The sequence below is a fragment of the Bubalus bubalis genome, chromosome X (assembly GCF_019923935.1).
Source record: "Bubalus bubalis isolate 160015118507 breed Murrah chromosome X, NDDB_SH_1, whole genome shotgun sequence".
NCBI lineage: Eukaryota > Metazoa > Chordata > Mammalia > Artiodactyla > Bovidae > Bubalus > Bubalus bubalis.
Genome location: NC_059181.1, coordinates 84878763 through 85022941, shown reverse-complemented (window position 1 = coordinate 85022941; position 144179 = coordinate 84878763). Strand labels below are relative to the sequence as shown.

The 144179-nt window shown below is 40.3% G+C and overlaps 2 protein-coding genes and 1 long non-coding RNA gene across 11 annotated transcripts; 1 reads left to right on the top strand and 2 right to left on the bottom strand.

Moving 5' to 3' along the window:
* Nucleotides 1-17757: 17757 nt before the first annotated feature.
* KCNE5 (potassium voltage-gated channel subfamily E regulatory subunit 5) lies at nucleotides 17758-19219 on the bottom strand. The gene has a single exon (XM_006071582.3). It carries the CDS (start codon nucleotides 19054-19056, stop codon nucleotides 18619-18621), a length of 438 nt encoding a protein of 145 aa, XP_006071644.1. The 5' UTR covers nucleotides 19057-19219; the 3' UTR covers nucleotides 17758-18618.
* Nucleotides 19220-36498: 17279 nt separating this feature from the next.
* ACSL4 (acyl-CoA synthetase long chain family member 4) lies at nucleotides 36499-115308 on the bottom strand. Of its 9 annotated transcripts, XM_025276473.3 has the most exons (17): nucleotides 115177-115308; nucleotides 85894-85946; nucleotides 84487-84668; nucleotides 71623-71862; nucleotides 71136-71313; nucleotides 70656-70765; nucleotides 70400-70538; nucleotides 67539-67689; nucleotides 67275-67398; nucleotides 66454-66525; nucleotides 57187-57326; nucleotides 56017-56189; nucleotides 54097-54171; nucleotides 51460-51651; nucleotides 49752-49866; nucleotides 47281-47438; nucleotides 36499-39496 (listed from the first exon to the last, which is right to left on the bottom strand). In XM_025276473.3, the coding sequence occupies exons 3-17, from the start codon at nucleotides 84505-84507 to the stop codon at nucleotides 39339-39341; spliced, it is 2046 nt and encodes a 681-aa protein (XP_025132258.1). In that variant the 5' UTR covers nucleotides 84508-84668; nucleotides 85894-85946; nucleotides 115177-115308; the 3' UTR covers nucleotides 36499-39338. The 9 variants fall into 9 exon arrangements, with proteins under 9 accessions (XP_025132258.1, XP_025132256.1, XP_044793124.1 ...); XM_025276471.3 differs by lacking the exon at nucleotides 84487-84668 and having other exon boundaries at nucleotides 71623-72152; XM_044937189.2 differs by lacking the exon at nucleotides 84487-84668 and having other exon boundaries at nucleotides 71623-72039.
* Nucleotides 114500-117420, top strand: LOC123331944. Its single transcript, XR_006548756.1, has 2 exons — nucleotides 114500-114884; nucleotides 117297-117420. It is a non-coding gene; the product is annotated as an uncharacterized LOC123331944 (long non-coding RNA).
* The last annotated feature ends 26759 nt before the right edge of the window (nucleotides 117421-144179 follow it).

Sequence of the window (144179 nt, the reverse complement as noted above, 5' to 3'; positions counted from 1 at the left end):
AGAACAAAAGGCTTTATTCTTCTACATAATTATGCCATCTTGTATACCTGAGACTTCCACATTTGCCTGAGCCTATACTTGAATGAAGTCCATTTAACATTATACATCACTATACATCTGTGGGTTGTCTTTTCGTTTTGTTTATGATTTCCTTTGCTGTGCAAAAACTTTTGAGTATAATTAGGTCCCATTTGTTTATTTTGTTTTTCTTTTTGTTAGACTCAATGACAGATTGAAAAAGATATTGCTGCAATTTAGAAAAAAGAAAGAGTGTGCGGCCTACGTTTTCCTTTAAGAGATTCTCACTTTTAGGTCTTTAATCCATTTTGAGCTTATTTTGTGTATGGTATTAAAGAATATTTTAGTTTAATTTTTACATATAGCTGTCCAGTGTTCCCAGCACCATCTATTGAAGAGACTGTCTTTCCACCATTGTATAGTCTTGATCCCTTTGTCGTAGATTAACTGACCATGGGAGCATGGGTTTATTTCTGGGCCTTCTATCCTGTTCCATTGGTCTATGTTTCTATTTTTATGAAGACATCCTTTCTTCTTTTTCAAAAGTTGACCAGCACACACTGAGGAGAAGGCCCAACGGACAGACTCTGCATATTGTATTTGCACTGGGCCTGGTCTTAAAGGAGAAATGCCACTTTTCTCTAGCTAAATGAGAGCAGGTTTGTTTCACCAAAGCCGGGGACTCCCTTTGGATCAGCTGACAGTGCTCAGTGGCACATGTCCCTGAATCTGCTATAGGAAACCCTTGCCCCTACATCTCCCCTTCCAGGCATGTTGCTTGAATTCCAGTTCTCTGTTCTCCCACTTTTAGGAAAGCTCAAGTCAGTGTCACCAGATATGCATAGGTAGCAACATCAGCCTTGAGAAAGAGTTCCTTCCAACTAGAAACATCTCTGAGACTGACCTAGATGAGAGGGCAGGAAGGGTTGTAATTGTGGGTGGTCCCTCCAAAGACTCAATGGAAAGGAGCAGAAGACCAGTGGCAAAGGGAGCTAAAGAAATGGGTGGGATAGAGGGAAAATGCAGAGAAGAAGCCTAACATCCCTTCCCATGTTAGTTGCTTTCAGATGGAAGCTTCTAGAAGCCAGAGTCAACATATTGCTCAGAGAGCATTGGGTCAGCATTTGCTCTCTGTATCACTGTGAGGTGGGCACTGATGCTAGTTGCCAGTCCCAAGAGATGAACTTCACAAGTGCCACTGTATGTCTTGAGCACTGGCAGATTTTTCCCCTAGGGAAAGCATATTTGATCCCTGGGTCAGGAAGATCCCCTGGAGGAGGGCATGGCAGCCCATTGCAGTAATCCTGCCTGGAGAATCCCATGGACAGACGAGACTGCTGGGCTACATTCCATAGGGTCGCACAGAGTTGGACATGACTGAAGTGACTTAGCATGCATGTACACATATATAATTATTATTGCTGTTATTATTATGAAGAAACTGAGGCTCCAAGAAGTTAACTCACTTACCCAAGGCCACCCAGCAAGTAAGTGGCAGAACAGGAAGTCTGATCTGTCTGCATGATCCAAGAGGCTATGCTGACTCCTTCCAAAACTTTATCAATCAATTATCATTCCCTTTCACTTCATTTCCAACATTCCCCAAAGAATAGTCCATACAACTGTTTTCTGTTCCTACCACCATCTCACTCCTTACCTCTTTCCCTCAGGCTTTCCCTGTCCCCCACTAAATAGTCATCTGGAAGGTTACTAGTGACAATCACAAGCAGGATCAGACATGCCCTCCTTCCTGAAACTCTGTCTCCTTTGGCCTCTATGATTTCTCCATTTCCCTGTTACCTTCCTATCTCTTCTTCTCTGTTTTCTTCAGTAGATTCCTCTTATATTACTCTCCTTATAGATGTAGATTTTCCTTAAAGGCTCTGCCTTCAGCCTTGCCTCTATTGTCCTAGATTCAAGTGTTCTCTCTCTGCAGATGAAATGGTCCCTGAGAGAGGCAGCACAGTATAGGGCTGGGAGCAGTGACCCTAAAATCAGTCTGCTTGAGTTCCGATCCCCCCAGACCCCATCACATGCTAGTAACTTTGGCAAGTTACTCTGTACCTTTGTTTGCACATCTGTAACATGAGGATCTATTGAGATCATGTATATAAGAGGACTTGGACCAGTCTCTAACCAGTAGTGAGCCTCAGGTGTTTGCTGTTGTATAGTCTGAACCCCCAGGCCTGAACTTTCACTGTGTACTCCAGATCCATTCCAACTAGTTGCTTCATATCTGCCCCGAAGGTCTCTAAGAAATTCAACATGTCCATAATTGCCTTCATATTTTCTTCATTTCTACTTGTGCAAAGTCTCACTTTCTATTCACTCACCTCTGTTACAGATCACCATTATGCTGATCAGCATGCCAACCAAGCCTAACGAACCTGACCCATCCATTTCACTCACCATCTATATTCCATCCATTACACAGCCCTGCCAGTTGGGCCTTTTCAAATTCTCCAATCTAGGTGATGAAAATGTTTTGAAAGTGATAGTGCTGGTCATTGCACACCATGTGAATATACTGAACATCACTGAATTGTACATTTTAAAATGATTCAAAGGGTGAATTTATGTTAAGTGTATTTTACCACACACACAAAAATCTGTTTACATCTCTCCACCTCCATAGCCACCACCATAGTCCAGGCCACTGTCATTTCCTCTGGAATACTCTCATAGCCTCCTCACTGGTCTTTTATGCTCTCACCTTCAGAGGTACTGATCTAGTAGGTCTGAGGGTAGAGCCTGGAATTCTGTGCTATTAACAAGCACCCCACAGAGGGCTGCCTGAAGTTGGGGAATCACTGCCTACGGGAAGAAGTTCAAACTCCTTAGTCTGGCAAGATCCTTCATGTCTTCCTTTAGTGTTTCTCTTTTCCCCTATATTTTACTTTTCCTATAGTTACTTTATATTTTGACCAAGGTTGATAATTGGCCATGAACTGAGGAGTAGGATGAGAACTCTCTGAACTTGAAGGAAAGAGAGGGAGAGCAAGAGGGAAAGTGACAGGGAGAGGAAAAAAGAACAGGATTTAGATCTTAGCTTAAATCTTAGCTTCACCACTTACTAGCTCTAAGAGCCAAAGTAAGTCACGTAACCTTTCTGATCCCCAGTCTTATTAATTTTTTAAAAATGGTACTATGCTACAAGCTGTCTATGAAGATTAAGTTAGATAACACACCAAGTACAATGCTTTTGTTTTCAAAAATGCTCTTTTAAGCTTAGAGAGGAAAAGGAAAGGATACATGTTAAAAACACAGTTTTTCAGTGAACATCAGTCGTTTTATCAGTACTTATCCAAGTGCATGGTCCATATCCAGAGCTAAATACTTTTGTTTTGCTGCTGTTATTATTAATATCATTAAAGCTGGAACTCAGATCAAGCACACTGGCAGAGAGCTTAACCTTGGCAAGGTGAAGGGACACATCTTCCTGAGAGCCGGAAGCGTTTGAGATGGCGATGTAGAGATGGCTCTGATGGAAGCCGAAGAAGCTCCTGTCAGTTGGCCTCAATCTTCTCACTAATGAAGGAGGTGAAGTCATCTCCTGAGAATGAGGGGGAGGGCTAGGGCTGGGGGCTTGAGGAAAGCACAGGAAGTTTGGAGCAGCTGCTGTAGGGAATGTGATAGGGAGTCAGCAAGCGAGGAATGAATGGATTGTTGAACAGCCAGAGGGGCCAGCTTAGGGTAGAGAGCATGCATTGGCAGCAAACACGATGAGCAGGGTTTCTCCCACAGGCCAAGAGTGGAAACACTCACCTTCCACTCAAGGGGTCACCCAGGGCTGCAGATTGGAAAGGCAAGAGGAGAACAAAAGTTATAGTGGTAAAGGACTCTAGGGTAGGCACAGGAACAGTGGAAACATCCGCAAACCTGGGCTAAAAAGGAGGGTTCACTTATTCATTGAACAGGCATTTAACCAACACATGCTATATAAATAATATACAGGTGCCTGGGCATGGGAGATTTGCAAAGAACCAGATGCACAAAATCCCTGCCTTCAACATAGATCCACATAAAGACTTGCACACCCATGTTAATAGAAGTTTTTGTTCATCATTGTGAAAAACTGGAAACAACCCAGATGTCCTTCAACAGGTGAATGGATAAGCCAACTGTGGTACATTTCTATAATTACTCAGTAATAAGGAGAAACAAACTCTTGAAATATGCAACAACATGGGTGAATCTCAAAATCAGTTTGCTGAGGAAAAAAAGTGCATCCTGTAGGACTGCATGTATATAGAATTCTAGAAAATGCAAATTGATCAATAGCAATGAAAAGCAGATCGTTGACTGATTATCTGGACCAGAAGGAAGAGGACACAAAGGATCACAAGGAAACTTTTGGTGGTGAAGGGTATGTTCATTAATATGACTCTGATGATGATTTCATAGATGTATACATATGTCAAAATCAACCATGTTATGTATTTTAAATTTGTGCACTTTTTCATGTTAATTATCCCTCAACGACATAACAAAAATAAATTTAAGGAATTTTAATTGACCTAAAATATCCCTGCTTTCATGGGACTTGCGGTCTACATGGGAGAGATTGACAGTAAACTATAGTATTTTTAGACAGTGCTTTGTGGTGTGAATTTAAAATAAATAGGGTAATGGAATAGAGAATAGAGTGGAGCAGATAAAAAGGAGCAACTACAGACAGGATGATCAAGGCCTCTGGGGAAGTGAGGTTTGAGCTGAGACTGAATGATAAGAAGGAAACAGCCTTGAGAAGATGTCAGTCAGTCAGTCAGTTCAGTCACTCAGTCGTGTCCAACTCTTTGTGACCCCATGAACTGCAGCACACCAGGCCTCCCTGTCCATCACCAACTCCAGGAGTTTACTCAAACTCATGGTCATTGAGTCTGTGATGCCATCCAACCATCTCACCCTCTGTCGTCCCCTTCTCCTCCTGCCTCAGTCTTTCCCAGCATCAAGATCTTTTCAAATGAGTCAGTTCTTCGCATCAGGTGGCCAAAGTATTAAGAATTTCAGCTTCAGCATCAGTCTTTCCAATGAATATTCAGGACTGATTTCCTTTAGGATGGACTGGTTTGATCTCCTCACAGTCCAAGGGACTCTCAAGAGTCTTCTCCAACACCACAGTTCAAAAGCATCAATTCTTTGGCACTCAGCTTTCCTTATAGTCCACCCCTCAATCCATACATGATTGCTGGAAAAACCATAGCTTTGACTATGTGGACCTTTGTTGGCAAAATAATGTCTCTGCTTTTTAATATGCTGACTAGGTTGGTCCTAACTTTTCTTTCTAGGAGCAAGCATCTTTTAATTTCATGGCTGCAGTCACCATCTGCTGTGATTTTGGAGACCCCCAAAATAAAGTCTCTCACTGTTTCCATTGTTTCCCCATCTATTTGACATGAAGTGATGGGACCGGATGCCATGATCTTAGCTTTCTGAATGTTGAGGTTTAAGCCAACTTTTTCACTCTCCTTTTTCACTTTCATCAAGAGGCTCTTTCATTCTTATTCTCTTTCTGCCATAAGGGTGGTGTCATCTGCATATGTGAGGTTACTGATTATTTCCCCCAGCAATCTTGATTCCAGCTTGTGCTTCTTCCAGCCCAGCGTTTCTCATGATGTACTCTGCATATAAGCTAAATAAGCAGAGTGACAATATACAGCCTTGACGTACTCCTTTCCCGATTTGAAACCAGTCTGTTGTTCCATGTCCGGTTCTAACTGTTACTTCCTGACTTGCATACAGATTTCTCAGGAGTCAAGTCAGATGGTCTGGTATTCCCATGTCTTGAAGAATTTTCCAGAGTTTGTTGTGATCCACAGAGTCAAAGGCTTTGGCATAGTCAATAAAGCAAAAGTAGATGTTTTTCTGGAACTCTCTTGATTTTTTGAGAAGACGTGAAGGAAGAATATTCCAGGCAGAGGAAACAGCATGCAAAAGCTCTGAAGCAGGAATGAGCTTGAGGTATTTAAAAAACAAGAAGAAGACTAGTATAACCTGAGTTTAATGAGGAAGTCAAAAGAGTATCAGAAGATGAGGTTGGCAAGGATTGGTTTGCATGTGGTCTTATAGACCGTGGTAAGGCATTAACATTATATTCTAATTGGATGGGTCAACCAATGGAGGGCCTTAAGTAGAGACAGAACATACTCTTCTCTATGCTTTAATATTGTTCTGGCTGTTGTGTAGAGAACTAAGGGTAAAAACAAGAGGACCAGTTAGAAAATGTAATATTAGTTCAGGGAAGAAATGATGGGGGTGTAGACTAGGGTAGTAGAAGAACAGATCTTGAGAAGAGGTCCTATGTAAAATCCCTTTTGGAAGTAGAGTTCAAAGGACTTGGCTTCTAAATTGACTGTGGAAGGGTGAGGGAAAGAGTAGAATCAATATGACTCTTGTTTTTGCTTAACCATTTACAAAAAATAAGGGCAGAGATTAATGTAGTAATGCCCTCCAACTGACAATCACCAGGAACAAACCTTCATTTGAACAGGCTGACTTTATTGCTCATGGCAGAAATGAAGAATTCATAGCATGGCAAACCATGAGTATCTAAGTAAGAAGTGTTAGAAAGGACTTATTATTGGGCTGGAGCTTATGTCAGGTTTTTTTAGGGAAGGTCCAAGGAAGCAAGTGTTCACTCTGAGTTGGATGCTATTAGGCAGTGAGGGTAAGTCTATAATTGAGTAAATCTTATCCAAAAATAATGAAAGCTAGAGCAAGACTAAAGAAGTGATGGATAGAGAAGTAGCAATCACTCAGATTGGCTGGGAAAGGATGCTGTTTGGTGCTTTGTGAGTTTCCCAGTAACCTTATTTTTGTCAGTACTTAAATAACATTATTAAACATTCTTATTTTGTCTCATTCAATCATGGTCACAGAAACATGTCCTATCTAGTGTGGTGTTCTGTGAGATTATATCTGTCTGACAGGAGAATAACATGGACTATCTGTGAACAGCTTCTAACCAACAGTGACACCTAGACGGAAATGTCAGACCCATTCCCAAATGGCAAGAAACTTTCATTCTCAAGTGGAGGAGTAAATTTTAGGGGAAGGGATTCAAAACCTCTGATTTTGGCATGTAAACTTTGAGACAGGTATAGATATCTAGATAGAGCTGTTAAGTAGGCAGTCAGATATTAAACCCTGGAGTTCAAAGTAGGGGATTTCAGGGATAAATATGTATATATATTGGAATCATCATTATAAAGGTGGTATTCATATATGAAGATGATATTTTGAATGTTGGGACTAGTAGACATCACCAAGGGAGACAGAATAGATGAAAAAGAAAAGAAGTCCCAGAATGGAGCCCTGGGCAACTCAATGTTGAGAGGTTGAGGAGAGGATGAGAAACCAGGAAAAGAAAGACTAAGAAGGAAAAGAGCTGGTGAAGAAGGAGGCAAAGCAGGAGACTAAGGTGTTTTGGAAGTCAAGGAAAAAAATTTCAAGGAAGGAGTGATCGATTGGATTAAATGCTGCCTAGTATCATAGAAAATGAGGACTGAGTATTGAGTACTTGATTCAGCAACATGCAGGTCATTAGTGACCAATGACAAAGTCGTTTCATTGGTGTGGTGTAGGTGACAACCCTGCATGTAATCTGGGCAAGATTGGAAGCTACAATTACTGAATCTTTACCCAGAACCAGGTACTATGTTAAGCATTCAATCTTCACAGCAACTCAGGAAGGTGGGCATTATTCTTCCATCCATTTTACGGATGGAGAAACAAAGCTTAGAGAGAGTGAAGTCCTGTTCCTGACATTACCTAGCTGATGAAAGGCAGACCATCGATGTGGCCCTAGGCAGCCTGGCTCTAGAGCCCATGCCCTATGCACTACACCATCCTACTTTCCTGGATGACAGAGAAAGTCAAAAGGTGGGGGCTTTTGAACTGACCAGCACCCTGGACTTGCTGGAGGGAAATCCTAGTCTCTGAGAGATGGTACCAGTTACTTCGAGCTGGGATGGAGACTAACCCAGCTGATTGCAGAGCAGCCTCCTCTTAGCAGGGCTTGTTAGTTGGTCACAGCCTTGGTTTGGCACAGATGTATAGGGCAGTGGCAGAAAAACAATAGGAATTCCATCCTGACAGTTCTGAAGGTATCTACCCTAATATTTCTTTTCTCACTCACCTTAGCCATCCCTCTCTGGTGTCCTGTTTGCTAAATTAGCCTCCCAATGTACAGAGACCTAACTGAAGATTAGGCAAAGGGTTTCTCATCTTTCTGCTTGTTCCAGTTACTCCTATCCCCACACCCATCCCACCCTTACCCCCAACCCCAAGAGACTCACCTGGAAATGCAGGTGCCCTCCTACATGGCTAAAGTTAAGTCTTCTGAACACCCCCTAGAAGGAATGAGGATAAAGAAAGAGCCAAACTTCTGTTCTCGAGCTTACCAAAACGATGTGACTGTCGGAGAGGTCTTACTCAAATCAGATTTGGGTGTCCTAGGACAAGTCCCTCTTGACACCTTTCTCCTTGATCCAGTGTCTAAAAGCCACCATTAAAGATACACTCCTTGACCTATGAGCAATTCATGTTGATGTATGGCTGAAATCAACACAATATTGTAAAGCAATTATCCTCCAATTAAAAATAAATTTTTTGAAAAAAGATACACTCCTTGGATCATCACTGGGATGAGTAGCAGATTAGATGTAAATGAATAAGATCATTCAGTTCAGTTCAGCTCAGCTGCTCAGTCATGTCTGACTCTTTGCGACCCCATGAATCGCAGCACGCCAGGCCTCCCTGTCCATAACCATCCCCCGGAGTTCACTCAAACTCACGTCCATCGAGTCAGTGATGCCATCCAGCGATCTTGTCCTCTGTCGTCCCCTTTTCCTCCTGCCCCCAATCCCTCCCAGCATCAGAGTCTCTTTCAATGAGTCAACTCTTCGCATGAGGTGGCCAAAGTACTGGAGTTTCAGCTTTAGCAGACCCTGGCAATAGGGAAGAAACAGTTTTGGAGGACTGGGAATGGCCAAGGGAAGGTTGGAGTAGGACAAGGGGAAATGACATAAATATCAATCCCATAGTTTTACTAAGAACTGGTCCTGACCACAGGTATCCCCAGAGGAGTGGCCCCACAAGAAGAGGAGCAAAATTAATGTGCCCTCTTCTCTCCATTCATTCTCTTCCAGGCCCACTCAAGCTGTTTCCCCATCTATTTCCCATGAAGTGATGGGACCAGATGTCATGATCTTAGCTTTCTGAATGTTGAGTTTTAAGCCAACTTTTTCACTCTCCTCTTTCACTTTCATCAAGAGGCTCTTTCGTTCTTCCTCACTTTCTGCCATAAGGGTGGTGTCATCTGCATATGTGAGGTTACTGATTATTACCCCCAGCAATCTTGATTCCAGCTTGTGCTTCTTCCAGCCCAGCGTTTCTCATGTTGTACTCTGCATAGAAGTTAAATAAGCAGGGTGACAATATACAGCCTTGACGTACTCCTTTCCCTATTTGGAACCAGTCTGTTGTTCCATGTCCAGTTCTAACTGTTGTTTCCTGACCTGCATACAGATTTCTTAAGAGGCAGGTCAGGTGGTTTGGTATTCCCATGCCTTGAAGAATTTTCCAGAGTTTGTTGTGATCCACACAGTCAAAGGCTTTGGCATAGTCAATAAAGCAGAAGTAGATATTTTTCTGGAACTCTCTTGCTTTTTTGATGATCCAATGGATGTTGGCAATTTGATCTCCCATTCCTCTCTACCTTTTCTGAATCCAGCTTGAACATCTGGAAGTTCACAGTTTACATATTGCTGAAGCCTGGCTTGGAGAATTTTGAGCATTACTTTACTAGCATGTGAGATGAGTGCAATTGTGCGGTAGTTTGAGCATTCTTTGGCATTGCCTTTCTTTGGGATTGGAATGAAAACTGACCTTTTCCAGTCCTGTGGCCACTGCTGACTTTTCCAAATTTGCTGGCATATTGAGTGCAGCACTTTCACAGCATCATCTTTCAGGATTTGAAATAGCTCAACTGGAATTCCATCACCTCCACTAGCTTTGTTCATAGCCATGCTTCCTAAGGCCCTCTTGACTTCACATTCTAGGATGTCTGGCTCTAGGTTGGTGATCACACCATTGTGATTATCTGGGTTGTGAAGATCTTTTTTGCATAGTTCTTCTGTGTATTCTTGCCACCTCTTCTTAATATCTTCTGCTTCTGTTAGGTCCATACCATTTCTGTCCTTTATTGTGCCAATCTTTGCATGAAATATTCCCTTGGTATCTTTAATTTTCTTGAAGAGGTCTCTAGTCTTTTCCATTCTATTGTTTTCCTCTATTTCTTTGCATTGATCATTGAGAAAGGCTTTCTTATCTTTCCTTGCTATTCTTTGGAACTCTGCATTCAAATGGGTATATCTTTCCTTTTCTCCTTTGCCTTTCACTTCCATTCTATTCACAGCTATTTGTAAGGCCTCCTCAGACAACCATTTTGCCTTTTTGCATTTCTTTCTCTTGGGATGGTCTTGATCCCTGCCTCTGTATAATGTCCTGAACCTCCGTCCATAGTTCTTCAGGCACTCTGTCTGTCAGATATAATCCCTTGAATCTATTTGTCATTTCCACTTTATAATTGTAAGGATTTAATTTAGGTCATACCTGAATCAGATCAGATCAGTCGCTCAGTCGTATCCGACTCTTTGCGACCCCATGAATTGCAGCACGCCAGGCCTCCCTGTCCATCACCAACTCCCGGAGTTCACTGAGACTCACGTCAATCGAGTCAGTGATGCCATCCAGCCATCTCATCCTCTGTCGTCCCCTTCTCCTCCTGCCCCCAATCCCTCCCAGCATCAGAGTCTTTTCCAATGAGTCAACTCTTCGCATGAGGTGGCCAAAGTACTGGAGTTTCAGCTTTAGCATCATTCCTTCCAAAGAAATCCCAGGGCTGATCTCCTTCAGAATGGACTGGTTGCATCTCCTTGCAGTCCAAGGGACTCTCAAGAGTCTTCTCCAACACCACAGTTCAAAGGCATCAATTCTTCGGCGCTCAGCCTTCTTCACAGTCCAACTCTCACATCCATACATGACCACAGGAAAAACCATAGCCTTGACTAGATGGACCTTTGTTGGCAACATAATGTCTCTGCTTTTGAATATGCTATCTAGGTTGGTCATAACTTTCCTTCCAAGGAGTAAGCGTCTTTTAATTTCATGGCTGCAGTCACCATCTATAGTGATTTTGGAGCCCAGAAAAATAAAGTCTGACACTGTTTCCACTGTTTCCCCATCTATTTCCCATGAAGTGATGGGACTGGATGCCATGATCTTCATTTTCTGAATGTTGAGCTTTAAGCCAACTTTTTCACTCTCCACTTTCACTTTCATCAAGAGGCTTTTGTGTTCCTCTTCACTTTCTGCCATAAGGGTGGTGTCATCTGCATATCTGAGGTTATTGATATTTCTCCTGGCAATCTTGATTCCAGCTTGTGCTTCTTCCAGCCCAACGTTTCTCATGATGTACTCTGCATATAAGTTAAATAAGCAGGGTGACAATATACAGCCTTGATGTACTCCTTTTCCTATTTGGAACCAGTCTGTTGTTCCATGTCCAGTTCTAACTGTTGCTGCCTGACCTGCATACAAATTTCTCAAGAGGCAGTGGTTTTCACTACTTTCTTCCATTTAAGTCTGAATTTGGCAATAAGGAGTTCATGATCTGAGCCACAGTCAGCTCCCAGTCTTGTTTTTGCTGACTGTATAGAGCTTCTCCATCTTCGGCTGCAAATATAATCAATCTGATTTCTGTGTTGACCATCTGGTGATGTCCATGTGTAGAGTCTTCTCTTGTGTTGTTGGAAGAGGTTGTTTGCTATGACTAGTGCATTCTCTTGGCAAAACTCTATTAACCTTTGCCCTGCTTCATTCTGTACTCCAAGTCCAAATTTGCCTGTTACTGCAGGTATTTCTTGACCCCCTACTTTTGCATTCCAGTCCCCTATAATGAAAAGGACATCTTTTTGGGGTGTTAGTGCTAGAAGGTCTCGTAGGTCTTCATGGAACCATTCAACTTCAGTTTCTTTGGCATTACTGGTCAGGGCATAGACTTGGATTACTGTGATATTGAATGATTTGCCTTGGAAACAAACAGAGATCATTCTGTCATTTTTGCAATTGCATCCAAGTACTGCATATTGGACTTTTTTGTTGACTATGATGGCTACTCCATTTCTCCTAAGGGATTCTTGCCCACAGTAGTAGATATAGTGGTCATCTGAGTTAAATTCACCTATTCCAGTCCATTTTAGTTCACTGATTCCTAAAATGTCTATGTTCACTCTTGCCATCTCTTGTTTGACCACTTCCAATTTGCCTTGATTCATGGACCTAACATTCCAGCTTCCTATGCAATATTGCTCTTTACTTTACTTTACCTCAGACTTGACTTCCATCACCAGTCTCATCCATAACTGGGTGTTGCTTTTGCTTTGGCTCCGTCTCTTCATTCTTTCTGGAGTTTTTTTCTCCACTGATCTCCAGTAGCATATTGGGCACCTACTGACCTGGGGAGTTCATCTTTCAGTTTCCTATCTTTTTGCTTTTTCATGCTGTTCATGGGGTTCTCAAGGCAGAAATACTGAAGTGGTTTGCCATTCCCTTCTCCAGTGGACCACATTTTGTCAGAACTCTCCACCATGACCCATCTGTCTTGGGTGGCCCTACATGGCATGGTTCATAGTTTTATTGAGTTAGACAAGGTCCATGTAATCAGATTGGTTAGTTTTCTGTGATTGTGGTTTTCAGTCTGTGTGACCTCTGATGGAAAAGGATAGGAGACTTATGGAAGCTTCCTGATGGGAGAGACTGACTGAGGGGGAAACTGGGTCTTGTTCAGATGGGCGGGGCCATGTTCAGTAAATCTTTAATCCAGTTTTCTGTTGATGGGTGGGGCTGTGTTCCTTCCCTCTTATTTGCCTGGGGCCAAACTGTGATGGAGGTTATGAAGATAATGGCGACCTCCTTCAAAAGGTCCCATGCATGCACTGCTACACTCGGTGCCCCCAGCCCTGCAGCAGGCCACCACCGACCCGTGCCTCTGCCAGAGACTCCTGGACACTTATGGGCAAGTCTGGGTGACCTCCTCCAAGGGGCCTTATGCCATACCCAGGTCTGCTGCACCCAGGTCCCCTGCCCCTGTGGCAGTCCACTGCTGACCTGTACCTCCACAGCAGACACTCAAACAGAGTTCTGTCTCAGTCTGTGTGAGGTCTCTGGGTCCTGGTGCGCACAAAGTTTGTTTGAGCCCTCTGAGCATTTCTGGCAGATATGGGGTTTGATTCTAAATGTGATTTCTCCCCTCCTACCGTCTTACTGGGGCTTCTCCTTTGTTCACCTCTCCCCCAAACACCTTCCCCATCCTGCGTAGACATTTCTGGATAGCTCTCCTTTCAGAGTCCACTGAAATTCACAACTCAAGATTCTCTCCTCAGGTTTCACCTGTACATCGCCCTGAACAGTCTACTATAAAGTGTGAATACCCAAAAGGGTGAGTCATATGAAGCAATGACTAAGCCCTGCTTCTTCTATATAATTTAGCTGCTTGCCTTTTTCTCTGACTTCAAGGGCACTGTGATGGAAACAATATGAATGTACTTAACACTACAGAACTATATACTTTTGAAAGTGGCCAAGATGTTGAATTTTATGCTATAGGTAACTTATCACAATTAAAAAAAAAATGTATCTGAACTATTCCCCCATTGCTCTGACTACACTCTCTTCAGAGGAAGAGGCCCAGGCCACAGCTGTACCAAGACCCTGCCTGCCTCAAAACACAGCTGATGAGACTCACAGATATACAGAAAAAACTAGTGGTTATCAGTGGGGAGAAGGAAGGGGGAGGGGGCAAGATAGGGGGAAATGAGGGTATTTGTGGGATTATATGAAATTACGTTTGCAACTTTTGAAAACTGTGAAGCACTATAGAATATAAAGAATCTTTAATAAAAAAAAATCAGTTGATGAGGGACTGGTCACCTGGTCCCATGCTGAGATCTAGCAAAGAAGACTTCCTAGATAGGCTGCAGGGTAGGTTAAGTGACAAAAAGGGCTAAAAAGTGACTTTCCATCCAACTTCTTCTCCCAAAGCCATTCTGATGGTTCTTCAACAAGGCTTGGCTATTAACCAGTCTAATCTATGCACCCTTGGTGGTCTTCGTTCATGCTCCCTTGCCTTCACAGAACATTCTATATTGCTCTTCCTCCTAAGTCCCTCATGAAGCCCACAGCCTGTGATTATGTCCCTTCATTCTCTTCTCTTATCTCCTCTCTTAATCCCTGACCTGTGTCTTCAAAGTCTAGACATCAGTCCTGGTGAATCCTTGAAAATACAGTATTTATTATTTTTTTAAGGGCACTTGTAGGCCTACTGATAAATGGGAGTAGAATAGGAATGTGAGACCATTTTGCACAGATTCCTAGTTATCCAAGATTTCAAGATGGGGGGAAAAGGCTGACAAATCTGGGAGCTAGTGGCCAAGCAACTGCAATTCTCTTCTTTGAACAATAAAAGTGAACCACACAGTAGAGAGAGCTTCCCTGGTAAAGAATCCACCTGCCAAATCAGGAGACACAGGTTCAGTCTCTGGGTCAGGAAGATCCCTGGAGAAGGAAATGGCAATCCACTCCAGTGTTCTTTCCTGGGAAATCCCATGGACAGAGGAGCCTGGCAGGCTACAGTCCATGGGGTCACAAAAGAGTCGGACACGACTGAGTGACTAAACAGCAACAACGCAGCAGAGAATTTTCTCTTCCTCACTTTTCCCACACACCCTCCCAAGAGCACTCCCCTCAAGAAGGAAAAGAAAGTGAAAGTGAAGTCGCTCAGTCGTCTCCGACTCTTAGCGACCCCATGGACTACAGCCCACCAGGCCCTCTGTCCATGGGATTTTCCAGGCAAGAGTACTGGAGTGGGGTGCCATTGCCTTCTCCATTAACAGCGGCTAGGCATATTATATTTACAAAGGAAGATATAAATGTAACACCTTATTCTCTAGTTGCTGTATTTCTTTCCCATATGGTATTTCACTCGATCCTCAGTTCCCCGCAGCTGCGGAGACGGGCCCAGAGAGGTTAAGTAGCTCACCCTGAGAAACAAAGCCTGTTAAGTGGCAAATCTGGGGCTGGACCCCAGTTCTCCCAGATTCTTGTCCTTGCTTTAGCTGTCAGGCAAGATTGTTTGGAAAGCAGCCCAGTCCCTTTCCTCTCATTGATACAAATTGTGTGCAGATCTTTGGTTTCTAAAGGAGATGGCAAATTGTAAAGAAGATGGTGACTACAGACAAATGAAAGACCCCGTTTATATCCCTCTAGAAAAGTGAACTGACAACATAGAATTATGTCTGTAACGGGAGGAAAGCTTCTGTTTATTTTTGCACTGTCAATGAGCACTTCCAGACACTGGAACTCAAAACATCTCCTAGCCCCACTTGGTTGAAAGCCTCAAGTTACAAGTAAGGAAGCATTCTTTGTTATTATTATAGAGCAAAGATCTGAACCTGAACTGAAATGGGACCTACTCACACAGAAGAAATAGCCTGCTGTTGGGGGGTAGATTGGAAAAAAAATCACTCTAATTGATTAGAATCACATTAAGGAGAAGGTGAAAAAATTTCCCAGTTTGTACAGTCAGCTAGTGCTATTCAGGAATACATTATTAAAACTACAGGCTGGCCAGGTCCCTTAAGGTCTTCTTTCTTCTAGCTCTTGTTGACCACAGTGTGAGCACTTCTATGCTGTTGACACCCCCACAAGTGGTAGAGAGTCGAGTGTCCAGACATCTGGGACACAGTTACACTCCTGAAAGTGCTTGGGAAAAGTGGCTGGCCAGTCAAGCAAATCACTCTCCCCCATCCAGCTCATTTTTCTCACTGGGAAAGCTCTTTGGCTAATCTCACATGAACTTAATGAGGACCCTCATCATCCTAAAAAGGTTAAAATGTTAATTGCAGGGCATCAATGGAGACACAGACATAGAGAACAGAAGACTTATGGACACGGTGGGGGTGGTGAGGAGAGGGTAGAAGGTATGGAGAGAGTAACATGGAAACATATATTACCATATGTAAAACAGATAGCTAATGGGAATTTGCTGTATGACTCAGGGAGCTCAAACAGGGGCTCTGTAACAATCTAGGAGGGTGGGATGGGGAGGGAGATGGGAGGGAGGTTCAAGAGGGAGGGAACATAGGTATACCTAAGGCTGATTCATGTTGCTATTTGACAGAAACCAACACAATACTGTAAAGCAATTATCCTTCAATTAAAAATAAATAAATTAATTTTAAAAAAATTTAAAAGAAAATGAAATTGAAAAACAAAAGGTTAAAGTGTGCTTAAAAGCAGGAATAGTTTGGCAACGGGATTTGTTTCCCACAGCTGGCACATTCATGCTTTTTATGGACATTATCCCAACTGCTCCCAGCTGCCCTTTTGGGGGCAATATATATTTTTAATGTCTTTGAAAAAATAGTACAGATGTTTACAGAATTTCAACACTTAGAGCAGTGATGATGCTTCATTATCAAACAACCTCGTGCCCCCAGTTATGCCAGAGCAGTGAGGGACATTTTTGTACCCAAAATACTGGGTTGGCCAAAAAGTTCGTTCTGATTTTTCCATAAGATGTTACAGAAAACTCTGAAGGAATTTTCTGGCCAACTAATACAAGGTTAAGGGCTGCCACTGCTCCCCGTCCCCTGCCATGCCCCTGGCATGGATGGATATCTGTGCCCTCCTTCCATATCCCATTCAGGCCCCCTTGCCTGGCCCTGAGATGACTCTCACAGCATCATCTCTTCTCTTCTCATTGTCTTGGACCACTGCCCAATCCCTGGCCCCCCCACCTGCAAGTTCCTAGGGCTGGAACTAAGACTGGAGAGGAGCCAGTGGGGCAAGGCCAGTATATCTTCAAGGAGTGTATCCTGGGAATAAAAGTAAGTTCATCTAACTTATTAATAGCTCCAGTAAAATACCATATGGGCTACAAGGTCAAAACCAATGCCTTGAATGAGGCTTGTGTATTTTCAGTGCATTTAAGTAACCCATAATATCATTGTCCTGCTACTACTGAGAAACCAGCTGTCTTGAAGCAAGTTGACTTAATGCTCAGGTGACTTCATGTGTGTTTGATGAGGCTCAAACAGTCATCATCAGGTATAAGCATTTAAGCCCTAAGCAAGCAAGTTTCTGATGACCTTCAGAGGAGAATAAATCAATAAACATATACCTCTAACTTTACCCATCATTGGTTAAGACAGTGTAAGCATGTCCTCTCTGACTTAAGATTTACACTCTTTGGTGGCTTTTTCTTTTTTAAATAAGTCACTTCTTTGAGAGAGTTACAAATGTGGCTTCTAAAAATTAACTTTGATAATAGCTAATAGAGATGGGTATGAGATGTTGCTTTCATTTAAAGTCTATGCCAAAAAACTGCAAAAGGCAAGTGAAAAATCCTTATTCAGCACTGTGATATTTGAAAGTGTTTCAGAATTAAGGGAAAAGGAGAATAAAGCCATTATAACTTGGAAACATTTGAAAAAAAACACCCCATTTAGCCATATATAAGCCTTTTCTTCACCCACAGTGACATCTATGGCATTGGAACTGGATATCACAACAACCCAACACCCAAATCTAAACATTATTTCCAAAAAGCAAAACGAATTCATTCTGTATATAGTGCTGGGTCTCAATGCTGGGATCTTTGAGAAAAGAGTCTTAAGCCATTTTTAAACGACCTTTATTACCTGCCTCTGACATTCTCCAGGTTACAGAGCAGGAGACAACTGAGCCTCATGTTCCATGGAGGAAGCAGATAGCTCCCCTAATAACTGAATCAAGATAAGAAAGGCACAGGGAAGTACTGGGGTAATACACCCAGCAATGTTTATCCAGGGCAGAAGATGGCAAAGCTGCTCAAAAGTGGGCAAGTTACCTTTGGGATGACAACTGGAAGCAAGAAAACCATACAGTTGGGACTCAGACGTCTTCCCCACACCTAAGCCCCCTCCCCCACCAGTCCCCATCAAGTCCGTTCTACACCACAGACTGGTCCTAGTGTCTTGCTTAGCTCCCTGCTGAAGGAGGAGGGAGGGAAAAAACGTCTGAGGTCTCTTCATTTTCTTTGTCTCTGTCCCTAAGGCAACAGGAAGCTGGAGCCGCTGCGGCCGGCCTGGCAGTGGTGGCAAGCGCGTTGGCTCTGCAGAGTCTGAGCCCCCTGGAGCAGCTGCCAATTAGACGGCCCAGAGTTCAGGTAGATTTCACTGCTTCAGTTCAATGCCAAGTGTTGGACGTGTTGGATTCAGTTCCCAGGGGGCTGGAGCTTGGTGTCGGGGCTGTCTGAAGACACGGCGCGCAGAGGCAGTTTAGGGTGGTGGGATGTCCGGGGTGGGGGTGGGGGTCTGGGGTGGTGGGAGAGGAGTGAGAGGCCGGCCCGGAGGGTAATGCTTCTTTCACGGCCTTCCAGGCGAGGTCTCCTGGCCTCTCAACGTCTTCTGAGCCTCAGGTGGGCAAGCCCTGGAAGGGGAGGAGAGGACACGGCGAGCTGAGGAGGGAGCGGGTGAGCCAGCTAGCTGGGTGGCGGCTCTAGACCCCCTCAGTGCCCCGGGCCAGGGCCGGAGCGGGCAGCCCGCAGGGGGCGAGCTGGCGGCGGCCCTCGGCGGGCGAGCCGGCCACTGTCTCAGCGTCGGCGGTGGCCGGGACCCCTCCCGGGAGCCACTCGTGCTGAGCGCAGGCCTGGGACGGCTCGTCCTTGGCCTCGACGAGCTTGCGGGAGCGGGTGTAGGCCAAGATGAGGCAGCCGGCCAGGCAGGCGTAGAAGACCATGATGAGCAGGATGTAGAGATAGGCGTCGTTGCCCTTGGCGCTGGTCACCTCGCGGCCCACGAGGGGGTCTGGCACGACCCCCATGCCCATGCTCGGGCCGGGGCCGGCGCCCAAGCCACTGGCGTTGCCCCGGTGATGCAGCTCCAGCAGCAGGCGGCTCAGCAGGGTCCGCAGCCGCTGACTCTCGCTGCAGTTCATGGCTGTCGGGGAGTGACACGGCGGCTCCAGATCGCTGCTGACCTTGCCCCCGGGCCAGGCCGAGGGGATGCGGGCGGGCAAGCGGCGGCGGTACCCGGCTCCTCCGGGCGGGCGGCGGAGTGGCTGGGGGGCCCCGCCGCCCGGGCCTCCTTATTCCCTCACCCCCGCACCTCCTCCCCTTCCCCACCACGCCCCCTCGGCCCGAGGCCGCCTCTTCCCAGGCTGTCTTGCCGCCCGGGGGACAGGGGACAGCTGGTGGGGGGAGGAGAAGGGGACGAGGGAGGGGGCGAGGCCAAGATCGGGGCGGAGGGGGCGGGGGCGCGGAATGCGCGGGGCCCCCGGGTGGCCAAGCCTGGCCCGGCGGCTCACTGGGGCCAAGCCTGGACCCCAGGCTGCAGCGGAAGAGAATTCCTTCTAAGTTCTGGCCACCTGCCCTGAAGGCCCAGTTTTGGCCCAGTTACAGCATCTGCCCACCTCCCGCAAGGATGGCCCTGTACGGGGGTTCCATCAGCTCTCACAGAACGTAGCAGCAGAGACCACTGGTCCACCTCTCAGAGCTGGTGATTACTGATGTAGACAAGGACCCTGGCCTAGCTTCCCAGCCATCATTGCTTCCCCTGGACAGGGGAGGTGAGCATCTTATTCAGAAGATGCTCAGGACAAATTTGGCGACTGCAGTGGAGTAGGATGTCCCAGGCTTCCAAAAAGGCTTCTGATAATATACTAGCCTCCTGGGAAGTACCTCTGCTCTGATCTCCTATCACATTTTTAGAGGGGCCTCCACATCTTAGCATGTGAGTGTAACATCTATTATGTGAAACTGTTTTCCCTTGGGTGGCAAGTCATCCTCCCAGAAATGCAACCAAGTTCTTCCATTAAAAGGAGAAGGGACATTTAAAAGGCCATTTGACACTCTAGACATCTCAGGATCTGAAAAGTGCCAATTCTAGAGAATATGCTGACCTCCACACCCAATTAGCCTGATATCCAGCTCTGTGCCTCTGTGGGGCTTGGTAACAGGTCTTGGTAACAGGTCTTGGCCCTGCTGGGTCATGCAGCAGTCTTTTTTTTTTTCCTCATAGGGTATTCCCTGGTGGCTCAGTGGTAAAGAATCTGCCTGCTGATGTGGGTTCAATCCCTGAGTCTGGAAGTTCCCCTAGAGAAGGAAATGGCAACTCACTCCAGTATTCTTGCCTGGGAAATCCCATGGACAGAGGAGCCTGGCAGGCTACAGTCTATGGGGTCACAAAGAGTTGGACGTGACTTAGCAACTAAACAACAACAACATTCTTCTTTTAGGGGGAATCAAGGTTCTAAGACAGAGATAAGTTCATAGTATGTCCAACTGGAAACAGACTGGGATTCACAAAGAGAACTGCTCAAAGGATTGATTTCTAAACAGCGAGTAGGAAAAAAAATGAAGTATCGTTGGCCAGGTCTTCTTGTATATGATTGCCAAGTAAGAATAAAAGGAATTTTTTAAAAAGCTATATGCCTATATGCACCCCATGCAAATCAAGCTGCCTGTTTAAGACCATTCAGTCCAGGGGCCATTTGATCTTCAAGGACCATGGGTTTAAAAAGAGATGTTTTTCTGATGTCTCTGCTTCAGCCACCCTTCAACTAGCGGGCCAGCCACTGCGGGGCTGTCGCCTTCTGTATGTTGGAGTCAAGGTGGTACCAAACCATATCCAGGGTCTCAAACAGAACCTTGCTTGGCAGCCTCTACATACCTTTTAGAGGCATTCCACATGACCCTGACCACTGCTTCCCTCCTAATCACCTTGCCTCAATGTCCTCACTTCAGAGGGACTCAGGGAAGAACTGTTCAAGTGAATTGGTATGACTAATGCTAGAGGACCAAGCTAGGAAATTCTCAAGCACTGCCAACCTAACGACAGAACTGTTAAGCTAAAAAACCTCTCTGATCTGTTAAAACATGACCATAATATCTAGGGGTTTTTGTTCAGGGGAGTGGGAGGAAGAAGCCTCTTCACTGTAGCACAAATACAATCATTGAAACTTTTACTTTCAACAGCCTTATAAGCCAGTAGATTCAAATGGTTAAGCAGCAGGACTAGAATAATAAAGTTTGACCTTGTTCTATGTCATAACACATGACTCTTGTTACATGGGTGGTATCCATGAGCTGCCTCCATTTTCTCACCCCTCTCTTTCCTTTCCATTCCTGGAAACTTCTAGAGTCCAGCACTCTTGGCCAAAACTACTCTCTGTAAGTAAGTTCACCAACACCCTCAGGGCCAAATTTAAGGGTCTCTGCTCAGTTTGCATCTTTGACCTCAAGGGTGAATTTGATACCATCAACAGCCCACTTCTTCCTGTCCTATCCTTGGCTCTGGTGGTATTGCATTCTCAAGTTTCTCTTCTTATCTCTCTGATGCATCATTCTCTGTCTCCTTTGCTGGCTCCTGTTCTTTCCTCCTCCCATTAGCTGTTGGAATTCCCAAAGACTCAGTCCTCAGCTATTCTCTTAACATCCATTTCCTTGGAAAGTGTCTCCTTACATGGTCTCCCCGACCACATGGTATTTATTTAGCCAAATCTGAATCTCTAGCTCTGATTCTTTCTTGGTAACATCTTTTAGATCCATCTGCTCCTTCCTTTCTGGTTTTATCGCCAGAAGCTTAATCCAAGCTCTCATTACCTCAGGTCAAATATGCAAATTGAGAGTCTCATGTCAGATCGCCCTGCCTACAACCCAGTTCACCTTGCTATGACTGAAATAATTCTCCACCAACACCACTTCCATCCATTCACCCCTGCGTTCAGAAAGCCAAAATTGTTCCCCACTGCTTCTTTATTTTTTTTTAAACTTTACATAATTGTATTAGTTTTGCCAAATATCAAAATGAATCCGCCACAGGTATACATGTGTTCCCCATCCTGAACCCTCTTCCCTCCTCCCTCCCCATACCATCCCTCTGGGTCGTCCCAGTGCACTAGCCCCAAGCATCCAGTATCATGCATCGAACCTGGACTGGCAACTCGTTTCATACATGATATATTACATGTTTCAATGCCATTCTCCCAAATCTTCCCACCCTCTCCCTCTTGCACTGCTTCTTTAATGGAGTCCAATCTTCTTTGATGGGTCTGAAGTCCTCATCACCAATAGACACCACCTTCTTCCTTTGTACTTGCAAAATAGCATATTCCTGGAGTTCCTCTCCAATACTCTGGGTCTTTCATCTTCCTCAAAATACATTGACAAAAGGAAGTCTTGCTTGATACCCTTATTTGTGCTCTCAGAGTCCTTACAACACACCCCGCCTGAAAGTGCCCCAACTCAGACTGCAGTATTCAATGCATAAAATTTGGAAAACACAGAAAAACACCAAGAAAAAGAATCCCCAAGAGCGCACAAATGTTGCACATGAACATACACACATACAGGCACACACCATACATACATCATTATTTTGTAGCCTTTTTCACTTAACAAGATACTGGGAATTTTTCCTCATGTCAATAACTATTTTTTATAACATTTTATTATCTACACAGTATTCTGGACTATGGACCTTCTGTGATGAATTTAAATGAGCTCTTATTGTAAGATTTCTGGTTAATTTCCAGGTTCTTGCTATTAAAGATAATGTTTTCATGAACACATACAAGGCTAATTCTAATTCCTTTAAAGGAAATAATTACCAGAGAGAAAGCAAGTTACACATTTACAGAAGACTGGCATAGGGAGAGAGAGATATATAGAAGGGGGTGGAAACAGGAATGGAGACTAGTCATAAAATTTAAAAAGGCCCAACCCTCCGAAAAAAAACAACAGGTGTGTGTGGGGGAGACTCTGGCTTTCTTTTCACTCAAGGGGCTGGCTGCTGGACAACCCTACAACCCCAGCCCTGAATGGCTGAGATGCCAACCCCCTCCAACCCCCTACATTTAATGAAATTGTGAATCCATCAGACAAGGATTGAATCTCATTCCTCCCCAGCTTTCCATCCCCTCTACACCTGTCCCATACCTGTCAGATAATCATCTGTTTATCCATTGTCCAGAACTCACTTATTTCCTGACTGGTAATCAAGTGTGTTGACAAAGGGAAGGAATTTATAATCATGTGTTTAGACTTTCAAAAAAGTCTTGGAAAAGGTTCTGTTCCATGCCAGGGTTGTTTTAAAAATACAATTGAGGCGCCATGGGCTAGGAAATGCTTTCACCATTCCTTCAAACTGTGAATGTTTCCTGCCAATAGCGCAGCTCCATGGAAGTTGGTTGAATTGAACTGAGTTGAGTTTGGCAAGTTGCCAAAGGACGGGCACAGATGGTAAGCACTGTTGGAGTCCAGGAGGCTGGCAAAGCTACAATGGGCTCCAAGGGAGGGGAGGAAAGAAGGCTTCATGAGCACCAACTACAGACCGAGAAAGAATCATTCATTCATTCATTTCTTCAATGAGTACTTGTTGCATGTTACACTGTGCTGGATCCTAGAGACACCTCAGCAAACAAGTCACACCCGTGAGCTGGCTGTGGCTTTGATGGTTCACAGACACTTCTTTGTGAACTGGGCCAGTGGTCATGAAGGATAGCCAAAATTCTGATTGGGAGAGAATTTTGAGTCTGGACCTAAGCATTAGAGTCCAAAGACTTGTTTAAAAAAGGAAGATTCCCCTTAATTCAAAAGAGGGAGGAGAATAAATGGGACAGTTCCTGGATCCCACTGGGATTTCTCAGTTGCTTCATGGGATTGTGTGCAGTATTGGGGGTAGAGGGACTGTGGTTTGATAAAATCAATATTTATGGGTTCAAATGAACCCCAGGGGCTTCATGTGCCTACTTTGGAGATTTCTTGGAGATGGGTTTGTGCTGAGGTCACCCTATATCCAGGCCACATACGGGAGCATGAAATATGGCCCCTGATCTCATTTATCAAATGCCGGTTGATGTTGTTCAGTCACTCAGTTGTGTTTGACTCTTTGCGACCCCATGGACTACAGCACGCCATGCTTCCCTGTCCTTCACCATCTCCCAGAGTTTGCTCAAATTCATGTCCATTGAGTCAGTGATGCCATCCAACCATCTCATCCTCTGTCACCCCCTTCTCCTGCCCTCAATCTTTCCCAGCATCAGGGTCTTTTCCAATGAGTCGGCTCTTTGCATCAGGAGGCCAAAGTATTGGAGCTTCAACTTCAGCGTCAATCCTGCCGATGAATATTCAGGGTTGACTTATTTTAGGATTGACTCTCCTTGCAGTCCAAGGGACTCTCAAGTCTCAAATGCCTAGCATGTGCTATTAATTAACCTCACAACAACCCTTTGAGGAGGGTAGGGTTGTTATTAAAAATATTTAACAGCACTATGTCTTGGGCACGGATGGATAAGCAAATAATCAGAATGGTTTCGTCGCTAAGTCGTGTCTGACTCTTGTGACCCCATGGACTATAGCCTGCCAGGCTCCTCTGTCCTTGGGATTCTCCAGGCAAGAATACTGGAGTAGGTTTTAGATGCTGACTATAAACAACCAATATAGCCTCACAGAGCCACATCATGGGGCAAAGAAGTAGAAGAAAGGCACAGACTAAAGAGCTTCCTAGTTCCCAGAAGACGAAACCAAGATCTCATCTCCTTGGGGTTCAAAGCTGTCCTGAGTCATTTTTGAATCTCTTTCCTTCCTGCCAGTGCCTCCACTGCTCCCTGTGTTCACAGCAAGTACGTGAAATACCCCTTGCCTACTGACTCCTGTAAAGCAATGATATCTACTGCAGCTGCCCCTCTCTCCCAGCAGTTTTCTAAGGATGCCACTTGTTGGCTCAAAATTCTTGAATGGGCCTCATTGGCTTGACAAATTATCACCTTAGTGTGGCCATCAAAACTCTCTGTGCTCTGGCTTGAAGATGCCTTCCAGTCATATTTGTAGCAATAACTACCCAACATGTCTCCAATACCAGAAATCTTTTCTTTTTTTATAACTTATTTTTATTGAGATGTAATTAGTATATAACACTGTGTAAGTCTGAGGTGTTAAATATGTTTATCTGGTACATTTGTATTGCAAAATGATTACTGCTGTAACATGAGCTAAATCTTCTTTTATCACCTGATATAATGATCATTTCTTTTTGGTGTGGAGAGCTTTTAAGACACGTTTTCAACTAGATAACATCTCTCCGTCCTTAGCAACTCCACAGCATAGGATACCAGTAATATGTGTGCTTGTCAGATGGTCCCAACAATCCTTTTGAGGGCAAGGGCTGTGTTCTTTCTCTTCATATTCCTTGTCTAGCCTGGAACAGTGCCTGGCATACAGTAGGTGATCAGGAAATATTTACCTGGGTCTGAGGTCTGCCTTCTTCCAATGAAGCCTTATAAGTTTGAAAGAAATTGGCTCCATTCAGGATATGGAACTTTGTGGATACATTTTTTTTCCAAAAAAAGAGAATATTATGTAATTTCAAACATACAGCAAAGTTGAAAGAATTTGCCAGCAGCACCTTGTAACTTATTAGCCAGATCCTACCATAAAGTTTTCTGATACTGGCTTTATCCATCCCTCACCTATCCATCTGTCTGTCTATCCAGTGTCCTTTCTTTCTTAAGTTTCAAGTATCAGTACATTTTACTCCTAAACACTTTCCACATGTGTGTGTGTATGTATGTGTGCATGTGCTCAGTCATGTCTGACTCTTCAAGACACCCTGCCAGGAGTCAGGCTGCCAGGCTCCTTTGTCCATCAGATTTCCCATGCAATGGAGTGGGTAACCATTTCCTACTCCAGGGGGTAGGGTTCAATATTTGCTTGTTATTCTTTTGTTTTACTTTTGAGGTAAAATATATCTATGATGAAATACACAAACATTAATTGTACATTTGCTGAGTTTTGACAAATGTAACTGTGTAACTTAGCTCCCTACTAAGATGTAGAAGATTATTTCCACTCAAGATTAAGCTTCCTCTTGCTCCTTCCCTGGCAGTCCTCTCCCTTCACTCTGCTTTGATTTTTTTTCCATCATTGATTAGTTTTACCTATTACAGAACTTTATATGAATGGAATCATATAGCATGAACTCTTTTGTATAAGACTTCTTTGAAAAGATACATGCTAAGAAAAGACTTCTTTGACTCAGCTTGAGGTTTCTGAGAATCATCCAATCATGTACCTGTCATTTGTTCCTTTTTATTGCTGAATAGCACTCCATGGTGTGACAATACCACAGTTTGTGTATCAGTTATCCATTTATCCTTTCTCCTACTGATGGACACTTGTGTTGTTTTCAGTTTCTGTCTATTAAGAGTAAGGTGGCTATGAATATTCTCATACAAGTCTTTTTGTAAACATATATTTTCCTTTTTCTTGGGTAAGTACAGAGGGGGAAAAATTCTGGGTCACAGGGAAGATGTGATTTAGTTTTATAAGAAATAGCCAGACCTTTTCCCAAGGTGGTTGTATTTTTTTACACTCCCACCGATAATGTATGAGGATTCCAATTGTTTTTGGTTACTTTTCCATCTCTTTGCTTCAGTCCCATACTTAGCTTTGTCTTGTACCCATGACATGCATTTACTCTTAGAATAGGGCCAGGCCTGTTTGTGGTTTATTACTTAAAGTCTCCCCCCATCACCCATTTTGCTGACTACTAAATGTATATCCGGAGAAGGCAACCCCACTCCAGTACTCTTGCCTGGAAAATCCCATGGACGGAGGAACCTGGTAGGCTGCAGTCCATGGGGTCACTAAGAGTCAGACACGACCGAGCGACTTCACTTTGACTTTTCACTTTCATGCATTGGAGAAGAAAATGGCAACCCACTCCAGTGTTCTTGCCTGGAGAATCCCAGGGACGGAGGAGCCTGATGGGCTGCTGTCTATGGGGTCGCACAGAGTTGGACACGACTGAAGCGACTTAGCAGCAGCAGCAGCAAATGTATATCCAATCTCTAGATGGAGTTGCTAAAATGTGAGTCAACTCTGTGCAATAATAGCTTTTACTGAAAGTTTACATGTGCCCAGCACTGTGTTAAACACTTTATATGCATTATCTGACTTAATCCTTACAGGAACCCTGTGAGGTAGGTACAATATCATTCCCATTATACAGTTGAGGAAACTGAGGCCCAGAGAGGTTAACTTGCTCAAAGTCACAAGCTTGTAGGTGGCCACAACTTGAACCTGAGTCTGTAATGCACTGCATGCATGCCATGTCACTTCAGTTGTGTCCAACTCTTTTCCACCTCATGGACTGTAGCCTGTCAGACTCCTCTGCCCATAGGATTCTCCAGACAAGAATACTGGAGTGGGTTGCAATTTCCTCCTCCAGGGGATCTTCCCAACCCAAGGATTGAAACTACATCTCCTGAGGCTCCTGTATTGCAGGCAAACTCTTTACCACTGAGCCACAGGGGAAGGCACCCGTTAATGTACTCCCACTGTGCTACAATGCTGCTGTCTAATGTCCTTTGTCCAGAGGCTAAAATAAAAAAAAAGAACTTCACTGTTCACTCCTAACCCCTTTATTTTTCAGCTGAGAATATGGAAGTCCAGAGAGGAGAAAGACTTGACTGAAGTCCCCAGGTGCCTCAGTGGTTAAGAATCCACCTGCTAGTGCAGGAGACACAAGAGACCAGGGTTGGATCCCTGGGTTGGGAAAATCCTCTGGAGAAGGAAATGGCAACCTGCTCCAGTATTCTTGCCTGGAGAATTCCATGGACAGAGGAGCCTAGTGGGCTACAGTCTGTGGGGTCACGAAGAATCAGACATGATGGAGCACACACACACACACAGCCATCAGAATCCTACCTTCTAGTCAGGAAACCTTTCCACTCCAGTACACAGCCTCCTTCAATGTTTTGGGTAATTTGGATTTTATTTCTGCCTTTTTAATGATGACAAGAGTCTGAAAACCATTTTGAGATCTCTGAAAGAAGTGTGTGAATCTAAGAAAATGGAGTAGGGTCAACCTTCCCTTTAAGGCCAAAACATAAGGTCACAAATTAAATTGTCAAATTTGTGTCAATTCATGCCTAAACATTATCTTGAAAAATGTTTCTCCCGCCCACTCAGTCTTCTCTGGAAAAGGAAAGAAAACAAATGTGAAGACTTGAGGTATTCTGTGGGAAAGGAGTTGGAAAGGAAGAAGCGGGGGGCACTTTTCTCTTTGACTGCCACAGCGCCATCTGGTGGAAGGCTTGAGTTTTTGTTTTTCTTCGTTTTTCTGTTCACAGGTTTATTGCCGGTTTCTGTGCCAGGCCCTGGGTTAGGACTGGAGAATTCAGATGAGACTCGCTTCCTCCCGTAATGAAGCTAACGTTCTAGGGTGTGGGGGTTACCCAAATCCTTATAACACTGTGTGGTAAAAGTCCTATTAGAGACAAATAAGGCAAACTTGCATTTTCGTTCTGGGTTGGCCACCTACCAGCTCTGTTACCTTGAGCAAAGTCACTTAACTTCTCTGTGTCCCAGTTTCGTCTTTTGTAAAATGGAGATAATAATAAAAGTGCTCACTGTAGGGTTTTGTGGCAGGATTGAATAAGATGATGCTGAGAAAGCACTGAGAATAGTGCTTTGAGCATATTAAATGTTTAAAAATGTCAGCCTTGGTTAGAGGCGTGCTCAGTTGTGTCCGACTCTTTGCAACCCCATGGACTGTAGACTGCCAGGCTCCTCTGTCCATGGGATTCTCCAGGCAAGAATACTGGAGTTGGTTGCCATGTCCTCCTCCAGGGGGGATCTTCCAGGATCAGGGATCAAACCCATGTCTCCTGCACTGGCAGTCAGATTCTTTACCACTGATCCACCTGGGAAGCCCTCAGACATGGTTACTTCATCATTAATGATAAGCATATGGTGCTGTGGGGCCCAGAAGAGGGGCATTTAGCTCATCCTCAGAGAGCTCATAGCAGCAGTCCCTGCGGATGTCACATTTGGGATGTCTTGAATAGGAAGTAGTCAGTCGGACCCTTCCTCCATGTAGAAAGCAATGTCCGCAACATGTGGGTAAGGAAAACAACAGTGTTCACCTCCCCTTACCCCTGCATCATGAAGGGCTGGCACAGCATTCTTGCTTCAGGAGTGCCAGGGGCTTTGGTGAGGGCCTCTGAGCTGAAAGATAGTGTGGGAACATTTAAGAATTATTGGGTTTGGGACCCAGACCAAGTAAGAAATCAGTTCCCACAATGGATAAGCAAAGCTTGACTTGAAATTAGATGCTAAAAGAAAAATCAAGACCAGTTGTGTCAACTACCACGTGTTTGTTTTAATTCTGACTTTGGGGGAAATAGTGCTTCACTGGTTCTTTATTCACCCAACATAGGCATGCTGGAGCCTGGTAATTTCCCACTGCCTCAAAATATGAACATTTCTGGGTCCCTCTGTTGCTCTCCAAATTGTGCCTGGCCCACATCATGACCACATCTGATTCTATTCATATTGTTTTTCCCTGCAAACTCTTAAGCCTTCTATGTTGTCCCAATTTTACTCATCCTTCATGGTCTAGACTTTCTCATTTGTTCATGAAATATTTTCTTTTTTATATTGAGGTATAATTGACATATAACATTAATTAGTTATAAGTGTACAACATAATGGTTTGATATTTGAATATACTGTGACATGATCACCACAATAAGGTGAGTGAACATCCATCACCACACACAGTTACAAAATCTTTTCTTGTGATGAGAACTTTTAATATCTACTTCCTTAGCAACTTATGAATATGCAGTATGGTATTATTAACTATAGTCACCAGGCTGTACATTACATCCTAGTACATATTTATTTTATACCTGGAAATTTGTAACTTTGACCCTCTTCACCCCTTTCTCCCACATACCTCCCAACAACCACCAATGTTTTTTGTGTCTATGAGCTTGTTTTTTTTTTTTTAGATTCCACACATAAATGAGATCGTGCAGTATTTTTTTTCTCTGACTTATTTCATTTATTCCATTGTACATACACACCACATTTTCTTTTTTCATTCATCCATCAATGGACACTTAGGTTGTTTCCATATCTTGGTTGTAAATAATAAATATTACATTGAACATGGGGATGCATATATCTTTTCAAGTTAGTATTTTCATTTTCTCCAGATAAACACCCAGAAGTGGAATTGCTCAATCATATGATAGGAACCTCGATACCATTTTTAATTGTTTGAGGAACCTCCATACTATTTTCCATAGTGGCTGCACCAATTTACATTCCTACCAACAGTGCACGAGGGTTCTCTTTTCTCCACATCCTCACCAACACTTGTTATTTCTTGTCTTCCTGGTAATAGCCATCCTAACAGGTGTGAGGTTGTAGCTCACTGTGATTTTGACTTGCCTGAAATATTTTCTGAGAACGTACTATGTGCCAGGCACAGTGGCAGACACTAGAGATAAAGCAGTGAACAAGACAGACACAGTCTGTCTACCTTCCCAGAGCCGACAGTCTGCCTGGAACTATGACATGAAAACAAAGCGTTGTGACCATGAATCACCAGAGTTTTCTCAGAGGAGGGATCTATCTAAAATAGTGCTTTCCAATTGTTTTCTTCACATAGCACACATAGATAACATATATGACCCCTAGGATAAATGGGTAAGAAAGTAGCCTGCCAGGGAGCTCTGGCCACTCCAAGGGCAGAGGGCATCAATATCTCGGGAATACCTAGCATCTCTGGTTGAGAATCTCAAGTTATAACCCATGGCATTGTTGTTGCTCTCATCTCACTTCGTCCTTGTAGGCTGATGGGCACAGAAGGGATGCTGCTGCAGATGAATACGCAGTCTTTGTTATTAACTAGAAGTTGGTAAGAGTCACTTTTGCCTCTTCAGCATTAGGCTTAGACTGGAGGCCCCAAGGAAGGCTTCCTGGACAACTGAAGCCTAAAAGGATCTCTTGTCTCTTCCAAATTCCTACCTACAGTCTTCAGTTCACAGTTCAACTTCTAATTCACCCCCATAGTCTGATATTGCATGCTGACAGCACAAGAACATCGTCTCCCCTATAGCATCAAGCGGTACTATACAAGCGAGGGCTCCGAAGTACTTCTTCAGTGTCATGTTTCAAGACCAAAGAAATCTTATTGGAACTTAAGAGGGTCTTAAAATAGAAATAGCTTTGTTATCTAAGAAACATTCAGTGCTGAAGCCATCTTTTAAAACTTCAGAGAGAGAGTCCCAAAGCTGTAAGAGAATGAAGTAATTGGCCTTCCTGGAAACAGGATGCTGAAGCCCCACAGCTCCAGGCCAGTTTGGAGTTTTTCTTCTCAGAACACAACCAAAGATCAACCAAGATATCCCACAACCCCAGGAGATAGGGTCGAGGGAGCTATTGTTTATATCATAAGCAAAAGGGAAGAATTCACAAGCAAAGAGAGCCCAAGGGGTGTCTTGCAGAGAAAACAGACTCCTGCTGAAATGAAACAGAAGAGTCCACATCCTTTCCTTCCCTTGGACTCCCTGAGAAAAGTTAATTCTCTCACCATCATGAATCCTAATGGCCAATGAAATGAAGATTTGGGTGAGAAATGATGTGATCTTGAGGAAGGCTGGGGTTCAAATGTGACAAATTTTAACTCCTCTCTTTGCATTGCCTGCTCAAATAGTTCATGATTCAGTCACTAGACAAGGAGGCTTCCTGATTCCCTTTCTGGCCCCGTCTCTCCCCCATTCTTTTAAACAAATTTTTTTAGAATATTTATTTTATTTATTTGACTGTGCCAGGTCTTAGTTGCCACACACGGGATCTTTAGTTGCAGCCCAGGAACTGTTAGTTGTGGTATGTGGGATCTAGTTCTCTGACCTGGGATCAAACCTGGGCCCCCACACTGGTAGCACAGAGACTTAGCCACTAGAGCACTAGGGAAGTTCCTCCCCCCATTCTTGGGGAGCTACATTGCTACTTTCCTATGTTGATGAGCACAATTCACCATCCCAAGTTGAAATTGGGCATTGGAGTGCCCCATCCTAAGGAATGTCAAAGATACAGCTAAGGTAGAGCTGTTGGCCATAAAGAAAATATGTGTGGACATGTCTGTAATACATATGTATGTATACGTATACATATATCTGATTCTAAGCTTCTTATAATTCCATGAGCTAGCAAAAAGCTGGCCACAAGAAGAAATACCTGACTTCAAAAGAATCATTTTCATAATTCTGCTTCAAAAAGTCTCTCTGGAGAGACACATGGATAGGTCAACATATTCTCTCTTCTTGTCTCTTTTTCCCTGTCCCTAGGAGTCTCTTGGCTCTTATTATTATTGTTGTTGTTGTTGATTTCTCACAGCCCCAAGGCAAAAATATGAATTAGATAAAGTTGAAGTGGTCCCACCACTAAAGCCCTTTTCTGATTCTTGTTACCCTTAGAGTGTCTTCCAAGAAACTGATTCAAGATTTCATTCTCTCAGAATCTTCATGTTTTCAGGTGTCAAAGGAAATAGATAATCTGTCCTACAAAAGAAAAATCAATCCCATATCAACAGTAGAGGGTTAGGGGAGCCAACAGTTAACCGGGAGCCTCCTATCTTGGTAAGCTGTGAAGACTGCCCTCTCTTCTGTGAATTATTTTGTATAATAGTTTAATCTAAGGACAGGTGTTAAAGGAATTTACAGATCTAGGGAAAAGGTCACTGTTGACCAATGAGAGAGGATGAGGCATGGATACTGTTTTTTGTTTGTTTAGGCTTTGGTTGTTGTTATTGCTGTTAAACTTCCCATGTGATTCCTAAGTGAAGGCAGGATGAAGAACAACTTGGAGGGATGAGCTTGGCAGACTGGAAAACACAGACATGAAAGAGAATGGAAGGTTTCTGTTGTGGAGATATGGTAAGACAAGTAAAGAGAGAGCTTCTGATTCAGGGACTTGAATACCAAGACATTGTGATTTGAATAAAAACAGCATCAACAAGGTGGTATTTTAAGAAGGTTAGTCTGGCAGAGCTCTGTACAAGATGGAGTATACTGAGTATACTGGCTGTGATGGAAAGAAAAGACTTGCCAAGAAACTAGTTGGGAGGTTAGTATAGCTGTTTTGGTGACTCAGACGGTAAAGAATCTGCCTGCAATGTAGAATACTCAGGCTCAATCCCTGGGTTAGGAAGATCCCCTAGAGAAGGGAATGGTTACCCACTCTGGTATTCTTGCTCGGAGAATCCCATGGACAGAGGAGCCTGGCAGGCTACAGTCCATAGGGTAGCAAACAGTCAGAGAAGACTGAGTGACTAAGCACTCAGGCATGCATAGCTGATTTAGGTGAAAAGTAGTGAAGGTCTGATCTACGGTAGTAATTGCGGGAAGAGTAGGAAATGAACTTCAGGTACATGAGGTCAAGTCTCCCCAAAACTAAGCCCAACTGAGACCGAAAGCAGATGTAAACAGTGAAATAAACTGACATACTCCAGGTATTTTAAGTTCACCCAAGTTGTCTGTGCCCCTTATTTCACAGCTGCCTAGGTCTGCTTCCTCCTATTCAAGCTCACAAAGATGTTACTCATCAGATGAGCCTTTCAGGTTCTCCCACACCCTTAATTAAACACATTTGTTCCCAAAATTGATCAGTTTGAGATCAATCTGATATTCTGTCCAGTATATGCTGGACAGAATATGAGCCTAATTGGTTCATCCTCTTCTTCAACACACCCAAATACACCCAACCTTCAACTTCTCCTATCAATCTTGCCTCCTCAGGCCGGACATCTCTGATCCTACTTAGGATGCTCGTGTAAACAAGATATAGGGCATTTTCAAGATGCCAGAAGATTCCCTCATGCCCCTTTCTAGGCAACACCACCACTTTCTTCAGGGAAAACCATTATTCTGGGTTCTATCACTGTTGTGGCCATTCTTCATATAAACTTCATGTAAATAGAATCATAATGTACTGTGAATAGCTTCTTTCGTACAGCATAATTATCTGTGAATATAATTTATCCATATCTTTGCATGTAGCAGTTTATTCTTTTTACTTGCTATGTAGCATTTCCTTGTATGAATATACCACAATTTATCTATTCTCCTGTTGATAGCCATTATAGTTGTTTCCAATTTGTGGGTCATTATGAATAGTGCTAACATGGGGTTTCCCAAATGGTCCAGCCAAATCACATTACAGCAAAGCTTTTTTAACAAACTCCACCCACGTTGTTCTGGGTAATTTTCTTGAATACTTGAGATCCCCCCCACTTTTTTTGGTTCTCTCTCTCTTGAAGTTCTGTTGTTCAAATGATGAATCACCTGGACTGACTCTTTAATACCCTTACCTTTTTGCTCCTATTTTTCATCTTTAAAAAATACTTTGTTTGGAATTAGGTAGTAGTGATAGTGGCCCAACATTGCTGTGAATATAATACCACCTAATTGCACACTCAAAAATGGTTAAAGCAACATTTCATTATATATATTTTATCACAATATTTTGGCCCCTCCAAAAATTCTACTTTCTGAGAAATTTCCTCTACCAGTTCTTTCAATTTTTCATTTTAGCCATCATATTTATAATAAGAGCTGGGCTTTGTTTTCTATACATTACTTTTTCTGCAGCTCTCTGCTCTTATTTAATGGGAGTTTTCAAGTTTTTGGTGACAATTTTTTTATCTTACAGAACCAATTTACTCCAATTTGCTCTTTTCTCTAGTCTTCAAAGGTAATCCTTGCTTTCTCATCTAAGAAAATACTAGCACTGACTGGGAGGTCTAAGAGTGCGCTTGTCTCTGAGGTAGAGGAGGTGGGAGGATGAGGGCAAGGGATAGCTTTCTTTCATGGACTTCATATGATAGCTGACTTTCAACCTGTGCTTTCCAAAGAGTGGCTTGCAGACTCTCTAGAGCTGTGCTATCCAATATGGAAATGAAAAACTCAGTTCCTCAGTCACACTAACCACATCTCCAATGCTTGATGGCCACACGTGACTAGTGGTACTATAATGGATAGCACAGATACAAAACATTTCCAAACTCACAGAGTCCCATCGGACAGCACTATCTTGTGGGGTCATGAAATCAGTGTAGAGGGTCACAACCAGCATTTAAATAAACGAAATAGAGTCACTGGTCATCTCATTATTATGGTTTTTTCCACATAAACATTGTCATAAAATAGTTTCATATACACAGAAGCAGGGGCTTCCCAGGTGGCTCAGTATAAAGAAACGGTCTGCCAAGGCAGGAGATGCAAGTTTGATCGCTGGGTCGGGAAGATCCCCTGGAGAAGGAAATGGCGACCCAGTCCATATTCTTGCCTGAAAAGTCCTATGGATAGAGAAGCCTGGTGGGCTACAGTCCATGGGATCACAGAGTCAGACACAACCGAGGGACTGAGCATGAGCAGGATACACAGAAGTGTATGGTCACAGCATTGTGGATCATGTTTAAAAAAAATTGAAACCACTGTTGAATTGTGTGTGCACAGCCCTGCTTTTTAAAGAGAGAACATGGGAGTGACAGAAACTCTTGGAACCTAGTAGCATGGCATCATCTACAGCCTCATATCCCTATAGGAAACTTGGGACCGAGGGCATCTTAAAAAAACAAAAAGTCACCTTGGGATAGCAAAACCACAATAAGAAAGCTAGATGTGATGGGACTTAGGGTCAGTTACACTCCTTATTTCTTCTGTCATTCATTTTTCTCTATTTACAAAGGGCTTTTTTTTTTTAAGTCCAGTCTTCCCCCCTTCTTTCTTTGATATAGGAAAAAGAAACTAAAGCTAAGGGGAGTGTTATGAGATTTGTCCATGGCTACAAAACTAGTGACAGAGTGAGCCCAGGTCTCCTCACCTCTAAATCCAGAACTCTTTCTACCAAGCCTTCAGGGGCTAGCAGTCCTTTGAGTCCCTGAGTGTGCCAGCCAATATGTTAAATAACTTGACTGATGAATGTTACCTGGATACAATAATGATGATGATAACAGCTAACATATGTTTTTGTTGGTGCTGGTAACATATGCTTACTATGTTTTAAACAGTTTAACTCATTTTACCCTCACAACCATCCTATTATCAATCAACCTCATTCCTCAGGAAAGAGAAATGCAGTGGAGAGATGTTAACGAACTTGCCCAGTCACACACCTAGTGAGTGACAAAGCCAGGAAATAGACTCAGGCAATGGTTCCCGGTCTCTAATACCATTTTATATACACCCTCGTATAACTCAGGTAACTTAATTTCTCCCTAAATTTTAATTAGCCTGAAGGTAACAATTATTTATTAGCACATGCTAACAATCCACACAACATGACTATGTTTTGTCCCACAGTATCCAGTGCTACAAAGGAATTTTACTCTATTAACTGTATGAAAGTAACAGCTTTGGGTTCAATCCTCCAAACTAATGATGTGATTTCTACAAACCAGGTTATCTGCTAATGCAGTTCTATAAACCTAGAGATGAGTACTTTTGAAATATGTGTTTAAAGGTTTGGTTAATATTCCTCAAATTTGTAGATTTTATCCTGGCACATAATTAAGCACGAATTGGTTTGATAACATGGGTGGATTTATTTCTTAAGATTCGAGTGCAAACTTAAAAACCAGAACAAAGCTTTTCATCAAGGAAAACATGAAAATCTAAGTAACAATCCTGCAATCGTGCATTTTAACAGAAAATACAAATATGAATACATTCTAATTTGTAACTACATTTGAAAATTAAAATATTTCTCTCCAAATCCCAAATACCCCACAATCTTTAATCTGTTTTCATCTTGCTATTCCAGAAACATCTGTAACGTGCCATCAGGAAAATATAGGCAAAGATTATTAATCAATCTTTATGACCACAGAAACATCATTCTTAACTTCTGACTTTTTTAATCATTCATCATGTATCTCAGTTCCAAAAAGTGATACAATTATACCTCCACTCCAGAAAAAAAAAGAATCAATACAAATATCAAGGAGGCAAGATACTTTCACATAATTAAAGCAAAAGTCACAGGTGTTTGACTTAGAAATGTCATACTTGTAAGAAATTTTGGAAGCAAGATACTTTCATGTAATTAAAGCAAAAGTCACAGGTGTTCGTCTTAGAAATGTACATACTTGTAGGAAATTTTTTAAGTACAACTTTATTTGATGGCTGACATGTAATAATAACAGTGAATGATTTAAACCGGTATAAAAATGTAGGATCAAAATCTTTAGGCTCAAATACTTGAAAAGTCACTATGAATATGGAAAGATCTGTTTACATAAACAAGTGTATTTTTTGATGAAAAATCGGGGGGTAGTGGCATCTCCCTGGTCCCTTAACAATATTTGGATTTTCACAAAGAATTAGCAGCACCCATCCTTAAGTGTTAATTACGTGTTTCTAAAGGACCCATACAACAGATTAGTTGGCAGTGTTCTAGCTTTTGGGAGATGGGAGTGGGTGGGGGTGCAAATATCTGAGTATGTATGCATGCACTCACACATTTAAAATCACCATTCCAAAAGGGGGGTCACATACTGAAAAAGTCTAAGTACATCATCCTTAGAGGGTCAACAGTGGGCCAGGAACAGCAGAAGCTGAATAGTAGTCTACTTGGTAAGAATGGTTTTTCACACTTCAAAGACAATTTGGGAAGAATGAGAATACTCACATACACATAACTTCAGGGGGCCTTGCTTCAAATTTTACATTGCAGACACTGAACATTCTTTACAAAAACCTTCATTCTTGCTTATAATAACACCCGATGATTTTTCCTTTTTACCACCATATACATAACATTTAAATATTTTCTTTATAAATATTCTAGAGCAAAAAGAATGTGTTTTGTTGCAGTGGTGGCCCACAACTGTACAAAGCAATATAAGCAACATATATATATATAGGCATATATATATATGTATATATAAAATGATTAAGAAAAAAGTGCAAAGAATAACAGTATTAAGATGTTTTGTGGTTTTTTTTTTAACAATAACTATGTTCAAGTGTGACTATATTTCAGGGATATATAATCCCAGATTTCAATTAAAGATTCAAAAAGAAGCCCACACACAAAGTTACTGCACAAATATCAGTCCCTTATTGAGTAACTTCCCTTCTCCCAAATCCAGCATTTCCAGTTTCTAAACTCTTCTTACAAACAGGAAAAAAAGTAGTAACAGTGTGTTCTTCCCTTTAACTTGCCCAAATTCATCCAAGTTAATTAATCATTCATAGATTCAAACAAGATAGCAGGGAATTCATTTATCATAATCCACTTTGCTAAAATTAAAGCAAAATGAAATACTTTTAGAAATACCAATTGATCAAGAATCAAATCAGCAACAGCAAACAGACCTTAAATTATGAGTGTGATTTAATACACTTTAAAATCAATCCCTGTTATTAAAGATAAATTCAGAGTCTAAATCCTTTCCCAGGTTCAATGCTATGCAAGGGTCAGGATCCGAAATACTCAGGATTTCATCACCTTTTCTAACAGAGAGAATGCTCCCACTAAAATTTGATTAAATTTCTATCATTTTAACTCTTGGTTTCAGTCTTATTTTGAACAAACAGAGAAAGGCAATTTTCAGCATTTTGAAGATGTACTTTTATACTTAAGCCATTCAAATAATTACAGCTACTGATTTTCCATCTCCAAGTTTCAAATAACAGTTCAATTTCCCTTTAAATGTATTACTAGATATTTTTGGTGCATTTATATGTTTTTTATTCTAACTTCAGGCACTGTAATTATTCACAATATTATAATGATTCTACGTCTAACCTACACAACAATTGTGAATCCTAAAATGGTTTCCGATGTTTTTATTTGATTCTGTATATTACATTACAAATCAAGACAAATGGTTGGAAGAGAATTTTAAAGCCCTGGAGCACTTCTGCTCTGAGTAGTGTTAATACATTTTTTTGGTCATGCTTAATATTTAAGCATCTTCTGAACTAGGAAGACAGTAGATGTTGGAAGTTGCAAATTTCCTCAAACTACATTCTACTCCAGCTCTAATTTATTTTGTTCAACATTAATTTTTTTTCTTTAATGAAACATGTATCAGTTCAGTTCAGTCGCTCAGTCATGTCCGACTCTTTGCGACCCCATAAAGTATAATCTTAGGCTAAATTTTAAAAACAGAAGTTTTGTTCTAAAATCAATAACACAATTACAGGGAAATAACTTTTCAATTTCAGCTTCACTAGAACTATGGAAACTAGTTAAAGTGGACTTAATCACTTTTGGTTTTGATTTTTTGTTACTATGTCTTTAAAACGATACACTTTACATTCTAACAGACAGTTCAACAATGCGAGGCTTAAAACTCTAGAACCAAAAAAAAACACCAAGCCACCTTCTGCACAACTGTAAATACAAGATCAGCATTTTATTTGCCCCCATACATTCGCTCAATGTCTTTGAGGTAATGGTTCTTCAGTTCCTTCCTTTTCAGTTTGAAAGCATCAGTGACCAAACCAGTTTCAGGGGTCCAGGGCTCTGGGCTTAATCGAACCTTGATTGGAATTTCAAATCGCTCCAGTTTCACTGAAATGAGAAGTGTGGGGGCAGGGAGAGGAACAGGGGAGAGAGGGAGGAAAGGAGGGGGAAGAGCAAGAGAGAGAAACAATTAATAAAACATGAATTTTGCAGGATTTAGATGATGCAGGTGATGAGATAAACTTACTTAGTGGTATGTTATAGTTAATTAATAATACCACCACCTTATAATTTCATTTTATACTTCTCAAAGTACACATCAATTGTTTCAGTTGGATGGTTTTGGTCTATGCAGTTTTTTTCCCTAATATATATGTCCCCAGGTGGTGCAGTGGTAAAGAATCTGTCTGCCAATGCAGGAGATGCAGGTTCTATCCCTGGCTCAGGAAGATTCCCCAGAGAAGGGCATGGCGACCCATTCCAGTATTCTTTCCTGGAGAATCCCATGGACAGAGGAGCCTGGCGGCTATAGTCCACGGTGTTGCAAAGAGTCGGACATGACTGAGTACACACACATGTGTGTGTGTAGACACCCTCCTATTTAGAGTCTATCTGCTGCCCCCTCTGCCTGGAATGGCATTCCCTATTGTAGCTGCACAGCTCGCTTCCTTACTTCATCCAAGTGTCTGTTCAAATGCCACCTCCTCAGAGAGGACTTCCCTGACCACTCCTAACAAAACAGAAGTCCCTTTGTCTCTCTGTATCCCCTTATGCTATCTTTTCTTCAAAATACTTATCACCACCCTATACACTGTATATGTGTCTCACTTATTAAAATGTAAGCTTCATGAAAGCAGGGGCTTTGTTCTATTCACTGCCATTCACAGGCTACATTGAGCCCTCAAAGAAGCACATACATATTTATTCACTCATTCCACAGAAAATTAGCCTCTAGATAACTGTTTTTCAGAACTTTATTATAATTCAAATAATCAAAAGGGGGTTGTGAATTTCATACTTTTAAACGATACAAGAACTGATGTAGCACATAATGGGTTTGAGTTAGACAACACTTATTGAAAGAAATATAAGAAAATGGTGAAAATAAAGAGAAGCAATCAATATAGTACTCAATGATTTTAAATCTCAATAAGTTATAGTCAGTGAAGTTACTTATTATTAATACAACGTCTTCTTTAAGATTCTGAAGGCCCACTACTAACAATAATGTTAATCTACAGATGAGCTTTATTTTATACACGATTATTTAAAACAGCAGTTTTGAAGACACAAACATCTGCATGCTTTAAAACTACTACTAAACAGCCTTAGGTAACTTTAGGGATAACTTGGTTTTAGTGACAGGCACAAAGAACTCAAATTCAATGAAGCTTTTGTTCCAAGGCTAGTCTAAGTTTTATGAAAACTTGGCTGAATTAGTGAGTTTCTGCCGGCATATTGCATATTGAGTGCATATTGCATATTGAGTGCAGCACTTTCCACAGCATCATCTTTCAGGATCTGGAATAGCTCAACTGGAATTCTATCACTGCCGGGAGCCAGCGTGAGGAACTCCGCCCATGACAAAGGTCATGAGGAAGGAGGCTCGGCATACGCAAAGGCGGGATTGAGCCTCAGGAGTCCCCCTGGAAATTCTCGAGCATCTACCCCCCAAACCAGAGTCTGCCTACTTTCTGCTTTGTGCTTTCACCTACACCTCTGACTTTATGGGGGGGCTGTCCCCCACTACCTCTCTCTGGAAAAAGAGTTAGCTTACAGCTCCAGTTAATAATTCCTGGGTGTGACAGTGTTTAACCTACAAACTCCTTTGGAAATCCTCTAGCCTGCCTGAATAGGTTTTTCCGGCCACATGTGATTGTTCAGAGCCTCCCAACTGTGAGAGGCAGGAGATGTTCTAAACTGCCTAAACACAGATTCCTTTGAGTAGTTAAAAGATTGATTAGAAATTGTATTGGTGAAGGGTTTTTCACTTGTTGGGCCAATGTTTGCTGCTAAGTCTCCATACTCCTTACCTACTGTGTCCTTGGCAGTGTATTGATTGATATAATGGGTGTATAGAAATGTAAAATGCAGCTTTGTCCAATGCTTTTTTGGAGGCTGGTGCCTGACTTTGGAATAATCACCTTTAGAGAAAAATAAGTTTCTTAAAATGTTAACAGGCCTCCTGGCCAGAAGATGATGTCAATCACCTGAACTTTTGCATATGATAAGTTTGCAGGAAGAAAGCCTGGCTTGCTGCATGACTCTACCCCTTCCCCCATTATCCTCTATGCATAACTTAAGGTATAAAAACTACTTTGGAAAATAAAGTGCGGGCCTTGTTCACTGAAACTTGGTCTCCCCATGTCACTCTCTCTCCCAAATTCTAGCCGAGTCTCCATCTGGAGCGCGGAACCCACCATGCTTGCTAATTATGCCTGGGCTTCTAAGATCCGACCGGGGAGGCCTCAGTGTCTCCTCTCCTTCGGGAGAACGGAAGGACGCCTGCGGCCTACGTAAGTGGTGCAAACTTCTTGTCTTGAAGTTTTATTGGTCTCCCGCGTAAACCAAGCTACTCAGCCTCTTTTCTCCACTGAATTTTCCTACTGAGCTATCCTCATTCTATTACTCTTTGTATCCTTAATTAACGTGTAATTAAGCAGTTGTTTCCTGACCCTCGCCTATGCCGTCTCTCCTTCGAATACCCTGGATCAGCTGGGGCTGGACCCCGGCAAGTTTCTCATTAAAATAAGAGAAAAATATAAAGCTGAGTATGAAAAGTAATCTTCTGAACTACTTAAAACCAACTTCCTAAAAGTGATGCCTAAAAAGGTAAATAAAAGGATATGAAACTTGTTTCCCTGGTGGCTCCCCTGGTTGCTAAGATGGTAAAGAATCCACCTGCAATGCAGGAGATCCAGGTTTGATCCCTGGGTCAGGAAGATCCCCTGGAGGAGGGCATGGCAACACTCTCCAGTATTCTTGCCTTGAGAATTCCATGGACAGAGGAGCCTGGCAGGCTACAGTCTATGGGGTCGCAAAGAGTAGGACATGGCTGAGAGACTAACACTATCAAAACTTGTTCAAATTAACTGTATTTACTCCGATGATACATTACAGCTCAGTTACACAGAGGTCCCTGAAATAAGGCCAAATTTGAATTTCAAGGGAATAACTCAAGTATTGATCAGGCTCCAAAACCTTTTATTTTGTATTACTTTCCCTACTTACCTAGGTCCTATTCCAGAAACACTGACAACAATGAGACAAAACAGGCATATTATTTCAATTGCACACAAGCAAATAAAACATATACATTTTTAAAATGCTGCATCAGAGGTTTCCCAGTTTTGGAAATGCCTAAACATTATCTAGTACCACAAGTTATAGAGAACAATAGGCAATCACACAGTTTCCTATAAAAAGGAAAAATTGCCAACAAGTGAAAAAGACTAGGGGAAGAAAAAAAGACAATTTTAATCATGGCATTTTATCAGAATCACCTAGGACATTATGAAATGTGACCTGCAGGTGGCAGCAAATGTCAGGTTTTTTAGCCAGTGATAATTGTCAAATCACCCCAAAACAATTATTTTGTATTCTTATCAATACCTTGCACTTATATTTAAAACATGAAGAGGCCTGCTGTGAACAATGCATGATTTCAGGCAGATTTAGCTGAGACCAGTCATAACTATTTTATACTTTTTTGCCTTAGTCTCTGAAATTAGGGCTTCTTTGGTGGCTCAAAAGTTAAAGAATGGGAGACCCAGGTTCTATCCCTGGGTTGGGAAGATCCCCTGGAGAAGGGAATGGTTACCCACTCCAGTATTCTTGCCTGGAGAATCCCATGGACAAAGGAGCCTGGTGGGCTACAGTCCATGGGGCCACAAAGAATCAGACACAACTGAGTGACTAACACTTTCACTTTCTGAAATTACAATCTGAAGCAAAAGATTAGTAAAATAAATCTTTTGTGGCACAGACAAGCTCATGAATTATACAGACTTAACTCATGATTAGTGTTCATTAACCAAATCATGAACTGTTCAGTTTCATGCCCATTCCAAACACAGGAAAGTTATGTAGATGTATTAGGTCCTAGAATTTTATTCCATTTTCCAGCCTGAAAAACTTCCCCCATTATTGCTTTCACACAGTTAAATATTCAATGATGAATTATTCAAGTCACATTCCAGTCCATTAGTACTTTGAGAGTGACTAACAGCCTATTGACTGAAATTGTTTTTAAAATACTTTATTTAAAGAAAAAACGAGGATTTGTGTCAAAGAAAATTCTGGAAGCCTGGTGATATTAACATAAAAAGTGTGATATGTCAATAATACTATAACTAACAAAACCAACTTTAAGAAAAAATTAAGCCACTGTCTTTAATGATTATAAAGTAACATACTTTTTAGATTATGTTAATAACTGTTATCCAAAACTTACAGTGACCAGAGTTAACTAGAAGAATGTTCTTCTTGGGGGAAATAGTTTTTTTAACTTCAACTTGCTAACAAATGTTGCAAACTCTTTATTTAAACCAAAGTGGAACTCAAGTAGGTAATCTAAAAAAATAATAGTACCCTAGTTAGGGAGATAGGTGTGCTCATGTATCTCTAACAGGGGTATAAACTAGTCCAATTTTTCTAGGGGAAGAGGGAGTTATTTGGCAACATAAGGCATGCGTGCTAAGTTGCTTCTGACTCTGTGCGATCCTATGGAGTACAGCCTGCCAGGCTCCTCTATCCATGGGGTTCTCCAGGCAAGATTACTGGAGTGGATTGTCATGCCCTGCTCCAGGGAATCTTCCTGACCAAGGGACAGGACCTTTGTCTCATGTCTCCTGCACTGACAGGCAGACTCTTTACCACTAGCGCCACCTGGGAAGTCTAAGGTAAACCATAAGTCTTTAAAATATACATTTTCCCTAACTCAGAAATTTCTTTTCTGGGGCTTCCCTGGTAGCTCAGTGGTAAAGAATCCACCTGGCAATGCAGGAGACACAAGCTCACTCCCTGGTCTGGGAAGATCCCACATGCCTCAGAGCAACTAAGCAGTGTGTCACAACTACTGAGCCTGTGCTCTAGAGACCAGGGACTGCAACCACTGAAGCCCATGTGCCGAGAGCCTGTGCACTGCAACGAGAGAAGCCACTGCAATGAGAAGACCCCACTCGCTGTAACTAGAAAAAGCCCACACGCAGAAATAAAGACCCAGCACAGCCAAAACTAAATAAATAAAATTATTTTTAAAAAAGAAATTCAATGGCTAAGGATTCATACTAATAAAATAATTACATAAGGCAAATTGACTGGGAGGCAACAACAGGTGGGGGTCTATTTGTTTAACAGTAGAGGGAAAAAGTCTAACAAGTAGACACTCCTATCAGTTCAGTTCAGTTCAGTCGCGTCCGACTCTTTGTGACCCCATGAATCGCAGCACACCAGGCCTCCCTGTACTGGAATACTATTTAGCTAAAAAAAAAGGTAATGCAATTCCATATCTACTGACTTAGAAGAAAGTAGATGACATTGATATGTCAAGTATATATACCAGAAAGTAATGTCACCACCCAAAGGTAACTACTATCAAGTGATTTTTGCTTCCTCCTTTAAATTTTCTGTATTGTCCAGTAGCTTAGAATGAATATAGGTAACCTATCCTCAGAAAAATGATATTTTCATTTTTTGGAGGGAAGCCAACAGGTTAAACTAGGTTAACAGCTTCCAATTAAGCATGCAGAGTACACAGTTTATACAGGTTCCCCTGGAAAATAAACAGTTTGAAAATAATTTTTTATATTAAAAAGGTATTAACCTCACAGAAAAAAAACAGGAACACGAGAAAGAGAACAGTGGGTGAGAGGACTCAATAAAATCTTAGAAGACCAAAAGCAAACGGGCTAAAAAGCTGCTGCTGCTGCTGCGTCGCTTCAGTCGTGTCTGACTCTGTGCGACCCCAGAGACGGCAGCCCACCAGGCTCCCCCGTCCCTGGGATTCTCCAGGCAAGAACACTGGAGTGGGTTGCCATTTCCTTCTCCAATGCATGAAAGTGAAAAGTGAAAGTGAAGTTGCTCAGTTGTGTCTGACTCTTAGCGACCCCATAGTCTGCAGCCTACCAGGCTCCTCCGTCCATGGGATTTTCCAGGCAAGGGTACTGGAGTGGGGTGCCATTGCCTTCTCCGGCTAAAAAGCTAACTGCTGACATTGAAGGACACTGACAGAGGCAAACCGACTTCCCGAGCCCATAGACAAAAGCTACAGGGGCCAAAGAAAGGGATGAGAGGCACACTGCAAACAGGAGGGCTGACCCCCACCTCTTCAGAGGACAGTTCTCTCTTACTCTGCTCGTCCCCAACCAGGCTGGAGATAGGTGTGCATGTGTGCTAAGTTGCTTCAGTCATGTCCAATTCTTTGTGACCCTATGGATTGTAGCCCGCCAGGCTCCTCTGTCCATGGGATTCTCCAGGCAAGAATATAGGAGAGGGTTGCCATGCCTTCCTCCATGGGATCTTCCCAACCCATGGATCAAACCTGCATTTCTTAAGTCTCCTGCATTGGCAAATGGGTTATTTATCGCTAATGCTACCTGGGAAGCCCCAACTGAACTAGAGACTCTGGACTCAAGGACACCAGGTACAATAGAGTTAGGGAATAAAGCTGAAAACCTAAGAAATCAGTGAGGAGAAGATCTACGTACCCCAACCCCAGCCCCGAGTCCCTTTTGTGGCTGCCAGAATACTGACACTCAGGTTAATATCACTCCAGGGAAGAGAGTGGAGAAGTCTTCTTTGCAGCAACAGTATTACCCAAGATATTAACATTTGAGTAACTTTTCAGTGAAGCCCAGTAAGTTTTCCAAATAGCTTTTTAGTACCTTGTTCTCAAATATGAATGGATAAAGGTCAGCAGATGTATGTGAGGCTAACCAAAGCAAGCAGAAAGTGGAACTTGGAGGAAATAGAAACACTAACAGAAGAAGAAAACTTCATAGAAGTTATCCTCAGAGGATGACTGCACCCATGAAAGAGCAACTGGATGCTACTAAAAGGACACTGAGAAAGCAGGAAAGAGCTCTTGAAAATCTAAATTCTGATATTAGAAGCTGGAAATTCAATAGACTGAAGCAATGATCAAGTTGAGGGATCTGCCAGCATATAAAACAAAACGGACAAGACAGAATACGAAAGAAAAATTAGATAAGAAAATAAGAGGATGAATGTAGAAGGTCAACAGTCATATAAAAGTAGTCCCAGATAAAAACATGAACCTGAAACTTAAAGGGGGGAAAGACTATGAAAGAAAAGCAAACACACAACAAAAGGTAAATGGATATTTCCCAGAAACAAAGAGCAGAGATCTCTAGATTAAAAGGGCCCACACCAAGTAAGTACACATAATAGTAAATGATAAAAGATTCACACCAGGCACATGTGAAAGTCACTCAGTCTTGTCCGACTCTTTGCGACCCCACGGACTATATAGTCCATGGAATTCTCCAGGCCAGAATACTGGAGTGGGTAGCCTTTCTCTTCTTTAAGGGATCTTCCTGACCCAGGAATTGAACTGGGGTCTCCTGCATTGCAGGCAGATTCCTTACCAACCAAGCTATCAGGGAAGCCCAATGAGAACAAAGACAGACCATTCCAAACACAGGCTAGATGACCACTTAGCAGGGATGCTGTGACATGCAATAAAGAACTAAACACCATATAACATTTAAAGATCCTTTCAACAAGAAAATTCATTATATATAATTTAAGAGTTTTTTAAAAAAAACTTGTATTTTATTATCAAAACAAATAGACATCTTGAAAAGCCTAATGCATAGGACCTCATTAAATAACTCTTGAGGACTTCAGCAGACAAACAATTTCTTACTTACTGGTATTTGCAGCTTCTCTAATCTCTTTCAGTATTTCAGCTTCCATGGCAGGGTTATTGCAGATATCAACCCAAGTTCCTTCTACCCCTTTCTGTTGTGCCAAAAGTGTCAACTTTTGCTGATTAGGAACCACAAAACTTATCACATAGGACTGGTCACTAAAAATTTAGATAATAAAGCGGAACATAAATTTTAAAACATAAATTCAACGAAAATAGTACATATAAGTCCAAATATATATTTCTCTTTTTACAAGTTCATTAAGAAGTAATAAAGCCCATAGTATTGCCATAAACACAGACATATAGATATACCAATGGAATAGAATACAGTCCAGAATAAATCCTTGCATATATGGTTAAATGATCTTCAACAAGAGCACCATGACCACTCAATGGGGAAAGGACAGTCTCTAAAACAAATGGTGTTGAAAGAATTGGATAGTCACATATAAAGGAACGAAGCTGGATCTGTATCTTATAGCACATAGGAAAATTAAACTCAAAATAGATCAAAGACCCAAACATGTAGGATCTAAAATAATAAAACACCTAGAAGAAAACAAGGGGAAAGATTTATGACATTGGATTTGGCAATGCTTTCTTAGATATGATACCAAAAGCACAGGCAACAAAAGAAAAAATAGATGAAGAGTACAAGAAAAATAAAAAATTTTTTGTGTATCAAAGGTTACAACAGAGTATAAAAAGGCAATCTATGGAACTGGACAAACTATTTGCAAATGATATGTCTGATAAGGGGTTAATATCTAGCATGTATAAAGAATTCATACAGCTCAATAATAAAAAAAAATAATTCTATTAAAAAATGGGCAAAGACCTGAAACCATAAAACTCCTAGAGGAAAACAAAGGTGGAAGCTCTTTGACATAGGTGTGGTAATGACTTTTTAAATTAGACACCAAAAGCAAAGGCCACAAAATAAAAAACAAACAAGTAGGAGCATATAAAATTAAAAAGCTTCTGCACAGCAAAGGAAGCCATCAATGAAATGAAAAGGCCACCTACAAAATGGGAGCAAAGGATTTGAAAATCATATCTGATACAGGGCTAATATCCAAAATATATAAAGAACTCATATAACTCAATAGCAAAAAATATTCAGTTAAAATAGGTATGGGGATCTGAATAGACATTTCTCCAAAGAAGACATACAGATGGCCAACAGGTACATGAAAAGGTGCTCAATACCAGGGAAATGCAAATCAAAACCATAATAAGATATCACTTCATACCTGTTAAAATGGCTATTATCAAAAAGTCAAGAAATAACAAGTTTGGGGGAGGATGTGAAGAAAAAGGAACACTTGTGCCCTGTTGATGGGAATGCAAATTGGTGCAGGCACTATAGAAAACAGGATGGAGGCTCCTCAAAAATCAAAAATGGAACTATCATATGACCCAGTAATCTAACTTCTTGGTATAAATCCAAAGGAAATGAAAACAGGATATCAAAGAGATAGCTGGTCCATGTTCACAGCTGCATAGTCCATGTAATGGACTGCGTGCATTAGTCTATAATAGCCAAGATACAGAAACAAGTGTCTATCAGCAGATGAACGGATAAAGATGTGGTCTATATGTACAATGGAATATTACTGAGCCATGAGAAAGAAAGAGATTCTGCCATTTGACTGCTCTAGATACCTTGAATAAACAGAATCATATGGTGCTTATCTTTTTGTAACTGGATTATTTCACTTAGAATTTCCCTCAGGGTTCATCTATACTGTAGTATGTATCAGAATTTCCTTCCTTATTAAGGCTGAATAATATTCTAGCCAGTCACAAAAAGACAAGCATTGTATGATTCTATTTATTTAAGGTATCTAGAGTAGTCAAATTCACAGAAACAGAAAGGACAATGTTGGTGGACAGGGGGTGGGGAGGATGGGGGGAAGGAGGAAATGTGGAGCTGTTTAATGGACATCGAGTTTCATTTTTGCACGATGAAAAGTTCTGGAGATTGGTTGTACAACAATGTAAGTATACTTAACCCTAGTGAACTGTATTAAGAATGGTTAAGATGGTAAATTTAGGTTTTATGATTTTTACAATTAAATTTTTTAAAGGGGATAATAAAGTCCAGAAAAATAAATCATATTAACATATAAAGAAAGAAAATGGTTCAGTCTCTCAGGCTTTTTATTTAGAAAACTTATACTAGCTGTGTTACCTTCCTAGGAAAATTACTTATGCTAAGTTTCAGTTGTTATGGATGTTAAACCAAATAACTGTTGTGGCATAGCAAGACGTTGCAGGTGGTCCATAAATGGTTAAAATGTCTGGGTTATCTCAAATGACCTTTACGCTGTTGAATTCAAGAACTTTCATAAAATGTAAAACATTCCCCAACTCTGAAAGTTTAATGTTTCCCTTATGATTGTATCAATATTTTCCCAATTATCCTGTTACTATAAGTATACGAAACAAATGTGACTTTAAAATTACCTTTTGGCAAAAGCACAGATGTTATCAATAAGTGGACAGTTCTTCAGTGCAGCTTCTACTTTCCCGAGAGACACATATTCTCCTGCTTGTAACTTCACCAGATCTTTCTTACGGTCTGTAAGTCATGAAGCATGTTAGCTTACCCACAGTACAGGTATGTACAATTTTGATTTCCTTTCCATCCCACTGCCTTAACCTTTAGTTATAAAGATACTTCTAAAAGCTTGTTATATAGAATGCCTGCTCACACACATCAGTTAAAAAGAAAATGCCTACTTAAAGAAGTACTGGCTAAAATGTTATATCCCACACCAAAAGTTTTTCAATTTTTTAGTGTTAAAATGACTGTGCTCTAATAACATGCTGGCACAAGATGGCACAGCATGGCTAATCATCAGGTTGTCTTATATCCCTAGCCATAGGCTGGGAACCCACTCTACATGCCAACAGAGACAACCTTTGATTCTAGCACAATTAAGGATCAAGGGGAAAAAGGCAATGAGGTTGTTACTGGTTCTAAATCAAGCCATGCTTCCAGGAAATTTCCCTGGCAGATCAAACTTCTAGGCGAAGAACCAGCTTTTCTCAGGAAATCTCTAATTCTATTCAGGTCGCATACGGGTCCAGAGACAGATTTAAATGGACCACTGGAGATATGACTGAGGAAATTTTATGGCTTTAAAAGGGCCTGAATGAGACCCAACACTGTGATCGGTATTAGCTAGTCAAATTTTTCACTTTTGCCTGATTAAAGTGAGTAGTGTAAGGGCTATTTTGGAGTAGTTTTGAACTTCAAAGTCTATTCTAATAGGCTCAATAAAGGCAGTGCCAAGCCAACTGACATTCTCAGAATAGATTAACGTTAAGAACTGAGATGTGTTGGCCAAAAAGTTCGTTCTAAGAGTCTAGGCTAGTTAGAGTCATATAAGTACTGAGCGACTTCACTTTCACTTTTCACTTTCATGCATTGGAGAAGGAAATGGCAACCCACTCCAGTGTTCTTGCCTGGAGAGTCCCAGGGACGGGGGAGCCTGGTGGGCTGCCGTCTATGGGGTCGCACAGAGTCGGACACGACTGAAGCGACTTAGCAGCAGCAGCAGCAGCAGCAGGGAAAATAATGTGTCCACAATGCCTCTTGGGTGGGGAGGTAAATGGTGAGGAAGCCCTAGAATAGGGTATGTTGCAGTACATGGTTATATGTAACCAAATGTAGTTGACGATAAAAAGGAAAAAAACCCACAAACAACCAACCAAAAATCCCTCTTCTGAGCAATTTTTGTTTTCTCATCACCAACTGCTATTTTCCTGCTTTTCAACATGGTATTTAAAAAGAAATGGTTGTTTGCTCATAGAGCACCAACAATAATGCACATAATTAAAAAGTCACAAAGAAGGAACAATTTTAGAAACTTCAAATTTATGTCTGCCCACTCTAATGTTGCTTCTACTACCACTTACTAAGGTGAAGGCACTGCCCTGCTCTAAGCATTTTATACAAACTCATTTCATCCTAACAAAACCCCTGCCAGGTCAGTGTTGCTGTCCCTATTTCACAGATGGGGAAGCACAGACATTAATTAAATAACGTGTTTGAAGTTTAAACCAATGGAACCATCATCAAAGTTATTAATGACTTGACCAATATTACCTTTCATAGTTGTTGAAGTTGCAAAAACTACAGAAAAGCACAAAAAGAGAACACACTGACCGATAATCTGTAAACACCCATCGGGATGGAATTCTCCAATATCACCAGTGCAAAACCACCTTTGGCCATTTTCATCCACAGAATAATCCTCAGCCGTTTTCTCCTCATTTTTAAAATATCCCATGGAGATATTCTTTCCACCAATTACGATTTCACCTCTGGGGTTTGGCTTGTCATGAATTGTATAGCCGCCTGGAGGTCATAAACACTATTTAGTTACTGTTCCAAAGCAAAATTTACTTGCATTAATTCTTAAAGATCCTTTGCTAATATTTTTTGCTGGTCAAATTTTACTTCACTCTACAGGAGCATACTAGTTAATATTTACTGAGATTTGTGTGAGGATAGAGGGTGACTGTGACTGCAGAAGTACCAACCCATCTGAAACCTTTCAAGGACCATAAAATTTCACACTCAGAACATCATTAAAGCTTCACAGACATCATTAGGGTTCACAGACATCTTCTAAAATAAAATCACCCCAAGTAGGACAATATTTGAAGCTGTTATAAATAAATTATTAATATTTTGATATCAAATGTGTTTCAAATATATTGTTTTAATCAAAGAGAGCAGTTTGAGAGTAAGTGCTCTCAAAGGCAACACCATGAAGTAAGAAAGTGTTAGTCGCTCAGTCATGCCCAACTCTTTGCAACCCCAGGGACTGTAGCCCGCCAGACTCCTCTGTCCATGGAGTTCTCCAGGCAAGAATACTAGAGTGGGTAGCCATTCCCTTCTCCAGGGGATCTTCCTGACCTAGGGATCGAACCTGGGTCTCCTGCAGTGCAGGCAGCCTCTTTATCACCTGAGCCACCAGAGAAACTATGAAGTGAGAGGGAAACATTATTTTCTTCACTTTGCCTCTGGTCAGTCATGGCTTTAAAAGTGAAAACACCGAAATCATTGACAATGAGTAATGAAACATTTTATTACACTCATTACTTGTTTATTACTGAACAAAGCTTACTCTAAGGAAAATACACAAAAATTCGAATTGATAAACTGAGATGCTGGTTAGATTTTAGGTCATAAAAGAATTAAAAGCAGAGTTCTTTCCAGCTGTTAGCTACTCTTATAAATTTAAAACAATTCAATATTTTAATATGACAAAACTCACTGTATGTAAAGCATGAACATCATTCGTATTATATAAAGCAAAGATTCTTTCATAGCAAGGAAAACTCCAAACATGGACCCACTCCCCACAAAACTGACATTAAAGCCCAGTACCAGAAAAATCAGAAAATAAAAATTAAAGGCAAAATTATTCTTACCAACTTTTATAATATACCTTGTTTCTCTGATTCCACTGCTTAATAAATAACCCACTGACTACAGCAATTTTGATGCTGATGCCCAATATACATAGACACACAGCCCCTATATTTTTTCAAATTTTCATTCTAAAGCTGCAAAGGCACTACCATGGGAGAATGAAGTCTTATTTCCAAGATGTAAAACACCTGGGAATGAAACTGGCTTTCCAACAAGGTATTTAAAAAGAAATGGTTGTTTGCTCATAGAGCACCAACAATAATGCACATAATTAAAAAGTCACATAGGAGGAACACTTTTAGAAACTTCAAATTTATGTCAGACAAAGCCCATTCATTTTCTTGGGTTTGAACAACCTAAGGGATATGTACAACAAGATAACTGGTCCTTTAAAATTTCAGTCTATGACTCCATCCTAAGGTGAATACTCCCTTTTTAAATGTTAAGCTTTGATTTTTTCTTAACAGACAATAATATTGTACTATATCCATCAAAATTGCTTAGAGACTAAAACTTAACTATCCCATCCACTACAAAGAAAAGGCAATTATGTAATGTAATAGAGATGCTGAATGTCGCTACAGCAACAATCATATTACAATATATAAAGGTACCAAAATAACATGTCGTATGTCTTCAATTTAGATATTATACACCAAATACAGTAAATTAAAAATAGAAGGAAATCTTAAACTTTTGAATTACTCTTCATCTGGCATGGCTAGGTTGTTAATTATTTTGCAGTTAATGAATATGCTTAATGTTTTTTCACAATTTCATCACAGGAAGACTGCCTTACTTTTGCCTTCAGCTGATTTATAGAAAAGAATTATCACTAATGTCTGTAAAGCACAGGTCTCTAAGTGGTTCACCTTCTACAGTTACTTATAAAAATTAAACTATACAAAGATAGACAGTGGATTCTCAACTATAAAAATGTTTGCTGGGGTCACGAGCTAAGAAGTTGGGGGACTGTGTGTGTGATTAGTCACTATATCCCCTGAAAATCGAGGGTTTCATTTCTCAGCCCAAATCTACTCACTAGCAATCTCGAGATTCAAAGGATAGGATAATATATCCTTCTCTGAACCCAGGGAATGCCCCATTAAGAACGTTTTCCTTTTTACCATCCATCAAGTATTCCCAAATTCAGAATCTTCATGCCTAGATTCTAGAGATTTTCTTTTTCTATTGGGAACCTAATGATGTTACTGAAGAAAAAGAAAGCACAAAAAACAAGCAACAGCAAAGACTCACTTGCTACCATTGACAACCTAACACTTTAAAAAAAATGGAAGTCTAGAGGCTTGTGGTGATTTTCAGCATATCTAGAAACACTAGAGTTTGTCATAAAATGCTTACCTTCCTGCCAGTCTTTTAGCTTAATTTCACAGCAAATAAGAGGGGCCCCAACTCTGCCAGTGGTATAGTCAGTAACTATAAGGGAAAGAGTAACAAGGATATTAATTAGTGCATGACATTTCACTGATGATATTGTCCTTTTGTAGTATGTGATTATTGCGTGCATTAATCAAGTATTTATGGACAACTTATTATGTACCTTAGCATTACATTAAACATTGTGAGAAAAACACATTAAAGGTAAAGAGACCCTGCCCTCACCAAGCTTACAAACAAACTACCTGGAGAGAAAAGCACATTAAATAATTTGGAGCACATTTAAATAGTAAACTGCATGGTTCTGAAGGTGAGCACACTAGCACCTTGGAGGCTAGAAAGATCAACATAAAATGAAATGGCTGGGAAAGAAGAGTTGCACGTGAGAAGATGGCTGGGACCAGACAGCAAAAGGGGCATTCCAAGAGAAGGGAACAGAAAATACAAGACAGAAAAGATTGGCTTGTCTGGAGAAAAGAACCCAGGTGTATACACAGGTGGGAAATAATGATGAATAGGTACAATGGTGCCAGGTTAGAGATGCTTGAAATCTAGGTTCACCAGGTATGAAGCAGTGTTTGAGGTGGACATGTCTAACAGAAGAATACAGGATGAAACAGAAGTGATATAATAGAGGCAGACACAGCAGTTGAAAGACTGTTACTTTAGGACATGGTGAAGTAATAAAAGGTGAGATGCCAAAGGTGGCAGCCAGGGGAGGGAGCAATCCAATGAAAAACATGGGGAGATCGAGTGAAATTTAAAGATATTAAAAATAAACAATCCAATGACTTCAAAGCTAATGCCCTGAATGGTTTTATCACTGACTCGATGGACATGAGTTTGGGCAAGCTCCAGGAGTTGGTGATGGACAGGGAAGCCTGGTGTGCTGCAGTCCATGGGGTCGCAAAGAATCGGACACGACTGAGCAACTGAACTGAACTGAATAACACTGTCATACACAATCTTGCAATGGACAGATGGTTTTGGACAATGGCACCGACTTTGGACAGGAGTTTAAAGTGAAAGTGAGATAACAAAAAAGAATTGCTCTATTCCATTGTTTCACAACCCAGGGATACTTGGCAACAACTAAAGATATAATTCATTGTCACATCATCTGGCGGCTATGTAGCAACTAAACATCCTACAACATGCAGTAGCAGTCCCAACAATAAAGAATTATCTGGTTCAAAATCTCAACAGTGCTGAAGTTGAGAAACCCTGCTGTAGGCTGTTGAAAATAACAGAAAAGAAAGCAAACAAGAAGTCAGGATAGGAACACAGGTTCAAGAGGGAGCACAAAAGTGTAAAAGCAGAAACTAATACAACATCATAAAGCAACTCTGCTGCTGCTGCTACTAAGTCACTTCAGTCGTGTCCGACTCTGTGTGACCCCATAGACGGTAGCCCACCAGGCTCCTCTGTCCCTGGGATTCTCCAGGAAAGAACACTGGAGTGGGTTGCCATTTCCTTCTCCAATGCAGCTCTACTCCAATGATAATAAAAAAAGAAAACTAGGAGAAAAAAAAAATGATACCTAATCCAAGAGTGCAGTGCTCTGAGGAAGTGATCATTTTAGAGAGAGATTATGAGACCAGGGTAAAAGAACTTTGAGGACTGACAATGTGTCATAAATATTTATGAGGCTGACAAATAAAGGGTACACATGACTCAACTAAAAGTTTCTAAAACTAAAATATGTAGATTTGCACTGAATCCAATATTACTTAAGAGGCATAAAGTCACCACGGTTCCCAATAGCAATTATAATTATATAATTATTTGCCATGTTAAAAATGCTTACGTAAAATGCTTACGTTCAAACACAACACTGTAAAGCAACTATACTTCAATAAATTTTAATTAAAAAAAAAAACTCACCTTCAGTAACTGTCCCAGCACCACACGTTTCTGTTAATCCATAACCCTGACCAACTGGGCAGCAGAAGCAGACATTCATGAATCGCTGTGTCTGCGGAGACAGGGGTGCTCCACCAGACAGCATCATACGGACATTCCCTCCCAGCAGAGCCTTCACTTTTTTAAACAGTATCCTTGATAAAAAGGGGCAATAAATGATTTTTAAAAATCTTTTATTGGAAGATAATTGCTTTACAATATTGTGCTGGTTTCTGCCATACATCAACATGAATCAGCCACAGGTATACATATGTCCCCTCCCCTTTTGAGCCTCACTCCCATCTCCCATCCCATCCCACCCCTCTAGGTTGTCACAGAGCACTGGGTTGAGCTCTCCATGTCACACAGCAAATTCCCACTGGCTATCTGTATTTTAATGTATGAATAGATTATTCTTGGTGACGCACCAAGCGTCATAATTCATAGCCTCTGGAAAAGATGTCTCAACTTTGGTTGAACATCTAAATTTTGGGACCATTGTGATAATGAGAGGTGATCAAAGCAACAACTAGTAACACCTTAAAAAATGCTAGTAAAACTCTGAAAAATGCAAAAAGAAAACTGTACAGTGTTGGGAAACTGCTTTGACACATAGTAAATGAAAGAAAAGGATGATGTCAACGGAAAAAACGTAATCTTTGGAACATTTTGTCATCTATCTTATTTCCCTTCCAATGAAAAATGCTTCCTCATCTTGACTCTCCAGCACTACATTTAAAGTAAGCATTATATTCATATGCTTAATATGCTATTTTATGAATACAATAAATCATAAACCTTCACACAAAATAAATATTGAAAATCACTTTTTTAGTTAGATCACTTTTTTCTCAACTATCTTGAGAAAAAGTCTACTGTAGTTTTTCTTCATGAGACCAAATTTTATAATTAAATCTTAAATATGCACACCAATTATTAAAATTTGTTAAACTGCCAAGATTAGAGTTCAACGTCCTCTGCTTGCTATATAAGCAACAAAGCTTAGAAGTGAGTAAGAGAGAAATTCAATGTTATGATCATGGTGGTGATGCTCAAACTAAATTTACTTGTCATTTACTTATTCATCTTCCAGATATTAAAACACAAAAAGATTTAAAAGCTCAAACTACAGAGTCTGTGAAATATACTTACAGATTGCAAAGTGGTGCATCATATCCCTTTTTAATCTGTTCCAATTTGTAATCATACCCTATCTTGAACAGAGTTTTCTGAATATAATTCATCTCTTGGACTTTGCTCATAACATTCTTATAAATTCTATCCATGATTTCCTGAAAGGTAAGCAACATATTAAATAATATGAAAAGACCTACACGAACACTGAGATAGCCTTTAGTCGAAAATACTCTATTTACAAAATCTTAATAGTCTTTAGCATAATGGAAATATTTACTTTATTAAAGAATTAATTTCACTAACTTGTTCACTATTTCAAAAACACTAAGAGCAAGTATAGGGGTTTCTTCACTTCTATACACTAACTTTATCTAAAATTTCTTACAAGAATTCCCTGGAGGTCCAGGGGTTAGGACTCAATGCTTTCACTGCCATGGCCCTGAGTTCAATCCCTGGTTGGGGAACTAAGATCCTGGAAGCCACGTGGTGTGGCTAATTAATAAATCTATTGAATGGAAGTGTTTTAAACATTGACTAAATTGATGCTTTTGAACTGTGGTGTTGGAAAAGACTCTTGAGAGTCCCCTGGACTGCAAGGAGATCCAACCAGTCCATCCTAAAGGAAATTAGTCCTGAATATTCATTGGAGGGACTGATGCTGAAGCTGAAGCTCCAATACTTTGGTCACCTGATGAAAAGAACTGACTCATTGGAAAAAAAATCCTGATGCTGGGAAAGACTGAAAGCAGGAGGAGATGGGGACAACAGAGGATGAGATGGTTGGATGGCATCACCAGCTCAATGGACATGCGTCTGAGCAAGCTCCAGGAGCTGGTGATGGCCAGAGAGGCCTGGCGGGCTGCAGTCAGTAGAGTCGCAGTCAGACATGACTGAGTGACTGAACTGACTTGAACTGAAAGTATAAATAATTCGTCCACATGTAACATAAAAATAACTTTAAAATATTTCTTTTCTTTTAAATATATTGACTTGTTCTCAAACAGCACTAAAACACCCAACAATGTTGAATATAATCATAATGTTGTTCTTACTGCTACCTTGTAACTCTCACAGCCTGGCAGAGAGTTTTACAGTTTCTTAAAATTATTTCCTTATACATGAGGCATTCCTATTCCATCTTAATAGAAGCTAAGTTAACAACAACAAAAGGATTCTTCCTCACAGCTCTGTGGAAAATTAGAAATAGTTCAAGGTTTGGGATATACTAACTCCCAAGCTAATACATAGAAAACATAAAACAAACAAAACAAACCAACCAAGCAGTAAAAGCCCCAACTATCACTATATCACTAGATGATTTTTTTTGGCATTACTTAGCACAAATCAATAAGAATTATTACATAAAGCATACACATGTATACCTAATTTAAATATTTAAAATAGCAAGTAATATAAATTCAGTTGTGCTACAATGAATAACTCTATGGATGGCTCTTTTAATGCTAGAACAGAGTCATTCTCAAATGAGGACAGCAGAATCAGCCCTTACACTATACTCAGTGAAATGAGTCAGACAGAAAAAGCCAACTACTGCATGATCTCGTTTATATGTGAAACATAAGAAAGCTGAACTCATAGCAACAGAGAATAAATTGGTGGTTGCCTGTGTCTAGGGGGTGAGGGAAATGGGAAAATGTTGGTCAAAGGGTATAAACTTCCAGTTGAATAAGTCTAGAGATCTAATGTACACCATGGTGACTATGATCAATAAGACTGTATGTATACTTGAAAGTTGGTAAAATAAAGTCTTAAATGTTCTTTCCATAAACACAAATAGTAACTATGTGAGGTGATAAATGTTTTAATTAACATTGTGGTAATCATTTTGCAATACATATGTATATCCAATCATCACATTGTAGACCTTAAACTGACACAATGCTGCTAAGTCGCTTCAGTCGTGTCCAACTCTGTGCAACCCCATAGACGGCAGCCCAACAGGCTCCCCCATCCCTGGGATTCTCCAGGCAAGAACACTGGAGTGGGTTGCCATTTCCTTCTCCAATGCATGAAAGTGAAAAGTGAAAGTGAAGTCGTTCAGTCGTGTCCGACTCTTAGCGACCCCATGGACTGCAGCCTACCAGGCTCCTCCGCCCATGGGATTTTCCAGGCAAGAGTACTGGAGTGGGGTGCCATTGCCTTCTCCAAAACTGACATGATGCTATATGTCAATTATATCTCAATAAAGCTGGGGAGGGACGGTTGCATGGCAACTCAAGTATGGTACAATGTTGTTTCTCTCCATTTCCTCAAAAAGAATCACTATTGGATACACTGAAATCCTTCTTTATATATGTGATTGAGAAATCCCAAAGACTCTCTAAAAGGATTTTAACATCCTATAACTATTCCTCTTAAGAAAGTGTATGGTAGGCAAATGACAAACCATGTAGTACAAGTACACCTAAAACTAATATAATACTATACCTTAACTCGGAGAAGGTGATGGCACCCCACTTCAGTACTCTTGCCTGGAAAATACCATGGATGGAGGAGCCTGGTAGGCTGCAGTCCATGGGGTCGCAAAGAGTCAGACACGACTGAGCGACTTCACTTTCACTTTTCACTTTCATGCATTGGAGAAGGAAATGGCAACCCACCCCAGTGTTCTTGCCTGGAGAATCCCAGGGATGGGGGAGCCTGGTGGGCTGCCGTCTATGGGGTCGCACAGAGTCGGACACGACTTAAGTGACTTAGAAGCAGCAGCAGCAGCATACCTTAACTATATTTCAATCTAACCCCCACCAAGGTAAATAAATTGTATCATGTGTATCCTACCAATAAATCATGTATCAGTTCAGTTCAGTTCAGTCACTCAGTCATGTCTCTTTGTGACCCCATGAATTGCAGCACGCCAGGCCTCCCTGTCCATCACCAACTCCCAGAGTTCACCCAAACTCACGTCCATCGAGTCAGTGATGTCATCCAGCCATCTCATCCTCTGTCGTCCCCTTCTCCTCCTGCCCCCAATCCCTCCCAGCATCAGAGACTTTTCCAATGAGTCAGCTCTTCGAATAAGTAGGCAAAGTATTGGAGTTTCAGCTTTAGCATCAGTCCTTCCAATGAACACCCAGGACTGAGCTCCTTTAGAATGGACTGGTTGGACCTCCCTGTAGTCCAAGGGACTCTCAAGAGTCTTCTCCAACACCACAGTTCAAAAGCATCAATTCTTTGGCATTCAGCTTTCTTCACAGTCCAACTCTCACATCCATACATGACCACTGGAAAAACCATAGCCTTGACTAGATGGACCTTTATTGGCAAAGTAATGCCTCTGCTTTTTAATATGCTATCTAGGTTGGTCACAACTTTCCTTCCAAGGAGTAAGCATCTTTTAATTTCATGGCTGCAACCACCATGTGCAGTGATTTTGGAGCCCCAAAAAATAAAGTCTGACACTGTTTCCACTGTTTCCCCATCTATTTCCCATGAAGTGATGGGACCAGATGCCATGATCTTAGTTTTCTGAACGTTGAGCATTAAGCCAATATTTCCACTCTCCTCTTTGACTTTCATCAAGAGGCTTTTGAGTTCCTCTTCACTTTCTGCCATAAGGGTGGTGTCATCTGCATATCTGAGGTTATTGATATTTCTCCTGGCAATCTTGATTCCAGCTTGTGCTTCTTCCAGCCCAGCATTTCTCATGATGAACTCTGCATAGAAGTTAAATAAGCAGGGTGACAATATACAGCCTTGATATACCCCTTTTCCTATTTGGAACCAGTCTGTTGTTCCATGTCCAGTTCTAACTGTTGCTTCCTGACCTGCATATAGGTTTCTCAAGAGGCAGGTCAGGTGGTCTGGTATTCCCATCTCTTTCAGAATTTTCCACAGTTTATTGTGATCCACACAGTCAAAGGCTTTGGCATAGTCAATAAAGCAGAAATAGATGTTTTTCTGGAACTCTCTTGCTTTTTCGATGATCCAGCGGATGTTGTCAATTTGATCTCTGGTTCCTCAGCCTTTTCTAAAACCAGCTTGAACATCTGGAAGTTCACGGTTCACGTATTGCTGAAGCCTGGCTTGGAGAATTTTGAGCATTATTTTACTAGCATGTGAGATGAGTGCAATTGTACAGTAGTTTGAGCATTCTTTGGCACTGCCTTTCTTTGGGATTGGAATGAAAACTGACCTCTTCCAGTCCTGTGGCCACTGCTGAGTTTTCCAAATTTGCTGGCATATTGAGTGCAGCACTTTCACAGCATCATCTTTTAGGATTTGAACTAGCAAAACTGGAATTCCATCACCTCCACTAGCTTTGTTCATAGTGATGCTTTCTAAGGCCCACTTGACTTCACATTCCAGGATGTCTGGCTCTAGGTGAGTGATCACACCATCGTGATTATCTTGGTCATGAAGATCTTTTCTGTACAGTTCTGTGTATCCTTTCCACCTCTTAATATCTTCTGCTTCTGTTAGGTCCATACCATTTCTGTCCTTTATTGAGCCCATCTTTGGATGAAATGTTCCCTTGGCATCTCTAATTTTCTTGAAGAGATCTCTAGTCTTTCCTATTCTATTGTTTTCCTCTATTTCTTTGCATTGATCGCTGAGGAAGGCTTTCTTATCTCTCCTTGCTATTCTTTGGAACTCTGCATTCAGATGCTTATATCTTTCCTTTTCTCCTTTGCTTTTCACTTCTATTCTTTTCACAGCTATTTGTATGGCTTCCTCAGATAGCCATTTTGCTTTTTTGCATTTCTTTTCCAATGGGGATGGTCTTGATCCCTGTCTCCTGTACAATGTCACGAACCTCCGTCCATAGTTCATCAGGCACTCTATCTATCATATCTAGTCCCTTAAATATATTTCTCACTTCCACTGTATAATCATAAGGGATTTGATTTAGGTCATACCTGAATGGTCGAGTGGTTTTCCCTACTTCCTTCAATTTAAGTCTGAATTTGCCAATAAGGAGTCATAATCTGGGCATCGGCCAAGAGGAGCTACCCCACGCCCGAGGTCAGGGGCGGTGGCTGGGAGGAGCTACCCCACACCTGAGGTCAGGTGCTGTGGCAGCAGGGAGGAACTACCCCACGCCTGAGGTCAGGGGCAGGGCTGAGAGGAGCAACCCCACGCCCAAGGTCAAGGGCAACGGCCAAGAGGAGCTACCCCACGTCCAAGGAGCAGTGACTGAGCAGGCGCAGGAGGGCCGAGAGGAGCTACTCCACGTTCAAGGTCAGGAGGGTCAGCCGTGAGGAGACACCCCTCATCCAAGGTAAGGAGCAGTGGCTGCACTTTGCTGGAGCAGCCGTGAAGAGATACCCCATGTCCAAGGTAAGAGAAACCCAAGTAAGATGGTAGGTGCTGCGAGAAGGCATCAGAGGGCAGACACACTGAAACCATAATCACAGAAAACTAGTCAATCTGATCACAGGGACCGCTGCTGCTGCTGCTGTTGCTAAGTCGCTTCAGTTGTGTCCAACTCTGTGCAACCCCATAGACGGGAGCCCACCAGGCTCCCCCGTCCCTGGGATTCTCCAGGCAAGAACACTGGAGTGGGTTTCCATTTCCTTCTCCAATGCATGAAAGTGAAAAAATAAAGTGAAGTCGCTCAGTCATGTCTGACTCCTAGCAACCCCATGGACTGCAGCCCACCAGGCCTCTCCATCCATGGGATTTTCCAGGCAAGAGTACTGGAGTGGGTTGCCATTGCCTTCTCCGACAGGGACCACAGCCTTGTCTAACTCAATGAAACTAAGCCATGCTGTGTGGGGCCACCCAGGACAGATGGGTGATGGTGGAGAGGTCTGATAGAATGTGGTCCACTGGAGAAGGGAATGGCAAACCACTTCAGTATTCTTGCCTTGAGAACCCCATGAACAGTATGAAAAGGCAAAATGATAGGATACTGGAAGAGGAACTCCCCAGGTCGGTAGGTGCTCAATATGTTTCTGGAGATCAGTGGAGAAATAACTCCAGAAAGAATGAAGGGATGGAGCCAAAGCAGAAACAACACCCAGTTGTGGATGTGACTGGTGATGGAAGAAAAGTCCGATGCTGTAAAGAGCAATATTGCATAGGAACCTGGAATGTTAGGTCCATGAGTCAAGGCAAATTGGAAGTGGTCAGGAGATGGCAGGAGTGAACATCGACATTCTAGGAATCAGAGAACTAAAATGGACTGGAATGGGTGAATTTAACTCAGATGACCATTATATCTACTACTGCGGGCAAGAATCCCTTAGAAGAAATGGAGTAGCCACCATGGTCAACAGAAGAGTCTCAAATGCAGTACTTGGATGCAATCTCAAAAATGACAGAATGATCTTTGTTCGTTTCCAAGTCAATCCATTCAATATCACAGTAATCAAAGCCTATGCCCCAACCAGTAATGCTGAAGAAGCTGAAGTTGAATGGTTCTATGAAGACCTACAAGACCTTTAGAACACCCAAAAAAGAGGTCCTTTTCATTATAGGGGACTGGAATGCAAAAGTAGAAGTCAAGAAACACCTGGGGTAAGAGGCAAATTTGGCCTTGGAATATGGAATGGAGCAGGGCAAAGACTAATAGAGTTTTGCCAAGAAAATGCACTGGTCATAGCAAACACCCTCTTCCAACAACACAAGAGAAGACTCTACACATGGACATGACCAGATGGTCAACACCGAAATCATGTATAAGTCATTTAAAAAAAAAATAGGTTGGGTGGAAAAGAGCACATGGGAGTGAGGCAGATGTGTGAGAACTACTTTCACCACTCCTTCCAACACTAGATACCAGTCACAGATACAGAAAGGCCTTAATGAGTAAAGAACTCAACACAGTTGCAACACACTGGCAGGGTTTATTGTTAGCACATTCAGTCACCCTTTAAATTGACCTAATAATATTACATGACATTCAATAGTCATTACTTATAAGTAGTGATTTACTGTGAATTCTCATCATGTACGTGAATATTACAATACTAAATGTATCTTTTATTCTGACTCAGGAAAGAAACTGAGAAAATAGAGTATATCAGAAACAATTGTCAATAAAAAGATTTTTTTAAGGCTTATTTAAAGAGGAGTGGAAGGAGCTAAGGGGACCAATAAGGTATGGTGAAGCATCAGTGAACTAGCAACATAGGAGATGGTTTACTATCTCTAGGTTTGAAGAAGTGCGAGAAGAGAAGTATTACTAGAATCTGATGGAGGACCATTGCCATGGGAAAGACCTGGTTAGAGCCAATAGGAAAGAGACTATCCAATGAGCACTGGCAACAACTACCAAAAATGGCAGCTTAGCAGGGAAGAGGCAAAGTCAGTAAATAGGTAGACCTCTCTCTCCGTCCTCTGATCTCTCATGAGCACCAACAAGGGGCTAAGCCCCACCAGAAATCAAAACACGTGCAAATCCTCCTGGAGTTATCCTCCCAAGACACAAAGTAAAGAATGAAAAACAGGTAATTAAAAGATACACAGCATATCAGCTAACTGTTGTTTATCTTTCAGGCATAAATCAAACATTATTTCCTAGACTCCTCAGTCCTTCCCCCTCCCTAGTTATATCCTCCGATACTGTTTCCTAAGAACTCCTGGGTAATAAACCCAACATACTGTTTCCCAAAGACAATCGCAAATAGACAGCCACAGTGGTTAAGAAGTCTCTGCCATCCCAGTTCAAGTTTTAATTACCACCTATGGGCTCTGTGACCTTTGGCAAGTATTTTTTTTTTTCTTTATACAAGGACCCACCTAGCAGAGTCGGACATGACTGAAGTGACTTAGCAGCAGCAACAGCAGCAGAGTGTTAGGGAGGATTAAGAAAGATGATCCATCTAAAGCACTTAGCACAGTGTCTGGAACATAGTTAAGTACTGTGAAACCTATTATCAACATTTTATTATGCTTTTAATCAGAAGACTCTCCTTTCAGTTTGTAAACTTGCTGAATTCTACAGCACCGCCTCCTCCCCCTTCTTCTTTCAACCTGGCTTCCTTTCCTCCCTTGAAATCTTTGCTTGTATTTAAGGGCTTCCCTGGTGGTGCAGAGATTAAAGCATCTGCCTGCAATGTGGGAGACCTGGGTTCGGTCCCTAGGTCGGGAAGATCCCCTGGAGAAGGAAATGGCAACCGACTCCAGTATTCTTGCCTGGAGAATCCCATGGACGGAGGAGCTTGGTGGGCTCCACGGGTCGCAAAGAGTCGGACACGACTGAGCAACTTCACTTCACTTTCTAAATAAAAATGCAAATGCTACTCTGATCTAATACTTAGGTTATTTTGGTAATTTGAAGGTAAAAAAAATTATCTTCCATCTGTAATTCTTAGAAAAACTTGGACTGAACACTTCATTATCTAATCACAGGCTTTCCATATGCAAAAATAATTCTTAGAAAGATAATAGGATAAGATGTAAAGTCTGATCATAATACAAGCAGTAGTGATACTCCCACTGGAGTTTCTAAAGCCTAAAGTGCTAGAATATATTTGACTATACAAGTTAGAAACATTGTTAAATATTTAATAATTTATCATTACAAGGCTATAAAATGTAACATCTTATTTTTATGAAAGGCAATATTTCACATAAAGATTTTTAATATCTAGAATTCAATCTGATGTGACGAGCTGACTCATTGGAAAAGACCCTGATGCTGGGAAAGACTGAAGGCAGGAAGAGAAGGGGACGACAGAGTACAAGATGATTAGATGGCATCACCTACTCTATGGACATGAGTTTGAGCAAGCTCTGGGAGTTGGTGATGGGACAGGGAAGCCTGGTGTGCTGCAGTCCATGCGGTCGCAAAGTCTCAGACATGACTGGTAACTGAACTGAACTGAGAATTCAACTTTTTTTCTCTGGGAGTTCTCTCATATGACAGTTTCCTTAATCTTTCTTAGCCACCATAAGGGTCAGCAGCTTGGATTCTAGATTCAGCTCTGCCATGAACCAGCTCTGTAACCTTGGATACACTGCCCCAGTTTTCTAGGATAGCCTCGGTTGCCTCATTTTTAAATGAAGTGACTAAACTAAATGATCTTTGGAGTGTCATCTATCTTTAAAATATTATGACCAATTCTCAGACTAGGTAATTTGAGCTAGGTCAGTTTCATCACTTAATTTTCAAGAATCAGCAAACCCTTACAGGCATCCACTTTAGAAGGTTGCCATTTCATCTTTTCCAGATGCTTATCTAAGATTTTAAGGGACACATTTTACCATAATTTCCACAAAGTACAATTGTTTACAAACGTTGACAAATATTTAAGAGGGTTACTTTTTTTAAAGTCCAAGTGCAGGCCATGGATGACACTGACATGCTATACTCACCGGGACAGCAGCCATGAGTGTAGGCTTCAGTACAGTACAGTCTCCCTTGCTTCCCTTTTTAATTTTGCTGGACTAGAGTAAACAAAAAGTAAATAGGATCAAGGAAAGAAACCTTAGCAGAAAAAAGGTTATAATTTAAGTATTAGCAGGAGCAAAGACAGACATTTACACATGGAATTTGCTCTATACTGCTCTGTGAGTTCTCTGTTCCAACTATCATAACCTACAAGTCTGAGGTATGAGGATATTAGTGTTTTGTCCTGTAGATGATTTCTTCTAGCACATTTCAGTCTTTCTTATAGGAGAAACTCTGATCCAGGATAAAAGAAAATGGGGTATTTTGGTAAACTGAGCGTTTTTACTAATAACATATTACACATAGCACAGACTATCCATTTTCAAACAAAAACAAAAAAAGGTGAAAAAACCTAAACTAAGGTAGATCAAACACTAAAACAAAACTGAAAAAAAATTTAATTTTCTTTGATCAGCCAGAAGGCAAAGCCACATCTCAAAGTCATCTCTATGAACATCAACTAGCATCATATAGAAATACTATTTTGGTAACATTTTGGTTGATAGAATACTGAAGACAATGAAAGTAATTATCAGTCTCAAAATAATTTTAAAATATATAGATAAAGCAATGCTAACAAATCCTCAAGGTTATTTTCTATAGCAACATACTGCTCATGGGAGCTATTTTTGAAGCCAAGGAGAAAGTTTTAGCTGAATTAAAATATTTCATGTTTTAGTAAACTATTCTCAGCCGAACACTGTAACTTAATATGATCATGTCAATAGACTGAAAAGCTTGTCACCTGGTCAGAGAGTGTAAGTGGAGAAGAATATCCAATCCTACAGCCATAGGTAAAGCAAGAGATCTCTGCTGTCAACTCAAGCACATGAGCCAAAGGCAGGTAGCCAATATACGTATCCTTTGGTCTAAAACAAAGTAAGAGAAAGATTCTAGCCATTCTTAAAAAGACATTGTAAATTAGAAACATCAATTATTGTTTTACTATAGTCTGAGTTTAGAGAATGTCAAACATTAGTTCTAAGAACACTCAATAATTTTCTCTTACCCCAGCCCAGGAATTCTCTCACACTGGCCAGTCATTCCAGCTATCAAATTGCTATGATGCATCATCACTCCCTTAGGTCGGCCAGTAGATCCACTGGTATACATGACAATAGCCAAGTCTGAAGGAGTTGGTCTATTTGGAGAAACGCTCACTAAATGAATGAAAAAGCACATTTCCTTTAGTTTAAAAGTTAAACTGTTAAAAAGAGATAAGATTTTTAGATTCTGGTGTAATGATAAACTATTTAAAACAAATACTCCCTATTGATCATCAACAAGAAAATGGTTATCCAATTCTGGTTACCTGCAATGAGAACTTCAAACTTAATTTGGCCCATTTTCTGAATGTTTAGCCTAATTCCTCTCCACAGTGCTGTTTACAGGGTTTTGTTGTGGAAAGATATCTAAGATCTGGAGAATTAGGACGATAGAGTACTGTGTGTGAGCTCCTCAAGCCTCAGTTTTCTCATGTCTAAAATGAAATGGTTGGACTAGATTTTGGTTCTTAACCACTGGCGGGCATAAGAATCGCCTGTGCAACTTAAATAAAATACTATCTCTGGACCCTAGCTCTGAAAATTCTGGTTTTGTATGTCTGGAATGGATCACAGGCTCCACAGGTGACACTCATACACACTCCTGATTGAAAACCAACTGGACTTGACTTTTTTCAAATTTTTAGAAAAATAATTTTATTTTAAAAAATAATTGAACCATGGATGTTGAGTAAGATAACAATAAGATAACCATTATACATTTAACATATTTTTTAATTAGATTCCAAGTAGCAAGTAAAATCCAAAGGACATCAAACCAAAATGATGTCTGTGTTTTGATGGTTGCTTCTTGAAATCTATAAAGGAAATCATTTCCTGAAACTGCTGAAAGTGCAGTGACATAAAAACTGTAAGAGGAAGTTGTTTCTCTCTCTGCTACACACACACACACACACTCACTCATGCCTGTAGTTAGAATATTTGGTATGTGTCTGGATTGGGGATTCTTTTGGGTCTTCCAGAATTAATGCTTCTTTCCCTATCAGGGTCAGACCATACTTCGATTCTTTTTAATCAAAATCAAACAGGAATTTTAGGAAACCAAGAAAAAGAGACAATTAAGAGGGGCTTAGATGCCCTTCATTTCCCACCAAAGGTAATATCTAAACAGTTTCTAAACTTTGTTTCTTCTTGCCGTCTGCCTTCAGGTAGGAACGTTTAATCATCTTGTGTCCTGAGCTCCAGTGCCGTCTCTGCTTGTTGAATGATTAGGGGAAAGAAATAGAGAGGTCTTCCCAACAGATTACAGTCAGCTGTCTTGAGCAGGGATCGGCCAAGTTTTATTGCAAAGGACCACAGAGTAAATATTTTAAACTTGGAGGGTCGTATGGTCTCTCTGCCAAAGCTACCCAGGTTTGTTACTGGAGAGTGAAGGAAACCATAGGCAGTTGTTAAACAAATGGATGTGACTGTGTTCCAATCCAACTTCATTTAGAGAAACAGATGCAGGTTGAAGCTTGCTAACCTGTCTGCTCGAGTTGTGCTTCTCAAACTATGAGGACCTTTTTTCCCCCTAATAATTTATGGATGGATGCATTTGTAAAATACAATAAAAGAAGGTAGAGATGAGTGGACTAGGTGGGATATGTGGGTCTATCATGTTATGGCTCACACAAAATTATGAGGACCCCTACCTCCCATAGTTTTATGCCAACAAATCCCAACCAATCAGGACTTGTCAGTCAACTTTATTCCAATCTTGCAGTGTCAACCTGGTGTTGAGACACAACTCTCCATGGGTCTGTTGAGTTTCTGCACATCTTGTGAGCAGAGGCACTGACTTTATTCTGGACTATCTTTTCAAGGATGATTCCACAGTGAACAGCCTTGGAAGACAGAAAAAGTGTCTCCCTCTGGAGCAAAGAACAGGCATGCTCACTGTCCAGTACAATAAAGATAATACTTTTCCTCAGAGCAAAGGGCAGGCATGCTGACTGCCTGTTATAAAAGACTTGGCTTCCTCATCTAGCAGAGTATTGTGATCTTCTCATTAAACATGTGAAAGAAAATAATTTAAATGGAGTATTTCAACTGTTCAACCCTCTCTGACCTGATGACCAACTGACATTTTGATATGACACACTTATTTCAAATGGAATACCAACTACCATATCAGTAGTAGAATAAATCCAAGTATGGTTTTATTTATGGTTTGTATCCTCAGAGATATGATTAAAATCAGTGGCATTAGCACTGAAAAAAATAAAGGAAAATTTTACTGAATGGAAGGCCTGAGATCTGTCCCTTACATGAGGTTCAGACTGGAAGGTTATAGTAGGTTTTTAACAAAAAAAAAAAAAAGGGAAGAAAGTTTGGCAGCAGCTGCCATAAATCTGAATCATCGAATGCATGCATGCTTAGTTGCTAAGTTGTGTCCAACTCTCTTCAACCTCATGCACTGTAGTTTGCCAGGCTCCTCTGCCCATGGAATTCTCCAGGCAAGAATACTAGAATGGGTAGCCACTCCCTTCTCCAGGGACCTTCCGAACCCCAGGATCGAACCCCGGTCTCCTGCATTGCAGACGGATTCTTTACCATCTGAGCCACCAGGGAAGCCCTGAACCATTGAATACTTCTCAGTAATTTAGTAAATTTTCAAACAGTGGTTACCTTTTTGAGGAGGGAGAGAAAATCTTAATATTATATGGTCTTGATAGTTTTTAAACATTTTTAAAGTTATTTTTATTGAGTTATACAAACCTTTTTTTTAAATCAGAGAACTTAACAGTTTTCACTTGTATTATTTCTTTAATGTACTGGAATAATAAGCCTTGAATCAATTAATAAATTTGTTTGCTTTACTTACAGTTTTCTGGCTTGGATCCCAACTCTTCTACTGATTGCATGCTGTGAATCTCAAATCCTTCAGGGTATTCTGCTTTATTGATAGCCTTATTGTCCACATAAATGATATGTTTAACACAGTTGATATCTATCAATGCAGTCTGTTGAAGAGAAGGAAAATCCAGCTATTAAATATGGGCCTGCAATCAACTTCATTACTGAATATTTTCCTATGCTGTCAAATGCTACCATAAATTAAAAGAAAATGTCATATTTACCTTAAGTTTACTCTCCAGAAGTTCAACACTAGTAATCAGATATGTAGCCTCAGATTCATTTAACCCATGAACTACAGCTTCTCTGCCAAGGGTGGCATATAAAGTCACAACTACATAATAAAAAATAAACACAAACATTAAATGATAAACATTTCTTAGATATATTATTTCAGCCAACTTTTAATGGTAGACTCACAGACATGAATATATTTTATAATCTACTTTGCTTTCATAGTCTCTGCTCTTACCCTTCCACTTTGCCTCAAACTTCCTGGCAGTCACAAATGTGTCTTACAAATTCTCAGGATTCTAACTCTCTAAACCTAAAGAAACCAGAAAATACTAAAAGTGCCACAAACTGGGCACAAATTCATCAGTTAAGATTCTCAAGGTCAACAGGTTCTGGCTTAACACCTGCTCAGGACAGTTTCATGTATAAGAACAGCCCACTCTCTCCCTCCAAAACCACCAGGCACTTACGAGGAAAATTGTACTTAAAGCAGGTCTGTGCCGCAATCATCCATTCAGCCCTGGTCTCACAGAAAATGGCAATGGTGCTCTTTGGCTTCAGTCCCAGTGCAGTGAGTCCACTACCGAAGTTATTCACTCGGCGGTTCACGTCGAGATAGTTCAACCATTTATAATTCCCGAGAATTAACTGTTAGAGTGAGAGATGCTGTACTATTAGCATATGTGCTCAAACAAGCAATTAAAATACTATTCAGTGGGGAGAACTCAAAATTGCCCTTAAGTGAATACACAGACGCTAGGAACAGCTTTGGAGAATTAGTTACAGGCACTATAATGAAATGTTGGCATGTTTTAAATGCACTTGATATTTGGCAAAACTAATACAATTATGTAAAGTTTAAAAATAAAATAAAATTAAAAAAAAATAAATGCACTTGATTTATAGTCAAGTGTACCTTCCCCTTAAAAAAAAATAGAAAGCCCAAAAATGCTTTACCTTCTTAAAAACCTTTCCATTTGGCTGCATTTCATTTTCTTCACTTAGGACTTCCCTGGTCCCCAGGGTCTCCTTCTTCCCAAACTTGGAGACAGCATGATCGAATAATTTATCCAGGGTGTCTGCTCCAGGGATGTCTATGACAGCTAGCGAGTCGAAGTGCGTGACAGAACGATATGGACTTCCAGGTTTGTCTGAGGTGGGCTTAGCTTTTATTCTCTTTGCCATAGCGTTTTTCTTCTTAGCATTGGTAAGAAAATACCATGGAATAAATATAAGGGCACTGTATATTGTTATTAACAGGTGGATAGGCAGCAAAATAATGGTGAGCACACTTTGCTTAAGTTTCATGGTGGCAAGGCTTCTAAAATGGTGTTTATTTCTTGTTATTCTTTGGCTTCGGAAAGCCTGATTTTGCTGAAGAAGGCAATAATGGGAGCAGCAGTAAGAGTAGCAGAATAGTCAAGGCAGTTCAATTTTAATGATACAGAAAGAGTTAGTAATCTTTGGAAGCCGACAATAAAGTACACCTGCAGGTGAAGACAATGAACCAGGCAGAGAGCAGGGAAAACAAAACAAAAACAAAAGAGTATTAACAAGTTGATAGCACCATTGATTTAAATACTCAGGTTTTTATTAGCTTCTAGCATTGATTTGATACGAGAAAGCAGAAATAACTGGTCTGAAAGACTGGTTTTTTCCAGTTTTAAAAACATTATGGCCATAAATTTTAGATGCAATTTTTCTAGGTTATCTGGTATACTGCACGTGACTCTACAAGTCAGTTGTATAACACTATAGCAACTATATGAGCACATGCCTGTGATATTTAAGTTTGGCTAAATTTTAGGAGAGCAGAGAATGCCAATACTGAGGTTTCTCTTCACTATGCACGTGTAAACTGAACAGCTTTAAATAGTATTTGACTTTTTCAAAAGAGGGGAAATAAATCCACCAATTTTGGTTTATTTCTCAATGATCAACCCAGAAATATTCTGAGTTCTTCATTAAGATAATTTTTTAGTAATGCTATTCATTATCGCTTATCCCCCAAATTGGACTAATATAATCATAAAATCATTTCCTACATGTCTGTTTTGTGCTCAAATTGCACCAGTTGCCTGGGAGTGGCAGTATTAAGTCCAAGGCAGTGTAAGTCTCCTGGCCCCTGCTCATTATGAGTTAACAGTTATGAGGTCATCAGCACACAAGATAGATCCAGTGTTTTTCAAACTTTGTTTGCAGGAGAAAGGAGCAGCTAACCCATTTCATCAAATAAACACTAGTGAAGATTTCCCATCTGTAAACACTAAAGTAGAATTGCTCTGGCTGAAGCAGGGATTGGGGGTGCCCTGAGTCCCACCCTGGACTTCCTGGAACCCCATTCTCAAAGTGACCACTCGACCTTCTTTCCAATGAAGAGTCTGTAGAAATACCTAAGTCCTGTGGTGCGCAGTGCAAGCAATTAATGTGATAGCAGTTCAGAGCAAGTGCAAAATAGTCCACAGTTACAAAGGGAAGCTTTGTGGAGATTAGACTTAAGCTGGACCTTATGTTGGGGATCTGGAAACAAAGGAAAAGGACAGAGGTCATTCTGGGCTGGGGAACCACATGAAGAGAGGAATGAAAAGACTCGAGGAGAGGAATGAGTGCGAATAATAAGGACACTCGCCTGACTGGGGCACAAAGTACTCGCCACAGCAGTACAGGCCACAGTAGTACATGATCTGACAAATCAGGCGAAGTAGTTTTCATTTGATTTGGCAGGAAACTGGAGGCCACTGCAGGTCAGAAAAACAGTGCCAACTGGAAAGGAACTGCAGAAACAGCCTCACGGAGAATAATCTTTCTCCAGGAGCTTGCCTTCAGCTGAGAAAGCTATTTTGGTGAGTGGCAGTATATTTCAACTAGAAAAAAGTAAAGTATTAGCTCACTTTGAGGGGCCAAAGCAAAGTGCATCCTTCTGCAACTCCTGTGAAAATCAACTACTGACCCCAAGACAGTTGTGCCTTTTTACACCAATTACTATAAAATGGTAACATAATCCTTAAGCCTGCTCTGCTGTTATTCATGTTGTTCAACTGAGCGTGGTGAAATGAGCAAGAAATTACAGATGAAACAACCCGCGATTCAGGCCCCATCTCTGTCACTGACTAGCTGTGTAACCTTGGGCAAAGCCTCTGAGCATAAGATCTGGCTAGATCAGTAGGCCTTAACTTCCTAGGGGTGATGGACCACTTTCAGAATTCAATGAGTACTATAAACCCAGTTCTCCTCGGAAAGATATGCAGAATGGTATACTCAAATTCAGGGAATTCCTGAGTTCCCTGGAATCCATCCATGAACACCAAAGGTTGACACCACCCTTACAATTTCCTGGGGCCCTTGCAACTTTAACTTTATGCTTTACTATACCTAGAAAAGGGCTTCCCTGGTGGCTCAGTGGGAAGGATCTGCCTGCCAATGCAGCCGATGTGGGTTTGATCCCTGGGTTGGAAGATCCCCTGGAGAAGGGAACAACTACCTGCTCCAGTATTCTTGCCTGGGAAATCCCATGGACAGAGGAGCCTAGAGGGCCTACAGTCCATGGGGTCACAAAGAGCCAAACACAATTGAGTTACTAAACAACAATATACCTAGAAATTGCTTTCTCCATCTCTCTGACAAGTCTCATCATCCTTTTTTTTTTTTTCAAGATAGAATACACCAAGGGTCTATCATAGTGCCTGATCCTCAGTATGCAAGATCCCCTCCTCCATCAAACATTCCATGACTACCCAAATCCATGATAATCTCTCCTTTTCCTAATTTCCCACATCACTAGAAATGTCTACCACTCATTCTGATCCTTGATTATGTCATCATTTTTAAACATCTAAGCATCTAAGTATGCAGCACAGACCAGTAGTTTGCAACCCTATCAAATCCAGCACCTCTTTATTATAACAAATATTTTATAATACTCCTGTATAAACCCTAAAGGGTACTCAGAGATGATAGTCTACTTACACACACAGTTTTAAAAATAATTCCTTACTGATAATATAAAGAAGTACTGAAAGGAAATTAATTCAAAATAAATACTCATTTTAATACATAAATTCTCAGGGACAATACCAGAAGACAAACAAAAGTCTTTAGACTGATAGAATCCCCCTAAGCGGGGAGTATCACCTCATTCTCATTTGAAAAATGGGACTGAAGAAGCAGAAGACAGCTTTTGACAATATTACAAACTAGCTGGATTTAAACTGTGCTGCATGCTTTTCAGTCAATTGTTTTGTTATATACACTTAATTTTTTACACAGACTTCCCTTAAGTCTTAGAGGTAGGGAAACATCTACTTAATCCTTATAGTACACACACACACACACACACACACACACACACACACCCCACAAGGCTCAAAGAACACTGAGGTAAAGAGAGATCATTTAGTTTAGAAGTTTTCTAATTTTTTCTGGTGGTGCTGAGGCTGGGGGCATGGGGTGGGTATGGGTCACTCATTTGAATAAAATCTTATATGCACATGGAAACACAAGTATAGATAAAAGAAAAAAGCAGAGTTGCTTCAGTTGGGGAAGCTGTGTAAGCACCTGAAGGGACTCTATGGAACCTCCATTTCAGCTGAGTATTTGAGCCACTGATGCTGTCTGATCTTTCATCTCCAAGGGAAGTGAATGAGTGACAGTGCAAATTGCACCCGAGGTCTGTCCCCAAGTTTGGTGCTCTTTCAAGCACCCCCTGCTCCCAGGCAGCCTCTGCTCACTTTGGCCTATCATTTAAAAATCCTTCTGTATCAAAAATTTTCCAGCATTACACACAGTCTGCTGATAAATTAATTTTTTTAAAAAATTTGAACACCTACTATGTATGTTTTGAGTACATAATACAAAGATGAGTAAAACATGCTCTCAATCCTTTGCATGCACATCTGCATGTCCATATGTATGGTAGGGGGCAGGGAGATGAGTTCACAAACATATACAGTAGACTATGATAGATCCCATCAGAGAAGCAAGAACAAAAGGTATTCAAAAAAGGGATGAAATTGCACCCAGTTTAGGGGACAGGGGAGAGATGGAGGAGGAAGGAGAACTATCTAGGAAGGTTTCACAAAAAAAGCACAGTATTTTGGGTTGGTGTAAAGGATGGGAACATTTTCAAAAGGAGAGGACAAAGACTGGGAAATGAGGATGGTCCTCATGGACTCTGGGGAATGGCTGGCGGCAGAACTGCAGGATGTATCAGAAAACAGCAAGCAGCATGGCAGAGGCTTTTGAGCTTTCTGCTTTTAAAGTGCTGGTCCCCTTTTGTGATCTAAGTCATATTATTTCAGAGTCAATGCTACTAGAATGTCACTATAAGAGACACATGTGTATAGTGATTTGGAACTTAAGATTAAACACCCTGCTATTATATTAGAAGAAAGCCTAATGATAGGTTGGGTGGTAAACACCCTAATCAAAGGAGATCTGGCTTCTCAACTCAGTATCTGCTCTTAAATGTGACTCTGGACAAGATATACGACCTCTCACGTAAAGCTCTGTACCAGCGGCATCATGTGCAATCGGGAATACTGCTTGTGTTCTACTTGCTTGCCATCTACTTCATGGCACTGTTGGGAAAGTCCTCTGTCTGATCCAGCTTCACTTCCATGGGTGTGTGGTATTGGTCCCTGGAATACACTCTCAACCCTCTTGCCCCTCTCCCACTTCGGTGTACTCACTCGGCTAAACCATGACCTGGTTAAATCCAGTTTACCACCTTATCTGCACCCTTCCCCATGCAGCTGAATTTGGCTGGAGAAACACCCAACAGAGCCAAACATCCCCCTTTAGATCCATGGCTGCTCCCTCAAATGGACCCTTGAAGCTGCAGAGAAGCCATGTTGCCCTGCCCTAGGCTATCCACAGGCTTGCTGTCCTGGGGTTCATGCTTTGTTTTCTCTCTTCAGACCACCAAGTCTCCTTCACTGTCCTCAACCTCAGCTGCTGACCTGGCTTACCATTTGGCTGAGAAAACTGAAACCGTCTGAAGAGAACATCCACAGACTCCCACCAGTGTCTCTGCAACTACTCGCATCTGTGGCCACATCTCTCCTCTCTCCTATGACTAGAGATGGGTTGGTGATGCTCCCAGCCAAGGCCGACCCCTTCACTCATGCATGAAGCCCCTGTCTAGACTAGAAAGACCTTGCTGCTGCTGCTGCTGCTAAGTCGCTTCAGTCATGTCCGAATCTGTGCGACTCCATAGACAGCAGCCCACCAGGCTCCCCTCTTCTGCTGCTCTATTGACTCTTCCTTCTCCTGCCTCATTAATTTCTCCTGCTCTGCTGAACTGGTCCCACCCACATCCTAACAGGCTATGATTTCTTTCATCTTAAAAACCATTCCCTCTCTCGTACCTTATTCTCTGCCTGTGGCTCCATTTCTTCTCCTTCTCTGTGTGTGTGCTAAGTCACTTCAGTCATGTCTGACTGTTTGGACTATAGTCCGCCAGGCTCCTCTGTCCATGGGATTCTCCAGGCAAGAATACTGGAGTGGGTTGCTGGGCCCTTTTCCAGGGGATCTTCCCAACCCAGGGATCAAACCTATGTCTCTTAAGTCTCCTGCATTGTCAGGTGGGTTCTTTACCACTAGCACCACCTAAGAAACCCTCTCCTTCTCTGTAAGACTCCTTTAAAGAGTTGTCCCCATGCCCTGTCACCCAGTTATCTCCTATTTTCTTTTGACCCCACTAAGCTCAGGTTTCCTCCTGCTGCTGCTGCTGCTAAGTCACTTCAGTCGTGTCCGACTCTGTGCAACCCCAAACACAGCAGCCCACCAGGCTCTGCCGTCCCTGGGACTCTCCAGGCAAGAACACTGGAGTGGGTTGCCATTTCCTTCTCCAATGCATGAAAGTGAAAAGTGAAAGTGAAGTCGCTCAGTCGTGTCCGACTCTTCGCGACCCCATGGACTGCAGCCCACCAGGCTCCTCCGTCCATGGGATTTTCCAGGCAAGAGTACTGGAGTGGTGTGCCACTGCCTTCTCTGCAGGTTTCCTCCTACCACTCCACAAAATTGCTTTGCTCAAGGTCACCAATGACTTCCATGTTGTCAGATCCCAAGGTCAATTAAAGCTCAGGCCTCACCCCGCCCTTGACCCACCATCAGCCTTTAGCCCAGTTGACCCCTCTTTTCCTGCTGGAAACTTCTTCACTTGGCTTCCAGGAGAACCCATTCTTCAGATTTTCTTCCGACTTCCCTGACAATTCCTTCTCCATCTTCATTGCTGCTTCTTCCTCATCTCCCGGACCTCTCAGTGCTATAGTGTTCAGTCCTTGAACCTCTTCTTTATCTAAGCTCACTCCCAAGGTGATCTCATTTAGGCTCATAGCTTTAAACAACATATATATGGTGATGATCCCAAAGTTTCTCTGCTAAGCCTGGAGGTCTCCCTTAAGCACTAGGTTTGTATATCCAACTGCTTCCTCAACAGATCCATTTAGATATCAGTTACATACTCATTTAATACATATGTATTAATAGGAAATTGAGCTGCTGATCATCCTTCCACAAATAGCCCACTCAGTCTTGCCCGTCTCTGTAGCTCCAGTTGCTTTAACCAAAAGCCTTCAATCAGGTTCACTTTCATCCCCCTCTCTTTCTCACAATTCCACAGCCAATTCATCAGCAAATCCTACCAGCTCTACTCACAAAACAGATACCAAATTTAACTACTTCTCACCACCTCCACACATACCAACCTGGCTCAAGCCACTGTCTCCTCTCACCTGGAGAACTGCAATACCCAATGTGAGCTCCCTGCTTCCACCTTTATAACAAATTCTAAACTCAGCAGCCAGAGTGCTCGAGTTCAACTGTAAGCTAGATCATGCCATTCCTTTGCTCAAAACCTTTCAAAGAATCCCCATGTGACTCATTCAGAAAAAAATAGTCCTTACTCCGATCTATGAGAAGGGACCTGTCCCCCACCTCAAGTTTCTGCCTTCATCTGCGACACTGTCCACTTCCTTCTGCTACCATGCCAACTTGTTCCTTGATGTTTCTGGGACACAACAAGCATGACCCTGCCTCAGGGCTCTTGTACACGCTATTCTCTCTACCTGGAATGTTCTTCCAAGATACCTTCCCAGCTTATTTTCTCATCTCCTTTTTGCCTTTATTCAAATATCACTCCCTCAGTAAGGTCTTCTCTGTGCTCAGTTGCTAAGTCGTGAGGCTGCAGTCATGGGATTTCCCAAGCAAGAATACTGGAATGGGTTGCCATACCCTCTTCCAGAGGATCTTCCTGACCCAGGGATCGAACTCTGGTCTCTTGAGTCTCCTACACTGCAGGTGGATTCTTTACCACAGAGCCACCTGGGAAGCCCAAGGCCTTCTCCAGTCACTCCAAAATCACAGCCCATTTTGATTTCTCTCCTTAGTACTTAACACTACTACATCATATGCTTTATCTTTCATGTTTATTTTCAAGGCCTCCATTAGAACATAAAGGTTCCGTGAGGCAGAGTTTATTGTTTGCTGCTGAATCCTCCTACACTTGTACCTCTGTGTATGAAGTGTTCAATAAACTTGTTGACTGAAATAAGAATGGAGATGGGATTGCTCTGAAACTATAAAGTAGAAATGTATGTTAAGGGCAATAGCCACATTTCACACCAGTCAGAATGGCTGCGATCCAAAAGTCTACAAGTAATAAATGCTGGAGAGGGTGTGGAGAAAAGGGAACCCTCTTACACTGTTGGTGGGAATGCAAACTAGTACAGCCACTATGGAGAACAGTGTGGAGATTCCTTAAAAAACTGGAAATAGAACTGCCTTATGATCCAGCAATCCCACTGCTGGGCATACACACTGAGGAAACCAGAAGGGAAAGAGACATGTGTACCCCAATGTTCATTGCAGCACTGTTTATAATAGCCAGGACATGGAAGCAACCTAGATGTCCATCAGCAGATGAATGGATAAGAAAGCTGTGGTACATATACACAATGGAGTATTACTCAGCCATTAAAAAGAATACATTTGAATCAGTTCTAATGAGGTGGATGAAACTGGAGCCTATTATACAGAGTGAAGTAAGCCAGAAAGAAAAACACCAATACAGTATACTAACGCATATATATGGAATTTAGAAGGATGGTAACAATAACCCTGTGTACAAGACAGCAAAAGAGACACTGATGTATAGAACAGTCTTATGGACTCTGTGAGAGAGGGAGAGGGTGGGAAGATTTGGGAGAATGGCATTGAAACATGTAAAATATCATGTATGAAACGAGTTGCCAGTCCAGGTTCGATGCAGGATACTGGATGCTTGGGGCTGGTGCACTGGGACGACCCAGAGGGATGGAATGGGGAGGGAGGAGGGAGGAGGGTTCAGGATGGGGAACACATGTATACCTGTGGCGGATTCATTTTGATATTTGCAAAACTAATACAATTATGTAAAGTTTAAAAATAAAATAAAATTTAAAAAAAAAAAAGGGCAATAGCCAGAAGACAATCAATCTTAGTCATCTTTTTAAAAAATCACTTGTCCATGCCAACACTCCAGGAAATGGTATACTCTTAAAATTCCTGGTAATTACCTTGAACATGTGTTTAGTTGCTTGATAGAAAACATGAAACTGGACAAACTGCCTTTTCCACAGAGGAAAAAGACAAGTTGTTACAAAAGCAAGAGGATTATAGAATTTGTATCATGTGCCTTTTCACGGATGCTGTCCTGTCATGTATGAAGAGGGATACTGCTGTCTCACCAAGAGGACATGAACTCTGAATTGCACTTCCTTAAAATCAAATGATGCACTTGTATTTCAGCTGGAAAGGGCAGGGCGTCAGCTTTAGTCAGGGGATAGCGAATCATTCCTGTTGATGTTCAGCATTCCATTTGGGAATCGGATTGCATGCTCACTCAGTTGTGTCCAACTCTTCAGTGACCCCATGGACTGTAGCCTGCTAGGCTTCTCTGTCCATGGGATTCTCCAGGCAAGAATACTGGAGTGGGTTGCCACGCCCTCCTCCAGGGGATCTTCCTGACGCAGGGATCGAACTTGCGTCTCTTGCATCTCCTGCATTGGCAGGGGGATTCTTTATCAATGAGCCACCTGGGAAGCCCGAGAATCAGATTAATAACCACTTATTGAGCCTGTACTATGGGCTAGGACTGTGCTCAGTCCTTTAGATACACTATTTCCTTTAATCCTTCAGAAACACTCTTTGAACTAATATACTAATGAACTAGGGATGTAACTTATAACTGATGATATAACAGTCTCAGACATATCATTTGATCAAGATAACACAGCTAAGTAGGGATTCTGATCCAGGTCTACTGGATTTTAAAGTCCATGCTTTTAGCTGTACTGTCTGTGACCTGGGTCATACTGGTATAATTTAAATAGGTGAGAGTGACAAACTTTGTGTATGAAAAAATCCTGATGACAACTTTGAGCACTGATCTGTCCTACAGTCTAAGGCATTTTTATAGCAGTGGCAGGGGGCGGGGAGCCCTTTAGCTGCCCAGTAAGTCCTAGAAGTTTAAGTGAAAATCAGGTGTAATTTTACTTTGCTTCTTGTTTTGAGGCCAAGTTTAATGTTAAGTATTTCATTCCAGTTACTTCAAATGCTCTGAGACAGTTAGGTTAAACACAAAAAGCATTAGTAATACATGAAGCTCCAGCACACAAAGTAAACAAACGCGACATACTGATTAATGGCTGAATTTAAAAGAAATCATCATCTTTCCCAATAGCATGTGACACAACACTCATTCAGGAAAGAGAAAAAATAATAAACTAAAGTCAATACCAAGATATTTTTTTTTCGAAAGTTTTAGAAAATGGTCTAAACCAAGCAAGGATCCATGCATCTACCAAGTTGAGACACATGGTAGAGACAAATATACTTCATCTGTCCTTGATATATTTCCTTATGAATTTGTAACAGATATCAATGTGATAATCTATGATTAACTGTCAGTGCTACTTTAAGAAATCACATTTTCAAATCACACATCAGTTAAGAGTAATTTAAATACCAAATAAAGATATAATTTGCCTTCTGAAAAGGATAAGCCTGTATCCACTAAACATTAAATCAGAAAACAATTATAAAAATTCCAAGAGATTAAAACAGATATGCATACCTGTCGCACTTTAAAAGATCATACTTTGACATAGATATTGCATCAAGACTTTTGTAAAGGGGTGGAGTGCTTTTTTAAAAATTCCTATTTTCTTTCACACACTATTAAAAAGTTTCAAGTGATTTTATAACATATAGGAGAAAGGTTATATACCCATTAAAGAAAAGAGTTGCTTTGGTTAATGAAATCAAACTTCATAGACACTACATTACAACATAATTAACCTTATATTTCAACATTAAAACTTTTTAAATGTTAATATTTTAAGAAAATAAAAGGCAGTAAGAGTAGCTAGCATGATCTTTTGCTTTCAGACAGTTTGCAGGACTGAATAATCATGTGAAATATATATCTGTCTGCTCTATGTAAGTCTCATGTGACTCAAAGTTGGTAAGTCAATTTAATCAATATGAAATAGCTTATACAGTCAAACTTTTGAAGTATACAGTAATTATAATAAATACATTTGAAAGCTGAAAAAAAAGCAAAAGAAAAGCAAACACCTAGGATGACTAGACAGATGCTCTATACCACACACTGTTCGCCTGCCTAGCTAGTTTGACTAGAAGAGTCTCACAGCTATGACTGATCTTTGGTAACATCTCAAACAAGATGAACCAAACTTGTTTGCTTCATCACCTGGATGGATATTAACTCCTGAAGTCGCCATCCTGCTAGTCTCTTTCCAGCTCTCCCCAGCAAAGAAAGCACCTCAGCTGCCATGTTGAAGATGCCCTTTCTTGCTCGAGCATGCGTTCCCTCCCATAATGCGTTAAGAACATGCCCAGTACGTATCAGATAATGCTTTTTCTAGGTCATAGGATAGTATAATTTGGATCCTATCTACATATGTTGAAATAAGGAGATGTCATGTGTTGAAATGTGGGAGCCTCATACAATGTTGTGTCTACACACCTCACACACACTGTGTACAAGTACATTTATCTTCCTCATTTTAAGTGATTGAAACACACTTGATTTTTATTTTTTAAAACACACTTGATTTTTTAAAGCTTTCCAAAGTTGAGAGTGGGTTGGATATAATTTAATCCAAAGCTTACATATAAGGAATTTTGAGGATATATCATGCTAGAAGTGGCACCTGCCAACAAGACATGATGTTATAATCCAACTTTTTCAGACATCATGAAAAATGGGAGAGAAACTAAGTTCTAGGAGTTACGTGTTCAGAGAAATATAAAGGGTTCAGCGCTGTAGAAGGGAAGCAGACAACAACAATGACAACCCCAATCCCTAATCCCTGCTAAAGAGGATCTGCTACAGGTCCCTCTAGACAAAACCCTGCTGCTACATTAAACAGCCCATCATGCATGGTGCAGACTTTTTGTCTGTAAAGTCTTCCGTGTACTGGGTATTTTTTTCTTTATGATCTTAACATAAGTTAATAAAAACAATCGGATTACATATCTGACAAATTAACTCACAGTTATAAATGTGTTATCTGAATGAGAAATATACAGACTATTATCATTGCTATTTGTTATACATCTGTCTCCTATCATCTTATCTACTAATTATAATAAATCAATACAGCTGTGAGCTGCCAACCCTGAGCACAGGTTAAAAAAAAAAAAAAAAGTTAATCTGCAGTGCTATTTCCCACAGCCTTTGTTCTACAGGGAGAATTTTGCAACTTACATCTTGGCTACATGCCCTATCCTCTGGCCTTTCCTAGAGGAGGGACCAGTTTAATAGATTGGTTCTCTATGAATGTTGTTTCCCAGTACTCACACTGTTAAAAAGCCATGCAGCAAGGTAGTCTTAAACCATTTCTTACAAAATGGCTAAATAAGTCACTATGATTCAGCTACCAGGCCACCATAATGTGAAACTGTACTGTGGTAAATAACAAACAAAATAAAACAACAAAACCTCACTCTGCTCTTCAGTAGCAAATATATCTTATAACTGAGATCAATAAAAGAGTTCAGTGACTGATAAATCTGTTGAAGACTGAAGTCTTATAGACATTCAAATTCAAAAACCATTCAAATCTTATAGTGCTCAAATATTAGTGCTAGTAAAGAAAAGGGCATGGATATTCCAAAGACAATGAAAAAATTCAATATGTATTTTTATTATTAACATTATTATTAATGCAATACATAGTTAAATTATTCACACTGAATTATGGGTGTTTCTGACATTTGAGAAATTAAAGAATTCTTAACTAAAGAAGGATGCCACACGAAGTCAAATACAAGAAGCCATGGAAAAATACTCTGAGAGGTAATGTCTCCATGTTAGGGATGAGGAATATTTTCCATTCTGTTCTCTCTTCACGTTCATTTGTTCACCTGACCCATGCAAGCTTCACGAACGTGAGTGAGATAAGGGAATTAGGTATTTCTATTTTGAAGTGTACTTTGGGAGAGGCAAGGCACTATGCCAATTGAAGAACTCTCTCCAAAGTGTTTATTGACTCCCGAACTGGCCAGATACTCTTGCTAAAGCTTCTGGAAACTCCTGCTCTTCACCTTGGTAGTTCTTTCTCTTACACATCTAAGTGGGCTGCAGGCCAATTACAATAAATTTTTATGTGTGTGGGACATGTGGGGTGGGGGTGGAGAGGGAAAAAGAAACAGGAAATAGATTCTCTGTGTATAAATAACTATAGGAGCCTGAATCCTACAGCCCATACAATTGCACTATGGTCTATTTCCCAAAAGAAACACTAAACCTGTTACCTTATCTCCTTTGTCAATCATGGCACAGCATGCTGCCTGTGTAGCTGAATTCGGAGACAACTAATTTTGGTCTGTTGATGAAAATCTTTGTTCATGTTCAAGATTTTTCTAATGCAGCCTAATAAGTCAACTGTAGCAATCTTCGCTATACAAGCACATTAAGTCTTCTGAATTTCTTTATACTTGGAATTCAAAAATAGTTATGAGCACATAAAAACTACTATTTCTTCTGTTTCAGTTTCATAATCTATTATAATGAGAGCAATTCTCAGAAGACCAGAAATACAAGAGAGACAGCATTGTATACAGGGCTTTGGTCCTGGCTCAGCAGCTTGACAAGCTGCACTACCTGGAACAAATTAAATTACCTCTTGTCTATTTCCTCATCTACATGAGAAAGTTGGATTCAGATTTTAAGATATCATAGACAAGTAAAAGTTTTATAAACAAAGAATGATGGTGAGGGCAATGACACAACTGCCAATTTTTTTTTTTTTTTTGGCCAAGCATGGACATAAAAAAACAAAAACCTATCATTTACTATCACCAACATTTCATAAAATACAAAACGGGTCTAACTCCTCAAAATTAGAAGGATATAACTTATAATAAGCAGCAATTTTTCAAATTGAAAAAGTTCAGCTTTAAAAATCTCATGGCCTGTGGGGCTTATTTCCCTTACTTCACCATGGGCCAGTAAAAAGTCTTCACTGGTCAGGGTACTGTCTAAAAGTAAATGTTTGGGAACTCCTGAACTAGGTAATTTTCAAGGTCCAAGGCTCAAACACTAAATTATAATTGTAGGTGCTCTGTTATATTTCTTTCATTCTATATTATAGTCTAAAGTAGGTGTTCCATGAAGGACAGCACTGATGCCTAGATTTTTGAAGATTAGAAATACATTTAAATCATTTTGAGAAATAACAACTAAAATTAAGCTTCAATTTATTGGAGAAAGTATACACTACTACAGATTCAACTTCATCAATATTAATGAACCATTCACTGGACACTTACTATTAAGCTCATTTTACAGATGAAGAAATTGAGGCAAAGGTAAACTAAATAACTTTTCAGAGACACACTGCCTCAGGAGTCAGAACTGGAACTCCAATTATGACTCCACTTTTTGGTAAAACTCAAAAAAAAAAAAGAGAGATTATATTTAGATTTTAATTATCACTTCCCCATTCATAAATGAGTGACAGATGTTTTAAATCTTAGAAGCTGTCCAGAGTAAAAAGTTCTCCTATTTTACTTTTCCAAATAATGCCTTTTTAATATATAAATATTGGCAGGGCTTTTCCAATCTAAAGAGAGAAAAAATGTCTATTAGTTTGGTCACTTAACTTTCTCCAAAAGCTGACAAGATTGCAAATTTAGAATTTTTAAAGGACAAATACTTACAGATTTTCTCTTTTTCTCTTAAGAAGAACCCGTATATCTTTCTGGATTTGAATCTGCAATAAGAGACAATATTTATGTGTATGGTGACATAAGAAAAGATCCTTTTTAAAAAGAAACCCATCTGCTTTTTCGCATTACCTGTGCACCTTAGTTCATGATAAGCCAGGTAGCAAAGGAAAAAACAAAAAATGACTAGAACTAGTACTATTGGGGTTTTACAAAAGTAACTGAGCCTGGCTCTGAGAAACAGTAGTCAAAACCCTATGGGAAAAGGGCAGATTAAGAAACAAGCAGAGGACTGAATAGACATTTTCCCAAAGAAAATGGTCAATAAGGTACATAAAAAGGTACTCAATATCACTAATCATCAGGGAAATGGAAATCAAAACTACACTGAGTTCTCACCTCACATCTGTTAGAATGGTTGTCACCAAAAAGACAAGAGATAATGAGTGTTGGTGAGGATGTGGAGAAAAAGGGACCTCTTGCGCACTGTTGGTGGGAATGCAAACTGATGCAGGCACTATGGAAAACAGTATGGAGGTTTCTCAAAAATTTAAACAACTATCACATGATCCAGCATTCCCATCTCTGCTTATATATGCAAAGGAAATGAAAACAGGATACTGAAGATCTCTTCAATGCCTTCCCATGTTTAGTGAAGCATTATTCACACTAGCCAAGATATGGAAAAAACCTAAGTGTCTGCTAAGGGATGAATGGATAAAGAAGATGTGATACGCGTGCACACACACACACACACACACACACACACAATGGAGGTATTATTCAGTCATAAAAAGAAGGAAATCCTGCCATTTTCAACAACATGGATGGACCCTGAGACATTATAGTTAGATTAAGTCAAAGAAAGACAAATATTGTATTATATCACTTATATGGAATCTGAAAAGGTCAAACTCAAAGAAACAGACTAGAAGGCTGGTTATCAGGGGCTGAGTGGGGTGGTGGAGGAATTGGGGAGATGCTGTTAAAAGACACAAACTTGCAACTAGAATGTTGAGTAAGTTCTGGAGATCTATAATGCACAGCATATTAATTATGATCAATACTGTATTACATACTTCAAAATTTCTAAGAGATTAGATTTCAAATGTTCTTGTCACAAAAAAGAAATGATAGTTAACATGATGTGATAGTTGTTAGCCAATACAAAGGTATTAATCAGTATAATATATAAATATATCAAATCAACCCATTGTACATCTTAAACTTATACAATGTTATATGTTAATTATATCTCAATAATATATATATATACACACACAATTAAAGTTTTTTAAATGACAGAGAGCAGGAGTCATGATGTAAATGGTTTTATTTCTACCTCTTCTCCCATAGTCAGGATAGGAGCCAAGTTCAGAGACAAAGTCTGACTATGGGAAACTAGTAGGTCAATCTGACTGGTTAACTCCGACCTCAATGCCCACAGGCACCCAGCTATTTTCTCATTAAAAATGAACTATTTCCTTTAAACAATACATGGCTCTTTCCAAATTCAAATACAGCACTGGTCTAAGTAGAAATGAGAGATAATTTTCATCTTCCTTCAATGAATAAAGAGAGAGTCTTGTGACATCCTTCAAGATATATACACTGTGAAGGTTTAGGATCCATTTATAGTTGAGGGTTAGTCTATTTTGGAAAATGCAGGAGAAAACTTACCATCTGAATACTCAGAACAGTAAAATAAAGCTCTCCAGTAACAGATACTGTTTACTTACATTTCAACACGACTGGGCATCATATTATGCTTCAGTTTTCTTTCCATCCAGTAGTATTCGGTACTACTTCCATATGATTATAAGAATAACATTCAAACAAAATTTTTACTCTAGACATCCCAATGGAAGTTGCAAATCAAACATCCATATAACTAATCAACATACTAACTAGCTGGTATTAACTCAAACAGTTGGTTTTCTCTTTTGCTAACATCAGGAGGGTGAAGGAAACAAAGGTTTATACCCAGATCAATCACTAACTAAGTATGCCAATTGTTTGGCTTAATAGAACTACTTTTCAACTTCAAGTTAATACCCACAATCTACTCTAGGAAAGGGGGCTCTGGCAATAGTATCAGTACCTGTGCAAACACAAGTGGTTAAGATTACTTATAAACAAAAGACACACTATTTAATATTTTCTTCCTTTACTCCCTGAGGGTTAACACTTGATATTAACACCAAGAGGGGAAATCTCTGCATGTTCGTATTAAAACAAAGTCCCAAGAGCTCAAAAAGAGAACGCTGAGGAAGAAAAACTTCATATTTCTTATACAAATGCATGTATTTCCTTCCCCACACAGAGCTTAATTCAGATAACTAACAAACAACAAAAAACCAACCTTTCATAAAATCACATGAACATCTATAGGTGGTGCAGAGTGGGGACGGGATACAAAACTATCCAGTAGTTTGTGTAATTTGAAAAATAATTTCCATAGAGAAAGTTTCCAAAGGAGACTTGACACTTGGTCATTGGTCCTACAGAAAGAGAGGCTGGAGAGGATACTCAAAAGTATAAGAGAACTCTTTCAGTTGGATGAGAGGCCCATACCAACCTTTGGCTAATTTCCAGTCTGAGAGCCCTCAATCAATTGGGCAGGACAATGTAACTCTCAGATGTTCTTTAATACAAAAGACAGACATAATTTTTCTCAGTAAAGGACATTTCCTTCATCACACACACACAAAAAAGCAAGTAAGCAACAGCTTACTTACTTAAGTTGCTTACTTAAAAGTAAGTAAGTTGCTTACTTGCTTAAAAGTAAGCAACAGCTTACTTACTTTACAGATGATAAGTAAGAAAGTAAGTAAGTTGCTTACTTAAAAGTAAGAAAGTAAGTTGCTTACTTAAAAGTAAGAAAGTAAGTTGCTTACTTAAAAGTAAGTAAGTAAGTAAGTAAGTTGCTTACTTGCTTAAAAGTAAGTAAGCAACAGCTTACTTACTTTGCAGATGATAAAAGGGAATCAAATCACATTTCCTGCTGCTACTGCTGCTGCTAAGTCGCTTTAGTTGTGTCCGATTCTGTGTGACCCCATGGACGGCAGCCCACCAGGCTCCCCCGACCCTGGGATTCTCCAGGCAAGAACAATGGAGTGGGTTGCCATTTCCTTCTCCAAAGCATGAAAGTGAAAAGTGAAAATGAAGTCGCTCAGTCATGTCCGACTCTTAGCCACCCCATGGACTGCAGCCTACCAGGCTCCTCCGTCCATGGGATTTTCCAGGCAAGAGTCCTGGAGTGGGGTGCGATTGCCTTCTCCGAATCACATTTCCTAACTGAGCCTAATTAAGTTTCTCTGCACAACAGAAAAACTGGCACTCGCCTCTCTCTCTCTCTAGCCTCCTCCCTACAAAATAGCATCCTCCTCTTAAAGTCATCCTATTAAATTGAAGAAATAATCTGATATAAAAGAACTAAACAGATTATCAACATGCAGGTTCTCTTTACAGATGATCAGAAATATGGATGATCTGGCTAAAATTACAATGTAAATTTGAGTCATACTTTTCACTTTCACAGATATGCAAGCTTTTGCAACATAAGGAAGTTGGAAATCCTTAGCATAGCAAATTTTTAAACAGACTGAAGCATATACCATGGTTTGTTTCCACTTTATAGTCACTTGGTGGCATGAACAAAAGGAATAATACAGCATCTAGAGTTGATCATCTTTCAATTAGGGAATGAGGCAGCTCTGAGAAAGCCTTCCCGCTAAATATCAGGGAGCGTAACAGTGTCCTTGCAGCTAACAAGAGAGTGACTAAGGGAAAAAGTAATACAAATAGAAGGCAGTGTTGTTCAACCTCATGTTTTGAGACAGACTTCATAACAAACCATTAATGTGTTTAGTTTTTGCCCTTTCTGTAAATAAGTTAGTGTGCTAATGAATATTTTGGAAACATTTTTCTAAAGTAAAGTCCATATACTAAAAATGTGACAGCATCAGATGGAAATGTTTCAGGCATGATCAATCATTCTTTCCTTAATGACTCAAGGACCAATCTTAGTAAGTTTAAAAGACAATGTTTTGGGAAACAGTGGGAAACATTAACAAAGTCCTACGCACATTGTGTCCAAATCTAAAAGTAAATCCTGGAAAGTCCCTTATGAAACAATTCCCTAAGCAACAGTGTTTTATAAATCTATGTACACAAAATTTATATACCGGCAAATACTAATGGATGAAAACTGCCATGCTAGCATATATTTTAAAGGTCAGAGATGTTGAAATAAAAAATAACACAGGTGCAAAACAGTATGTATGAGTCTATCATTATATATATATACCTACATATTTGAGAAGGCACATATTCGTAGAAAAATTAGCAAGACATGCACCAAATATTACTGCTATTATTGCATGGTACAATTAAAGGGGAATTTTACATGCTTTACTAATTTTAAGTTGTGTATTCTTTGATTTAGTGTCTTCCAAAGTTTCCAGAAATAAAAATTGCTTTTACTTAAAAATTAGTTTTTCAAAATCCTAAAGGAACAAGAAAATGACTCATTTAAAATGCCTACATGACAGTAATAAGGTAGTCAAATCACCGGAGGTATTGCTCAGAGTCTAAGCTACAATAGAATCTTTTCTTTTCCCTTTAAAAATATACTTGAGTATGAGTGGTCCAGGAGCTTTAAATGCTCCTAAGATTGTGGGTCACTTGATTTGTAAACATTAAAACTATTTAAGAAATGTTATAACCTAAGTAAAACTACCCAGAATCTATCATGAAAAGAGTACGGATGTAATTCCAGACTCTAGACTAGTCACAGACTAGTCATAGACTATAATGTTGCTTCATGGAAAAGTTAAAACCAAAAAGTGTTTATAAAATACTCATGATCTCAAAAAGCTACTTGAAAAACAAACATTACAAATTATCAAATACAAGAGAAACTATCTTTTTCATTCGATCTTCTAGAAATAAGAGCTTTAACAGTTTGGTGAATACCCTTGGGGACTTTTTTCTAAGCATATTCTAATACACACACAATTTTTAAAAACTGAATTATACTATCTATACAAGCTTGCAACTTTCTTTTTAAAAAACGGCTCTTACATGCCTTTCCATGTCAGAATACATAGATCTAAAATAATACTACTTTGTTATTGCTTTTTAAATTTTTAACAGTTATATGGTATTCCATTGTATGGCCATGGCAAAATTAAGTCTTACCAATCTTCCCTGCTGCTGCTGCTGCTAAGTCGCGTCAGTCGTGTCCGACTCTGTGCAACCCCATAGACGGCAGCCCAACAGGCTCTCCCATCCCTGGGATTCTCCAGGCAAGAATACTGGAGTGGGTTGCCATTTCCTTCTCCAATGCATGAAAGTGAAAAGTGAAAGTGAAGTTGCTCAGTCGTGTCTGACTCTTAGCAACCTCATGGACTGTAGCCTACCAGGCTCCTCCGTCCATGGGATTCTCCAGGCAAGAGTACTGACTGGAGTGGGGTGCCATTGCCTTCTTCACCAATCTTCCCCATTGATAGGTATTTGGGATTTTCTAATTTCTCATCATTAGAAACAGCAATAAACACCCTTAACAATATATTTATGCCAGCCCTTCTATAGGATACATTTCTAGAAGAATTGTTAAGTCAAACTGCTAGGTTAACTGCACCTTATACCATTTATGAATTTATCTTAATCACTTCAGTTCAGTCGATCAGTCATGTCCAACTCTTTGTGACCCCATGAATCACAGCACGCCAGGCCTCCCTGTCCATCACCATCTCCCGGAGTTCACTCAAACTCATGTCCATCGAGTTAGTGATGCCATCCAGCCATCTCATCCTCTGTCGTCCCCTTTTCCTCCTGCCCCCAATCCCTCCCAGCATCAGTCTTTTCCAATGAATCAACTCTTCTCATGAAGTGGCCAAAGTACTGGAGTTTCAGCTTTAGCATCATTCCTTCCAAAGAACACCCAGGGCTGATCTCCTTTAGAATGGACTGGTTGGATCTCCTTGCAGTCCAAGGGACTCTCAAGAGTCTTCTCCAACACCACAGTGCAAAAGCATCAATTCTTTGGTGCTCAGCTTTCTTCACAGTCCAACTCTCACATCCATACATGACCACTGGAAAAACCATAGCCTTGACTAGACGGACCTTTGTTGGCAAAGTAATGCCTCTGCTTTTCAATATGCTATCTAGGTTGGTCATAACTTTTCTTCCAAGGAGTAAGCGTCTTTTAATTTCATGGCTGCAGTCACCATCTGCAGTGATTTTGGAGTCCCCAAAAATAAAGTCTGACACTGTTTCCACTGTTTGCCCATCTATTTCCCATGTAGTGATGGGACCAGATGCCATGATCTTAGTTTTCTGAATGTTGAGCTTTAAGCCAACTTTTTCACTCTCCTCTTTCACTTTCATCAAAAGGCTCTTTAGTTCCTCTTCACCTTATGCCATAAAGGTGGTGTCATCTGCATGTCTGAGGTTATTGATATTTAGTAAACATAAATAGAAGGTCATATAGGGCAAGGATTGTGTCTTATTATCTCTGCATCTATTTTGGCTTGAAAGTGCATTAAAAATCTGTTGGAATGGATAAAGGAAACTAACAGCTGTCAGAGAATACAGCTGGTTTAAGTCATTTTTTTTCTTCACATTTAATATCAGCTTTCACTTCATTAGTAACTATTTTTAAGATAGTATTTTTTTTACATTATCAACTTCAGCAGATATTTTGGAAAAGTACTTATAACAAAAAAACTACCACTATATTTTAGAACAATGATACAATGATAATCAATTTTAACCAAAGAGAAAATCCTTTGTTTTACTCGTTAGTCAGAAATTATTCTTTTCAGTGCTAGAACAATATATAAATTGCATATCCATGACAACAATGAATATTTTTTTATGTAGTTAGATCTGCAGTATTCTGCAGTAAATTCTTTGTTTCATTTTCTCAGTTTTGAAGCAATGTTTATTTATACTCTACCCATTGTCTTTACCCAAGCTCAAAGACAGAGTCTAGTTTGAACATTAAGAGAAATACTTCAACTATAGTTAAGAATTCTGTTATCACCCATTCTCTTACATAACTTTTCCCCTTATAATTAGTATGGTAAATTATATGAATTATATACACACACAGTTTCATCATTAGCATGGCTTTATATATATACATGCACACATACAATTTGCATATCACACATATGTAAATTATGTGTATGTATAAAAATGACAAGTATCTACCTACAATATAAGTACCAGACCTCACCTAGGACAGGAAGATAAACTATACACATATAAATACCATTCCTTACCTACAAAGTTATAGACTTCCAGAGCTGAAATAGGCTTTAAAATGAAAGTTTGCTGCTGTTGCTAAGTCGCTTCAGTCATGTCTGACTCTGTGCGACCCATACCCGGCAGCCCACCAAGGCCCCTCTCTCCCTGGGATTCTCCAGGCAAGAATACTGGAATGGGTTGCCATTTCCTTCTCCAATGCATGCATGCATGCTAAGTCACTTCAGTCATGTCCGACTCTGTGCGACCCTATGGACAGCAGCCCTCCAGGCTCCTCTGTCCACAGGATTCTCCAGGCAAGAATACTGGAGTGGGTTGCCATTTCCTTCTCCCTAAAATGAGAGTAATTAGTCTCTAAAAAGAAACTCTCTTCCCTCCCCTTCCAAATGATCACAGGAGCTAAGAGAGGATCTATTTTCTAGAACATAAGGAAAGCCTCTTATATGCTTCCCTATACAGATAATGTAAGACTTTCTTTCTAATCAGTGTTGATTAGTTTTACTCTTAAGATGAAATGTTAGAATATTAGAAAGCAAAAAATTACACTATTTCTAACCTTTTGGTTACCTAGGATGAAATTAACAGTATCAAGACAGAAAGGCACATTCTCTTTAAATGCTCTCAATAGAACAACTGCATTTAAATAAGAAATTTTTAAAGTCACATATATCAAGAATCCTATTTGTAAGATCCACCTAAGATATAGCTTGATTATTAGGAGGCAATCACTGGGGAAGAACTGTTTTAATAGCTGAAAATTGCTGCTGCTGCTGCTAAGTCGCTTCAGTCGTGTCCAACTCTGTGCGACCCCATAGATGGCAGCCCACCAGGCTCCGCTGTCCCTGGGATTCTCCAGGCAAGAACACTGGAGTGAGTTGCCATTTCCTTCTCCAATGCATGAAAGTAAAAAGTGAAAGTGAAGTCGCTCAGTGGTGTTGGACTCGCAGCAACCCCAGGGACTGCAGCCCACCAGGCTCCTCCATCCATGGGATTTTTCCAGGCAAGAGTACTGGAGTGGGGTGCCATTGCCTTCTTGGCTCAGGAGCAACAATCTCCCAATACTGATTTAAAAGAGTGTTTTGAACAAATTGATTGCATAATATCAAACATTGGACTTACCACATCTCTTCCTTCCAAGTTTACTCAAGCAGTGTGTTGATACATGGGTAATTCTGAATTTACAAGGCCTTTATTAAAATACTGAAGAACTGAATGATGCCTGAAAGAAGTATTTGTTACTTTAAGAGATCTTGACCAGAAAGTACTGCTGTGTAACAATCAAAACTTTCCAAAAGCTTGGGTAATTTTTGCCAGAAGTTACATTTTGTTTTTAAAGACATGACTCAATAAATAAACACACAGAGAGCACCAAGGTAATGAACAATAAGTACTCATGAAGCAATCATTTTAGGAGAAAAACATTAGCATTTTCTTCTACATTAAAGATGAGATTGATAAACCACTGAGAAAAGAAAATATATTTTTAGAAATACAGACTCTTAGAGCTAAAATATGGCCTGTTTTGATGACTCTCAAAGTATCTGGGGCCACCAGTTCCTGGCGGTACTACTGTTCATAATATTGCAAGCACCACTTTCATTTCTGCCAGGAATAATTTTTATTTGCTGAAAAAAAAAATGCACTGGAGTTCCATCGAAAGTAGTGCCGATTAAGAATAAAGAAATTGTTCAGTGTTGCCAAATGTATACAGAAAGGCACTTTATATCCCATTGATGGAAGTATAAATTGGTACAAGTTTTATAGAAAGTAATTTGGCAACAGGCATTCAGAAGCTTTAAATCATACATATCTCATGACTGAGTAATTTCACTCTCTACTTCTAGGACTAGTCTAAGGAAAGAGAAATGCACATGCACAAAAAAACATAGACAATAGTCACTGCTGTGATATAAATAACAGAAAACTAGAAACAACAGCAAATATCCAAAAGGAGACTGGTAAAACAGTGATATATCCTCATGATTTAACACTACAGTCATCAAACGCAGTATTGTCAAAGATTTTTAAGGATATGAAAAAACAGTCAAGATATTAATAAGTGAAATTGGTTTAAGATAAAACTTAACCAAATATATGCAGGCTACCAGCTGAAATATTCATCTCTGGATTGTAGAATTATAGGTGATTTTTAGTTTTGTCCTATTTTTTCCTACATTTTCTAAAACTGCTGCAGTGAACATATTACTTTTCTCATTCAATACATAAGTAAAAAATACAGCACCAGTGTCAATTAATTCTAGTGTGTGTCTATGTTTATATGTGGGTATTGATAAGTGACAATGAACATGGCCCATAAGGTATTTGGCCCTACTGACATGGTAAAGTGATGCTATTCTGCTGACATAACTGCATTGTAGAGAGAAGATTAGATACTTCAGTTTTTAAACTAGACTCAAAGTAAAAGAAACTTCTTTTGCTCATGTAATATGATCTATAAAGCAAAATAAAATCAGCGGGTTTTTTTCTTGCTGTAACTACACTGTAGCCTACCAGGCTCCTCTGTCCACAGGATTTCCCAGGCAAGAATACTGGAGTTAGAGTAGCCATTCCCTTCTCCAAGGGGTCTTCCTGACCCAGGGATTGAACCCAGGTCTCCCCCACTACAGACAGATTCTTTACCACCTGAGCCACCAGAGAAGCCCACTGGCAAGTGAATAGACAATATCAAAAAGCCAGATAATCACAAGGGGTTCTGCACAGATGGAAATATCAATAATTTCCTTAATGCCCACAGTCCCACCCACTTATCCTATTAAAACAAACAGGAACTCAAATGCCAGGTGACACTGCCAAAAGATTTAAGAGGTATGAGAAGAGTCATACTGGCATTCTTCTGCCCCACAAAGAAAATATTTTTCAGCTAGCCCAAGTATATTAATACTAATATATTATTAATTAATATTAATATTAATATCAATCAGCCCCCTAATGGGAATTGAGGCCTGCCTGCCCCCAGGTGAGCATCACAGGCAAAAGGCAGCAAATGAGTATCCTTTCTTTGCTTTCCACACGGTGATGGGAGGGATGATACAGGCAGGGGATTTCAGAAGTAAACTCTCCATCAGTACCCACTTGTTTACAACCTGAACTCTGGGACCAGTGGCTCAAAATATTAGAAGATCTCATCTTACCTAAGACTGTCTTACTTCAGACATTCCAATCAACTGTGATATCAGGTTATTAATATGTACTAGCTGACTTCAAAAAGCTGTAGGAGGCAGAAAGGGTTGAATCATTTCTTTCCCTCAAAGTTTTCATTTCAAAATGTTTCAGGCAACAGTAAAGTATCATTAAGTAATCTCATTTCCTGTAAAGGCCCACACAGCTCCAACTGTGTCCTGCAATAACCTCGACAGGGCCTAGTGGCACTGAGTTCACAATGCTCAAAATGATAAAAGGCACACAGCAGCTACGCATAACATCCCACTGCAATATACAATTTACTTGAAAATTATTGTTTTTAATTTACTTGAAAATTAATGTTTTTACTCCAAAGTTAAGGGAAAGCAGTCTGTGGCTGCTGGTTAACTCAACTGAGTTGAGCCAGTGCTTCTGAAGCTAAGCTCACAAATTTGAGCCCTGTGTGAACTGGTGAAGAATCTGCCTTCAATGCAAGAGATGAGGGTTCGAACCCTGGGTCAGGAGATCCCCTGGAGAAAGAAATGGCAACCTACTCCAGGATTCTAGCCTGGAAAATTCCATGGACACTGGAACCTGGTGGGCTCCATGGGATCACAAAGAGTTGGACACAACTGAGCGACCAAGCTCACACGCACATGAATTGGTGAAAAAAAAGGCAATCACATTTCTCAGCTTGCTAATGTATATTCCCTGGTTGTCATGTGTTGTCCCAGATTCTTACCAGAATTCTTATCAGAGTCATCCCCCACGCCCAACCTTTTTCCTTTTTTGGGAGAGGCAACCCTAGCAATGGCCCAGTAATAACCCTAACTCTGGTACCACAGAGAACAAGATAAGAATATATGGCTACCCCAGCAGAAGCCAACCTCCACAACTGGAAAGTACTAAGTACTGACTGAATCCACAGTCATATACAAATGGGCAAGTAGATGAAATAATCAGCTTTGTGCCATTAAACACACACATGATTTTTTATTCCAAGTGTTTCAACAATATCAAATTATGATAACTTTAAATATTTTATCTACAACCAAATATTTATAATCCCACTTCTAAAATCTACTGTTTTAGATTTTAATTGGTAATTTCTAACTAAAGTCAATTCCTCATCTTACAAAGCATACACTTGTATATTAAGTACATAAAGGATAAATCAGATCCATTTTAAGAAAATACCTCTACAAATAGGTTTTTAACTTATGACTTTTAAAGACTATAATCCTATTTAAGAAGTTGTGTTTACCCTTTCACTAAATTAACCTAAATCAAATAGGTTAATTTGGCAATTAACCTATTGCCAAGCCAACTCTGTGCTTAAGCAGTCATGTCCAACTCTTTGCGACCCCACAGACTGAGCAAACAAAAATTCTAACTTTGCAGGGAATACAAATCTGATACTCATTCCTGAAAAATACAACCGATTATAACTTGCCATCTAAGATTTTCTGGAAAATACAGGTTAGCAACCATAGAGCTGCATATTGAATGAGGTATTTGATTCCCAGTGATAAAAGACTAAAGCAAACAGGAGACATTCCAGGCTAACCCAGATGTTGTAAGCTTAAGGAATTTTTCACCTATTTATAAGCTTCAGTTCTTTGAAGAGGCTGTATCCAGTACAGCCTAATATTCAGCTTACTAAGAACAATTTTATTTAATTTGGCCCATCAGGAAAAAGAAAAAAAAGACCACAGATGAAAAGGATAAGGTGCTATGCTCCATCAAAGGCTAAAGGGAGGGGGACAGTGAAGCTCCAGCACACACAACACATCACCCTGATGAGGGTAACTGTGAACCAACGTGCTGCAGCCAGCCGGCCTGGATCCAGTTCCTGGTGGTGCCACTTACTAGAGTTGAGTGACCTCGGGCAAGTTATGTACCCTCTGCGCCTCATTTGCCACAACCCTGAAATGGAGGGAATAATACTCCTACCTTCTGGGACTGCTGTGAAGCTGAAATGAGCTGATTTCACAGCTCCAGCCATCATGAACTTCTTTTAGGTTCTCAAAAGCACCAAGCTTAATCTCTCACCTCTGCATCTAGCACATGCTTTTCTCTTTGCCAAGAACATTCTCTTCTCCCTTTTCTTGGCTTCCTTTAGGTCTTAGTTTAAATGACACTTCTAAAAAGCCTTCCTTGACCTCCCCACTTTATGTCAGGTGCCTCTGCTGTTTGTCCTCCCAGTGCTCATATAGCACAACACCTAAACGTGTTCAAGTTTCTGTTCCCCAGCTGGGCTATAAGCTCTTTAAAGACAGAAGTCATGTCTGTCCCCATCACTGCCATAATTCCGAGAACCCAGCACAGTACAGGTACACAGTAGATGCTTACAAAACAGTTCTGGACTGAAATAACAAGTCATGCTAAAGAGGAAGGAGACCAAAGAATGAATTCCCACTTAAACCTTTCACTCCAGGCAGAAATGTATGCCTCTTCATATCTGAGATGTATAAGAATACTTCCTCTCATCTATTGAGAAGTTTGAAATTAAACACGAGACATGCCACATTCCGGTAGAATACAAATTTTATGGCCATTCTGGGTAGGAATAATGATTTCACAAGCAGAGAAAGTAACAGTCTGTTCAGTATGTTTACATCTATGATTTCATGTCTCATATTCCAAAGCCTTTACTGCTATAAGTATATCGCAGCAAAATTATATGGTTAGGGTACCGCTCCGATTCTCATCAGCTGGGCTAAATGAAATCTGCTAGTGCAATTGGCACAGATGGAGAGAAGCAAAGGAAGGTGAGACCATGAACACAGAAAAACAGGAAAGAAAAAAAAAGTGAAAGTAGTATTAAGAGCGGAGAAGGCAATAGCAAGCCACTCCAGTACTCTTGCCTGGAGAATCCCAGGTACGGGGGAGCCTGGTGGGCTGCCGTCTATGGGGTCGCACAGAGTCGGACACGACTGAAGCGACTTGGCCGCAGCAGCAGCTGTATTAAGAGCAACATCAGCTGCTAGTCTACAAGGAACCACTGGGTGGCGCAAGTGCCCCTGGCTTTTCAATACAGGTATGGAACCAGGAGGCAGAGCCATCAATTAGCCTGCATCTCCCAGAGCTTAGGTTAAATGCTCACAAGTTTATTTTCAGCATACTGATGGACAGATGCAATTCACCAGATTTCAAGTTCTCTGCATGTATCATTAACACAGGCATAGGTTTTAAGGATGTTTGTTTATCAGAGACACCTGGAAGGTGGTTTGTCAACATTTTTACCTGGTGAAATTTTTCATAGTCAGCTTATCATTCTAAATGCAGAGAATCTCAGAGGGAGTTGCCAGGGATTCTGAGTGGAGTGATAAGGAAGGAAAGGGATCAGAATGACTTAGAAAGCTATTTTAAAAACTATTAGGTGGTATTATCCCACATTTTAAAATAAACTTTCATGAATTGATTTTGGCAGTTTTTCTTTAGTCCCTCTTAAACCACTTTTAGTAGAAATAAAGAATATACTTTGTCTTAGTAAATAAACATGATCTTTACTGGAAATTTTTCAAAATACAAAGATTTTTTTTAAAACTAAAAAAAAAAAACTATTAAGTTGAGCCATATAAAATTGCTGATAGTCAAAAAACTGTTACATACCCCCCAAAATAGCAATTTCAAACAGTTCAACCAAATACACACCTATTTAGAATCAGTGGTTTAGTGAGCCACTGTTACTGATAAGAGTGTCCTATCTCTCAGGTTTGTTGGGGAAAAAAGGTTGAGAATACATGCATAGTTTCTCTTTAATCATGAAGAGTTAATTGAACAAACAAATTGAAACAAAATAACTAAAGATAGGGAATTTGCTGGCAGTCCAGTGGTTAGGACTTGGTGCTTTCACTGCTGAGGATATGTGTTCAATTCCTAGCTGGGGAACTAAGATTCTGCAAGCCACATAGCATGACCAAAAAAAAAAAAAAAAAACCAAAAAACACCCTCAGGATAAGGAATAGATTAAACTATATTAAAAAACAGCAAACATGGGAACATGTTCACCAAAAAAGTAAATGCTATATTAAGTGTAAAAAGCAATTACAAAACAGTATATAAAACACATTTTGTGTTTTGTTGCTGTTGTTCAGTCACTCAGTCGTGTCTGACTTTGCGACCCCGTGAACTGCAGCATGCCAGGCTTCCATGTTCTTCACTATTTCCTGGAGTTTGCTCAAACTCATGGCCATGGAGTCCGGGAAGCCATCCAACCATCTTGTCCTCTGTCATCCCCTTCAACTCCTGCCCTCAATCTTTTCCAGCATCAGGGTCTTTTCTAAGACCCAGTGTTTTAGGGGCATTCAAAAAGTTTGGGGACATATGGAAGGATATATACTAAAAACCTCAATAGATGTCTCTGGGTAGGGGGTTAGCCTTACTTTGTTTTGTCTTTTTATCCATACATGTTTCTAAAATAAACATGTATAACAATTTTAGATCCTGGAACAGAAAGAAAAATAAAGACTTTGGCAGAAAAACTAGGGAAATCCAAACAAATTCTATACTGTAGAGTACTGTGCCACTGTCTGTTATGTAAAATGTTAACCTTAGGGGAAGTTGGGGGAAAGATATCCAGAACATCAGAACTATCTTCACAAATTCATTGTAAATCTAACATTATTCCAACATGAAATACTTATTTTAAAAAATAAGCCATGTACTAAGATCACGCCTTTTAAACCTAGAAGAAAAAATCCATTTGGTTAAAAAGATTCCTACATTTAAAGAATAATATTGTGGAATCAAACTTCTTTCATAGATAGAAGCTTTGAAGAAGGTACGCCTTCTAGGATGACAACCAAAAGCTATAAAGACTTAACGACATATGCATTGCCTTTCATAATATGAAAGTGAAGTTACCCTATTAGGCAAAGACTCACTGAAGCTGGAAATAAATGGCTGAGTCTCTATTTTCTTTGATTTTGTAATCATCATTGCTGAAGACCAACCACCATAAGAACATTTGAGGGAAGGAATTAAAAGTAAGTACAGCCAGTAACAACCTTTAATTCAAAAAATGTATTTACTTTTTGTCTGCACTGGATCTTCATTGCTGCACTTGGGCTTTCTCTAGTTACAGTGAGTGGGGACCACTCTCCAGTTGTGGTGCACACTTACTGCTGTGGCCTCTCTTGTTGCGGAGCATGGACTACAGCCTCTAGGCCCATAGGCTTTAGTAGTTGTGGCTCAAAGGCTCTAGATTGCAGGCTCAGTAGTTGTTGTGCACCAGCTTAGTTACCCTGTGGCATGTGGGATCTTCTCAGACCAGAAACCGAACCCATGTCTCCTGCATTGGCAGGCAGATTCTCAATCACTGGACCACCAGGGAAGTCCCAACCCTTTTCTTTTGTAATATTTTTAGTTGTAGTATTTCTAGTTGTCAAATTGCAGGCAGCTACAGGTACATGAACATGCATTCATTCATGAAAAATCCAGTGAACACTTACTATGCCCTCTCCTTCTGGAGCTTAGTGTTCAATAGATAACATTTTAAGAGGACCTAAGACTAGGCACTTCCCTGGTGGTCCAGTGGTTAAGAATCTGCCTTCCAATGCAGGGGGTGCAGGTTCAATCTCTGATCCAGGAGCTAAGAGCTGCATGCTTTGTGGCCAAAAAACCACAACATAAAACAGAAGCAATATTATAATAAATCCAATAAAGACTTTTAAAATGATCCACATCAGAGAAATCTTTAAAAACTTTTTTAAAAAAGAGGCCATGAGACTAACACAGGGAGCAGACATACACCTGTAACAGGAAAGGAGGGTCACCCATGAGTCAACCCTCAACCCTATATGCCCAATCAGATGATCATCTTACCTTTTATTAATAAAAAGCTAATAATAATAGCTACCCTCTAGAATTATCCAGTTATACCTGTTACTGCTTAGGGACCAGCTGGCTTACTCAAAATGTATTTTTTTAATCTTTAAATATTGGAGCAAGAAGAATTATGCAAAGCCAAAGGATGAAAGTGAGGTTCTGAAAAGAAATAAAGGAAAGGAAAATGCAGAGCTGAAGTACACAAACAGAAAACTAAAAGGTTTTGATCAATTTCATCTGCAGACTGCTACCCAGCTGTTACAAACAGGTTACAGCTTTCTGGTTATACTACTACTCTGGCAAGTGTAAAATTTGGAATAGGTTAGTTCCGTTGCAAAACACACCCAACTGAGGTTTTGTTACCTGGAAGTTTCATTAGTTGAGTATTGAAAATGCATCAATAAGGTATTTCTGCAGATGAGACCCAAAACAAAAATTTCAAAAAACAGATTTAAAAAGAAGCACCAGTGTACTAAGAACTCCCAAGCAGAGGAGAAGTCTTTCCCATCTCAATGGAACACTACTTAAGGAAGGGCTATTATGTGTCCCCATAAAAAGGTCAGCCAAGAAACTTGCTGCAATTTCAACAGTGTTGATACTTCCTACTAGTAGAAATCACCCATTTATCTCTAAAGCAATTAATTTCTGCTGTATCTATAATGTAATCCGCCTTTAAGACATCCCTTTGCAGTTATTTCTGTGAATTGTTAAGCAAAAATGTATCATCTTTAATTAAGTTATAATTCAATCCTCCTACAAACATCTGCAAACAATACGAGGAGCAGTAAAAGCGGTTTGCTTTCTCATGTACTGCATGGGCAATACACTGCTTACTCTTCTTCAAAAGCAAAACTAAGGTCAACACAGAGGCGGTTCTGAAAACAAACGTTCTCCGTTAAGCACACGTTGAGGTCTGATGGTTGTGTGACGGAGACAGGCCAGATTTTTAAAGAATAAGAAAAGATATTATCAAAATGCTTCCAGCACCTCAATTTGATGGTTTCCAGGGCTGCTATGCCTGAAAATAGAAGAGAAAGGTACTGAGGTTTGGCACCTGGTGCCAAGCCCACCTAGACAACATCCTGATCTTTCATCAGCAATGGGGCAGTGCTGGTAAAAAAAAAAAAGAAAAAAAAATTTTTTTAAGGTCAAGCAATAGCAAGACACGGCCCCAGACCCAACCAAGTACCAAACTCAAAACAAATTCTAAAAGTTTAGATCATTCCACAGAACAATTTTATGTAACTCAAATATGTAACTGTGAGGCTTTGAGACATTATTGATTTTCTTTCATGCAGCAGATCGAGGTAAGCAGTAGAGGCAACAAATCTAAGAATAGATTTTCCATCCTAAACAGATTCCTAATCACTCCTCTCAAAGCAGAAGAAACATTTCTCATGATCTCATGACAAAATGTTATGACATCTAGAAGAGACCAAATAAAATGACCTTAGTGTCACAATAGCTAGAAACGATGCAAGAGTGAAGAAATCTAGTCTAGGTTGAAAAGTAATTCTTTCAACCAGAATTAGCTGCATCAAAATGAGTTTCGTGCATCTCATCAAAGTCATTAAAATAACATATATGTGTTTCATAACAACAATCCCATATTTGAAGAAGACAAATAGAATTTTGACTCAATTTTGCAGATTTCCACTGAGGACTATGATATCATCAGATTAAACACTGCAAGGCTTCTCAATATTTTCTTAGTTTAGGGATTTGATAGGCTACAGCTGGTTTCTAAAATATGTCTTTAAATTACAAACTGGAGTTGAGATTCCTAGTTTTCAAAACTCAAGGTACGTTCTGGCTAGAGACTGTATGCTCACAGCCACCTCCCACTCCTTTGGTCATGCCCTAGTATAGCATCCACCTCCTCTTTCCTGTGGGCAATGCCCTAAGCAACATGACCCTTCAATCAAAGACAGAGAGGGCGGTGGACAACAGTCTTCATCAGTTGAGGACAATTAGAAGCAAGATTAATAGGAAGCACTTCCTCCTTGTGTTTTTTAGTCATGTCCGACTTTTGTGACCCCATGGACTGTAGCCCGCCAGGCTCCTCTATCCATGGGATTTCCCAAGCAAGAATACTGGAGTGAGTTGCCATGCCCTCCTCCAGGGGATCTTCCCAACCCAGCAGTCGAACTGGAGTCTCTTGCACTGGCAGGCAGATTCTTTACCACTGGGCCAACAGGGAAACACACTTCCTCCCCAAGAAGTTAAAACAAAACAAAAAAAAAACACATCCTACAATCTTTAAGGGTTAGGGGCTTTATGAGAAAAAGATCAGTGGTCTGAAAGTTGAGTTAGGAACAACTCCGCCATTTCACCACATGTATATCATTGCAATCATAGGCCAATCACTCCACACAAACATTTCATATAACCAAAGAACAATGGCTCAAATGCAGGGTACCGCTGACATAGGACAGAGATTAGGTAACTATCTGAGCACTGGAATATTCTTCTCCCAACAGCCAGGTAGAACAGTCTTCCTTTGCAGACTCCTTATACTTACAGTGACTGCAAATGGACCCTACTGAGCTAGGATTCAAGTCAGCCAGCAGGACTAGTGCACGTGTCTATACAACTGCAGTCAACAATTTGTACTTCTGGGGTTGAGAATCATCATCCCTGATTCAATTCTACTCAGTCCTAAAAGAAAGACTGGAATAGTGAGGTTGGGGAACTCCATTTCAAAACAAGAATAAAAAACAGAGAATGGAGATTCACCAGGGAGGTTTCCATTTTGCACTTGTCTTTTCTAAAGTTACTTGTAAAGAAGTAAATTATTTGAGGGGATACTTCCTAAAGAAAGCTACTCCCTTATTAACAGTTTAATTCTCAACGATCTCCTGGTGATCGAGAGAATATTAAAATTAATGTACATAAGGGCATAAATTAAAAACTTGCTTCTACATAAAAATCCTGGCCTTTACACTTGACACTAAAAACAAAATCGAAGGAAAGGGATCCCAAAATTTCTGGTGGAAAATCTGAGTTGTATAATATCCTTCCAAGTTCAGTCATTTTGCTTAAAAATGCATAACATGTAAATATATTTGAATGAATATGCTAATACTGACATTTCTTTCTACTGAGGGAAATAAACACTACACATTTTCCCATCTGCAGGTCGCTATAATTCACCAAACAGTGAGCCTGAACCCTGCCTTTTCTAGTTTCCAGAGTATGGAAACCACTTTCTTCACAGATATTCTAACCTACTTCTGTAAGGAAATGCACAGAGAAATCCCAAATATTTTACCAAAGGCTTTAAACCATTCTAGACTAACCTGCAATTGACCAAACCCCGAAGGTTTCTGTGGTTCCAAGTATAAGAATACCATTATCCCGGCCTGCTTTTCTCTTTTCTACTTTATTTGTCTGAAACATATTCATCTGACAGTTATTTATGGCTAGTTCTGCTCAGTTCCACCCCTGAGTCAAGTTACGGTTTTTCAACTATTCTTTTAAGTTACTTCTCAACTTACCATCTTCAGCAGTCATGGAGAACAGAGCACCTTTTACTCGGATGCATCCCATGAGATACTTAGTGCTAGCTGTGTCTTCTCTTCTGTTTCCAAAGCCATAACTGAACTTTAAGCTCATTCAACCAAGTTCCTGTTTCCTGTCTGTGGGAAGTTTTCAGCTTTCAGTTTATTTGAAAAGCAGAAATGACTAATATATTCTGAGAAAAACGAATGATCACCATTTCATAGGGAGCAGCTCTGCCCATTTTTGCAGACCTTTTTTTTTATGACATCACCTGGGTACCCCCAGGGGAGTGGTCCTCCAAAACCCTGTCATTTCTTTTTTTAACAGTATTAGAATGCTTCAGGCACATGTTGAAGGTAATAAACAGAATACCTAAGAGAAAACAGGTATTTCACCATGCCTTCCACTGCCTTAACTTCCTAACAATCTCTAGAAGCCCCCATAAATGTTTCAAATACCTCTGTTAATAGTCTCATCTTGCACGCACCTGTCATTACTCAAGTGAGAAATGGGAAAACTCTATTCTGCGTGCATGCTTAGTGGCTCAGTCGTGTCTGACTCTGCGACCCCATGGACTGTCGCTGCCAGGCTCCTCTGTCCATAAGATTTTTACTCCCCTATAAAATCTTCTAACTTCACAGTGCCTATGAAAAAAAAAATCCTGTTGCTGCAAAATCAATTCCAGAAAGGCCTTGGAGAATGGGGATGCTATTTCAATCACCATAACGAAAATATGAGCAGCTACACTGGGCCGTCACATTAACACCACTGTCTACAAGGTAGAATATTCTTTTATTAAATACTCTATTGAATTCATCATAAAGTATTTTCACCTCTAAATCTCACAGTATAAACTCAGAAGTGGTTATAATGAGCCTATGGCAGATGTGCTTAATAAATGCTTCTCGATGACATATGAGCAGAATACATACTATACAAATCAAACTTGGCCCTGCAACACATTTCTCGTAATGTTCAATTTTACTGTAGACTGAGATACCATAGACAAAGATGCATGTTGCCACAGACACCCAGATTTTCTTTACTTTTATAAGCTGTGAAAGAGAACAACTACGCCCACACATTCACCAAAAATTAGTCAGAGTGGTTGGTTTTTCTTTGAACCAAAATAACTGTTCAAGCTCGGTTTTAAAACCTTCATTAAAACCAAACCCCATCCTAAAAGATCCCTAATGACCTTTTAATATACTGTACTTATATATCATTACTAGTAACTACAACTTAAACAACATGCATAAATTCAAAACAGAACTGAACTGGTTTAACATTGAGAATTTTTTCATTCCTTGGTTATTTACTTTTGGTGGCCATGACTTTGCTTGAAGATTGTAGTTTGTCCCAGAAATCAGTTATTTTAAGTGAAACACTATGTTTACCTGGCACATGGCTGTTCTTTTTCCCACTAGTATGTCTTTTTCACTTATTCACAGTTATCAATCATGAAAGATGCTCACTGTATAGAGTCCAGTTAAAGGAAGCAAGTTACAAATCAGCATGTACACTAAGAATCCTTCTTTTGTAGAAAGATACATATGTTTGCACACATGCATGTGTGTGTGCATGCAAGTGTCCATACATGTATGTACACAAACGTGTGCCCAGAAGATGACAACAGATCTCCCTGGATATGGCATTATGGCGCTTTTATTCTTTTTTTATACTTATATTTTCAGTGCAGAACATTCAGAAAATACAAATAGTTTTAAAAATAATGTTCTTCCTTTGTTAAAGTACTAAGTACTCTCTAAATACAAGGCATTCACCCCATTTCTAGCACGATGTTACTGTATAAAGCACAATGAAGAAACTGCATTGTTAAATATCCTTCAATGTGTAATGTTGCATATGAAGAATCTGTAAAATTATTATCAAAAGGGTAATCATATATTAAAATGCATTATAGAATTGTACAGGGTAAAAAGTATAAGTATCTCTATAATGCCTTCCTCTAACACCACTCCCTTTTGCCCTAGAGATAACCATGCATGGTGCCTATCAGTCACACCTCTTTGTATTATCCATATGCATGGCAAGGTTTTGTCTTTTTTAGATAGGTGGAATCATGGTATATGGAGTGCTATGTAATTCCCTCCACCCTTTAACAACATATTTTGGAACTCCCATGTCCATTTATATAGGTCTAAGGGATTTCTTTCCTTTAATAGCTTCATATTATTCCACAGAACAGCATGTTATTATTTAAGTCATTCCCCTTCTGATGGACATTTAGGTTGCTGCCAAGTTTTCACTGTTACCAAGCTTCATTGCTTTGAAATCTTGTATTTATTTTTATACAAATGTGCAGATATTTACCCAGAATAGCTTTCTACAGAATTACTGGGTCAAAAATATATGCACATTTAAAAATGAGAGGATTTTGGCACTCTATCAAAAAGCTACACAATTCACACTCTCATTAAAGTGTATGACAGTGCCCATTCCTTTCTAAAAGTGGATATTACAGTTTTTGCCAATGTATTTGGTAAAAAAATGGTTTTCATTTTCCTAATTACTAGAGTGAATTTGAGCATCTTTTCTTTTTGAATCATTATTTCAATTTCTTTTCTTTTTTTGTAAAGGCCAATTCACAACCCTCTGCCACTTTTTCTAACAGGTACCTTTTACTTATTGATCTGGAGGAGCTCTTTACATAGCATAGATATTATACAGTAGAAACCTTTTAACCCAGTTTTATTTGGAACACAATTAGCTAATTAAAAGTCAACTAAGGTGGACAATCATAAAAAAAATATGCTCATGACAAACATTTCATTTTATCTTCATTTTATCAGTGGTAAATGTACACGCATTCATCAAGTTTTTGATAAAGGGCCAGAAGGCCAAAACCTTTCTTTAACTCCAGGCCCACTGACTGTAAAGAAATTTAAACTGAATTCTTAGATAATGCAGAACTTCAAAGAACTTAAAAGATACCTGTAAGGAACTATTAGTGGAGAACCTTTCAGATTTATATATATATTTTATACAAATCCTTTATCATTGTCTTACACACACCTAGTTATACACTTACAACTTGCTTTGATCAACTCATTTCATAATATACCATTTGTTTTGTTACAATACACCTATCCCCCAACTTCAACTATCATCTGTATTTGCTGAATTTTATTTCTTTCACATCTCTATGCACTCTGCACCTCAACTCCTATATAATTTGAAGCAAATCCCAGACATCATATCATTTCATATGTAAATTTTCAGTAAGAACTTCAATTCCTCACTACTTAGATTGTATCAAGTTATACGAAAATAAATTTTATATTTACAAAAACAAGAACAAGCACAGTAATTCATAATAAAATAATAATTAATATTTTTAATTTAATTATTTTAATTCATAATAATTCAGTAATAAAAGCATCTGTTGTACTGGTGGGTTCACAAGCCTGGCGTACCAGATACCGATCTACTAATAGCAAGTGTTCAGTTCATAGTGTGTTTTACAAAACAAACGAATAACATTTAATATGGTGGGTCAGTTAAGTGGAAGTCAGTAAAAGCTCCCATGGCATATATAGAAATTATTTTCCTCCAGTCTGTCATATGACTTTTCAACTTTGTTATGGTGTGTTGTGCCTTCCAGAAGTTTTTAAAATATATACATATATTTTAAAAAAATACATCTTTAACTTATTTTGGAGTATGATGCGATGCAGGGACCCATCTCTTTCCAAATATACAGTGAAACAGTCCAAACTCAGTTTCCATTTTCAACCTTACTTGTAGGTGGGGCATTTAAAAGAACTAAAGTATGAACTTCTAACTTACAAAAGGAAGCTGTGCACACAAAATAATAAACCAACAGTCTTAAGTTCAGCTTGACAGGCTCAAACTACTATGTATTTAAAGATCACAGTAGCTTTGGGAGGAGGAGCAACGAACTGCCATACCTGGCTGTCATTACCACTCTGGCACACAACAGAATCTCCAAAGGATATGGCGGCTAGGTAGGCCTCCTTCTGCATCTCACCAGTTACCAAACTTGCAAACTGACATTCACACTGAAATAGCCCACACTTTGACAAAAACAACAAAATCAACTTTTCCAACTCTCCATCCATTCCTTAATGCTGCCCCTAGATCAGTGCCTTTGGACACAATAAAGAAAATGAATACACTCTTCCAAACCACAATTTCCACATGGAAATATACCTAAAAGGTACTAAAAGTCAAGGTAACATTTGTTAAATTTCTTTTAAAGCATAGACACTCAATAATTTATTATAAGGTTGCTTTATCTCTGGGCAAACTTTTTGTGTAAAGGACCAGAGAGTAAATTGACTTTCAGGGCTGTTAAATTCTCTGTTTCAACTCTGACACTGTATTTTGAATGCAGCCAAACAACACATAAATGAATGGATGTGCCTGAATTCCAACAGAAACGTATTTACAAAAACAGGTGGTGGGCAGGATTTCGTCACAAGCAGTACTTTACCCACCATTGTCTCACACCAATGATTGATCTCTTCCAACTAGGAATCCACTATCTTGGCTATAAATTTATTGAGCAAATATTGTGACACTGAAGGGACAATTAATAATTTAAGTGCCCCCTTACAGAAATGAATACTCTTAAAAATCAATCACGAAGCTTTTCCTGTAAGTTCTTCTCAAACAGGAGCACATATATTTTTCAAAATAACACTTGTAAGCTACCTTAAAACTAATGCTTATTTTCAAAGATAATTAAAATGAACATTAAGTAGCTACTATAAAAGAAAAACATACAGTCTAGACAGACAAATTCAACATTCGATTCATTATTCTGAGCAGAACAAGCCTACTAAATCTATCATCATATTTCCAACTTTACTACTCAAAATGCAGAAGCAGACTTTCAAAGTACATTTAAATGAGAACTCAAATTTTTTTCTTTGGATTACTTACCAGAAATGTTGATTAGAAACTACACAGTTTTGCCAAAATATTTTAAAATTAGAAAGTGAAACCAAAAATCTCCTTGGCATATGACGCATATACTTAATTTTAAAATATTAATTTTAATGTTACGGTGACTGCCTGGTAATATAGAAATTATAGTTTTAAGGCACAAAAGGATGGCAGCCATTTTAATCCAGTGAGAATATGTATAAGTATGGATTCACACTCTAAGCCATCAAGGTCACTTGTTTGAAGAATACATCTGAGCTCCAGGAATGCGCAAAGAAAAAAACACGTTCACACTGCTTACAGAAATACTGGATGTTATATAGAACAGCAAGGAATAAAATTAAATAACAAAGGTATATAAGATTCCGTCACACTATCCATAAGAGGGAAAACTGACAAACTGGACCTCATCAAAATTAAAGACTTTTATTCTGTGAAACTTGCCTATGAAGAGGACAAAAATGCAAGCTGCAGGCTGGGAGAAGATATTTGCAAACCACGTGGCCCACAAAGCACTAGTATTGAGAATTATATAAAGAACTCTCAGAACAGTAAAAAAAAAAAATCCAACTAGAGAATGGAGAAAAGACATGAATATACATTTCACTGATGAAAATACAGAGAGAGCAGATAAGCACATGAAAAGATGTCCAACATCATAGCCATTAGGGAAATGCAAATTAAAACTATGACAAGATATCACTGTATATATATATCTATCGGAATGGCTAAAAATAAAAAATAGTAACAACTCCAAGTGCTGGCAAAGATGAGAACCATTCATGCATTGCTGAGGGAATATAAAATAGCACAGTCACTCTGGAAAGCAGTTCGGCAGTTCCTTATGAGACTAAACACCAATACAAGCATCAGTTGCACTCTTGGGCAATTATCCTAGAGAAATGAAAATTTACATTCATACAAAAACCAGTACATAACTGTTCATAGGAGCTTTATTCATAACGGGTTACAAAGTACAAGAAAGAACCAGATATCCTTCAATGGGTGAATGATTAAACTATAATACATCCATAGCGTGGAATATGACTCAAGAATGAAAAGAACTATTGATACAAGATATATTCCCTGCAAGAATCTCCACACAATTACACTGAGTGAAAAAACACCAATCAGGCAAAGAAAACACATTAGGGGTTGCCAGGGGCTCAGGGAGGGAGTGAGATGGCTATAAAAGGACATCAGAGACCTTTGGGGTGATGGAACTGTTCTGTATCTTGGCTGTGGTGGTGGTTACATGTGCTAACACTGCACAGAGACAAACTGCTGTTGTTTAGTCGCTAAGTTGTACCCAACTCTTTTGCAACCCCATGGACTGTAGCTGGCCAGGCTCCTCTGTCCATGGGATTTTCCAGGGAAGAATACTGGAGTGGGTTGCTATCTCCTTCTCCAGAGGATCTTCCTGACCCAGGGATCAAACCCATGTCTCCTGCATTGGCAGGCGGATTCTTTACCACTATATATTGCTACTATATATTGCTTATATATATTGCCTATAGAGAAGCCCATAGAACTAAGTACACACACGCAAGTGAGTGCATGTAAAACTGGAGATCTTTGAATCAGGTGGATGGATTGTACCTGCTTCAATCTCCTTGTGATATTATGCTACAGTTATGCCAGATGTTACCACTAAGAAAATTAAAGGCTATTGTTTTTTACAATTGTATGAGAATGTATAACTATCTTAAACAGCTAAAAGAGAAACAAATGAAAGGAATATATAAAACCAGTCAACGGCAGGAGTGAAAAAAACAAATCTTTCATTTTTGCTAAAGTCTCAGTAATTGAAAGTCAAGGAATGGAAAGAAAAAAAAAAAAAGGAACACGAAGAAGAGAGTCTACAGGCTACAATTAACACAATTATCTCCTCCTCCCCTGTGGAGCCTTAACTTCCCCAGGATTTTATGTCCCTGATTTGACTGTTGTTAATAAAAATAAACTGGCACATAAAACTATCTCTCCACAACTCTCACCACCATCGCCTCCATCCCGGACTATAAAATTAAAACTTGGAGGCAAAGGATTGTCTTCTCAACCATCATACCCTAGAGGCCTATGGCACAAAATAAATGACAGATGGAGGAATGAGATAAGTTGAAAGAAGGAACAAATGAATGAATGAATGAGGTGCTTGCATATTCTTTTCAAGTTGCCTAGCCAATTACAGTTACAAGGCAGCCTGTATACATTCCCATACACATTTCTTAAAAGCCTTGAACCTTTAAAGAAAAATAAAGTGTGGTATGCACACCCTTCACTTGCAAGCAGAAGTGAACAATACCTGACTTTTGTAGAATGCTTCCCAATATATAGACTTTCACATAGAGTAAATCATTTGATATGGATGAATTAAGAATTATGGATATATAGATTAGAACTAGTATAAGCAGATCTTTGAGAAAAATGTTCTAAATAACTAAGGACTTAACTAATGATTTACGGCACAGCCTTAATGCAAACTGTGATAGATATGTATTGTCAAATTAGGGGACTTATGCAGATTATTGGAGAAGGCAATGGCAACCCACTCCAGTATTCTTGCCTGGAGAATCCCATGGATGGAGGAGCCTGGTGGGCTGCAGTCCATGGGGTCGCTAAGAGGCAGACACATCTGAGTATCTTCACTTTCACTTTTCACTTTCATGCACTGGAGAAGGCAATGGCAGCCCACTCCAGTGTTCTTGCCTGGAGAATCCCAGGGACGGTGGAGCCTGGTGGGCTGCCATCTATGGGGTCTCATAGAGTCGGACACGACTGAAGCGATGTAGCAGCAGCAGCAGCATGCAGATTATTCTGACAACATCAAGACCCTTATACAGATGCAAAAATGAAGTGAGGTAAAGTGACTTGTTCAAGGTTATACATTTAGCTACCACTGTAACTGCACGTCAGCCTCTCCAGAGTCCCAATTCATTTCTCTTCCCACGGAATTGGGCAAGCCTCTTCTTTCTCCACCCATCCTGCCCCTACCCAAAACACTCAAAAATGTTCTTCTGAATCACTTATTTTTAAAATCGGTGCTTTAGGGGGAAAAATTCAATTTATTCAAGATGTTCATTGTTGCATTACACCTTCTGTGGATTTTTAGGTGTCAAATTACTTCTATCAGAACAATAAGGTATTTTATTCTACGTTGGGAGAAGAATAACAGTTCAGTGTTTCATCCTCTGCCAAAATGGCAGAAAGGGTGTTAATTCTTACAGGAGTTTTAGGTGTTTCACACTTCTTTTCAATCTAAAAGATGAGCTATTTTATAATTCAAGGAAGAGGCCTCACACTATGCAAATCTTAACAGATACGCTCATTGACAGTACAGACATTGGATATCTCCCTACAAACTTATGCATCAAGAGCAATTAAAAGGATTTGTTATAATATAAAATATATAAGTAATATAAGTACTTATAAGTAATATAAAACCTAATGTGACAAGCAACTACTGGGAAACGTGGATTTCATCAGGTTAAATCTCCCTTACGCTGCAACACGTTACAATACTAAGCATGAATTCACAGGTCTTAAAATCAAAATACTAGAAGGAACCTTCGTTCAACACCCTCAATTTTGTAAATGAGCTAACTGAGGCGTTGATTAAACCATTAACCAATAGAGCAGACTGCTTACTTTTTCAGAGGGACTCATTTAAATGCCATTTCGCCGTTGTTTCTTAGAGCGATGATTGATTCTTTTAACGTGAAAAGAGCGATTAGAGCAAAGTCATTTCAAGAGGGTGGAAAAAAATGCCTTTGAAAGAGGAGATGCTGGAGTGAAGAGGAGAAATGACGTCTTATTTAAAATATGTAACCCCTTAATGGTGGTTAGGCAGTGAATCATATTCTCCTCGATTTTTCTCTGGGCTATAGACATCGACCACAGTTCTTTCTGTAGGGCACTCGAATGAGAGGAAGAGGAAGTGAATAAAGCTGATGCTAAATATACAGCACCCACGGAGGGCAGGGATGTAGATAGGTAGGACAGGAAAAAATAAGAGCATGCTTCTGCTAGAAACTAGTCATTTTCTAACCTACCTAAAGATAGGAAGCTAAGAGGATATCGGAAGCTAGGGCATCCTTCAAATTCGAAGGGCGGATGCTTCTAGAGCCAGAAAGAGTCCCAGGCTTTCAGATATAGAGCGACTTGAAACGGACAAAATGGAGTTGAGGTCCGGGGGCGTCCTAAAGGTCGTTTGGAGGTCTGGCGAGTCCCTGGTGTGCTCACTGGGGAAAGGTCATGGCAAAGCCTAGCACCCCGATCAGGAAGAGCTTTTGGCCCTCGAGGAGGCGGTGAGTAGCATGAAGAGGCAGACCAGGGTCTCGAAGACCCCACACCTCAGCAATGGAGATGATGCCGGCATCTCGGGAAATCTTCCCAGCCCCGGAGGAAGCAGGCGGGTAAATCGCCCAGGCTCTAGAAGAAAGCGAACGGATTTCGGGAACAGGAACGTCCCCCCACCCCCCCGCCCCACGTCCTCTGGGCTCAGGTGTGGGACGGTGGTGCGGCCAGAGCGGGGGGCCTGGGACATAGCAACGGGGTAGGGGTGCTGGGGCCGGAGCCTCTCCGGTTACGGCTACTTACCCGAGGCGCTGCCTGTGGCGTGTTCGCAGCCGGCGGGGACTCGGCACTCCAGAAGCCGGCGGAAAGGAGCCGCGTGCCCGCTAGCGCTGGGATGAGGAGGGGCGCGCCGCGGACGCCGGAGAAAAAGCCGCAGCAGCGCGCGCGCACCCGGAGGGCCAACAGAGGCGGGGCGAGGCGCAGCGCCGCGCGGGCCCGGAAAAGACGCGCCCGGAGGGGCGGGCGGAGCGGGGGCGCGCGGTGGTGTGGCACAGCCGGCCGAATCGCGGGCGACGGCCCGCTCAGCCCACCCACGCTCCCGCCTCCGCTCCCCCGACGTCAGCCGAAAAGGAGGGGCGGCGAGGGCCGTTAGAACGCGGGGGGCGGGGGGAAGTGCGGGGGAACCGAGTTGGCTAACGGCTCCTCGCGGGCTTGCCTTAGGGTCCAGCTCCCGCACCCGCCGCCTGGTGATGGAGCTTGTTTTGGGGAGGTTCCGGCGCTTATCTGATTTCCGCGAGCTACCCCATGGGCCCACGCCCGTACCTGCGCTCGCTTTCCCAGGAACTCCACCCTAGAATGAAAGTTCCCCTCGGGTCATATTCCAGCTGCCCTTTCAAGATACTCATCTTCGGACTTCACCACTCTTTAGAGAGGAATCTTAACGTTCTTTGCCTAAGACATCCTGCCCCTCCAAGCCCCACCTAACGCATCTCTATCGCGCCTCTCACTGCGTTAAGACCCCATACAGCCATCCCCACTTATGAAATATCACAATAATGCAGGGTTTTCACTTTATGCCTTGTGTTTCTACGATGGTGTCGTGGCAAAAAAGAGCTCACAACCGATAAGGAAATGTCACCGCAGCACTGTGACATCTTACTGGCCCTAATCGTTGCTCCTAAGACAGTCCTACAAATAATCTTCCCAAGAGATTCAAGAAACTGCTGTTAAAAATAAAATGCTGGCGAACTGTCTTGGGGCTTCAAAAGAGACCGTAATTGTAAATAAGCCACGACAAACTGCCAAGAATATATCACCAAAAGAAAGAAAATGCCAGTATTCTTCCAGTTCCCTGATGTTTAATGGAGAATTAGCTTCCTTTTCTTGCTAGGCATGGACATGCCATTTCACTGTTTTTCATTTTCCCATATAATTATGGGAGGTAACAACGCATGTGTGTTTGCGTGTGTGTGGCGGGGGGCGGGGGGGCAACTCAGATTACAGGCTAGAGTTGTTCTTAGACTTTAGTATGCATCTGAAAACTCCGGGGTGCTTGTTAAAATATGGATACCTGGATCTGAGTGGGACTGAGAAATTTGAATCTTTAATAAGCATCTCAGGTGACACTATAGGTGGTTGGAAGCCCGCAATTGGAGAGCTGAGAGCTGCAGCCTTTATATGTTACTTCTTTGAAGTGGGATTACTCATCCAATTTTCAACAGGCCCACCCACTTATATATAATATGCCTATGAATATTGCTGTGGCAGTCATATAGCTTCTTTTTTCAAGACTGACCTAGAAAGTTCAGGACTTCAAACAACAAGTTTAATTGTCATGTTTATTTATGAGATCTTGTTGTAATACCAGAAATAAGTAATCATTTGTCATCTATAAAATTCACTGGGCACCAACAGCATACAGAGGACTGTCAAGTACAGTAAACACAAACGAAATCAAACAAATGATCATCCCTGCCTTCAACAAACTTAGTGTCTAGTGATGGAATGAAAACACAGAGAACAGACCCAGTAGACCACATAAATCAGACCAAAATGAAAAAAAAAAAAAAAAACCTCGTAATGAAAGTATATACTTTTGTCAGTTTCCTTTACTAGCAGGCATTTAGCCCAGAATTTTTCAGTTGGGTAATTTTTTCTGAACACTGAGCACAGGTTGCTAAAGTTCCTCCAGCTTTAGAAGGTGTAAAGGAAAGAGCCTGAAGCTATCAGTTTTTGTTTGTATGTATGAATCTGTGCATATACCTACCTATGTATAAGCATGTCTGTAAATACAGATATATAGAGATATTTATCAGACCAAGAAACTAGTTGTATTTTTCAAGATCTTTATCACATGCTAGTCATTCATGCTAACAGTTATGGCTACCTTTATCATCTGCCTTTTCTCACCTTTTCCTTTCTAGTTAACCATACTCAGGACGAAGAGGATAGAAGGATCTCCAAAAAGGAAACCAAGTGTATCCACGCTGTTTCTAGCTGCTTTTTTCACTTTTTCAAGGTCAAAATAAACTGCTTAATTTCTTGTCATCAGAAACCCTCTAGAAGTGTACTACCCAGAAGCAAAACATCCCCCAAGCCACCTGTCTGACATTTTAGAGAGAACATTTGCATCATTGTTTACTAGTTTGGAAGACGTGGGATTATTATCCCTATTTTACAGATAGAGAAACAGATGCAGGTTAAACGACTTGTCTAGACATACAACTAACCAGTAGCAGAGCCTGGATTTCCCATCACAATTATGATTCCTAGACCAGGGTGCTTGCACTACATCAGGCTTCCTAAGTAATAAGTTTTACGCAGGACAACCAGTCCAATTAGAAACAGAAGAAAGAAACATATGAACATGGAAAAAAGTTAGTAAAATGTACAGTGCAATTGACAGATTCAACATGCAACATAAAAAGCACTGAAAGCATGGAAATTAAACTGAAGGCAAACAGAACTTACAGGACAGCTCTGTTAGCAGGTACTGATATTTAGACCTTGCCCATTTTACTCTTCTGTAACAAGAAGCTGAAACAGATAGCCAGGCTGCTCTTGGCATTAGTTATTTATGGAAGGGCAGAAAACAACTGTTCTTCATTGACTGTGTAACAAGCCTTTGCATGTTAAACATACTTCACATGTTTGTAAAATAATAATTTCCTTTTTGGTCTCACTACAAGCAGCAGGACTTTATAATAATATTTGCATAGCCAAGTGATGTTATGCTTTGTCATTCATGAGACCTTATTTTTTTTAGACCCAATAACCAAGCCAAATATTGTCTTCAGTGGCGTGTCTGAAACAACTGGTGAAATCAGAAACCTAAACAGAAGCTGATCTAACTGTGAACATAAATAATAACCTAAGCTAATCCTTTCAAAAATGACCATTGCCATTGTAGCTAGATTTAATGTCATTTTTTGAGAAACAACTCTTTTATCTTTTCAGACCACAATTTCTTATCACTTTAGTACATTCCACTGGCTTTTAAACTAATTGAAAAGACAAAACAAATGGAAAGATATTGAACTCATCTGGATGGGAAAACTCAGTAAAGACCCAATTCTTCCCAAATTCATCTGTAAAGATCATGCAGTCCAAACCAAATACCAGCAGGGTTTTAATGAAATTTAACTTCTGTGTCTCTCATTAACTCTGTCTTCTTAAAAACGAATTCTGTCCCCTCTAGATAAGATCCTCTGCAGTATCCTCACAAATTACTTTTGCAACCTTCCCAAAAAGAAAGAAGAAAGGAACAAAATATTTATGTTTATCCATAAGGCCAGAGGCAAATTGAATGTGCAGTGGTAGTCCTCAAATCTGCAAAAAGGTACCTTTTGTATAGTTTGCCCATTTTCTGTAGTGATTCTAGCCTAGTAATGTTAGAGGAAAGGTCATCAATATCTTTTTCTTTTTTTAGAATTTTCCTTTTTATTTTATTTACTTCTTCAAAGTTTAAACTTTTCATTTTGTATTGGGGTATAGCCAATTAACAATATTGTGGTCATTTCAGGTAAACAGTGTAGGGACTCAGCCATACATATACATGTATCCATTCTCCCCTAAACCCTCCTCCCATTTAGGCTGCCACATAACATTGAGTAGAGTTCTGTGTGCTGTACAGTAGTTCCTTGTTGGTTATCCATTTTGAATATAGCAGTGTGTACAAAAGGTCATCAATATCTTAACTTGCTTTAAATCTTTATTTTCCTTTCCTTTTCACATGCAAGAAGATTTGATTTCTTTACCCATTCTTAAAAGATGAGTCCAGGTTTTCCTTTACTCGGGGTTTCCCTGGTGGCTCAGTGGTAAATAATCTGCCTGCCAATGCAGGAGGCACAGTTTTGATCTCTGGTCCTGCAGGATCTCACATGCCACACAGCGACTAAACCCCATGCGCCACAACTATTGTCTGTGCTCTAGAGCCCAGGAGCCACAACTACTGAAGCCTATGTGCCCTAGAGCCCATGCTCTGCAACAAGAGAAGCCACTGCAACGAGAAGCCCACGCACCACAAAGAATAGCCACCCCCCGCCCCAACTCGCTGCAACTAGAGAAAAACCCATACAGCAATGAAGACCAGCACAGGCAAAAATAACTAAACAAATGTTTTTTTTTGTTTGTTTGTTTAATGTCCTTTACTGGGAATCATTGACTACTGGAGTCAGGAGGTCACATAGTCGGAGGAGCAGGAGAGAAACCATGGGCTTTGGACTTGGACCCCCTAGACAAGTTACATAACCTCTTCTGAGCATCAGCCTGCTCATCTGTAAGTCAAGGATAATAATGATACCACATTCATTATGGTACCACAGGCTTTTCTGAAGGAGGGCTAAATGAAATCATGATCATAAAATGTCTGGTTTATGGCAAGCATAAACCAAGAAGCAAGAAACCATGGCAAGCAAGAAAATTAGATATACCAAGGGAACATTCCATGCAAAGATGGGCACACTAAAGGACAGAAATGGTATGGACCTAACAGAAGCAGAAGATATTAAGAAGAGGTGGCAAGCATACACAGAACTATACAAAAAAGATCTTCATGATCTAGATAATCATGATGGTGTGATCACTCACCTAGAGCCAGACAGCCTGGAGTGCAAAGTCAAGTGGGCCTTAGGAAGTATCACTACGAACAAAGCTAGTGGAGGTGATGGAATTCCAGTTGAGCTATTTCAGATCCTAAAAGATGATGCTATGAAAGTGCTGCACTCAATATGTCAGCAAATCTGGAAAACTCAGCAGTGGCCATAGGACTGGAAAAGGTCAGTTTTCATTCCATTCCCAAAGAAAGGCAATGCTAAAGAATATTCCAACTACTGCACAACTGTACTCATCTCACACGCTAGTAAAACAATGCTCAAAATTCTCCAAGCATTGTGTATTTGTCTAAGCATCTCTACAGTGGAGCCCTATAAGTGGAAATGATGCTGGGTCAAAGAGTATGTGCAGTCTAAATTTTAAAAGATACTGTCAAATTGTCTTTCAAAAGGGCCAGATGAATTAATACTCCTACTTAGAGTGTATAAGAGTAACATTTTCCTTATATTCTTGAAAACATTGAATATTATCAATCTTTAAAAATCTTGCCAATCTGATAGGTAATGCCATCTCATTGTTGTTTAATTGGCTTTCATTAAAATGTTTGGTAACTGTATTTTTCTATGAAAGTAATGACTATTCATCATAGAAAATATAGGAAACACCAAAAATGTATGAAGAATGCTGTTTAATTCCACAATTCTACTGCCCTGGGAGAACCACTGTTAATATTTTGATATACTTTTATCAGTTTTGTCTTATGCATATTTCTTCCAAAATTGGATACTGTGTGCTTTTTTCGCTTGACATATAACACGAGCTCTCCCCCATTTGCTAAAATTATTTTAAAATAATGTTTAGGATTGCATACTGTTCTAGCATATGAGAGTCATAATTTATTTAACTAGTTACCTAGTCTTTGCCAGACATTTATGTTGGTTTTTAAATTTTCCCAGTATTATAAATGATGTTGTTGTGAACATTCTTGGACATAAATTTGTCTTCCTAATTATTTTGTTAGAAATAGACTAGATATAGACTTATTGAATCAAATGGTGCATTTCAAGGTAATTGACTCACATAACCAAAACAATTTTCCTCTGATTTTAAAAAGAAAGTGAAAACAATGATTTGTAATGATAGTCCCATTTATCAATAGACCCCAATAGGAAAACAAATATATGTACTTTTCTGCTGTAAAATCACAAAGGTAATTTTAAATTAAATTAAATATAATGATTCTTGAAATAAGACACAAACTAAATACAGCTTAGTTCAGGATAGAGAGGTAGTTTCTTTTGTGTAGGATTTGAGTTTAGGAAATTTTTTGGCAGGAGTACAATACTTTAACATTCTACTGGGGAAAAAAAGTCGAGGGAGAGATAGCTTAGTTGAACAGAACACACTAACTATAAAAGTTCCTTTCAGCTTCAATCACATTTCCCTCCTTCACACCCCATACTCCACCCTGTTTGCCAGCATTTTGCAGAAGCTGCTGCTTTTTGGGAAATACACAAGCTGACCTAGGGCTAAAAGACCAAATACAGAAAACCAAGAAAAGCACTGATGCAATGTACACCTGTAAATGAACATAAAAGAAATAGCCAAGAGGTAATAAACTCATGAAAAATGAGTCTTAAGATAGTGCAGAACAGATCAGTTTTCTGATAAAGTTCTCTGATCATAAATTTTCATAGAGCCTTTATCTTATGTAGGACAGTTTTTCATGTGAGAACATCTTCCAAATTGGAAATAAATGCTAATGCAAAGACCATGTCAGCTTCTCTCATCTGAGATGACTAGCTTCACCCTTTCCCTTCCACTGGCTTTATGTTAATCCCAAGATTACAAAAACCTCATGCTATACTATACCTAAATGTAACACAACCCTTCCCAGAGAGATCATAAACTCTGGATTCTTCATCAGGGACTAAAGTTGCTAGTTGTACTCTCCTGGCAATGGCAATGAAATGACCCAGAGCTCCCCAGGTCTTGTGCCTGGAAAGAGACTCTATGGGTGACAGAACAGAATCACCTTACCATTTCATGTAATGTTTTCTTACAAATGAAGGGGGTGGGGGAAAACATTTCGAAACCCAGTATCTTCCTGCAACAATAAAATGCATCATCAGATTAAGTGAAAGTCAAAGTATCCTCATTTCAGACCAGAATTTAAGACTGGAAAAGTTCAGGAGATAAATATTTGAGCCGCTGATTAGGAAAGAGTGCTATGTCCTGTGTGAGTCAGTTATGTTTGATAAACAAACATCTATGACACACATTGCAAAACGTAGATTAAGAAACCTCAGGATAGAGGACAGATCATCACACGTAGAAAGCACCCAGGCATTTAGCCAGTACACAAAGAAGAGTGTGGCTCTGGAACCTGAAAACCTGTGTCCCTAGGCCTTATTTATTTTCCTTTTTAACTTTTTCTGTTGTTACAGGTTTGAACTGAGGCAACGGTTTTAATTTTTACATATGCAAACATAAAAAGAGTATGTGTTGCTTCTGAAATTTAGCATAACATATGAACTTTTCAAATAGAATTTTAGAGCTGTAATGGACTTGAAGGCTAATCTAAAGTACAATCGCTCAGTTATTTACAAATGAGGAAACTAGGGCTTCACGAGTTTAATTTATCCAAGGTTATAAAACTAGTTGTTTCAGAACTTGAGACCAGAACATGGATCTCCTGACCAGGCTCAAAGCTCTTCCTATTTTGCTACATTGCCTACCTCATATCAATTTACCAGAGGTTTGATGATCTAACAATAAGCTCGCGCTCTCTCTCTCTCTCTCTCTGCTGCTGCTACTGCTACTGCTAAGTCACTTCAGTCGTGTCCAACTCTGTGCGACCCCAGAGATAGCAGCTTACCAGGCTCCTCTGTCCCTGGGATTCTCCAGGCAAGAACACTGGAGTGGGTTGCCATTTCCTTCTCCAATGCATGAGAGTGAAAAGTGAAAGTGAAGTCACTCAGTCATTTCCAACTCTTCGTGACCCCATGGACTGCAGCCCACCAGGCTCCTTCATCCATGGGATTCTCCAGGCAAGAGTACTGGAGTGGGGTACCATTGCCTTCTCCATCTCTCTGTCTCTCTCTGTCTCTGTCTCTCTCTCTGTCTCTCTCTCTCTCTCTCTCTCTCTCTCTATATATATATATATATATGTATATTTGACCATTCTATGGTCATTTGATATTTGAAGCAAATTGGAAAGGTTATGTTTCCATAACCACGTTTATTAAAGTGCCCTGATTGCTCAGTTTTCTTTTTTTAAATCAGGAATACATTTTTAAAAATAGCAAGAAAATGTGGTCTGTTCAATTTACGTGGAATGTGTCTGAGAAAGCAAGTGGAAATTTTGAGGGAAAAGATCATTTCTGCTCCCTAATCTAATTCGTTAAAGACACAAACTCTTCCAATGTGTTTGTTGATTATCTGCATGTGGTCAATATACTTTACAAAGGTCCACTTCGGATTGCAACCTCTTCCTTACCCAATGGAGGCATGGAGTTGATGGCTTGCCCCATCTATAGATGCCTTCCATATTTCCTGTCTGTCATTTTTGTAACATTCCTGCAATGTCATTTAACTGTATCAGCAAATATTCAAGGCTGGTAATACCTGATATCAGAAGGGAACTTTCCAGTGTTACGGAAAATGTGAAATTCTCAGGAGTTGAGGCCGGAAAGACATTTGGGGTATTTGCCAAATATAATTTTATAACACTAGTTCTCTTGTTCCTGTTTGCTTCTGATCTTTCTATCTTCTACGCTATATAAAAGAAACTGTAAAAGTTCAGAAATACTCTACAGTCAGAAATAATATGCATGGAAAATGTACAATAAACACAGGACAAGATGCTCAGCCTCATTAGTCATTAGGGAATGTAAATTAAAACTACACTGAGGTACCACTTCACATTCACGAGGAAGGCTATTTTTTAAAAAAGGAAAGCAAAAAAGGAGAAATTGAAACCCTCCCATACTGTTAGTGGAAATGCAAAATGGTATAGCTATAGAAAACAATTCAGCAGTTCCTCAAAAAGATAAGTATAGAATTACCATGTAATCCAGCAATCCCACCACTAGGCATTTACCCCAAATAATTGGAAACAGGTAATCAAACGATACAGGAACAACTTATGTTCAAGTAACACTATTCATTATAGTCCAAAAAGTGGAAACACCCCAGAGATCCATCATCTTATGAATGGATAAACAAATATGGTATAACCATACAATGGAATATTATTTGGTCATAAAAATGAGTGAAACACTGATATGTGATACATAATGGATGAACCTTAAAAACAGCATGCCAAGTGAAAGAGGCCAGACACAAAAGGTCACATAATGTATAATTCCTTTTTTTTTCAGCCACATCGTTCGGGTTGTGGGATCTTAGTTCCCTGACCTGGAATCAAATCCTGGCCCATGGCAGTGAAAATGTTGAGTCCCAAGTACTTCCCTGGTTGTCTGGTGGTTTAAGACTTTGCCTTCCAATGCAGAGGGTGTGGGTTCAATCTATGGTCAGGGAGCTAACTAAGATCCTACATGCCTCATGGCCAAAATACCAAAACATAACACAGAAGCAATATTGTAACAAATTCAATACAAACTTTAAAAATGGTCCATATTAAAAAAAAAAAGAAAGAAAAAAAAAACTTTACTGAGAAGGTGATGTTTGAGTTGAGATGGGAATGATGAAAGAAAGCAAGCCATGCTTAAGTCTCAGACAATAGTGGTCCAGGCAGAAGGATTATGAAGTACAAAGGTTTTAAAGTCAGATGGGGCTTGCATCTTCTACAGTTGGATGGATCAAGAGAACCAAGGGTATAAGAGTGTGGAAAGAAGACAGAAAGGTGGGGAGGGCCTGGTTTTTTCAGTTTCATAGGCTAGCATAAGAAGTTTGACTTTATTCAGATGCACCTATGCTCTGAAATGGCTTTCAGCACCAGCAGTCATCTGGACAAAGAGGCTGATGAAACACACACACACAATTTTAAAAGAGATATCCAAGATAATTACACCACTCTCTGTGAGAAATCAATTTGATCAAGTTGAAAGATTGTTGTTTTCCCTTCTAGTCCAGAGTTTCTCAACCTTGGCACTATTGGCATTTGAGGCTGGATAATTCTTTATTTGGGCTTCTCTGGTGGCTCAGATGGTAAAGAATCCACCTGCAATGTGGGAGACCTGGGTTTAATCCCTGGGTTGGGAAGATCCCCGGAGAAGGGAAAGACTACCCACTCCAGTATTCTGGTCTAGAGAATTCCATGGACAGAAGAGCCTGTCCTGTGCATTATACCATGCTTAACCTTCCCATCTCCAGGCCCATTCCAAAGCATCTCTCGATTCCCAGAACTCATACATTGGTGCTAAGTAAATATTCAGTAAATTCATTCAATGTACACTACCTATGTGGACTACTGAGTCACTATACCTCTGGATTTAAATAGTCTGGGTAACTGCCTTAACTTTCCAGCTCATTTTGAGCACAGCCTAGAGAGACTAAGCCTTTTATTTACATCTTTATAACACCAAAAGAATCATTCATTTTATGTATTCCAATGAAGTTCTCTGAAAATACAACTTTTATTCACTGACTTCAATTATGATTTTAGACCTGTATTTCCATATGCAATCTCTAGCAGGATAGAACATCCAGGACTCGAAAGTGGGGTTTCTTAACCATGGTGCTATTGATATTTGGAACCAGACAACTCTTTGTTGTGAAGGTCTGTCTTGTGTAATACAGGACTAGCATCCGTGGTCTCTGCCCACTAGATGCCATAAGCACTCTACCCAGATTATTATAAAAATCTAAATGTTTGTAATAAATATACAGGAGTCCATACTAATGTAAATTAACAATGAATAAATCAATATGGGAGAAGAGACAAATCTCCTGTGCAAAATTCTAACTCATTTACATAGATACTCCCCCTTTGATGCAATGCAGCATAACTACTCACCTTACAAGTGAGGGCTACAAAAGGGAGTGACTTGCTTCCAAAGGATAGAGTATGAGATGGGTGGGATGAGGGGGGATAATGTTACAGTGGAGAAACCTCACAAATACTATCTTGAACAGGTGGTCAAGATTAACACCACTAGTGATAAGTCATGTTGATCAGTTCAGTTCAGTTCAGTCGCTCAGTCATGTCTGCCTCTTTGCAACCCCATGGACTGCAGCACACCAGGTCTCTCTGTCCATCACCAACTCCCAGAGCTTGCTCAAACTCATGTCCATAGAGTCAGTAATACCATCCAACCATATCATCCTCTGTCATCCCCTTCTCCTCCTGCCTTCAATCTTTCCCAGCATCAGGGTCTTTTGCAATGAGTCAGTTCTTCACATCACGTGGCCAAAATATTGGAGCTTCAGCTCCAGCATCAGTCCTGCCAAAGAATATTCAGGACTGATTTCCTTTAGGATGGACTGGTTGGATCTCCTTGCAGTGCAAGGGACTCTCAAGAGTCTTCTCCAACACCACAGTTCAAAAGCATCAATTCTTTGGTGCTCAGCTTTCTTTATAGTCCAATTCTCACATGCATACATGACTACTGGGAAAACCATACCCTTGACTAGACAGACCTTTGTTGGCAAAGTAATGTCTCTACTTTTTAAAATGGTGTCTAGGTTGGTCATAGCTTTTCTTCCAAGGAGCAAGCATCTTTTAATTTCATGGCTGCAGTCACCATCTGCAGTGATTTTGGAACCCAAAAAAATAAAGTCTGTAACTGTTTCCATTGTTTCCCCATCTATTTGGCATGAAGTGATGGGACCAGATGCCATGATCCAAGTTTTCTGAAAGTTGAGTTTTAAGCCAACTTTTTCACTCTCCTCTTTCACTTTCATCAAGAGACTCATAAGTTCTTCTTCACTTTCTGCCATAAGGGTGATATCATCTGCATATCTGAGGTCATTGATATTTCTCCAAGCAATCTTGATTTCAGCTTGTGCTTCATCCAGTCCAGCATTTCTCATGATGTACTCTGCATATTTAAGTTAAATAAGCAGGGTGACGGTACACAGCCTTGACATACTCCTTTCCTGATTTGGAACCAGTCTGTTGCTCCATGTCCACTTCTAACTGTTGCTTCTTGACCTGCATACAGATTTCTCAGGAAGCAGGTCAGGTGGTCTGGTGTTCCCATCTCTTTCAGAATTTTACACAGTTTGTTATGATCCACACAGTCAAAGTCTTTGGCATAGTCAATAAAGCAGAAGTAGATGTTTTTCTGGAACTCTCTTTTTCAATGATCCAGCAGATGTTGGCAATTTGATCTCTAGTTCCTCTGCCTTTTCTAAATCCAGCTTGAACATCTGGAAGTTCATGGTTCACATATTGCTGAAGCCTGGCTTGGAGAATTTTGAACATTACTTTACTAGCATATGAGATGAATGCAACTGTTTGGTAGTTTGAGCATTCTTTAGCATTGCCTTTCTTTGGGATTGGAATGAAAACTGACCTTTTCCAGTCCTGTGGCCACTGCTGAGTTTTCCAAATTTGCTGATGTATTGAATGCAGCACTTTCACAGCATCATCTTTTAGGATCTGAAATAACTCAACTGGAATTCCATCACCTCCATTAGCTTTGTTCCTGGTGATGCCCTAAGTCCCTCTTGACTTCACATTCCAGGATGTCTGGCTCTAGGGAGTGATCACACCATTGTGGTTATCTGGATCATGAAGATCTTTTTTGTATGGTTCTTCTGTGTATTCTTGCCACCTCTTCTTAATATCTTCTGCTTCTGTTAGGTCTATATCATTTCTGGTAAGTCATGTTGATAACCTTAGATATGATGTGATGAGAATGGCACTTCACCTCTATTCTTCTTCCCCTTAAAAAGCCACAGCCCCAGTCTAATCTTGAGAACAATTTCAGACAAATCACAGTTGAGGAACATTCTATAAAATACCTGAACTGTACCCCTCAAAACTGTCAAGATCATCAAAAGGGAGGAAAACTTGAGAAACCTTAACTTAGAGAAAGCTAAGGAGACATGACAATTAATACAATGTAGCTTCTTGAAACAGAAAGGAAGTGTTAGATAACAACTAAGGACTTCTGAATAGGAATGCACTTTAGTTAATGATAATGTATCAATATTGTTTCTTTGGTTGTAACAATATATCATACTAGTATGTCACAGTCTCTTAGTCGAGTCTGACTCTTTGCTACCCCATAGACTGTAGCCTGCTGGCCTCCTCTGCCCATGCAATTCTCCAGGCAAGAATATTAGAGTTGGCTAGCCATTCCCTTCTCCAGGGGATCTTCCCAACCCAGGGATGGAACCCAGGTCTCCTGCATTGCGGGGGAATTCTTCACCATCCAAGACACCAGGTTAACAATAGGAGAAACTAGAGGTATTCAGGAAGTCTCTGTCCTCTGTAAATTTTTTGTAACTCTAAAGATATACTAATATTTGAAAGGTTATTTTTTAAATGTCTGCAGACATGGCCAAACATCCCCTAGTGGGCAAAACCTTCCCCAGTTGAGAACCACAGCTCTAACTCAATCTAATCATTTGCTTTTTCATTATAGCACTTCCACCCTCTGTACTGGGCTTCCCTGCTGGCTCAGTGGTAAAGAATCCATCTGCCAATGCAGGAGACATGGATTCAATCCCTGGGTCAGAAAGATCCCCTGGAGAAGGAAATGGCAACTCACTCCAGTATTCTTGCCTGGGAAATCCCATGGACAGAGGAGCCTGGAGGGCTACAGCACATGGGATCGCAGAAGAGTCAGACACAACTTAGTGTCTAAACAGCACAACAACACCTTATAGTATTTTACCAAGTTCGAGATTCTTCTCTATGTCTATCAAACTCTTGATGTTTAAGAATTTTTCTTAAAACTTTAAAATCTTCTGAGTCCTCACCTATACAGCTTCCAGAACGTTCTTCCTCTCCACTTTTGTCTGGCAATCCACATCATACCTATTGAAGTGAGGTTCATCATCATCTCCCTCATGGGGAATGCTATGCTATGCTATGCTAAGTCACTTCAGTTGTGTCCAACTCTGTGTGACCCCATAGATGGCAGACCACCAGGCTTCCCCGTCCCTGGGATTCTCCAGGCAAAAACACTGGAGTGGGTTGCCATTTCCTTCTCCAATGCATGAAAGTGAAAAGAGAAAGTGAAGTCACTCAGTTGTGTCCGACTCTTAGCGACCCCATGGACTGCAGCCTACCAGGCTCCTCCGTCCATGGGATTTTCCTGGCAAGAGTACTGGAGTGGGGTGCCATTGCCTTCTCCGATATCTAACAAATCAAGTCTATAAATTCTTCCATTTCAAGACATGAGATAATTGTTCAACTATTTGTTCTTTTTTATGGTATGAAAATCTTCAGTGATATGACTAATTTAACAGGGCTACTGTTGGAGTTTGGGTCATTTGAATATGAGCCATTGGTTCTCCTTGAATGGCCATGCAATAATCCTTCCTCTTCTCCAAAAAACAGGATGGGGGGAGTACTTGCATGTCCTTACTGTTTCAATAATCATAGTTCAAGTGTGATCTTGTCCTCATTATAAGGCTGCTTTGTCTGAAAAGATATTCCACTGAATTATGGAACAGAAGCCTTCTGCTTTGGCTATAAAGTAGAATTAACTTAAGGCAAAGAGGTCTATCAAACTTAATGTCATCAATCATTTTCCATAGCTTTCATAATGAAAACTCATCTTAATTCCTGGTTGTTCAATTATAAATACTAATTAATCTCTGTCCTCTCCTGGATCTAAAGATGAAGGAGATGAAGGAACAAAAGAGTTTGACTCAATATTGAAATTAAACCTGAAAAAATGAAAGAGAGCAGTAAGAAAGAATGACAAAGACAGTCAATCACTCTTTAAAGGTTTAATTCTCTTTCTAAAGTGGTGGTTCCTTTATACCACTGTTTTCCTTGATATGCTCTTCCTTTTCCCACCCAGGATGTAACAGAAACATAAGCCTGTGTTTTTATTGTATGTGTTACAGATTATCTTGACTAGGCTGGTGCTAGTGATAGAACTTTTTCTGAAGCAAATCAGATGACACCTACCCCTATTGCGTCCTTTACCTATTAGCATAATTCTGTGCACATTGAGGCTTTCTGGTTTTGCCCGAAGGAGTGATAAGTTGGGTTTTTGCTGGGGCACACAGAAGAGGAGAGAGAGCTTAAAAGAACAGAGGGAATGGTGGAGTGTTGATGCTCCTGCTAGCACTTTGGATTCAAGGCTCAATATGGAAAATGGAGCCAAAAACTGAAAAAAAAAACATTTTCATGAAGGACCTTCTGTGATTCTGAGCTCAAATGTTGCTGTTTAGGGCCAAATTGATAAAATTAATATAAAGTTAGGTGAGGGTCCCAATCTCAATACCTCAAGCACTGAAAGCTCAATGCCATTTGCCCAAAGGGTATCAGCAACAGACATAGTTGATGAGGTGCCTTGTCTGGTAGGCTGGACTGTAAGAATATGAATGATATTGTTACAAGCACATGTGGTAAAGCTTTCTGCAGAGGATGGCTAGAAATAACTGAAGAGTCTATGGAAGGGGATTAAATTCCTCTGAGAGCAGGTGGGGCTTTGCAGCTGATGAAATTTGGATAGTAGCATTCATGTGATCTCATTTCACCAAATGGAAAAATCTGGCATATTTGTGTTACATAATTCTTGTTATCTAGGCCTCACTTCTAATAAAAACTCGCACTTCTTAAGCTTATCTCCATCATAGAAGACTGCTACTTCTCCAGGCCTAAGCCATCATTCACATCCCACAGTTAAAGGAATTCCACTACAGCTTCCATTGAAAGTCCTTTGAGCTATCTTATCTAATGTCATATTAATGGGCTATAGTTCTTATCCTCTGTAAATTCCCAAGAGTTGCTCTTCCTCAGATAGTCTCTTAAGTCAACTAGGATTCTTCTTTTTATCTCCTGTGGTAAGCTCTAAACATATCCTTTTATAAACACTTCACACAGGGAGCCACTTGCTTCTCTCAATGACCAGTATTTCTTTTCACAAAAGCAGACATCTTCAAACCATTACTTTGCTGAAAACCCAGACTTTTGCAACTCTTGGATAAATATAACATTATTTTGTTCCTTTCTTCATTTTCTTTGAACTGTTTACTTACTGTGGAATAACAAGCATTCACTTTCTTGGCATTGTGACAGATACAGAAAAAAATTTCAATGAACACTAAGATTTCTAGACCATATTATCCACTGACAAAAGATTTAGCACAAATTTCTTGAAGCCTAATCCCTTGTCTTACAGCTAAGATTCAGATAAGATCCATTTAATATCCCATAATAATATGGTCAATTATATTATAGATATAGGTATCCTGAACATATCTTTTTTAGCTTTCCTAGTAGCTCAGTTGGTAAAGAATTCACCAGCAATGCAGGAGACCCAGGTTTGATCCCTGGGTGGGGAAGATACCCTGGAGAAGGAAATGGCTACCCAATCCACTTGAGTATTCTTACCTGGAAAATCCCTTGGGCAGAGGAGCCTGGCAGGCTACAGTCATGGGGTCACAGAGAGTCAGACACGACTTAGCAACTGAACCACCACGACCACAGTTCATGAGATTCTCATGGCAAGTATACTGAGATGGTTTTCCATTCCCTCTTCCAGTGGATCACACTTTGTCAAAACTCTCTGCTCTGACCTGTCCATCTTGGGCAGCCCTGCATGGCATAGCTCATAGCTTCATTGAGTTATGCAGGCTCCTTTGCCATGACAAGGCAGTGATCCCTGAAGGGGATGAGCTATAAGCCAGAATCAAGATAGGAGGAAGAAACATCAACAACCTCAGATATGCAGATGATACCACTCTAATCACAGAAAGCAAAGAGGAACTAAAGAGCCTCTTGATGAGGGTTAAGGAGGAGAGTGAAAGAGCCGGCTTAAGACTAAATATTAAAAAACTAAGATCATCGCATCCAGCCCCACTACTTCATGGCAAATAGAAGGGGAAAATGTGGAAGTAGTGACAGATTTTCTCTTCTTGGGCTCCAAAAATCACTGTGGACAGTGACTGCAACCATGAAATCAGAAGACGATTGCTTCTTGGCAGGAAAGCAATGACAAACCTAGACAGTGTGTTAAAAAGCAGAGACATTACTCTGCCGACAAAGGTCTGTATAGTCAAGGCTATGGTATTCCCAGTGGTCACGTACAATTGTGAGAGCTGGACCATAAAGAAGGCAGAATGCCAAAGAATTGATGCCTTCAAACTGTGGTGCTGGGGAAGACTCCTGAAAGTCCCTTGGACAGCAAGGAGATCAAACCAGTCAATCTTAAGGGAGATCAACCCTGAATATTCATTGGAAGGACTGATGCTGAAGCTGAAGCACCAGTATTTTGGTCATCTGATGCGAACAGACAACTCATTGGAAAAATCCCTGATGCTGGGAAATATTGAGGGCAGAAGGAGAAGAGAGTGTCAGAGGATGAGATGGCTGGATAGCATCACTGATGCAATGAACATGAACTTGGGCAAACTCCAGGAGATACTGAGGGACAGGAAGGTCTACAGTCCATGGGGTGAAGAGTCAGACACAAGTAGGTGACTGAGCAATGAACAACAATCCTGAACATTCCCCTCAGTCACTAAGGCTGTAAAAAAAAAAAAAAGATTGTGTCATAGATCCATTTTTATCTTTCATAGTGAAAGTATTACTTGCTCATTCATGTCCAACTCTTTGCAACCCCATGGACTGTAGCCTGCTAGGCTCTTCTGACCATGGGATTCTCCAGGCAAGAATTCTTGAGTGGGTAGCCATTCCCTTCTCCAAGAGATGTTCCTGACCCAGGGATTGGACATGGGTGTCCTGCATTGCAGGGAGATTCTTTACTAGCTTCCCCACCAGGGAAGCTAAGCCAAGACATAACCCAGCAAGGGGTTTAGAAACTTGTCTTTGGGGTAAACTTTCACTCTTCTTCTCAATAAGCATATAATTCATACAAGATCCAAGTACTCCTGTAGTCCAAATGTGTGCCATGAAAATATTCACAAGATAATATGCCAATGATCAAAGAAATAAATAGAAATACTTCTGAGGTCATATATTAGATATATCAATGGAAACATTACATAACATCCTGAGATTATCATGGAGATAGACAACTAAAAATAGTTATTTCTGTGGCCTTTTACAGCTCTAAAGGTCTATTCCCATTTGCAGTCCATCTCCTTACACACACGAGTGTAGAGAAAACTGCCTCACTTTTGAGCCTCTTCAATTATCTTTCCACACATGGGGAACTCTGCCAACAGTGGCATCTTTAAATAATACAAGAGAAGGTAATGATGACACATATATATGGAATTTAGAAAGATGGTCATGATGACCCTATATGCGAGACAGCAAAAGAGACACACCTATAAAGAACAGACTTTTGGACTCTGTGGGAGAAAGTGAGAGTGGGATGATTTGAGAGAATATCATTGAAACATGTATATTACCATATGTGAAATAGATCACCAGTCCAAGTTCAATGCATGAAACAGGGCACTCAAAGCTGGTACACTGGGACAACCCAGAGAGATGGGCTGGGGAGGGAGGTTGGAGGGGTTTCAGGATAGGGGACACATGTAAACCCATGGCTGATTCATGTCAATGTATGGCAAAACCTACCACAATATTTTAAAGTAATTAGCCTCCAATTAAAATAAATGAATTAATTAAAAAAAGAAATATCTCAATACTTTGATTAGTTGTTCCTTATAAACAAAATGGAAGATGGAAGCAAACAGTAATTAATTATAGTAAAGAATCAATAAGCCATACCCTATAAATATTAAAAAATAATGAGATCACATTTCACTAAATGAAATATAACTACAATTTCATTCCAATTTTCTGACATGATTGAACAGACTTCATCAAAACAGTTTTGTCTCCACAATCAATGCTTAGCTCTTTTTTTCCTATGTCTTGTTAATTGTTCTTATGGGCTCTGGTTAGTTCAGTGATGTACCCTGACTATCCCCTCCTCTCATAAAGTGGTCATATGATCTTAGACGCAAGAGCAGATGCCCAAATTGCAACAAAATTGAGATTTTCACCCCCACCAACAGATAGGACATATTTGTGCTTCAGTTTGGACACAAAGCTTTGTTTCTGCCTTCTGTGTTGATAACTGCACCATTTGGGGTCAGCACTGGCATCAGTAAATTGCATGTCCTCTATCCTCTGATGTGTGTTGCCATGAATTTGAATTGTTTCAATGCCTGTAGTCTAGTTGTACTCCAGGACTTGGTTATTGGGAAATCGAACCTGACAATGCTAATTATAGCTTGTAGCTGACCCCAATGCACTTAATTTGTTAAGATAACAAGTTTAAGGGACACCTAGATGTGATGTCCAATTCCCACTAACAGGCCCATACTGTTTTAATGAGAGGGAACTTGTAAACCTGCTAGACTTCTCAAGACAGCCAGATTTATTCAAAAGTTTCCATAGTCCATTTCTGTAAATGGCATTAAGGGCTTCAGTTAGGTCAATATATCATGTTTGATCTTGATGCTCTTCCCCACATTTTTGCTAAACCAGCCATAGCATCATGTCCAGCAGAAGCATCCTACTACTTTGCATCTCATTCTGATTTCCTAAGTCCTTGATTTCAAGGTACTGTGTTAGGAAGGATTTTACTAGCTGGAGGAGTGGTATAATTATGTTCCTTCACTCTTCTATTCAACAGCTATTTATTGTGTGCCTATATGCTCTAAGTACTAAGGATGCAACAGTGGAACAAACTAGACAAGAAGCCCCTGCTCTCATGGAACTTACATTTTTGTTGGGAGAAAAACAGAAAAACAAATACAGGATGTCAGGTGATTATAAGTCCTACAAAGAATAATAAAGCAATTTAAGAAGAAGGAATGAGAGAGAGACATGAATGACCAGTGCAAGGGATATATACTAATTTAGGGAGGGTAGTGGGGCTTTCCTGGTGGCTCAGATGATAAAGAATCTGCCTCCAATGTGAGAGACCCAAGTTCAACCTGGTTGGGAAGATCCCCTGGAAAAAGGAATAGCAACCAACTCCAGTATTCTTGCCTGGGGAATTCCATGGTCATAGGAGCCTAATGGGCTACAGTCCATGGGGTTGCAAAGAGCTGGACATGACTGAGCAACTGACCACACACACACAGGGAGGGTTGTTAGGGATCCACTGAGACCTGAAAGAAATGAGGGATGTCAGAGGGAAATGATGAGTAGTAGCAAAGCGAAGTCTGTGGGGCAAGGCAGTGCTTGGGTTGTCCAGGGAACAGTGAGGAGGCCTTTGCTAAAGGGCAAAAGCAATGAGTAGTGGGAAGGAGTGAGAAAAGAAGGGAGTAGTGCATAGGGAGGTCAAAGAGATAGTTAGGAACAAGACAGTGTAAAGTCTAGTGAGCTCAGGTCATGCTATGATAAAAACTAATCTCAATTTTACATTTTTTGTTTTAGAGTTTCATTTGTAAACTGGGTCATGGATTAATATAACTTTTATTTACATATTTTGATATTTAGTTGCAGTGGTAAAAGCAGCTAGCTTATATATCAATAGCTGGGAAACCTTTATTTTCAAAGGAAACATGATTTGGAAATAAAACAATTAGAACAGGAACTGATACATGTGTGGTGTAACAAAGCTGTGCTTTATTCAAAACAGACCAGTTCCCCGGTGGATGGCTTACTTGTGGCCTGATAATGTCTGACATTTTCAAAATGCTTTTAGATTTGTGATCTCATCAGACTCTCATAACAACCCAAAGAGATGGGGGGACAGATGGTATTACAGATATGGAAATAGAGGGAGTTGATATGGTTTACCCCAAGATAACTCAGAGTATGAGTCAGTATCAGAACGGGAGACTCCTGACTCTGAATATTCACCTCCTTACCGCATGCTAAAAGGATTATTGAGTAACTTTTTGACTCAGGGATCAGAATGTTGAATCAACCAAACTATTAGCTTGTTCCTCCCTTTTACCTCCCAAGGGCATAAAAAATATGCACTATAGAGTTGAGAAAGAAGGCAAGGGATCTCCTCCCTCTCTCTCTCTTTTGTTCCCCAAGCAAAGTCATTGACCACTTTGAAAACATAGTTCTACACTCAGAGAAATACTGGGTATGTGGGACCATCTTCCAGATCACCATAGTACAGGGGCTATCCTTTTCCCACCCTCCCAGAATCAACCCTGGAAGAGTACAGTAGCTCTCTGTGTGTCCCATGCATCTATGAATAAGGCTCAATACTTCAACAAGTTAAACTTCTGCTACCATATTCTCAACAGAATATAATTTTTTTCTAGTTTTTTGAGAAGTACTAACAGTGTATTTACTAACATCCTCCTACTGATACCTGGTAAAAAGTAAAAGTACTCCCTCACAAAAATAGCACGATCTCTTTCAAGAAAGGGAATGTTGATTTAAAGAGGGGAAAAGTTATTTTTTTGGATGTAGTCAGGGTGATTGAGTGGCAAAGTGAAAGAAAGAATTCAGGATTTTTGATTTCCAGAAGTGAAGGGAGAATCCACATATTGTCATAGCTACTTTTTCCTTCTGGAGTACAAAAATGAAACAGGGCAAAGGCTAACAGAGTTTTGCAAAAGAACACATGTGTCATAACAAACACTCTCTTCCAACAACACAAGAGATGATTCTACACATGGACATCACCAGATGGTAAATACCAAAATCAGATTGACTATATTCTTTGCAGCCAAACATGGAAAGCTCTATACAGTCAGCAAAAACAAGACAGGGAGCCGACTGTGGCTCAGATTATGAACTCGTTATTGCCAAATTCAGACTTAAATTGAAGAAAATAGAGAAAACCATTAGATCATTCAGGTATGACCAAAATCAAACCCTCATGATTATACAGTGGAAGTGACAAATAGATTCAAGGTATTATATCTGATAGACAGAGTGCCCGAAGAACTATGGATGGAGGCTCATGACATTGTACAGGAGGCATTGATCAAGACCATCCCTAAGAAAAAGAAATGCAAAAAGGCAAAATGGTTGTCTGAGGAGGCCTTACAAATAGCTGTGAAAAGAAGAGAAGCTAAAGGCAAAGGAGAAAAGGAAAGACATATGCATTTGAATGCAGAGTTCCAAAGAATAGTAAGGAGAGATAAGAAAGCCTTCCTCAGCGATCAATGTAAAGAAATAGAGGAAAACAACAGAACGGGAAAGACTAGAGGTCTCTTAAAATTAGAGATAGCAAGGGAACATTTCATGCAAAGATGGGCACAATAAAGGACAGAAACAGTATAGATCTAACAGAAGCAGAAGATATTAAGAAGAGGTGGCAAGCATACACAGAAGAACTATACAAAAAAGATCTCCATGACTCAGATAACCATGAAACCATGATGGTATGATCACTCACCTAGAGCCAAACATCCTGGAACGTGAAGTCAAGTGGGTCTTAAGATTCATCACTACAAACAAAGCTAGTGAAAGTGATGGAATTCCAGTTGAGCTATTTCAAATCCTAAAAGATGATGCTGTTAAAGTGCTGCACTCAATATGACAGCAAATTTTGAAAATTCATCATTGGCCACAGGACTGGAAAAGGTCAGTTTTCATTCCAATCCCAAAGAAAGGCATTCCCAAAGAATGTTCAAACTATCACACAAATGCACTCATCTCACATGCTAGCAAAGTAATGCTCAAAATTCTCCAAGTCAGGCTTCAACAGTACATGAACCGAGAACTTCCAGATGTTCAGCTGGATTTAGAAAAGGCAGAAGAACCAGAGATCAAATTACCAACATCCACTGGATCATGGAAAAAGCAAGAGAGTTCCAGAAAAACGTCTACTTCTGCTTTATTGACTACGCCAAAATCTTTGACTATGTGGATCATAACAAACTGTGGAAAATGTTTAAAGAGATGGGAATACTGGACAACCTGACAGGCCTCTTGAGAAATCTGTATGCAGGTCAGGAAGCAACAGTTAGAACTGAACATGGAACAACAGACTGGTTCCAAATCGGGAAAGGAGTATGTCAAGGCTGTGTATTGTCACCCTGCTTATTTAACTAATATGTAGAGTACATCATGCGAAATGCTGGGCCGGATGAAGCACAAGCTGGAATCAAGATTGCCAGGAGAAATATCAATAACCTCAGATATGCAGATAACACCACCTTTATGGCAGAAAGCAAAGAAGAACTAAAGAGTCTGTTGATGAAAGTGAAAGAGGAGAGTGAAAAAGTTGGCTTAAAACTCAACATTAAGAAAACTAAGATCATAGCATCTGGTCCCATCACTTCACAGCAAATAGATGGGGAAACAATGGAAACAGTGACAGACTTTATTTTTGGGAGCTCCAAAATCATTGAAGATGGTGAGTGCAACCATGAAATTAAAAGACACTTGCTCCTTGGAAGAAAAGCTATGACCAACCTAGACAGCATTTTAAAAAGCAGAGACATTACTTTGCCAACAAAGGTCTGTCTAGTCAAGGGTATGGTTTTTCCAGTAGTCATGTATGGATGTAAGAGTAGGACTATAAAGAAAGCTGAGTGCCAAAGAATTGATGCTTTTGAACTGTGGTGTTGGAGAAGACTCTTGAGAGTCCCTTGGACTGCAAGGAGATCCAACTATCCATCCTAAAGGAAATCAGCCCTGAATATTCATTGACAGGATTGATGCTGAAGCTGAAACTCCAATACTTTGGCCACCTGATGGGAAGAACTGACTCATTGTAAATACCATGTTGCTGGGAAAGATTGAAGGCAGGAGGAGAAGGGGATGACAGATGATGAGATATTTCAGTGGCATCACTGACTCTATGAACATGAGTTTGAGCAAGCTCCGGGAGTTGGTGATGGACAGGGAGACCTGGTGTGCTGCAGTCCATGGGGTCACAAAGAGTTGGACACGACTGAGTGACTGAACTGAACTGAACTGAACTGTTTTGTTACACATGTTGACTTTTCCTGAGGCCTGGTCCTCAGTTGTCTCCCATCTCTATGCTCTCTCTCCTGGCAAACTCACTCACATCCACAGCTTAATTACCACGTGCACACACATGAGGTCCCCAATTTATATTTCCATCTCAGTCCTCTTGTGTGACCTTCAGACTGGTATATCCAAATGCCTACTGGACCGGTCCTCTAGGATGTCTGAAAGCCTACTCAGGCTCAACTTGCTCCCCAAACCTGGTCCTCTTGCAGCCTTCCCTATCTCAGTTGATTGGTCTACCATTCTATCCAGTGGTACTTAGGGATCTTTTGATACCACTTGGTTCCTCCCCCACTTTGAAACTTCCTTTTGGGAGGGAAGTCAAATTTTGCTTATTTTTTTGTTTATTGCTTACTTCCTAAAATCTTGGGAATCCATTCACTTCTTTCCATCTTCATTCTCACCATGCTACCATCAACCTCTTTCCTAGACTACTGCAGTATCTCCTCATGTACAAACATTCACTCTGATCTGTTCTGTTAATTGCTGCCAGAATGGTCTTAGCATAAGGAATGCCATGTCATTCTTATGCTTAAAAGCCTTACGGCTTCCCATCACTTTTAAAACAAACACAAACAAGACTCCTTAATGTAGCCTACAAGGCCCTCCATGACCTGGCATGTGTACTTATTTCTCCAGCCTCATCATAGACCCCTTCGCTCTCCTCACTTACTATCACATTAGTCTTAAGTTCTTCAAGTCACTAGGCTCCCTCCTGCTATGGGGCCTTTGCATATTCGGATTTGTTTGTTTTCTTTGTTGCTCCTTCCTTTCTCATCTCTTATTCATTCTTTAGATGTCATTTTGAGTGACTCCCTTAGGGTTATCTTCTTTGACCACCATCCCCCAACCCCAGCCACCCTCCTCCCGGTAGGTCAATCAGTGTCTTGGTACTGTGTACTAGCATTTGTAGCACTTACTATAGTTCCTGTTTGACATTTGTTAGTATGATTACTTGATTATTATCTGTCTCCCCAGTAGATTGTTAGCTCCTGGAGAGCAAGAACTTAACACAGTATTCTTAGGGCCTAGTAGTAGTCCTAGGGCCTAGCACACACTATATGCCTCACACATAGTAGTAGTAGTAGTGTTAGTCGCTCAGTCGTGTCTGACTCTTTGTGACCCCACGCACTGTGGCCCACCAGGCTCCTCTGTCCATGGGATTCTCCAGGCAAAAATACTGGAGTAGATTGCCATTCCCTTCTCCAGAGGATCTTCCTGACCCAGGGATCGAACTTGGGTCTCCTGCATTGCAGGCAGATTCTTTATAGTCTGAGCTACAGGGAAGATCCTGGCACATAGTAGACACCTAATAAATACTTGTTGAATGAATAAGTATGTTTAAATACATTAGATCAGTACTTTTCCCCTGGAGAACAAACACTGGGCCTTTTTAATTTTTTACATTCCTTAGAGCTACTGACTGGATTCCATAGCCATGCCCAATGGTTACCTGTGTTTTTAACAGTAGATTCAAGGATGAGAAAAAATAGACCTAGTTCAGTTCAGTCCAGTTCAGTAGCTCAGTTGTGTCTGACTCTTTGTGACCCCATGAATCGCAGGACACCAGGCCTCCCTGTCCATCACCAACTCCCGGAGTTCACTCAGACTCATGTCCATCAAGTCAGTGATGCCATCCAGCCATCTCATCCTCTGTCGTCCCCTTTTCTTCCTGCCCGCAATGCCTCCCAGCATCAGTCTTTTCCAATGAGTCAACTCTTCGCATGAGGTGGCCAAAGTACTGGAGTTTCAGCTTTAGCATCATTCCTTCCAAAGAAATCCCAGGGCTGATCTCCTTCAGAATGGACTGATTGGATCTCTTTGCAGTCCTAGTCAGGGCTCCCACAAATTTAAATACCAGGGAAATAAAAGAGTTTTGCGACTGGAATTTCTGATGTAAACCATTGAAAAAAACGACACCTTATTAATGCTGTTAGAATAATTTAATTTTTAATATTTTGTCCATTGTGGTTTTCCCCCCTTTAAGTAGACTTTATTTTTCAGAGCACATTCTTTTAGGTTTATAGCACAATTGAGCTGAAAGTACAGAGAGTTCCCATATACTCTCTGCCTTCAAACACATACTGCCTCCTCTACCATCAACATTCTGAACCAGACTGGTAGATTTGTTACAGTCAATGAACCTACCAGTGACACGTTATAATCATCCAAAGTGCAGAGTTACCTTAGGGTTCACTCATGGTGTTATATGTTCTATGGGTTTGGTTTAGTCTCTCAGTTGTGTCTGACTCTTTGTGACCCCATGGACTGTAGCCTGCCAGGTTCCTCTGTCCATGGGATTCTTCAGGCAAGAATACTGGAGTGAGTTGCCATTTTCTTCTCCAGGGGAACTTCCTGACCCAGGGATTGAACCCTGGTCTCCTGCATAGCAGGCAGATTCTTTCTTGACTGGGCCGCCAGGGATGCCTAATTTTTTCAAAAGGGCTGAGAGGCTGTAAATGATTCCTTCCCTTCAAGTAGTGTCCATGGGAAAATCATCGAAAAAGAATTCAAAGCATGGTCCAAGTCCAAAAGCACTTGGAAACATACTCCACATTGTAAGGCGAGTGCAGAGGAAAAGAGAGTGAGCTGGGCACTCAGGCAAGAAAAGGGAAATTTATTAGAGGGAAAAGAGAGTGTGACTGGCCCTTAAAGAGAACCAGTGTCCTCCCTTTCTGACGGATTCCTTCTTATACCCCATCAATGAAAAACTCTTTGGGTTTGGACAAGTGTATAATGATATTGTAGTATCACATAGAATATTTTCACTGTCTTGAAAATCCTGTGTTCTGCTTATTCATCCCTCTCTTTCCTGCTTATTCTCTGGTAACCATTGACTGCTTTAAAAAAATTTTTTTTATTTTTTTATTTTATTTTATTTTTGCCTGTGTTGGGTCTTTGTTGCTGCATGGGCCTTTCCTCTAGTTTCAGTGAGCGGGTACTACTCTTTGTTGCAGTGTGTGGGCTTCTCATTGTGATGGCTTCTCTTGTTGCTGAGTACAGGCTCTAGAGTGCTCAGGCTTCAGTAGTTGCTGCGTGTGTGCTCAGTAATTGTGAGTCCTGTGCTCTTGAGCACAGGCTCAATAGTTGTGGCACATGGACTTAGTTGCTCTGCAGCTTGTGGGATCTTCCTGAATCAAAGATTGAACCTGTATCTCCTGTATTGGCAGGCAGATTCTTTACCACTGAGCAAACAGAGAAGCCCACCACTGATGTTTTTATAGTGACTATAGTTTTGTGTTTTCTAGAATGTCATATAGTTAGAATCAAATAGTATGTATCCTTTACAGATTAGCTTCTTTCACTTAGTAATATGCATTTAAAGTTCCTCCATATCTCTTCATGACTTGACTTTATTTTTAGCTTTAAGTAATATTTGACTGTCTGGATGTATTACAGTTTATTTATCTATTCAGCTATTGAAGGACATCTTGGTTGCATCCAGGTTTGGGGAATTATAGAATAAAGCTTCTATAAACATTCATGTGCAGGTTTTTTAGTAGATGTAAGTTTTCAGCTCATTTGTATAAATACCAGTGTGAATGCTCTATCATATATTAACAGCATATTTCATTTTGTGAGAAACTGCCAAACTAGCTTCCAAAATGACTGTATCATTTTGCATTCCCACCAGCAATAAATGAAAGTTCCTATTGCTCTGCATCCTCACCAGCATTTGTTGTTGTCAGCGTTCTGATTTTTGGCCATTCTAATAGATGGGTACTGGTACCTTACTGTTGTTTTAATTTACAGTCACCTAGGCAATGGCACCCCACTCCAGTACTCTTGCCTGGAAAATCCCATGGGCAGAGGAGCCTGGTAGGCTGCAGTCCATGGGGTCGCAAAGAGTTCGACAACTGAGTGACTTCACTTTCACTTTTCACTTTCATGCATTGGAGAAGGAAATGGAAACCCACTCCAATGTTCTTGCCTGGAGAATCCCAGGGACGGGGGAGCCTGGTAGGCTGCCATCTATGGGGTCGCACAGAGTCGGACATGACTGAAGGGACTTAGCAGCAGCAATAATATATGATAGGGGCTTATGCAGTGGCTCAGTGGTAAGGAATCCACCTGTAAGGCAAGAGATGTGGGTTTGATCCCTGGCTCCGGAAGATCCCCTGGAAGAGGAAATGGCAACCCACTCCAATACTCTTGCCTGGGAAATCCCATAGACAGAGGAGCCTAGTGGGCCACAGTCCATGGAGTCACAAAGAGTTGGACACGACTGAGCAACTAAATAACAACAAATAATATACAATTTGGAGATTTTTTTTCATATGCTTATTTGACATCTGTATATCTTTTTTTTTGGGGGGGTGGGGTGGTGAGGTGTATGTTCAGGTCTGGTGTTAGAAAAGGCAGAGGAACCAGAGATCAAATTGCCAACATCACTGGATCATCGAAAAAGAAAGAGAGTTCCAGAAAAACATCTATTTCTGCTTTATTGACTATGCCAAAGCCTTTGACTCTGTGGATCACAATAAACTGTGGAAAGTTCTGAAAGAGATGGGAATACCAGACCACCTGACCTGCCTCTTGAGAAACCTATATGCAGGTCAGGAAGCAACCATTAGACATGACATGGAACAACAGACTGGTTCCAAATAGGAAAAGGAGCACGTCAAGGCTGTATATTGTCACCCTGCTTATTTAACTTCTTTGCAGAGTACATCATGAGAAACGCTGGGCTGGAAGAAGCACAAGCTGGAATCAAGATTGCCGGGAGAAATATCAATAACCTCAGACATGCAGATGACACCACCCTTATGGCAGAAAGTGAAGAAGAACTAAAGACCCTCTTGATGAAAGTGAAAGAGGAGAGTGAAAAAGTTGGCCTAAAGCTCAACATTCAGAAAACTAAGATCATGGCATCTGGTCCCATCACCTCATGGCAAATAGATGGGGAAACGGTGGAAACAGTGGCTGACTTTATTTTTTTGGGTTCCGAAATCACTGCAGATGGTGACTGCAGCCATGAAATTAAAAGACGCTTACTCCTTGGAAGGAAAGTTATGACCAACCTAGATAGCATATTAAATAGCAGAGACATTACTTTGCCAACAAAGGTCCATCTAGTCAAGGGTATGGTTTTTCAAGTAGTCATGTATGGATGTGAGAATTAGACTATAAGGAAAGCTGAGCACCAAAGAACTGATGCTTTTGAACTGTGGTGTTGGAGAAGACTCTTGAGAGTCCTTTGGACTGCAAGGAGATCCAACAAGTCCATCCTAAAGGAGATCAGTCCTGGGCGTTCATTGGAAGGACTGATGTTGAAGCT

Coding starts and splice junctions, on each gene's coding strand:
- ACSL4 (XM_025276471.3), bottom strand. CDS start 71,973: ATGAAACTTAAGCAAAGTGTGCTCACCATTATTTTGCTGCCTATCCAC. Junction 67,399..67,538: donor GAGAGAATTCCTGGGCTGGG/GTAAGAGAAAAT, acceptor ACTTTGTTTTAG/ACCAAAGGATACGTATATTG. Junction 56,190..57,186: donor GATGCACCACTTTGCAATCT/GTAAGTATATTT, acceptor CTTTTTATCAAG/GATACTGTTTAAAAAAGTGA.
- KCNE5 (XM_006071582.3), bottom strand. CDS start 19,056: ATGAACTGCAGCGAGAGTCAGCGGCTGCGGACCCTGCTGAGCCGCCTG.